We start from the raw sequence: 121,896 nt of genomic DNA on the forward strand, positions 1-121,896 counted from the left end.
TTTGATTGATGGAAATTTAAGACTTCAACTTTTGCTTCATTGATAAAAATTTAAATTGTATATTGTCATTCATTTTTGCCTTATGTATTGTATGTTATATGTTGACAAAATATTATATATTATATGTTAGAAACTTAAGTTCATTTTATTCAATGTTTATTTAATGTATTATTCATGTACCACTAATGTCTTAAGAAAAACTGTTCAGGAAGATCAGGGATAAAAGTTGGTATTTAGTTACATAAAAATCCTACTAGATACTAACTTACTTTGTCATAGAACAGGTTTGTTTAATTTCTTGTATATGTCTTCAAAGGAATAGTTGATAACTGTAGGAATAGATAGGGTTGGTCTTCAAACTCTTCAGAGATCCACAGAATATGGCATTTAAGGATGAGGGCTTTCCTGACAGAGAGAGACATCCGCTCCTGGCTGCTTCTCCATTTACATCATTGAAGATGGGGGCTTCAAGAGACACAGGTGACAGAATGGTCACTGGACAGAGAAACTGCTTTTATCTCTACTGCTGATGACAGGCTGACTGTCTGCAATGATCAACAGTGATGCTAGAAAGTTGATTGTCCAGCTATGAAGAGACTAGATGGACCTGCTTCAAAAAGCAGTTTGCTGCATGTTTTGGGCCGATAAGGCTGAAGACTGATTGCCCCAATGAAGGAGAGAATCCAGTGACTATCCAGGCGGTCTGCTCTCTCTGTCCTATGCAACTTGGAAGTTGCCTGCCAGTACGTCCTTTATTAGATAGATTTTCCTTCTTGGGTCTCTGATGGGATTGAAGACTAGATAGCCACAGTGTTACTAGAAGCTTTAGTTTAAGAATTAAAAACACATTTATAGATGGATAATTGCAATTTCTCATGAAAGAAAAGGACTCTCTTTGGTAGAATAGTGGAATACTTTCTCTCAGGTTAACAAGTATAAAAGGACTTGGTTATGTACTTGATACCTGATGATTATGTATATATGTATATGTGTGCATATAGTTCTTAAATTTTTTTTTAAAGAGAAGGAGGATGTGTGGGAAAGAATAAGCCTTGTCACAGGTGGGAGCAGTCTTGGCGGGCTTTACCCTTGGGGCACCCCATGAATACCTTGTGACAGACTGAGTGGAGCCATCCTGGGTCTGGAATTCAGGAAGCAGACCTGGGAACCCCACCTGGACTATTGTCTTTCTAATTGACCCTCACCGAGAGAAGGAGACAGGGAAGAGAGAACAACAAAGTCAGCTGGGCGGGAGAGCACAGGAAGAGCAGTGGACCAGCTGGACCAGCACGCGGGCCAGAGAGACACCTAAGGACCCGTCCCGTGGAAGGGTCCCGGAAGGTTCACTCTTCTGTCCCTTAAACCTTTTTCCTTCTTGTATAAGCTAGTTGGGTTGTATAATAAAGTTTAATTGTTAAGAAACAGAGTCAACACAAAACTCAACACATTATAAAATGGAAACTCTTTGATATGAACCCCGAAGAGCTTGGCCAGCTTCCAATTCCATGGAAGAAAAGAACTTCTAGTGCACACCTTTAAACATAAAACAAAAATATAAGGTCTAGTCTATTAACTAATCCTCAAAGAATGTAGCCCCCAGTTTACAGGTTTAATCAATTTCAACATTTTGGGGAATATTTTTTTAAGACAGGGTCTCCTGTCTTAAAAACAAACAAACAAACAAACAAAAAATTAAAACCAGACTGACCTCAAAGTTGCTTATCCACAAATGATACTGGATCCCTTTTCTTCTTGCCTTCACCTCCCATGCCTGCTTTCACTACAGGCTCAATTTTCAGTATTGATATGAGTTCAGTCCCAACTTCAGCTAAAGCTTTGGGTAGATTGCTATTAGCAACATTACTATTTGACAGATTTTCTAAGCAACAAGCACACATACTCTTCTCCCTGCCCTTACCTCCTAGCTGGGTATTAGCATTTCCTTTTATTCATAGATATAATCAAGCCATCATCAACAGCCTTCGTCTACACTACTATATGCTTTTATGACTTACTTCTTGAATATCTACCTTGACACCAGTAAAGTTAAGAACTATAACTCAAGCCCAAGTCTTTAAGAATTGTAAATATCCTTTGGCTTATATGAAAAGATCTGTGGAGAGAACACTAAAAGCAAGCATACACGAAGAGGTACCAAGAATTTATCCTCTTTCTTAAAAATAGGTATGAATGGCTATAGAGATGGCTCAGAACCCCAGATTTGATCTGGGGTTCAAATCCCCAGCAACTATGTAAATGCCAGGTGAGCTGGTGACATGCTTGTAATCCCAGAGTGCAGGAGGCAGAGTCATGGGCTTCCTCAGAGCAAACTGGTTAGCTAGACTACCCACAAACCACTAAGCTCTGTGCTCAGATGAAAGACCCTACTTCAAAATATCAGGTGGAGAACCATCAAGGAAGCCACCTGGTGTCAACCTCAGTTTCCATATACACCTTCACAAAAACATGCACTCCCTACAAATGCCACATGCATACACATGTATAAAACTTTTTACAAAGCTTGGGTAGATTTCTTCACTTATGTTAATAAAAATTTCACAACTAAAAGCACACATTAAATTTAGTGACAGATTAAATTTCCAGTGTGTTATGTTGTGCTTTAGTAGTAATCATACAGTTTTGTTCTGTTTTCATGAACTACCGGCTAAATGATACCACTATCCATTTGATTATTTTTGCTTCTTCTTTCTTATTTTGCTGTTTATATTCCTGGTTTTTAAAAAGCCTGATAATTAAAATTATAATTTGCAATTCTGTTTTTGTTTATCTTTCCTGATGTTTTCACTGAAAACATTTACTGTTCCCAATTGATTCAATATATTTATTCCCTCCAGTACGTTCCTTAGGGATAAAATAAACTGAGCTAAGCTTAACTAAAATAATAACGAACACATTATTTTATCATTAAACTGCCAGTGTTGACCATGCTATTGAAGACTACTACCATCTGCACATCCATGATATGACATGAACCAAAATAGGCAAATGTTTTATAAACCAGTGAATATTTTTAATGAAGTCAAGCTTAAGACCTTTATCTGCAATGCTAATTTAATTTAGGCTTATGATCTTTAGGGAGATTTGTGATACACATACAAATTGTTATTACATTACAGTTGTTGCTTTCTTATGGGGGTAAAAGTAAAAGGGTGAGCATGACTCTATGACAAGGATAAACTTTCTTCCAAAGACATGTAAGGGTTAGAAAAGAAAACTTTACTCAGAAATATCTGAAATGAGCAAGATAGTGATCTTTCCAGAGCAATTTATCGAAGCTGTGCTGTACATTAGCTGCTGAGTCCTATAGCTAAAGACTCTTCCACATCTATAATCTGATGACCAATCTTTGGGCAGTACTGTAGGTTTGAGTCCTCAACAATGAGCGAAACAATCTTCCCCACTTTGACTCTAACATGAAAAGTAACTTTCTGCTTAGACTGTCGTTCTTCCTACCTAAAAACAATGAGGACCAACACAATTATTATGGGGAGAACTTTCTACTTCATAGAATCCCTTCTTTGAAGAAGAGATGGGGTCCTTCATGAACTAATCATTTCTCAATAGGCTTCACCAGCAAATTTCATCACAATTGGGGATTAGGCTTAAATATAGCAGTCATGTGCAAGATACCAATATTCAGTCTCCAGTACTATTTCAAATATTGAAATAAATGTTTGTAAAACATAATTGCTCTTTAAATATATTAAAAACTAATGCTGAGAGGTAGTGATGCATGCCTTTAATCCCAACACTCAGATGGAAAAAGTAGGTGGACCTCTGTGAGTTTGAGGCCAGCCTATTCTACAGAGCAAGTTCAAGGATAGCCAGGGGGCTAAATGGAGAAACCCTGTCTTGGGAAAAAGAAAAAAACAAACAAAACACCAAGACAAACAAAAACTCTTAATACTTACCAATGAGAAAATGAACAACCAGTTTTAAAAATGGGCCCAAAACCTTACCAATGAAGATATAAATATGGCACAGAAAGCATGTAAAGATGTTCTTCGTCATGTACCATTAGTGAGATCCAAACAAACACAGCAGTACTATACTCTCAGTATAAAGATGAAAATAATGACACCAACCAATGCTGGTGAGCATGATAGAAAACTGCAGCTCTCAAATATGACTGGTGTGAATGAAAAACAATACAGTTACAGTGGACTATTTTTTAAATATCTAAAACCACCCATACCATATGGTTTAAGACCCATTACCCAAACACTTAAAACCCTATGTATACATCAACACTTGCACATGGGTGCATGTAACAGCTTTATACATGCCTACACTGAGGGGAAATAAAGATGTGCTTTGGTAAGCAATTGGATCCATAAACGGACATATTATTCTAGTCAACCATCAGCAATATTCTACTTGATGGCACTTGGGAAACAAGGAGGAGAAAAGCAAGGAGAACAAGAAAATCACTCTTCTAAGAAAGTAGAGGTGCTAGAGGAGAAAGATGAAATTTAAGTTTTTTAAATCTACATGAGCATTTAAATAGACATATTATGTACTCAGAATAACAGTGACAATGACAATAAATTAATAAGAAACCACAAAACACAACAAAAGCATCATGCATCACATCCCAAAAAAAGTTTCAGAAGGTAAACCAAAGCAAAGAATACTTTCTGCTGCTGATATCTGGAAACCAGGAGGAACTAGAAGTTATGACAAAACCCAAAACAAACTGAATGCTATCTCTTAAGAACATTTTACAATTCAAGAAAGAAAACATATATCAAAAGAAAATGTTAGAATTCTGCTTCAGTCTGCCTACCTGGGATGTCATTGCTTATCTGGCATGGGGGCATGGCCCTGTCCAGTATATAAAAGGACAGACATACCTGCCCCCTCCCTTCCCCCTCATACCTACTCTCTCTCTCTCTCTCTCTTCCTATGTCTCTGTCTCCATCTCCCCCTCTGTGTGTCTCTCTGGGGAACCCCTGCCCCTTTCCTTCTCCCCCATTCTCATTTGATTATCATAACATAATATCTGCATCTGGTATCTTCTTATCTTATTTATTATTATTAAGCATCAAAAAGAAATAAAAATATTTTAAAAATGAATCCAGATACTTTTTATCAGCAGAGAAAGACTTATATATGCAATCTTAAAGGTCCACCACAGTGTCCACATGCACACTGTATCTCTGGATTCTAAGGGTAATTATGGAAATTTTTATAAGATAATAAAAGAGAAGACAGACTGCTTAGAGAATATATTCTCTCCAATGTGAGTGCTCTCTCACTCACTCTCTCTCTCTCTCTCTCTCTCTCTCTCTGTGTGTGTGTGTGTGTGTGTGTGTGTGTGTGTGTGTGTGAAAGAGAGAGAGAGACAGAGAGAGAGAGAGAGAGAGAGAGGAGCGAAATAATGGAACTTAAACACTTATGATTAGCTTAAACAATAAATAGGAATCAACAAGATAAATGAGAAAGAAAATAAATAGTAAGAGGAGGTAAATGCAAAACATATTTTAAAATGTTACTTTAAAAATATCTCAGGATTCTGGTAACAAAGAGAGAGCCAGGTGCAGGAGAGTCAGGTGCAGGAGAGCCAGGTGCAGGAGAGGAAGGTACAGAGGAGCCAGGTGCAGGAGAGCCAGGCACAGGGGAGATTGGGAAGAGACTGCTTATCTCTAGAAGCAAAGTCATTGGAAGCAATGTTAAAACCTGACAGAGAACAGTACTTTTGTGGCAAAATACAAATGTCAAAAATTGACCCTGAAGAAATGCTAAGATTGAACAGACCAATTATGACAGAAGAAAGAAGAACTAGGAGAATTGTTGTTGAACAGATACCAGGTCCAAATGGGTTTGTAGAGTGTAGAAGTGACCTTTTGATGCAGCTCAAATTAGTCAGGTCAGAGAGGAAGCACTCTGGTTAATTTTACACAGACAATGTAACTTCAGGGCATGACCTGTTCTAGCAGCAAGTGTTCGAGAAGAGACATTAAAAGTTCTTGTAAAAAAAAAAGGCTCTGAGAACAGGGAACATGGGAGCTATCAAAAAAATCCTCTGGGAACATAAGCACATTTTATTATCCCTCAAACTGAGGGGTAAAATTCACAGGTCAACAGACCCTGAAGGGACATCAGTAAAAGCCTCTAGTCTTTTCTAATAAAAACTCTATGAAGATAAATGTTTTGATGAACAGACGACTATATCCAAAGCATCCACAAACATCACTCAAAATTATTAATTATGATTCACTGAAATCACTTCCAGAATTCATTATACAAACCAAGAACTCATTATACAAACTTCTGTTATTTGAATAACTGGTCCAGAGCTCCAAGTCCTCTGCATATATACTTTATCTTTCAGTTTAGTATTTTTATGGGACTCCTGCATGTGTAAATGAGTGGGTATCTGATTCTTATTATTTCTCTTAGGGTTGTTTTATTTTTCTATTGGTTTGTCTTGTCTAACATAGATATGATGGTTTTCTTTTTATCTTAGTATATTTTACTTTATTATATTTTGTTATCTCTTAGAAGCCTGTTCTTTTCTAATGAGGGACTGAAGGGGAGTGGATCCAGAAGAGAGAGGAGACGGGGAGAAATTGGGATCAGTAGAGACAGAGAAAATTGTGTTTAGATTACATTAAGAGAGAAAAGAATCTATGTTTCATAAAAAAGGGAAAATAATTGATGCAGACATCAGCAAAGGTTTAAACCCAATTTTTAGTTGATGATAAAATTTTATACCTAGAAATCCATGAGACTGTGTGAGGAAATGATGGGAGCAGCAGTAAAGATCTTAGAAATATGTTATTATGCAAAATAAATACATGAAAACAGGTAGTTCTTCTCTATCCTACCAGTAGGTTGTACGATGAAAATAGAAGTCCTCATATAATGATGAGGCAGCAAGTAATAGGGATGTAACAAGACCTTCATGTGATCTATAGGAAAACAAATATTATGACATTGAGCTGAAGATATAGCATATGTGAGTCTCTTATTTCAGTTCCTAGCACCACATAAAACCCAAGCATGACAGTGTCCACCTGCAATCCTAGTAGTCATAAGACAGAGGCAAGAGGGCCAGGAATTCAGGGTTATACTCAGCTACATAGTGAGTTTGAAGCCTCCTTGTATTACATGAGATTGTATTCAAATAAATAACTAAATAATTAAATAAACAAATAAATATGTAAACAATTTAGAGGTCTGAAATATATATGATATTTTCTGGTTAATATCACAAAAATGTTTATTTTCCAAAAACAAATGTATAAATTTAGTACAATTCCAAGTAGGCTTCATTTGTCTATTTTAATTGAAGAATCCTTAGAGCTTATATAGATGAAAAAAGTTTCAACATATCCAAGGAAGACACAGAATATAACCAAGTAAACAACCAAATGAACCAAGCTACTAGTGTGTGGTTCATAAGCACAGGGAGACAGGCTTTGAATGTATGGATTTGGGATGATCAATGGAAGACACTGTGACATGGGAAAAATGGTAGATCAGTAGGTGGAATAGAGAACTGAAAATGGTTTCAGAATATATAAGAATATATGCAAGATGCACCAATGAATGCAACACTAACAGCAATCATGGGACACCATCACCCAGGTTCCAAATTCGGGCTTACAACAACTCAGGCTGCTTTCCCAGAGGCCATGCCAGTACCACAGACCCCAGAGAAGATGCTGCCTACCTCTATTAACACTACTTAAAGCCCATCCAAAAGCCCCACATTGCACCCCAACCTTGGGCTCTATATTCTGGCCTAAAACACCAGAAGAAGAATTCTGCTTTATCAGAGGCCAAGCTGGTACTAGGCACCCCAAGTAAGATACAGTCCACCATCCTCAAACACTCCCTAAAGCCTGCCCAATATTCCTCAACAGGAACTCCTCTCCTAGGTCCCATATTCTGACCCAAGCTTCAGTAGAAGAACTCTACTTTACTGGAAGCCACACCATACTTGGAGCCTCCGAGACAAAGCAGGTGCCCAGAATCCCAAATGCCACAAACATAATTGGAACCTCAGAGACAACATTGGATCCAAAACCTCAGAGGTCACATAGGCCATAAAAAACTCCAGCAGAAACACCCTGCTGGACCTGAATCCTCACTGGTCATCATAACCCCAGGCCACTCAGGCCAGAAGACTAGAGAAGGGGCAGAAATCAAGGGGGGAAAATATCCAACTATAATTCATCTAACAAAAACAAACTCTGAAATCAGCACCTAAAGCTGTAATAACCCCAGATCTATATATCTAGGGGGCAGTGTAAGAACTCACTGAATGATGCTAGGATCCCAAGGTGAGAAATCCCCAGCCGGGGCCTCTAGGAGAGGAGTAGGAACTCACCCACCTTTCCGCTTTGCAAGGGCAGCACGAGAGCTCGCCGTCTGGGGAACAGAACGTGGTGCTCAATGAACACTGAATCTCTCCAGTGCCAGCCGAAGGACCAGCTTGGGAGCAAAAGCCAGCTTTGGAGCAGTTACACTTAAAAACAGCTTTTGGGTTTTTCAAGATGGCGGCGAGCAGTGTGGACCGCGTTTGGAGGCTCCAGTGAACAATTCAGGGAATTGCACAGATTTCTGAGCCAGGAACACCGAGGTCCAAACATCACGGCAGCGGGAGTGCTCCACGGTTCGGAGGGACCAGGGTGCGGAGGACTTGCATGCCCCTGCACACGGGAGGAGCGTGGATTTTCTCTGATCGGAGCGGCAGCGGCAGAGGCAACAGCACCAGTGGCACCAGCAGCGGTGGCTGAGGTTTGCAGCTCATAGCTTTCCGGTGGAGGCAATTGGTGTGGTGGCTGGTGGGAGTTGCTGCGGGAGAGGGGACTCGGGGTAGGATTTGGGTCGCATGGAGCCTTCGGACCCAGACTGGACTTGGCGGACAGTTCGGCCCCAGAGTCCCGGGTACTGGCCCAGCCCAGCAAGCAATTCTGCCCAAGGCACTAACTCAGCTTCGGCCACAGCTCCCCTGCTGTGGCACAGGCTTAGTTGAGTGAGCAGCTCCACGCTACGCAGCACCTCAGCTCAGCGGCAGCTTCCCTGCGGTGACATAGTCTGGGCGGAGCACTTGGTTGAACCACAGGCGCTAACTCAGAGCAGCCGCAGTTCTCCTGCTGTGGCTCAGGCTTGGCCAAGCACTCAGTTCGACCCTAGGCACCACCTCAGCCCAGCGGCAGCTCCCCTGCAGTGACACAGTCTGGGCAGAGCACTTGGTTCCACAATTGGCACTAACTCAGAGCAGCCGCAGGTCTCCTGCTGTGGTGCAGGTTTGGTGGAGTGCGCAGTTCCATCCTAGGCACCACCTCAGCTCAGCGGCAGCTCCCCTGTGGTGACACAGTCTGGGCGGAGCACTTGGCTCCACCGCTGGCACTAACTGAGAGCAGCCGCAGTTCTCCTGCTGTGGCACAGGCTGGACAGAGCTCTTGGTTCCACCAGCTCTAAGACCCTGGTTGGACACAGTGTGCAGTTTGAATCCAGAGTTCCTGGCTGAGATTGGTGGTCAGTTCGGGCCCTGTGTCAATAACTGACTCACTCAGTCAAGAACTGACGCACTTTGGGCCAAAAGGCCCTAGCGGAGCTTGGTGCGTAGTCCCAGCCCAAAAATTCTGGCTGGACCCTGTGCGCATTTTGGGCCCAGAATCCCTAGCTGAGCTCGGCAGACGGTTCAGGCCCTGAGAATCTAGCTGAGTTCAGCCCGTGGTTCAGGCCCAGTGTTCCTGGCTGGACTTGGCAGGGAACACAGAAGGCTGTGGATACCTTGGCCTGATCCAACGCTCATTCAGAGACCCAGAACAATTGCAGGTTCCACAGCACAGAGGGGCTGAAGATCACTGGCTGTGAGAGACCAGAACAACAGGGCTAACCTCCTAACATCCACACCAGTGAAGCTTTGAGCTCCCAGCCTAGGGAAATCATGAGAAAATAAGTGAATCTATCATCAGACACCCTCCATCCAACTCTGGAAGCTACCCAACAAAAACAAAGACGGCAAGATGTCTAAAGGACAACGAAAAAGCATACGCAAAAACCCCAAAACAACATGGCATCTCCAGTTTCCAGTTATCCCAAAGAAAACAACCCAGAGAACTCAAATACAACGGAAATACAAGAAAATGACCTCAAATCCTTAGTAATGAGGATGATAATGGAGGAAACAAATAAAATTCGTAATCAAATACAGGAAGACGCAGACAAACAGGTGAGAGACATAAAAGAAGCACATAGAGTGGAACTGGAAAAATTGCAGGAAAATGCAAACAACCAGATGAAAGAAATAAATAAAACGGTTCAAGCTCTGAAGACCTATAAAGAGGCAATGGAAAAAACTCAGGAATATACAAAAAAATCAGATGAAAGAAATCAAAAAAGCAGTTCAAGATCTGAAAATGAAAATGGATTCAATGATAAACACACAGACAGAAGAAAAACGAGAATGGGAGACCTCAGAGAAGAAGGAGAGCAACACAGAGGTGAGCTTTTTTAACAGAATCCAAGAGATGGAAGAATGAATCTCAGGGCTAGAAGATACAATCACAGATATTGAATCAACCATTAAAGAAAATGCCAAATCTGGAAAACTCCTGACACAAAACATCCAAGAAATTAAGGACACCATGAGAAGAAGAAATTTGAGGATAATAGGCATTGAAGAAAGAGAAGACATCAGACTCCAGGGCCCAGAAACTATTCTCAACAAAATCATAGAAGAAAATTTCCCCAATCTAAAGAAAGAAATGCCTATAAACATACAAGAGGCCTACAGAACACCAAATAGAATTGACCAGAATAGAAAAACTGCCCGCCACATAATAATCAAAACACAAAACATGCAGAACAAAGAAAAAATATTAAAAGCTGCGAGGGAAAAGGGCTAAATAACATTTAATGGTAAACCTATCAGAATTACCCCCGACTTCTCAGCAGAGACCATAAAAGCCAGAAGGGCCTGGACAGAGATCCTGGAAACCCTAAGAGACCACAGATGCCAGGCCAGACTACTTTACCCAGCAAAATTATCAATAACCATTGATGGAGAAAACAAGATATTCCATGACAAAAACAAATTCAAACAGTACCTATCCACAAATCCAGCTTTACAGAAGATACTAGAAGGAAAACTCCATCCCAAAGGGTCAAGCTACAACCAAAACTACCCAGGAAATAGATAACTATCCCATGGCAAAAACACAACTACACAAACGCTTGACTGGAAACAACATCAAAATTAAGACTCTTAACAGTCACTGGTCATTAATATCTCTCAACATCAATGGCCTCAATTCTCCAATAAAAAGACACAGACTAACTGAATGGGTACATAAACAAGATCCAACATTCTTCTGCATTCAAGAAACACATCTCACCCATAATGAAAGGCATTACCTCAGGGTAAAAGGTTGGAAAAATATTCCAAGCAAATGGTCACAAGAAGCAAGCAGGCGTAGCCATTTTAGTATCGAACAAAATAGACTTTCAACCAAAATTAATCAAAAGGGATGAGGAAGGACACTTCATACTCATCAAAGGTAAAGTCAACCAAGATGACATCACAATTCTGAACATCTATGCTCCCAATACAAGGGCACCCACATTTGTAAAAGATCTCCTAAAAAAGCTTAAACCACACATCGATCCCCACACAATAATAGTGAGAGACTTCAACACCCCACTCTCACTGAAGGATAAGTCATTGAAACAGAAACTAAGCCGAGAAATAACATCATTAACCAACGCCATGGGTCAAATGGATCTAACAGATATCTATAGAACCTTTCACCCAAACAAGAAAGAATACACCTTCTTCTCTGCACCCCATGGAACCTTCTCCAAAATTGATCACATCGTAGGTCACAAAGCAAGCCTCAATAGATACAAGAGGATTGAAATAATACCTTGTATCCTATCAGATCACCATGCTCTTAGGCTGCAATTCAACAACAACAGAAATAACAAAAAGCCTACATGTACATAGAAACTAAACAACTCTCTGCTAAATGACACCTGGGTCAGGGAAGAAATAAAGAAAGAAATCAAGGAGTTTCTGAAATTCAATGAAAATGAAGAAACAACATACCCAAATTTGTGGGATACATTGAAAGCAGTGCTAAGAGGAAAATTCATAGCACTAAGTGCCTTAAAAAGAAATTGGAAACATCGCACATAAGCATCTTAACAACACAACTGGAAGCCCTAGAAAAAAAAGAAGCAGAAACACCCAAGAGGAGTAGACGCCTGGAAATAATCAAACTCAGGGCTGAAATTGACAAATTAGAAACTAAGAAAACAGTCCAAAGAATCAACAAAACCAAAAGCTGGTTCTTTGAGAAAATCAACAAGATAGACAGACCATTAGCCAAACTAACTAAAAGGCAGAGAGACAGTATTGAAATCAACAAAATCAGAAATGAAAAGGGAGACATAACAACAGACACTGAAGAAATTCAAAGAATCATAAGATCCTACTTTGAAGGCATATACGCCACAAAATTTGAAAATCTAAGGGAATGGACGATTTTCTTGAACAATTTCACTTGCCAAAGTTGAATGAAGAACAGATAAACAAGCTAAATAGTCCCATTTCCCCTACAGAAATAGAAGCAATCATCGATGGTCTCCCAACCAAAAAAAGCCCAGGGCCAGATGGATTCAGTGCAGAATTCTACCAGACCTTTAAGGGCGAGCTAATACTGATACTCTTCAAGCTACTCCAAAAGATAGAAATGGATGGAAAATTACCAAATTCATTCTATGAGGCCATAGTCTCATTGATACCTAAACCTCACAAAGACTCAACAAAGAAAGAGAATTTCAGACCAATTTCTCTTATGAACATAGATGCAAAAATACTAAATAAAATACTTGCAAAATGAATACAGGAGCACATCAAAGATATCATTCATCATGACCAAGTAGGCTTCATTCCAGGCATGCAGGGATGGTTTAATATACGGAAATCCAACAATGTAATCCACCATATAAACAAACTGAAAATAAAAAACCACATGATCATCTCTTTAGATGGAGAGAAAGCATTTGATAAAATCCAACACCCATTCATGTTTAAAGTTTTAGAGCGATCGGGGATACAAGGCACTTTCCTCAACATAATAAAGGCTATATACAGCAAGCCAATAGCCAAAATCAAAGTAGATGGTGAGATACTCAAAGAAATTCTTCTAAAATTGGGAACAAGGCAAGGCTGCCCACTCTCTCCATATCTCTTCAATATAGTACTCGAAGTTCTAGCCAGAGCAATAAGACAACAAAAGGAGATCAAGGGTATCCAAATGGAAAGGAGGAAGTCAAATTATCCCTATTTGCAGATGATATGATAGTGTACATAAGTGACCCTCAAACTTCCACCAGAGAACTCCTAAAGCCTCATCTAGATTTAATAGGAGAGGAGGTGTCTCTTCTTACGGCAACTTGACTACTATGCCATTGCTGGTTGATATCCTTGGGAGACCTGCCCTTTTCTAAAGAGAAACAGGAGAAGTTGATGGAGGTGGGAGGAGGATGGACTGGGAGGAGAAGAGAGAGGGGAAACAAATAGAATACACCCACAAAAAGATTCTCTGAAGCACTGGCCATCAGGAATCTGCAAATAACCTGAGCAATGTGCTGACCATTCACACTCGGCATGGTTGCCTCTGGGAGGAAAGAAACACTTCTTGCCTGCTGGGAAGTGGGGAAGGAAGAAGCAACTCTCAGATTCCTTGGTTGGTACATGAGAACTTCTTGCTGTCATAAAATGGTCAAGAAACATCTCATAAACTTAAAAATATTTTTACTATTAAACCAAACAATCTTGTGCTTGGGAATCTGGTCCACGAATAGGAAATCACCAGTACTTAAAGAAACGTGAAAGGTATCCCTGTGATATCGCTATACTGGTGGTGGTGATGGGAGCCAATTGGAATCATAAATATGCTTTGGGGAAGGGGTGGATCAAATAGGAAACACCCATGCCAAGCAGCCATGAAGAATATGAAAGGCGTTTTATTAAGGGACTCTGTGTTCAACAAGATGAAGAAAGCAGGAAAGTGTTTTTGCTGAAGTCCTATATTTGTAAAATAAGAACAAAACATGTAGAAAACCCCTTGTGCATGTGTGTGTGTGAGAGAGAGAGAGAGAAAGAGAGAGAGAGAGAGAGAGAGAGAGAGAGAGAGGGAGAGAGAGAGGGAGAGAGGGAGAGAGAGAGAGAGAGAAAGGGTGGGTGGGAGGGAGGGAGGGAGGGAGAGAAAAAAAGAGATGAAAATGAGAGAGACAGAGACAGAGAGATAGAGACAGAGATAGAGACAGAGAGATACAGAAAGAGACAGAGAAGAGACAGAGAAGTGAATATGTGTCCTTACAAATTTAGATGAGCAGAGAGGTAAGAGCATAAGAATTATGCTTGGCTGCTTACATGGTTTATGAATTACCAGGCACTAGTGTGTGCCTTTACAGAACTGGATTTGCAAGAGATCTCTTTAATATAAAGAACTGCCCAGGCTTTGTCATTTGTTCTATGTGGAAAAGAAGAGAAAGGTGATATTTAACTTCTGACCGTGGAAGAATACATGTCTTTCCTTCCCTATATTTTTATTTCTTCTTCTTCTTCTTCTTCTTCTTCTTCTTCTCTTCTTCTCTTCTTCTTCTCTTCTTCTTCTTCTTCTTCTTCTTCTTCTTCTTCCTCCTCCTCCTCCTCCTCCTCCTTCTCCTCCTCCTCTTCCTCCTCCTCCTCCTCTTCTTCTTCTTCTCCTCCTCCTCCTTTTTCTTTTTATTCTTTACTTTCTATAGGCTTTACTTTTTAAAAAACCTATTTTATTTGGGATTTGTAAATCCCTCTACCTCCCATCCAACCCACTGGCCCTAAGTAGGAAACAAAGAAGGTTAGTAGGAAGAAGGGGCATAGTTCTCTTTGGCTACCTCCTGCTGTTTAGGGTCATTGGATTCTTTGGGGCATTACTAATCTCCATTGTTAGGATATTCAGCCAGTAACAACAAAAGCAGCAGCATCCTTCTCTTCCTCCTCTGACCATCTCCTCCAAGCATTCTTCTCACAACCCTCTTTCCTCTTTCTCTCTGGGTTCTCATTTATACCCTCTCAGAGTCTGCACAAGATGTTTTCTAGCTGTCAAAAATTACACCTCCATATGGGGCATATTGCTGCTGATGAAGAAGGATGTGTCCTCTCATGAGGCTGTTATCAGCTGTGGACAAACTGGTGCAGCTCCAATGTCCAACACCCGGGACTAATGAAAATATGTTTACATAACATAACTGAGTTCTTAAAGAACCCAAAATTTCCCTATCCTCTTCCTGCTCCTCCTCCTTCCCCTCCTCCTTCTCCTCCCTGTTCTCTTTGTAGTACTGAGGATTGAACCTAGGGCCTCGTACATGTTAAGCAAGCGCCATTCTAGAGTTGTTATACTCACTCCTAGTCTTATTTTTACCTTTTGTTCCAAACAGGGTCTCACTAGTCAGCTCAGGCTGGGACTTGAACTTGTGATTCTCCTGCCTCAATCCCCCCAAGTAGCTTCTATTATAGACCTGCTACATCATTACCTTGTAATGTGAAGGAGGTAACTTTTAATTGGTTTGATTTTCATACCTCTATTTCAGAGATTGCTGCTTGGAACTTTCAACGTATTTCTCCAAGGATTTATTTCATTTTCAGCTTGTCATGGTACTTTCCGTAAATGATATGCTGAAGTATACTTCTATTTCTTATTCGCTCCTTATGCCATCCAGTGGTCTGTACTTTTAACTACACAGAACAACTTTTTAAGAGAAAATTTCACAATGACTCAAATATTCTTTTACTTAATGGGCGATTATTAATTTTTGAAAGTCTTCTTTTTAATCCAAGGGTGTCATGGAAGACTTTTTGTAGGTGTGTAAATCACAGTAGCAATTTAAAGATTTGCTAATGGGGATGTCTCCAAACAGATGCTTACGGGGCACTCAGAAATTGACTGCAAAGAGAGGTGAAATGATAGGTTCTTTCAACCAGAGAAAATAATAACTTTATTGACATTTATGACAATGGACACACATTGTAAGAACACACTACTAGCAGTTATAGAACATTCACCATGTGTCAAGTAACTTGCTAAGTATTTTGTATTATTAGCTCATATACTCTTTACCCTAACTGAAACATAGCCAATCTACAGAGGAAGAGATAGAAACTTAAATTTAATAACTTGCTCAAGTATCAAGTTTTTATGAATGAAGAAATGGAAATGGGAACTGGGAAGGTGACTCAGTGGATAAAAGCACAAGTGTGAGGGCCTGACTTTGAATCTCAGATTCTATGTAGAAAGTTAAGCATGACCACACATACATCTGCAGCCAAAAATCTAGGGGATAGAGATAAAACATAGCTGGTGTGGCTAGCCACCAGCCTAGCAGACAAATCATTATCTCCTGGAGTATCAAAGGATAGATGAGGACATTTGATCCTGGAGAACGTTGGAGCATGCAGGAGCTCATGCGTGTTTGCATACATACACACACACACACACACACACACACACACACACACACACACACACAGTAATAATAATAACAATAGCAACAACAACAATAATAATAATGCAAGCTGTGGAAACAACATTTAAACCTCTGTCTTTTGCTTAAGTCACTGCTTAATCTCTGAAGGGCATATCCTGTCATATCAAGCAGTAAACAAACTGCTCTGTCTAGCTCCTTGACATTTTGGCTCACCCAATAATTTTTCAGGAATGATTATTAAACCTGTCACTCATTTCATTGTTAGGTAGCACTTTCACATGTGAACATTTGAAAACTTTACATCCTAGATCTCTTAGAGAAAAACTTCAATGAAATAATGACCAACTGCATTTTTTTTGTATTTGTTCATAGTATTAACACTATTTCATTTGAAGAATTTCTATGTATGTATGTATGTAGTATGTATGTATGTATGTATGAATGTGGTTTCTGTTTTTCAAGACACAGTTTTTCTGTGTAGCCTTGACTGTCCTGGACTTATTTTGTAGACCGGGCTTGCCTGGAACTCAGAGCTATCCACATGCCTTTGCCTCCTGAGTGCTAGGATTAAAGCATTAAAGGCATGTGCCACCACAGCCCAGTGTATTTATTTTCTTTTTACTTCTTTTTTTCTTGGAGGGGGAAGTATCTGAGACAATTAATTCTATAATAAAACTTTTCTTTTAAGGTAATTCAATAATTATTACCTCTTTTGCCTTAAAACTTACCCCCATTCATATAACTTTTGCTGATATGAACTGATTGGAACCTAATAATCGTCGCAGGAATCTGTCTTTACAAAGCCTTTTCTGGAACTATATATGCCACATTGATCAACAAATGACAAGAATGTCTTACTAGCCTGGATTGAAGATAAGGTAGTTATAGTTCTGCTTCATTTTAATATCTTTTTTGATATTATTTGTTGGCAACAGAGGAAACACTCTTCTTCTTTTTAAAATTTCATTCTTCTATCATATAATACACCCCAAAGGCAATTTCCCCTCCCTCTACTCCTCCCAACCCCTCCCCCGACATGCCCTCTCCCCCAGAGCAGCTCTTCCTCTGAAGAAACACTCTTCTAATAGCTTTTAATAAAGAAAGAGGAATTTTACTTAAGGAATCAAAGGTATCTTGAAGATTCTAATGGAAGAAGTAGATCTGGCTGGATAAAGAAATGCAGTAGTATAAATAATGGGACTCTATTTAGCCTTAAGAAGAGGGAAATCTCATTATTTGTGATAATATACTTGAACCTGGAGGGCCTTTTGTTAAGTAAAAAAGACAAGCACAGAAAGCCACATGCTACATGACTTCACTGATATGTGGAATCTATAAAAATTCAATGCATAGAGGCAGAGTATACAGCAGTGGTTACCAGCAGCTACGATGAAGGTCAGCCAAAAGATTAAAAATTTCAGTTAGACAAGAGGAATAAATTTAAGACTTCCTCTGTAACCATTTTTGAAAATAGCTAAAAGAACAAAATTTAAGTTCCTTTCATCACAAACAAAAGATACCTAATTAGCCTGATTTCATCATTAAACAATGTGTGCACATTGCCAAACATTTGTACAAAATGACTTTATGGGGTTTTTGTTGTTGTTGTTGTTGTTTTTGTTTTTCTTCCTACTTTTTGTTTTCTTCTGAGATAAAGTCTTAGTTTGTAGCCAAGGCTGGCCTTGAACTTGCAATCCTCTTGCATTAGACTAATCACTGCTGAGATTACATGTGTATGTTGCCATGCCCCACCACCTTTTACTCTAAACATGTAATTTTTAATGGTTTAAGAAAATGCATTGTGTTGAGAATTTTGGTTTCAAAACCCAGATATGTTATATGAATATACTTTTGTTTTAATCCTAGTTGTGGGATATGGGGCTGCTTCAGATTGTCCACAGCAGCTAACTATAATGTGCCTTGTAATCTGGCAGGGGTGGGATTTGTGCTACCTGAAGATATTTTAATTTTGGGAACTCTTGAGAGGGTATAAACAGGAGAGATCCATGAGGGCCTGTGATGGCTGCTACTCCCCCTGTTGCTGCCCCTGCTGCGGCTGCATTGGCTATTACTGGGTTGCTGGATTGCTGTAAATTCTGATGACAAACACTGGACTGTTCTCCAGGAACTACTTCCTGGTTCAGCAGGAAGCAGCCTACAGAGGTCTATGCTCCCTCTCCTCTCTAACCTTCTTTCTCTCCTACCTAGTGTTTGGGCGTTAGAAGGGATTAGGGTGGATAAGTGTTGGAAGAGAGATAGAGGTATGAAAACCCAATTAAACAGGTAAAAACAAATACTCTAACCACTCACTATCTGAATAGTGCCTAGCAAGATGGCCAGATATGTTTGCTGATTGTCTTATAACTGTACTGTACATGGTAGCAGATGCAAGTGTTACATTTCCTATCCTATTCAAGGGATAATTTATGTATTTTACAGTTCCTTGTCTTTCTTATCTGTTTAATAGCAATGGAAACATGAGTTTTGTTAAACATCAGTACCTTGTCAATTATGTAGAACTGAAACCATCCAACTTCCCTGGAGAGGGGTTGCCTGCAGATTTTTGTCACGTCCTCAGCTTACCTGCCATTATTAGCAGTGAGTTATTAATAGTTAGCTGACTGAGTTTCCTTTTTTTCATGTTCTATCACTTTCCAGGTTGATTCCTGCAAATCAATTCCTAGCCTAGACCCATGGTAGCATTCCATGGAACAGCAAAGGGAAGAACAACCAAACGTTGCTAAGTGACATCCCTTCGCTTTTGCAGCTTCACATAAGTGACAGCTCATCTTCGAATGAAGCACTTGGTTGTTCAAGGTCCTAATTGACATTAGATATATCAGTGACAGAGTCTAATGTGCCAGCTTAGATGAAACACTTTATCTTCAGTGGCATTTATTTCTTTTTAAAATTTTTTATCTGGTTCTTGAACTGAGGAGATGGCTCAGCAGTTAAGACTCCTTGCTGCTCTTGCAGAAGATCCCAGTTCAGTTCCTAGAATCCACTTGGTGACTCATAATCATTAGTGATTCCAGTACCAGTGGTTGTGATGACTTCTTCTAACCTCTTTGGGCAGAGCCGGCACATGTCACACATACATAAATTCTGCATGCAGACAAAATACATTGATATAACATAAAATATGTGAATTAAAAAATTAGTCCAGTTCTCTTTAATTTTTTCATTTCCTTGCCTATTCTCTAGATTTAACTTGTTTCATATGCTTTCTAATTCTCAATTTTAAACACATTTATGTGTACATGTGTGATGCTATGGCACACACATAATAGTCAGAGAAAAAACTTTGGGAGTTGATTCTCTTTTTCCATCATATGGGTTCCAGGAACAGAACTCAGGCCGTTAGGGTTGACAGCAACGGCCAGAACCTACTGAACTGTATCACTGGCCCTCATTTTACATATTTTCTTCTGAGATGACACAATTAAAGCCGCTTGGAAGACATCAGTTAAGATGTCTGTGAGTTGGAGGGCATCAGAACATACTGAGAATGATTGCTAGTCTAGTCGCAGCAATCTTTTCTGTATCAACTGTATTTCATAAAATTTAACTTTTTTTTTAAAATTCACTTAGTGAATGTATAACTATGCCTTTATTATTTCCAGATTTAGACACATTTCTGATGAACACCCTTCCCCAAGCTCCTTGGCATAGTTGATGTCAATAGCCAACTCAAATGGAACCAGTGATTATACGCTCAGATTACCCACTCATCCCCTTTACTGATCAATAATTTTGAACACAAAATCATGAATAATTATTTCCATGTACTTTATAGTGACTATCAAAATGATACCAATTCCTTTATGAGATAAAGGCTCAATTTTGTGTTATTTTATTCAAATATAAGTCACCGAGAGTCCAATAAGCCAAGAGCTTTGGAGTTTGTCATCAGGGAAGCTGACAGATACATCCCTTCCTTAAATATAGCTGCTTATTAATTTTTATCGCTTTATGTACAAACTTAATCAGAGCTACTTGTTAGATAGATGCTTGATAAACAACAGTAAACTGTCAAAACCAATAAGTGAATGCATAATCCAGTTTTTCCTCAATGTAGAAATTGCTATTATAGTTTTTTTTTATTCCAAGTTCTCTGTGTCTGTTATTATTTAGGGTCTTTATCCAGATTCTCACCAAATTGTAGCCCCATTGAAGTTTCCAAATGCTAATTGTTGGGGATAGTGGAGGTGTGGGTGTGTGACCTAGTCTCAGGTGTGAAAAATAGACTATGTCCTTTGTGGAGAAAGAGGTGATAACTTCTAGATTTGAACAGTTCATTTCATTTTAATGTGTCTGTGGCTGTGGTGCGTGCATGTAGCTGTGGTGGCCAGAGGCTTCAGATCCCTGGATCTGCCGTTACCAGCCAATGTGAGCACTGAGAAACACACCTCTGTGAGAGAGGTGTATGTTCCCAACATCTGAAGTTGTGACAAAAAAAAAAAAAAAAAAAAAAACCAACCCAAAACACACACACACACACACACACACACACACACACACACACAAAACAAAAAACAACAAAACAAAAAACTTCCCAGATAAACATAACACACATGTCTAGTCACCCCAGATAGGGAACCCATGACAGATCAAATACCACTAAGCTCCAATTTGGTGAACTAAAATTGTTTTACTGGTGTTACTTACAAGAACATGCATGTGAAGGGTTACTTACGGGAGCAGAAATTACTCAAAAGCATCACTAGAAATCCACCACAGCATGGATGACAGCTCACAAAGCTGGGAACCTGAGGCATTAGGCACACCTATAGGTAGCCCTCCACCCTCACTCTGTCTTTCGGTCTCCCTCCCTCTCTCCTGTTGGGGACTCTCAATTTTTATTGCTTTCTTTAGTTGGGGGAGATCTAGTGAATGTGATCAGTCTCAGGGATTTCCTGAAGCTATTTTTGTGTAGTTTACCTTCCTGCTTAAGAAGCTTCTTGCAGGATGCAATGTTGCAATCTTGGAGTAAGTTTTATACAACACCATCTCGTCTGTCTCTTGACTTAAGAGCTTTAATACAGTGTTAATTTTCTTGTAAAAATATAGCACCTTTCACTTCTAATGGTGTTTTTCCACCACCAAGTGTTGACCTTACAAATATGTCCTTAGTTGAATCTTTCTCTTCTATTTCCCCACTTCTCCTTTCCAGCTGCTAATAAGCCCCAGGAAGTTGGTAGGTTGTTATCTGAACCAGAGTTGATCTCTTAACTTAGGGTTATGATTCTCCTGCTATTTTTTCCTTTGATACAACAACGATGATGTATCACTAAAACATCGTAATAGTCACTTAAGATGTGATCACAGTTTAGTCTGAGTTCTAAAATGACTACGGCCTCATGTCTGTATCGTGTGTGTCTGTGCGCGCGCGTGTGTGCGTGTGTGTGTTTTAGAAGGGCTTTTTATATGGTATGACTTAAGTTTTGGAGTAGTATTTACCTACAATATAGTTATTGTGTATTTTTAATGTATCCTTGATAATAAAGTAGTTACCAAGACTGAAAAGTCCCTGGCCTCTACGAATGGATACTACAGGAGGGGAAAAGCCATAATTTATTCAGTCCCTAAATAAAAAAGGGAAACAGTAGAAATGAGAAGGGTCTGTGCTTGCCTGCTCTGTGTGTCTACCTGCTCTGTAGCACCACACAGCATTTATGCTTTCAGATCAGTCTCGTTGTTCTCTTAAAGCCAGAAAAGACTTTATCTTCTCTGAACTTTTCTATCTAATTTTTCATTACTATTTGTTGCTTCCAAAATTAGCTTAGATGCCTGGGGGTGGTGGGGTGGGGTAGGCACAAAGTGTGAGCGGCAGGAAATGTGGTTTGTTTGTTTGTTTTTACGTTTAATGACTCTGAACTTTGGAGTTGTGTTTTCTGATCCTCCTTCCTCTAGTTTGGGGGGGGGGCAGGGAGCGGGGAGTCAGAGGGTAATCGTAACACGAACTTGTTACAATTATTTTCATTTTTTCTGAACTGCAGTCTTCATGATCTAGTGATCCGTCGGCACTGTAATTGCTTGAAGGGAATCTATAAAGTTTCTCTTTTTTTTTCCGACTATCATCGTTCTTTCTTTCTAGTTACCCAATCCTCACAAGTTAGAAAACGCTCAGTGTGCCCATCAGCCCCTCACCGATTTTCCCTCTGAAAATTAAAGCGAAGGAAATGAGAATGGTGGGGAGGGGGACAGAAGGGTGGCGGAGAGAAGTGAGGACGTTGAGAAGTGGAAAGGGATGGCGAGAAAATGAAAGAGCGCTAGGGTTTGCAGAGGCACGTTCCTGGGGCAGCCACAGCGTGGAACCGCGGTCTCCTACTGGCTCTGGAAGCTGCCAATCGCTGTGTAATCCTGTAAGACTTTCTCCCGGGTTTATCCTGGAATCACAGCAGCCTCCTTTCCCCTAGTAGCCTAGAGGAACCCCCAAGCTGCAGGCTAGGAAGGGGGTTAGGGAGTGGGGGCGGAGGAGGTTGAGGCAGAGCAGGACTAGAGAGAGGACGCCAAGAGGGGAGGGATCTAGGGAGGATCGGGAGGCGGAGGCGCGCAGAAGGAGGGGCGCTGTAGCCAAGCCACTAACCCAGCTGCAGAGCTCTGTACTCCAGATACTCTGGGAGCTTCGGCCGCGCGGATAGCGCGTTTCCGCCGCTCTGCAGTCCAAACTTCAGCAGCAGCTTCGTTTCAACCCTTTGACTGCTTGCTTCAAACCAGACTGCACCGGGACCCAAGCACCGAGTCCGCAGAGTGAAAGCCCAACACCGAGTTGGACCAGACCAGGAAAGCAGCCTCGCGAAGCAGCAACTCCAGGTTGGGAGCGCAGAAGCCAACAAGTGAGAAGACGCCGCGTTCTGGAGGCGCAGCGCGAAACCTAAGGCAGGAGCCGGAGTAGGCAGCTAGAGCCGAGAATCCGACCCCGAGCCGAGCGTGGCTCAGCTCCTATCGCTCTAGGCCGTGCGCTGGGCTTCCTTTCATCCGGGTTGCGAGCCAGGTCCCCGGGGAATATGCAGCGAGCCTGGATCCTGCTCACCTTGGGCTTGATGGCCTGTGTGTCCGCAGAGACGGTGAGTGGGCCGAGCGGGGACGAGTGCTGTTCTGGGTGCCCAGGCTATGAGAGGAGCCAGAGGGTAACTGGGGAGCGCCACCTGGGGGATCCTCCACCCCTAGATGTGGGGCTGCCTAGGATCTGCTGGGACAAATGAGCTTGCTTTTCCACACCTTCTTTTTCCCTCTATCAGAATTGAGCTGCTACAGGGAATTACCCCATGTCTTCGGGGACAGGAGCACAAGAATTGCAGTTTGGTGACCTCAAAGGCCCCTAAAGTCACTCCCAACTTTACGCCCTTGGGGGATTTTGTGGTGTGGTCCAGGAAGGAAAGGGGGCTAAGAGTTGCTGGTTACTAGAGCACTGCTAAAGGCAAGGAAGGGATCTTGCAAGCTCTGTGTGCCCGACAAGCCCCAGGGGTGATTTGGAAACTTTGGGGAGAATATGTTCCTCTAGACACCAAACCCCCCAATCCAGGCTTTTGACACGATTGAAGGCAAGTTTAAGGAGACAGAGCCCATGTTAAAGAAACCCGAGAGTATCGGGAGAGGAAAGTTTCTAAAAGTTCATTTGTTTAATGCCCCCTGTTGCTGTGGCAAGGCTCCCACACTATGTGGAGTCGAAGTTGATGGTGTAGCTGGCAGCAGTGTGGCGCTTTTCCGGCATAGACTCCGGCATCTTCCATGAACCCTCCTCGTGGAGCGAGGCCCTGGCCTCTAAGAGAGGAAATCTTAGTACCAGTGACACTCGAATGTTGGAAGATGGAAAGGTGAAGGTGCTTATGACATTGCTATGGCCCTCAGAGCCTCTGGCTTGGGGGGGGTGGGCGGGATGAAGACTTCTTTCCTGCCACCCTCATGATTGTGTGAGTCTCCAATTCCAGCGAGACTGTCTTCTTCCAGTCCCAGCATCTTCCCCTCTCGGAGGCGCTGGAAACTTGATTTTCTCCTCATGACTGTGTTTCTGTTGTTGGAATTTGTTTTTCCCGAGTTGCCCAATGAACGCCCTCTAATGGTAACTGCCTCCCAGGCTCGCAATAGTTCAGCAGCCCCTACGTGGGCTCTGCTTTGGCAGGGGGAAACACAAGCACCTTCTGCTCGCATCCAGCCCTAGGGCTGCTTCCTCAAGTAGGGAGTGCTAGTAATGTGTCCACTTCGAGTTAGTGGAAAGGTCCCTTCGAAGATGCTGTTGATCTTTAGTTGGGTTTAGGAGGCCCTCCCCTTTTGACGATTTTAGGTGATTGGGAAATGTTTGGCATCCAGCAGGACATGGGCATTTGTGATGGGGTTGGGGGCGCTGCTGTGTGGTTCAGCAGGTCGCTCGCTGTACATTGTTCTAGATTGTGGAACATAGAATTGGAAACTGTATAGGATAGGTGAATGTTTGGGCTGTTGAGGTGTAAAAATACAACTCTGAGATGTGCTGGCATTTCTCCCTGGCAAATGATGTTTAATCCATTGGAGTTAGTAATCTCTCCTAGCTATCTCTGAACTTTGGCTTGCTGTAAACCAAAAGGGAGCTAATCTGTGTTTACTTAAAAAAATAATAATAATAAGGCAAAGGAACAGCTTAATTAAATGCTTTCCCAGGGAGGATTCCTGTAAAGCTGTGCAGAGTCGGGGGACCTTTTCTTTGCAGAACCTGGTTCAGCGATTTACTAGGAAGAAAAGTCCTTTGGAGTTTATGTACGGCCTTAATAAGCCCTTAAGGAATGGTGGGGTTTGTTGTTGTTGTTTGTTTTACCTGAAATGTGCTTGTCTCCTTTCCCTGCCAGATAACCCCTGAAATCTCTTATCTTTGGGGCTCTACCATTTTCTTAGTTCAAACCAGAACTGAATGTTTTCTAAGCGAGCAGCTTTATTGGGAAGGTTTTGTTTTGAGCCCCTGAACTATCATTCAAAGGGTAATTAAATATTTTTGAAATGTTAACTTGAGAATCCTACATAGAGCCTTTGTTGGGCAGCGAGTCAGTCTTTCTCAGTAAAGGCTGTTTCAAAACCCAAACTAGTTGACAGGCCATTTACATCGTTGTCCTGTCTCCATTTGTTTCACCTAAAGCAGCATATGTATACCTAGACTTGAAGGACATGATTTTTAAAAGTTTAGCTGTTACAGATCATTATTTCCAACCCTTTGTATTTTAATTGGGAAACTACTGTGGTGTCCTAGTATTTCAAAGTACTGATTGTCTCAGCTCAAAGACTCTTTTATCAAGAAAAAAATCTCTGCAGCTAGTGAGTTTCTTAGTTTTATACTTAGCTAGAGTAGAGAAAAGTTTCACAGGCACTAAGTTTCAAAACTGGGGAAAGGAACCAGGGGCCCCCTTCTCGAGGAAACAGAGCTAGCAGGGAAATCTAGCCCTAGTGACCCGTTCCTGCTTTCCACTGGCAGCTGAGGACTTTCACTGCCCGAAGGATGGTAAAGGAAAAGGCCAACTGTGTGGGGCAGTAGTGGCATGCTGCTAGGCTTTCTGTCCAATTTTTTACATGACTGTTTATCTTTAGAAATAATACAGGGCAGACTTCTATAAACATATAATTCGAACTGGAAATATGTTGAAGGAAAGGAAGCGTTTTGAGCTGGTGGAATTTTATAAACACGCTTAGATGTCTGTAAATTAAAAGAAACTGTTAAGTCATTTGGAGCCATGCACTACCTCAGAAGGCATTATGAAAGCCAGGCTCTGGAAAGTTTGTAGCAGAAAGGAAATTAAAGCTGAAACACTATAGCTCTTAGCAGTCTTTCTTTAAATGTATTTTGTCATTTCTAATGGGGCAAATTACTTGTGCTGGAGAGTTTGAGAGAAACAAAGGCTCTTTATCTCTCAGTCCAATGTTAGCAGTAGAGAGTTGTCATTTAAGAAGGAAAGCCCAGAAGATGGGTGTTCAAGAAGGAATGTGAGTTTGCCTTTCAACTCCTGCTTATGAGACCTGCTATGCCTTTTTCTTTTCGTTTAAAAAATTATTCATGTATGCATTATGTGATGTTCAAATCAAAGTAGAACACCTTGTTTTGGTGTTGTCTGCCACTCAAAGAGCAGCTTAACGGGGGACGGTGTAACATGATTACCCAAATGGCACCTTGGATAATCATTAATTGAGAAAGAAGTTTAAAAGGTCAGCTAGTTTTTCCAAAAAGCAAAACTCATTTTCAAGCCTCCAGAAACACCCCCAGACCTGATCATAGGTAGCTTGCAATCTTCTTGGGATTGTATGTACTGAGGCTGACCTGGCCATAGTGAGCCCAGTCAGCCTGTCATTAAGATTTACAAGGAGTCTAGTCAAGCCATAGTGCCATTGGTGTGTTAGCTGGCTGTGATCCAGCAGGTCCTGGGAGCAATGTCTCTGACTAGACGTTCTCACCAAGCTGTCCTTTCTCTGCTGCCAGAAAGCCAACCTACAAGATCTTGCCCATCATTCTCTCCTTCCCAAGGCAGAAAGAAGGCCTGCCAGTCATACCTGTGCCAACAGTACATTCCAGTAACTCAAAGTCATCTCATTCTTTTGTGGAGTAGGAGCCAAAGTAAAGTCTCAGAAGAAAGCCCACAGCATGAAGAAGAGCCTTTACTGAAAACAAAGTCATCTGGTTTTTAACTCTTTAAGCTGTCACATCATCTTAATTCTAGTCTCATTAATTGGAGTTTTGAAGGAATCCTTGATCCATTCATTCAGCAAGCCTGCAAGTCCTCTGTCTACTTAATGGCTGTGTAGTTACCACCCTTTGCCTAGAATTGGTCAGTTCTGTCATTAGCTCCTCATCGGGGCAATGGTGGCCCAAAATCTACCTTGTCATGATTTGGAGTCCGCATGCCTTGGCCAGAGTTGTAAGCTGCTCCATGCTAGTCCCACATCGTAATTACTTCTTTCTGGTCACTGTTGTAGTCTTTCCTTTGACACAGCTGACTTTTAAGCATTCTTCCTTTAGAATTCTGTGCATTAAACCCAAGCCTTAGTAGCCTTTCATGTTTGTTCCAGTTCAACTTCCCCTTCTTATGTTATAGTAAATAGGAAGGACAGAACGACCAAATCGCTGGAAGGACATAAAAACACAAATCTCAGAAGCTTATCTCAAACTTAGGAAGGCAGAGCCTCAGTGAGTGTGTGTGGTGGGGTAATGTGTATCTTTTACAAAGCATCTCTGATGGTTGTAATGAGTCAGCCACCCCTGGGAATCAGAGGTTACCCCATAATTATGGACTGGCCTGTATCCCTTCCAGATTTCTCAGCTGTGGCTGGGCAAGTGCACAAATGGTTTAGCCTTGGGAAGCCATCAGGCCTGGGTTCCCGTGATGGTGCTTTGCTGTTGTTCATTCATTATGCCAGGGCTCATACAAACTACAAAACCCCATGCCACTTAAAAGTGCATTTGTGTGAGTGAATTGGACTCCTCAAATGATTTTATGACATGAAAATTGATTGTTTTGGGGGTGCAGTAAGAACACTTGTGAATGGCAGAAGGCACTGGGTGGTTTTCTTTCTTCCTTGGTCTTGGCCTGGGTTCTTGATTGTGAAATACAGATACCACATGAAGTGTTCTTTAAGATTTCCTATCCTCCTGTGTCTCTCTCATCAAGATTGGAGCCATGTGAGGGAACGGGTGCTGTCTGTAACTCTGCTCTGCACAGCACTGAGCTCAGGTAGGAGCCAGGACCTGGCCAACCACTCTTGACCTTGAAACTTTAAGCGTGGGTGCTGGAGGGCTTGGCAGACATGGATTGCTGGGCACCTTTTGGTTTGCAGCATGGTGTGCTTCCTACCTCATCTTTATTGCCATGACAAAATAGTGAAAAAGATGAACAGGACACAGATGCAAAGCCCTAGCATGTTGCCAGTGCTCATTCACACTTGCTCCTGCATTCTTCAGATGGATTGAGAGAACAACCAGACATTCAGAGGCATAAGGTTTCTCTGTCTTCTTTCAGGGTATTGGTGGGGAAATGTTAGATTAGTCTGTTTAATAAGTAATTAAACCATTGCCAAATAATTATTGAGTTTTTAATTAACAATAAAAGTTATATGTGCTTATTTTGTAAATATGTTTAAAGTAAAATATTCCAGAGTTTGTTATTGAAGCAAACAATTCTCTCACATTACAGAAACATAAGTCATTTGCGATAGCTAGCAATAATGTGTTAACTTGAACATAGTGTTCACCATATACTAGAATTAGTTACATTACTCTGGATGCTCATGACCCAGCATGTAGTGGTTTCCCCTATTCCTATAAGCTAATGTATCATCATGGCAAGTTGATGGAGGGGAATGCCATTGTAAGATGCTATGTCAGAGTCAGAGAAGTACAGGAAAACAAATTATAGGTCAGTTTCACTCACCACTGATGTCATAATTTTAAATATGTGTTGCCATGTTGAATGCATCCACAATGTTTATTAAAAGAACAATATGAGCCCATATAAGATCTATTCAAGGGATGCCTTGACATCAGAAAAACAGTGCTGTTATTAACACTTCAAGGGGAGATAGTAGTATGGACATCTTAACAGATGCAGAAAACCATCGTATACAAGCATATGGAAAAGTTTTTTACACTGTTTCTTAAATTCTGGTAAGAGGTTTACTATATTAGAGTTCATACATCTGTGCCAATAACTTAATTCACTTGACATGTTTAGGAAGCCAAAGCACTGTTTATGAAGTTGTTAGGCAACAGTATTGTTGTATGGGTAACAGGTGTGTGAAAGTCCAACAAAGGCGGGGCTGTAACACATAGGTTTTAACTCACATGGAATTGTAGCGTCACAATCCCCCCCCCCCTTCCCCTGAATTCCGATGAATGCAAGAGATCATGTTCAGGCTTTGGAGTTCTGTAAATCACAGTTTAGTTTTGGTGTCACTATTTAAAAGTCACGTGATCCAGAGATGTTTCTAAGCACTTCTAAACCTGTTTCTCTCTCTGAAACTGAGGCTTATAATATTTGCTGTTTTGATACTTTGAAGATTGGCTTTAATATTTAGCTTTAGTATTTTGTTCCTTTGAAGATTAGCTTTAATATCTGACATAAAATGTTGGCATTTTAAGCGTGTTTATTTTATTTTGCTTTAAGCTTTGTGATTCTGAAATAGTCTCTGATGAAAGTTCATAAAATGTATATATACAAATATGTTGGATATGTCTTGCATTTATCACTTACAGCTTGTGGCATACATTGTCACAGATACAGGAGCAGTTATTTGTTGATTTGACCAGGGTATGCTGCTCAGTTGTATTTTTGCTTTCTCTCATCATCACTGTGTTACTTGATTTACACTTAAGTGATTTACACTTAAAGCACACAGAAATCTTACACAACAAATTTCATCAAGACAGGAAAGCCAAGAGTAATTCTTGATATTATAATTGTAAAATGCTAAAAGAAAGCCAGCACTGGATTCTTAAGTTGTAAACACCAACTGAACTAAGTTCACAGATGTATTAAAAATGTATATCCAACTTCTGACATCATGTATCTAAAAGACATATTTTGCTTTGCTTATATTATATTTGGTTAGATTTTGTAATTATTTTGGTTAGCTATTAGATTAAGTTTTATGTTTAATCGATTGTTAATACTTAATGTATATCAGTATATGTCTACCAAGGGCACAGCTCCCACCTGGCTTTTCAAACTAAAAACAAATGATCACTTGGGGCTTACTTTGAGTCTACTCTAATCCACATTCACTTACCTAGGAGAGGGGAAGGTGAACTGGATCTATGCATAACAGACATGGCATGTAAACTATGTGTCTTTTTGTCTAAGTCCAGTCAGATATTTCTAGAATCTGAACTTCCAGAAAGCTACAATCCGGAAAGAAGGACCACTTCCAAAGGAAAGCAAAGCCTTCAACAAGATGCCAAATGATGGAGGAAAACCTCAGAATTGTGCTGTTGGTCTTAGTCTTTTCTCCTGTCTGATCTCCAAAGAAAGACATCAGGAGAGTAAAATATAAAGAAAGCACAAGAGCAAGAAATTGTTTAGAATTCCCTAGAGTATGTTGTTGCTTATATGAGAGAAGAAAGAGACTTTGTACTTTAGTCAGTCACATTCTCCATGTAGTGTATGCTTTAGGCTTCTAATGTCAAGATGTCCATTGTAGATGGCCAGCTTTGATCAAGAACTTAGTAGCATTACGATAATTCTCATTGTATTCTCTTGGATTCTTCCTTTTCAAACCTTGGAACACCTAGTGGATATTGGAGCTGGAATAGTTATTTTAAAAAAATGAATTGATGAATTTTTGTTTTGTTTTGTTTTGTTTTGTTTTGAGGTGAAGTCTTATTATGTAGTCCATGTTGTCCTGTAACTTTGTGGTCTTCTTTCCTCAGCCTCCTTAGTGATATTATCAGCATCTGTCATGACATCCAGCTATGTTTTGTTTTAACATTAAATTTTAATTTATTTGTGTGAGTGTGTGTGCGCGCGTAAGCATGTTCATCCCTGGTATTTGTGTGGAGGTCAAAAGGTCACTTTTAGGAGCTGTTTGTCTCCTTTTACCATATAAGTTCTAAGGATAAAACTCAGGATGTCAGACTTGGCTGCAACTCTTTTATTCCTACTGAGCTATCTCACAGGCCCCTGATTTGACATTTAGAGGGAGGTTTAGCAGCTTAACCAAGGTGCCATAGTTTAACCTATGTTTTCATCAAGCATTCCTTTTCTGGTCCCTTGTGTTACTGTTTTGACACACATGAAGAACTGAATCACTAACAGAGCATGTGTTATATGCAGTATGGCTCATGTGCTTTGTGTTACATGAATAATTTAAGTTGATACTTAGCTACCTTACTCATTTCTAGCAAAATCTGTACTTAAGCTAATTCCTTTGCTGGTTCATGAACCTTCTAGCTAGTTGTGGGAAGAAGTTGCAAGAGCCCAGGGATTTGGTAGAACAAGAAGGATCAGGGACTGAAATCAAGTTGGTTTGCAAATGTTAGAAATATTATGGAGATTAAAGCTTCCTGGAGATAAGACTCCATGGTAGATGCAGAACCCTTGTGAGTTAGCACTGAATTTTTCTGATGGGGAAAAGGTTGCTATTGGAGGTAGGGGGATAAAGAGCATTTCTCAGATTTTTACACTAAAAATATGTCAGCAGTGTGCAGCAGGTGAGCCCAGCATGCCCATGGCCGAGGTAAAAATGATTCTTTGCTGTGTTCTTTTGTTTTGTTTTTGTTTTTATACTTTATTCACATTACATCTACCATGTATCTTCCTGCTCCCTCCTCCCTTTGCTATGTTCTTTTTGCCAGCATTGGAAATAGATTAATATTTTAACAGTGTCCTCTTGAAGACTACTTTCCTAAATTATTGCATCATGTAAGTGCATTGTTCTAGCCATTTTCAGAGAAGTTGTTTATGAGATGATTTTTAAAAATGAATTTATTGAAGGGCAATAATATTAAAGAGGACTGTCTGTGCCCTCCTGCTTTGGAGTTTGGATTGTGATCTGTACTTTTCACTCATTATTTGTGACTGTCACCTAACTGCCTTGCAAGGTTATTTGCCAAGGCTGTAGTCTATACACTCTGTCCTCAAGTGAGAGCTTCAGTTTTCCAGCTTATAGCAAAGTCCTGTTGTGATACGATAATCTCTCAGGAGTGTAGTGAACGTTTCAATGTTTCTAATTTTATTTCATCTAATGTGTGTGCAGGATGGAATAACAAAGTGCTAGCTCCTTGATTTACCCTGACTAGCCTAATTCTTTTGCACACTGAAATTCAGAGTTGTTTACCAACCTGTAGTATTTTGCTTTGATGGGATCTGTCTACATGTGTCCCTTTGACAGAAGGGCAGCTAAGGGATAGACTTCACTAAAATCTATTTGTTTGTGGTTTTGGAGATTTAATCTGGGCCTCACCATTGCGCCGGACTCCCAAGCCTCAGTGGGATATTAAGTTCTAGGTTTGCTGCTTTCTGATTGTGATGTGGGAAGTCATGTAACTTATTTACACCTCAGTGTTCACATCTTTAAGAAGGTTATTAGTCACAAGGCCACATCCCTGGGATGCTGACATGGTTAGCAGTCACAGACAGTCAAATCTTTATGAGACTATCCTGCATGGAGTTTGTAGTCTTGGTGCTAATGATGGTTGAAATGGATGGCTCATAAAATGCATTCATCAGACGAGACTGGTCTATGATTGAGAGATGGGGTGAAGGTGGGGTGTTGGGATGATGGTGCTACTGATGAGGTAAGAACATGAGAGGGAGGGTATGAGTCCCCCCTTTCCTTTTTCCTCTTCCTTTTATGGCAGTTTTTGTAGTTTTTGTTTTGTTTTGTTGGAAAGAGGGAGTGTTTTAGCCTCACTGGGCTTCTCTTCTGCATATTGGGGTTTTACTATAGTGTAATCTTGTCAACTTGTGATACACAGTATCATATTTGGAGGTTGGTGGCTCATGCTTGTCATGCCAGCATTCAATAGACAGAGAGAAGACTAGTTTTATGACTGTGAGGCCCAGATGAAAAGGGCACTGTAAGAAATCGATTCACAATGAAGCAGAGGCAGACCTGGAACTCCTGAGCCTTCAACCCTAAAAACCACAATTTCCATCTCTTAAATAAAAGAGGGATATCGTTAATTGAAGCAGGAAGAAAGACCTTTCATAAACATTCAAAAGCTTTGGATTTCTATAAGCTTTTAAAAATTGTTCTGCAGGATAGCACTAAAACACTCACCATTTAGAAACTGCTTCTCCACATGTATCTGTCCTATAGTAGAGATGAGAGGAGTATTCAGAGAAAGCTGCTAATAATATTACTGCTTAGTTTTTGGTGAGGATAGGGTTAAATGTGCCTTCAAAAAGTATCCAGCACAAGTGTGGCTTAGTGTTAGAAGCCAAATGAATGGAAATGGGATTTCCCTCTCCCCTCTGATGGGTAGGTAAACATCCCAGAGCATTAGTGCGATGTAATTATTATGTAGCAGTGTGGCTCCCAGTATATGTGGGCCAGCATCAGTTTCAACCAGGAACTTGTATGAAATGCACATTTATGCCTCCATCTATATGCACACATCATTCTCTTTACTTCTCATTGGTCTAAATATAGTCATGTGGCTAGAAAGCTGCTGTGTGCTGGGATTAAAAAAACCAAAAAATTCCCCAGGAGGTTTCTGTTGCAAGCTAGTATTATAGAACAGTTGACCCTTGGCTTTCTTTGCTGACAGCATGGTCAGTAGTGAGAGCTCGTGGCTGTAGGACCTAGATACTGGTTTCAACATTTGCAGCTGCCTGAGAGATTGCAGCACTCAGATTTGGAGGCCAGTGCTTTTGGACCCTACTAACCAAAATGTGGCATAGACCAGCAAGCGGGGGCATCATCTGAGGGCTTGTTAGAAATCCAGAATCTGGAACCCCACTGAGACTTACTCAATTGCAGTCTGCATTTTAACAAGATTTTTAGTGACTCATAAGCACATTAGAGTTTGTGGAAAGCTGCTTTATAGAAATAACGAGTTTCCTTTATAGAAGTCAAGCTCTAGAATGCCTTTAATTTACCACTTTTTTGAGGAGGCAGAACAGCTGCTTTGGCTTATCCCTGCCAGTTACATGGGGAGGCAACCAAGAGGAAGCAGAGGACAGCTTCATAGCTTTTGCTTAGAAAGACCAGGAGTGCCCCAGTGGTAGTCTGCCAGCCACTGTGAAATGAGTGACTGCATAAGACCCTGGCAGGAGCACATAACATAAACTCACTTTAAAGTGGCCTAATACAAAGGAACTTCTTGGAACATAATGGAAAGAAGTGAAAAGCTGGGTTCAGGTGTGGCGGCACCAAGAAATCAGGTTTGATCTACCTCTGAGCTAAATTTCCCTTTGTTAGCATCACTTTCTGGCTGGAAAGAAATTAACAACTAAGTTATTGAGAAAAGATCCTCAAATACAGTGGCTAAAATAGATTTATTTGTCTTTAAAACCCAAAGACTGATGAGAAAATTCCGCTTGGTTCTTGTACAGCTTTTGCGAGTAAGTCCAGGGTGGCTCATTCTCTCTTACTTCACAGAGTCGCTCTTAGAATTTTCCAGCTGGGAAATAGTCAAAAGTGTAACACATCGTTTTCCTCATAACCCCATTGGTTGGAATTCAGCAACATGTCCAGAATGGTGCTGTGCATGGTAAGAATGCAGTCTCCATACACAAGGCCATATGACTGCTCACACATGAAGAGAAAGGGAAATCTTTTAGATATTGATGACCAGGAGAGACCAATCCCCTGGCTACAGCAAGACTGGGTATGGCATCTCTGAGATAACAGCCTGCCCTTAGCTGTTGCAGCGGAGAAAGTCCCCCTTTCCCCACCACCTCTGTCTTCCACTCCAGAAAAACATCCCAGATTGGCTTCTTGTTGACTCTTACTTGGCCTGGCTTACATACACCAAGCTTGCACCCACATAGGACAATTCATCGCCTGAAATCCATGGACTACGGTAGAAAAGGGAGGCTTTCCAAAGATGCAAGAAAAGACTCTTACTTGAGAGGCTGGAGGGAATACTGTGGGGTGGGTCCTAGCTCCCACTGTCACCATCCATTGCTGTGTCTGACTTCCTGTTGTAACTTTCCTTTGCTGTCAAGCCTGACTTTAGTCAATGAAATGGGTGGGACACACAGCCATTTGCTTTGGCCTCCCAATCCTGAGGCACCATCATGAATATCGTCCAGGTGTCGCTACCCTTTGTGTCTAGGTCTGTTCACTGACACTGGCTTAGCACAGAGTGAGTTATAACTCACCCTTACGCAGCTGGCAGGAGACAGAAGTAGAGAACTTGGTGTGGGGCCTCAGGTAGACAAAGGGTGTTGCTGTCTCTCAGCAGCTTTGAGTTTGGAACACTTGGAGATTATGGCTCTATGGGGACAAGTTTATTGGCTGGCTCTGTTGATGTATTTTTGAACTTTGCATCATGTGCTTTAGTGGTTAGTAAGTTTGAATCTAGGTGTAGATATATTAGTTTACTTTCGGAAATGTTTTTCTCAAATACCCAAAATGAGTTAAATGTCTTAATTCCTAGAGATGCATACAAGTTTATAGCCAAATAATAAGTTTTATAAAAATAATGGTTTGAACTCACTTCCCATCTCCTTCTGAAGCTTTTGTTTCCTTTAATATGTTTTTTAGACCTGACTTGGACCACAAAAGATTAGAAATGATTTATAAAACTAAAGGCATTATTCTGCAGGAATGAGGTAAATAGTAAAATTAGACATATGCAGCTGAAGTCCTTTAGCATATACTTAGAATGCCTTAAAGAAAAAGTTTTGACATCTACAGTGATAGAAAAGTAATAATAGTCAAATAACACACCATTTCCATGCCTTTCAACTGAATGCTTATTGTCCTTTTAATAAAAATAAGGATTGTAGACACATCTGATGTAAATGAACTGAAAATTTATTTGCCAGAACTCTGTGTATTCCGTTAATAAGATTTATTCCAAACACTGCTGTGGGTTTAATAAATATTAAGGGAACATTTGTGATTTGCCTCCTGGTGTTTGCTGTTTCTCTCCTCTGAGCATTAACTACTCTTGTGCATCCTTACCAGGCTACTTTTGTTGTTTCATGCCTTGAGGTACAAATAGAGACAGAAAACCCAGAGGGTTCAAACAAATTCCATACTGTAAACTTTTTACAGATTTGTTTAGTATTCATTGAGTTAAAATCTTTTTGCTTACTGAATGAAAAATATTTTCTTTTTGGCATTTTATGTGTACAAGGGATTTGGTTTTTATTTTACTAGAAACTTAAAAAACAGTAATAAATGTTACTGGACAGACAAGATGACTTGCCTGGACGTTTTATCTTCCTGGATCCCCCATTCGTTTGGACACTGGGTGTGAGGCAGTAGCAGGGACCTCTGAGGAGTTGATTTGGGTTGGATACAAGGATGAACTTTCTAACTGGCAGGCAGGTGAATAGGCAAACTGGACAGTGAGACCCAATGCCTGCTGTGTGTGTATGTTTTGATTTTCAGAAGCATATGATACCCTCCATCCTTTGGCGGTAGAGCTCTGCTTGCCTTCCCAAGCTCCTTGAAGCCTTAGATGATGCTGTTGGTCTTGCAGCTTGAAGTTGTGCACTGAGCAGCTTAGCATGCATTTTGCTTCCTTTCTTGATGACTTGGTCTAACAGAGGCTTGGAATCTTTTGTTATCTTTAGTAGAACTGTGGGATTTTAGGATCAATTTACAGTAATGCCAAATGTTTTGTTGTGACGAAACATAAACATTGAAATTTGACATTTCAAACGGTTCTGCCAGTCATCTGTTAGGAGAGTCAGTTTTACTGTTATGTTAATCAGAAAAGCATGATCCTGGTGTGGGGAGGAGGAGGAGGTAGGATTAGGCAAAGCCAATCAGAAAGTGGCCTTGAAGAGGGAAGAGAGCCTCCAAAAGGGTCCGTCAGAGGCAGTGCAAACCACATAGGAGTATAGCCAGCTGGGGCATTGTCCCAGCCTTGGGGCTTAGGGAGGTACTACTCTATACTTTATCACAAGACCAGCATACCTGCTGAGATGCTAACTCTATGCCATGGGCCATCAAGCTAGGCTTTCTGTATGAGGCTTAAGCGATAAACACCATTGAAATGAATAAGGGTCAGGAAACTGTAGGTTAGGAATTACTTTCTCTACTTGTTTCTTTGCTCCGAAAGTACTTGTTTCCACATTTCTTTCCTTATTTTACGTGGCTGGTAGACTAGAGTTCATACCGGCTGGATTTTCTGTCATTTACCAACTCAGATCATTGTCAAGTAACACAGCCTCTCTTCTGCTCTCCAGTTGGCCCCTGCACACAAATGCCCAAAGGGCATGCAATGTCTCTGTTTTCCCTCATAGATGTCATCTCCTTCAGCACTTAAACCAAGTGCCTTAGAGTTTAGTTCTTTAAAATTCTAGTGCAGTTTTTGGCCTTATGCCCCATTTTCCTCTCTTCTCCTTTAAAGCCAAGAGGATTGGTTGTAGCTGTCAGTTAGAATGCAATAATCTTTCATGACGGACCATTTCCTTTCTGAGGTGTTTCTTCATATGGCTCCTTTCGGATACGATGGAGAGTGCTCTAGCTATGGGGAGCGGGAGGTATCATAGGAAGTGAAGTCCTTACTGTAGGTCGAAAGTGTAGGGCAGGTGTCCCTCTTCCGTAGCTGAGAACCCCCAGCTCAGCTCCTTCCACATTTTAAGCTCTAAATTTTATCCCAATGGGTATACAGTCGGCCTGTCTTAGAACTGAAGTATTTTCTCAAATGTGAGCAAGTGTACATGCCAAAAAAGGTTGTATTGCAGGAGTTGATGAAGTTCCTCTTCTACCTAGCATACTCTATTTAGGACCTTTCCATTAGAAAGACTCCCAAATGCCTACGAACTTCAAGACAAGAATTCTTAGAAGAAAACAGTTCACCTGCAGTGAACATATACACATGAACCGCTGGCTTATCAGTCCTAGGATACCTGCAGCCCCAGAGTGCTCTGAAGGTGGCTTGCTCACCCCAGTCCATCTCACCCTGCTGAAATGCATATTCATGGTTCCTACCCTCTATTTGGCAAGGTCTAAACACACTGATGTTTTAGATTCATTGCTTTAGGCTGAAAAGCAGAATGCTCAGGATGACTTTCTACAGTTCTTACCCCTGTGCCAAAATTTTAGACCCACTTGTAAGATATTCTACAAAATGCAAATTTTGATAGAGCTAAAAGTGAAAATATCATTTGTATTATCTGTTATAATTTTTATGCCCACAGTTGATGTTTGTCCACAATGTACAATAGATCTTTTAAGATACGATTTACCTAACAATCACCATTTTTAAATGTTATGGTCAGTAGGTTTTGATATATTTAGAGTTGTGTAAGACCAGTGACCACTATCAAATTCTAAAACATTTTTATCACCCCTACTCACATCCTCATTATCAATAATTTCTTCTTTTACCAACAAGTTCTAGGAAACCACAATATTACCTCATAGATTTGCCTGTTCTTGTCACTGCAACAGACAGAGAACATTATGGAAAGTCACAGCCAATCAAAACGCAGTCTAGAGCCCAGTCCCAATGGATACATCTGGAAAACAACTCCAACACGTAAGGCTCAGGGTATATCAGAGAAGAGATGAAAAGATTATAAGAGCCCAAGGATCAGGTCATCCCTGAAGACATACATACAAGTAACATTATGTATATTGAACAGATTATAGTTAGGAATATACACGTGCATGGATGTAGCAATACTTAATGTAATAAGAGGTCATGCGTTTGAAAGAGAGCAAGAAGTTTATAGGAAGCTTGGATGGAGGAAATAATTCTACTAGAACTTCAAAAAGAAAAGAGAAAAATAGAAACAAGGAAAAAAAAAGAAAAATTAAAGTAACCATGTATGGTAGACATGTCTGTAATTCTAGCACGTAGGAGGCTGAGGTAGAAAGATTGTTGTAAATTAGAGGCCAGCCTGGACAACACAGTAAGTTCTAGGTCAAGCTAGCATACAGAGTGGGCCCATTATTAAAAACAAACAACTCCCCCCCAAACCAAACAACATCAAAAAACCAAAACCAGACAATGACAATAAAATAAAAAGTAAATAGCAGACTGATTGGGTTGCTGTTAGTTTTATTCTTTTTCTTTTCTCTCTGACGTGGAAGACGTTATGGAGTCTTCTGGAGTGGTTCATATGGTGGGTCTGATCCTTGACCTGCACCTGCTGGCAAATAAGGACTTAGCAAAATGATGAGCTGAAAATGTTTCCACCTATATAAGATGCCCATTCAGTAGGCTGTTTTATTTTATGGTGTATGAAAGCTTATATTTGTGATCTTTGAAAGGCTGACTTTTTTTTTTTTCAAATTATAAAATACCTGGTATAGGGGGCGGTAGGGAATCAACCCAACACTTTGCTCTGACTCTTGATTGTTTCTTCTCATGGATGTAGTTGAAGACATAGTCTGACTTAGATTGTTAACTGTGGAAAAATATCTGTGTGCTCTTACAATATGTTTTAATTTTATTCCTGGGCCTGAAGGGATTTAGCACTGTGTTATAGGTTTTTAATTGTTGGCAGCTGTTACATTAATATAGTGATGATAATAATTGGAAATAATGTGGTTCAACTCTTAAGCTGTTAGCATTAATCCACAGAATTTTTTTTGATCGTAAGTCTGCCAAAATCTTGAAGTAGAACCATTTGGAGGATACCCATTCTAGTTTTTAGTCAGAGTGTGTTCATACCCTGTCTTGTTCTGATTTGCAACGATGATTTTCATTGTTTGATTTTAATGTTTTCCACGTGAAAACACAAAAACAGCCAACGTACAACAAAATCCACCTAACACCCTCTCTGAGGAGTCTGAACAGAAGCCACAATGTGCTGTGTTCTCTGAGAGCTTCCAGGCTCTGGGGACCATGCAAAGCAGCAGAAGTCTGTTGGGAAGCAGGCTGCAGGAGATGGAGGCAGAAACAGACACAGAAGCAGCTTGTTGCTTATCACTTCTGTGTGACAAAAGTGATTTTCCCATTCTCCAGATAACTGTCTAGAAACCATAAAGTAGATTTACAAAGTTATTTTTCTTCTCTCACTGTTTTTAGTGAATTCTTCAAAATCTAAAATATAATTCATAAGTGGAATTTATTTAGTGTGGCTTCTTAAGTCTCAATACATTTTCAAAATGTTTCAAAATTATAATTATTCACTAGTGAGTAAACAAAGAATGCGCTGTGGGAAGCTATGGCTCTGCAGATGGAGAGATAGCCCAGCTGTTAAGAGTTCACACTGCTTTCCTGAGTTCTGTTCTCTGCACTCACCACAGCTCTCACAACCACCTGTAACTCCCACTCTAGGAGCCATCCACACTTACTTTATATTCACAAAGGCACACACATATAAATAAAAAGGAATAAAAGCAAATATTTAAAAAAATGACTTTGATAGAGGTTTGGAGCCACTTATAATATTAGCAACTAAGTAAGGACATCTAACTATATTGAATTATTAAAGGATAGATAGCTTTTGCTTCAAGAGTCTTCTGTCACCAAATTATATAAATGTATGCTTAATATGGGAAAGTATTTTACAATCCCAGTGGAGTACGAATTGCTGGTGTGCTAGAAGCAGTAGTATAAAATTAACTGTACGAACAAATCAGTAGTCTCTCATGATTTATGCTGGCCCATAATTTGACAAATTTAGTACATAGTTGTTACCTAGAAGTGGCTGGTTCTCAAACACACTGCCACCTTTCTCGAGAGACTTCTTGGCACAAGATGAGTTGTGCTAATTATAGTTGATCTAAGAATCCAGCCGAGAAAACTTTGTAATGATGACCTTATTATTTTTTCAAGTACACGTTGTAAATCCCTCTCTCAAATCTACAAGTGGAAAGCATTTTGCTAAAGCTAAGTTGTTTGTCATGCTGTATTTCTAAGAGAACAAAGCTGAATGATTTTCATTTTCAAGTACTGTGGGATTGGAATGGTGAGACATGACAGTGACAGGGGGACATGAGATTGGGATTAGAAAGTAATGTCAGAGCTATATATTTAGCAATGGTGACTGAGGATGTTTGAGTCACCTTCACTGTTGTGTGAAATACTTGCCTGTTCATGCGAACAGTGGCATGGTAACAGTTCCATTAACAGAGCCTTAACGTCTGTGGCTCTCTAGGCACCTTTCCCACATCCACACCCACACCATTTATTTATGATGGTCAGTGTGTGGACAGAAAGCAGGCTTCTGTTGAGGTACTTGCATCTGGAGAGGCAGCTTGATAAAGCAAAACAGAGAAATCTGTTGGCATTTTTTGAGCATGGAATCCACAGAAGATGGTGTTTACAGTGTGCTGAAAACATAAGGTTCCAGCAGCCAGAGCAGGCCTGGTGCCAGGCAATCTCACTTCTAGAGAACACAGAGGGCTGAGCAGTCCTCAAAGGATTAGCTCCAGCTCAGCAGCTGCTGTCTGAGTCTGATTATGCGCATCCTGCTCCAAGAGACCTGCGTTAACTCTTAGCCCTCTGGGAAGGGAACCTCAGGGCTGTCTTTAAACAAAAGACTCTTCCAGGGACAACCCAGGATTACAGCCAAGAATATGTGGAGGTTAACAGAAGGTGGCTCTCTGGGAGACTGGATTTGAGGAAGCACTGAGCTGAAGCTGAGGAAGAACAGGGAACAGAGAAAGTCTTTGCATCCGGCAGTGTCAGCTTGAGGAGCTGAAGAGGTCAGGGGCTCAGAGAAGTGACCTTCTGAATCATTTTTCCATTGCTACAAAGAGACAGCATGACCACAGCCATTTGTAGAAGAAAGCATTTACCAGGGGCTTACAGTTTCAGAGGGTGAGTCTATGTCTATCACGGTGGGAAGCATGGCAGCAGGCAGGCAGACATAGCACTGGATAACAACTGAGAACTTACATTTGTTCCACAAGCTTATCTGTAAATTCTTAAAATCTTAAAGCCCACCCCCTGTGGCACTCCTGCTCTCAAAAGGCCACCACCCTTAATCCTTCCCAAATAGGTCCACTAACTGGGGACCAAGCATTCAAATATATGAGCCAATGGGGGCCATTTTCATCCAAACTACCACAGTGAAATCCATGTCTCTTCATGCCCCAGTTAGAGCCAATCCCTGAATAGCACGTCCCGCACCACATTTCCAAAGTTGTTATCTAACCTTGAGATACTCCTGTGTGTTTGTGAAAACTGATCTTAGAGAAGAAACTTTATAGAGAAAGCATTATGGTAGCTGAATACACACTGCCCTTGCAGAAGACCTGAGTTCAGTTCCTATCACCTACATTGCTTGGGCTCACAGTCTCCTGTGCCTCTAGCCTCCAAGGGCACCCACACATGTATGTACATACCCGTATTTAGACACAAATGCATACACATAGTTAAAAATAGCAAAAATATACCAGGACTGGAAAGATGACTCCGCAGTAAAAAGCATTAGCTATTCTCCCAAAGTTTATTTCCCAGCACTCACATGACTGCTCACAACTGTCTGTAACTCCAGTTTCAGAAGATCCAATCCCCTCTTCTGTTCTCCATGGACACTAGGCATGCCTCTGGCACATAGATATATATGCAGACAAAATACTCCTGTATAAAGTATGTTTCTAAAAGAAAGCATTGTGGAACTGTATGTTAATCACTGTATACTCCCCAGGTATTCTGGGATATTTTTCATTCAAGTAGTGTTTTATCAGTGTGTAAATGACTACTGGGTAGATCATTACAATAAATTCTATGTACAATATTAAAGACAGAGCAGGCACACTTGGTTGAAAAGTGTCACTGAGAATGAGCCTTTTGTTTGTTTGTTTGTTTTCGAGACAGGGTTTCTCTGTGTAGCCTTGACTGTCTTGGACTCGCTTTGTAGACCAGGCTGGCCTCGAACTCACAGCGATTCATCCGCCTGCCTCTGCCTCCCAAGTGCTGGGATTAAAGGTGTGCGCCCCAACCACCTGGCTGAGCCTTCTTTAATGGAATGAATTCTCTTGTTCAACTCTGGTGGGATGAGGCTCAGGGCTGCACTCCAGGAGAATTTATGGGCTGTAACCTAGAGTAGGTAGATGGGCTTACATTTGGGTTTAAGAATGAGTGAGTGTGTGTGCTGAGCCTAAGGCTGTCCAGGTAACAAAAGGCTTTGTCAGAGAAGATGGCTATCTTGAATTCTCTAATATGTTGCTGTTTATATCATGAATGTTGAGTATTGAATAAGCCCCTGTTTTGTGGTTTTAAGATATATACAGAATTATTCCTTTGGGTGGTTGGGGTTGATAATTTCATATAGGAACTAACACATCAAGTGCAAACCAATCAGTATATGTTTTTTCTTTCTTTCTTTCTTTTTTCAGCCAATTGAGGAACTGAGCTGTTAGGTTTAGGTTTGCCTTAGAGAATTTTAACTAAGCAACAGAACAATCCAACAAATAGCAACAACAAAACAAAACCAAGATGTTCTTATTCACTAAAATTTTGTGTCGCTTTAGAATATATTTTCATTACTACTGTCTTGTCTTTCGTGTTTGCTGGTTTATGCATACATGTTGGTAATGGTGTAGAGACCAGAGGTTGACGTTAGATGTCTTTCTCAATTGTTTCTTTGCCTTAATCTTTGAGACAGCTCTCTCACTGGGACCTAGGGTTTACTGATTATTAGATTAGATCAGGAACCCTGCTATCTCTGCCTCCTCAGCACCAGGATTATGAGCACCTGCCAGACATACCCAGTTTTTACCTGGGCATGAGGACTAAACTCACATTCTAATGCTTCTGTGGACAGCACATAATCGACTGAGCTATCTCCCCAGTCTTGTATTTTTATACTTCTTAATGGTGGACTCTCTAATTACACCGTTCATTTTTGAAGGTTGAATGGGAACCTACAGTGTAGATGTTCCTGTGGTCCCTCTATTCTTTACACAAAACTAAGCATTTAGATGCTGCACTTACGATGCTTTACTGAGATGCTACAGAATATCTTTCTTCACACCTATTCTTTCCCCAAGCTTTTGATGTCACACATAGGAAAAGTGTCTTCCAGAAGAGTTGTGGTTTGATTCAGTCTCTTCATCAGAATGGGCTTGTGTCCACTGGTTGGTTGATTAGGGTTGTGAAGTGATGATGAACTGAGTTTCCTACTCTGGCTAGAAAGAAGCTCTGTGTTCTTTGGTTGTTTACCTAAGATATAATTTTGGATATGTCTGAGAGAGAAGACACAGAAGTGAACAAAGATACCAATGAATAAATGGGAAGAAAACCAACATATCATACTAAGAGAATCTGATCCTGTTTTCCTGTATTCCTTTAACTGATAGTAATGTTTCTTAATCCCGAGGATGTGTATTTTCAGTGCTGTTATTTAGATATGAATGGAATCTTAGGGGGAATTTAAATAGAAATCTCTGTAGGCAGTTATTCTAATTTGTGAGATATATCCTGTGCAACTTTTGGAGAATCTGTAGACTAGTAAAGCAGAGGAAGTAGGTTATGGTTCTGCGGTGGATATTTGAAGTCATTATTAAGCTGTGCCATTGGACATTTAGAGAGCAAAATGTGCAGATTGAAGATATAAGATGTCAGGTAGGTCCTGTGGGAACTGCTTCTAAACTGTCACTTAGGCGAGAAATCCTATCAGATGGTGGTTTCTCTAGGATCTGGCATGTCTGTCCCTGGAGTAGCTTTACACAAATGGAGTGTGTTTCCCACCCACTGTTCTTGCCTGGGGTTGGCATTTTCCCCTTTGATTGTCTGTTGTTTGCTGTCTGGCTAGACATGTGTCCTCCTTCCATTCCAAGATAGTGGATTGTGTGGTTTTTCAAGGAAACTTTCTCTAAGGGCTTCTGAACTCAGTTGCTCCAGCCTTAGAGATTCCCCTTACACTGATAAACCTCAGCGTTTAAGAGCTCTTTACACATCATTTTTTTTTCCTCCAAAATATATGTGATGGATTATCAGACATCTAAAATCTTATACTTTTTGAGATCTCCTTTTTAGTTATTTTGTAGTATTTCTGTTTAAACCCAATTTCCTTCATAGGAAGTTGAGACTTTTGACTAAGAGGAGTCCTTTATGAATGGCTCACAGCATGGCATCTGGCCCCTGTTAATGTAACGTATTCAGAAATATTACTTAGTAACTTTCCTGAGAGTTGATCTTACCCCCAAGCTGGCTTTTCCAGGGGAATTCCTGAGTACCGTAGGAGAGGAGCCTTCATTCTTGGCATTTTAGGAGAGATTTCCATCTGTAAACTGGATAAAAATATGTGAAATGGTGATTAGTTTAATTGTCCCACAATTATAATTATTCAGTAGGAAGTGACTGTGGAATTGCTATTATAACTCCAAATGCCTGCTGGGAAGGGGAGGAAAGTCACTGAAAAAAGCAACATTCTTAAATGCTGGCTTAACATATGTTTAATAATAACAAATTGTCCTGGCCCTTAAAGGATAGAGAAATTCTTGACAATTTGGTACATCTATTCATCTGAAGATGAGGTGGACGTTTGTTCAGGAATCACTGGGAGAAAACATTCAAATGTTTTCTTTTCCAGACATACTAGGTAGGGAACAGGTTTTAGGAAGAGGTAAGCAAGCTCTCGCCCGCATGTTTATAACTTGAAGACGCTTGAGAAGACTTTGAGGGTGGCCCCAGGAGTGGTGTTTTGGCTTCTTTCAATTCCAATCCTTGTAATATTGTAAAGTGGAGTATTTTTCTTTCACATCAAAGGGCAGGGAATGTTCTACAGACAGTAAGCTAAGAAGTAGGGAGCTGACATTACAGTGCTTGCTTTGGGAAAGTATGCGAGGAATGTCATAGTTCATGGACCAGAGACCCTGAAGTGAATCCAGGTGCCCTTGTGGTGCTAAGTTGTCCTACAATGAAATGCCTGCAGGCAGAAATTACAGCCAGATGAACCCCAAATAAAATTGATGCCTTTATTGAACATTCTTTTCATGAGATTTAAATTTCTAATGTGCACATATATCACTTTGACGATGTCGTTGTAAACAGCCGACCTTTGTTTCAGGGAGCTGCTGTGAGCTCTAGGTGCAGCTCTGCGTGCAGCACTGCTTTGATTTCTACCCACATCTGTTAAGCATGTGAGATAAGCATGCAGATCTGCACAGACACATGCACACACTCACACACAGATGCATACACACTGCACCTAGACAACTGGCAGCAAAACAGAGCAAAACAAAACAAACAAACAAATAAAACAAACAACCCTCCCCCTAAGCAAAACAAAACCCATCAATGAAAACCTCTCAAATCTAAGTTTAGATGCTCCAGCCTAGGATAACAACTTTTCTGGTTTTGGATGCTGAAGTTGTGGATTTCTTAAATGGCCTCGCTGAAAGTTTTGTTAGGAAGCCTCCATTGCAGAGCACTGGAGTTCTTTTTCTTGTTTCATCCACTCTTGCCTATGGTTAATGATTGCAGAGTGACTGGGAATAATGGGCCCACTCTGCAGAGCTTGTTATCAGCAAGCTTTGGTGATATTTAAATGTCATTCCTCCACCCTCTTCCTCAGCAATAGGAGTCGGAGTGCTGCCATGGCTACACCTAATAAATACTTCAGGCTTCATTGGGCTGTTTAATGAGACCTAATGGAGCGCCATTTGTGGAGCTCAGTGGGTGGTTCTTATTTTTCTGTGATGAAAACATGTGATGTCTGAAGAATTTCCAATTATAGTGTTCTCCTTGTTTTGTTTTGAAGACAGCATTACACTTAACCCAGGCTGGCCCTGGTGTAATCAAGATTGGCCTTAAACTCATCTCTACCTCTAAAATGAAGGGATTACCGGCATGTGCCACCATGCCTGGCTGTTCCATTGATATCCTTTGATTACACTAGAATATTAGTAAGATAAGATATTTCACAGATACCCTGGATTTCCATATGAGCTTAGAGGATACCGGAGAACTTGAATCACAGTAATAAGGAAATACATTCTGCACATCGGGTCACTATAGAGAGATGAATAGAACTCTGGCTGACCCTTCTTTCTGCATATCCTCATCATGACTTCAGCCTCTCAATGTCTACAGATGCCGATTTTCCTTTGCATGGTGTGCTTTGTCCTACCTTTTGCTAGTTTAGACACAAAGGTGGTAAGACTTTCAGCCAATGCATGATGATTCTAGGCCAGATAATAGCACTGTTTTAGTCCTGTACACCCTAGGGATTACTGCTAGACTACAGACGCACCCTTTGGGTGGTAAAGCTTCAACAGCTACCCTCCCCCAGACTCAGTTAGAGTTGTGGACCTCCTCTCTTTAGCGTAGACTGGTATACCTATTTCTCTGGGTGTTCCTTTTAAAAGCCCATTATTTGGGAAGTAAAGCCATATCCCAACCTGTATCCCCATTTTGTACATCTTCACACTTACTTGATTATTCTTGTTTGACAGCTGTTTAGGGCTCAAGAAGAGAGTTCTTGTCCTGGGGGCCAGGATTCAGATACAGTTTCTCTGACAAAACCTTCTTCAAGCTGATCATCATCCAGATAATTTAACTAACTTCTGACAGAGAAGGAAGCTGGTGTTTGAAAGAGTTAGAGAACTTACTTAGGACCTTATCTTACTAGCAAAGTAAATGCCAGTTTTGTTCCTGAGCACATCCAAAACCTTGATTTATGGGACCCTTCATATATCTCTTGGTCTTAAGTTTCTCTCTCTATAAAATCAGAGTAAGAGCCCTCACTTATACTACAGAGATGGTATTGAGAAGAAGTGAGAGCCTCTAGGACAAAGGCAGCACACCAGCCCTTTGTACCCACAGCCAGAGTGGGACCTCACTTAGTCTGGGGATCAGGTGTCACTGACCACATTTCATGGATGTGGATATTAAGTCCCAGAAAGGTCCAAATGGAGCTTATCAAAGCTGAACATCTGGTCGGTAGTTTAAATATCATGTGACATAGATAGTCATGGCTTCTGGGTATGGCTGAGGCATGTTTTGCTTTGTACATCTTTCCTGATATTTTGGTTCTGTAGGCCCCTCCATTGCCTGTGTTTGTGATGGATCTATGGAGATAGGAATTCTGCAAGTGTTAACTAATTATTTGTGACTGGTTTTATCCATGGATAAAGATATAATTTTTTTTTTTTTTTGGTTTTGTAGACAATAAAGCATCTCAAAATCAGCATTGATGTGTATGTGAGGGAGACTGTTTCCAAGGTCAAACAGATAACCAAATGTATATTCAAATTCTTATCCAATAAATAGTATTTTATATAGCAACAGTAATTACGTGCATGCCTCAGAGACTCTTTTGATTACTTATAATGTCTTACAAGTAATAATTTATAGTAGCAATGTATAATGCTGCATGAATAGTTATTATACAGGCTTGTTTAGGGTGTGGAAAGAACAAAGTATATTTGTTCAGTTTAGGTACAATTGTTTTAGAATACTTTTTATCTATAGTTTATTCAGAAGGAAGAAACAAATTAGAAGCCTACAAGTTTGCAGCACAAAACTGATCTCCTTAAAGCAGTTGTACAGACTTCCTAGTTACTGAAGAACCATGTGTTTCTTGTGGTGAAGCATATGACCAGAAAATGCCTAGCTAATGTCTTAACACAAATTTATTCTCCGTTTTCTGTGAAGTGTAAAATGTTATACCAGGTGTTTTATCTTTGGCAAGACAGAGGAATTATCTTTTCTATGTTCTATGAATGCAAACATGGAAAATTCAAAGAACCCAACTAGTACACCTGATTGGTGGTGGTGATGGTGGTGATGGTGGTGGTGGTGGTGGTGGTGATGATAGTGATTAGAGTGGGAAACGGCCTTTTATTTTTTCTGAGAAATTTTGGGGGACCTTCATAAGTACTTGTGTATTTCACCAAGACTGGAGGTGTATCAGGCTTTATCTATTAATGTGATGAGACGATCATGCATAAAGAGAGGGTTTTAAGTTTCTGGATTATTTGAATGCTCCAACATGCCCAACAGTGGGATAATTGCAGGGAATTTGTTCTCCACTGCCATAGTCCATAGCTACTGCCGTAGAGCAGATACTTCAGGGAAGCTCCTGACAGTTCTTTCTGACACTGGGGCCCTGAACCATCATCCCATTGTTCCCCTCCTGGGGTGCAGTGGTGTGGTAGGCTGAAGATCCCGGCTCCCTCAGCTTATGGGGAGATTCTGGGTAGGTCATCCCCAGCCAAAAGCTGCTGTTGCCAAAAGTTGCTTTTGGTTTCTCCTAATATGCTGTGAAAAATACTGCTACAAATAATACCCAGTGCACAAAACATACTTGTAGCCAGTTGTTTTACTCTAAAATTCAAGAAGTGAAAGCTGTATGGGAGAAGAGATCATTTTAAATACATTCAAACAATAAATCCTTTCTACAATATCAGTAGCATGTGAAAAGTAAATGAATGGAAGAAAATATGTTAAAACTTTGTCTGTAATTATTTCTAGAGATTGGATAGCCACCGTATATCCTATAGATAATTTTTCTTTTCATATTTATAATCTGCATATTTTACTTTTCATATGCTAAGAATGCATTTAATTTAAAATACAGAAATTTATTAAAAGCAGCCAAGTTACCAGCAGTATTGGCTTACACTTGGAAACTCAGCACTTCAGAGGAAGAGACAAGGCAATGGTTATGAGCTGGAGGCTAATCTGGGTCACATAGTAATGATCTGCCTCAAAATCAACAATAACCACAACAAAACCAACCAGATTTACACTTGTAGCCAGCCTATATTTACCCTTATAGTCCCCAATTTTTAAAAAATAAGTGATCATTGTGGCTGTCAGGGTTAAGAATCTAAGGAGAAAACAAACAAACAAAAACCAAAATAACAAGAAAAAACTCAAACAAACAAACAAAACACCAAACCCATGTCCACTACTTAGATACCCTGGGGTGTTAGCATCCCAACATTCTTTCTCTGTGCTTATTTTGAAGGCTTTTGAAGGTTTAAAAGGCAACCTTTGGGCAGGAACTAGAAACTTCTTATTTGGGGTGTTGGTACAAGATGCCTTCTTCCTATTTTTTTTTTTTTTTTTTTGCTATTTTTTTCTTTTTCTTGAGATTGTTGAATGGTTATTTGTTTCATTGTTATTCTCATCCCGTGCATGTATATAGTTAGATGTCCCTTGTGGCCACTTAGCTAAGTGATGGAGATTCTGTTTTTAGCTTGTCCCTCTTATGCCATCCCATCTAGTTCCTGGCTCATTATAGTTTGCCCTCTTCTTATTCTCCCCTCCCCCCATACTTATTTACATCTTCCTTATAATGAGATGCTGAGAACTTTCCATCCTGTTAGTTTAAAGCAGATTTTTAAAGGTGTTCTTTTTTTTCTTGATCTTTAGTGCTTTCAATCCATATTTTGATAAAATGCCTTACTTTCTTGGTCTTCTGAAATGAGTTTTCATTATCTTTTGGCATTTTAATCCTTTGGGTGATTGCGGAGCTCTGGGGTCATGATCAATTAGTGCTCAGTTCTTCCATGAAGCATGATCTTGCCTCACATAGTTGTTTGGTACAGAACACGAGAGGACTATTCGCTGAGCTGCTCTGCTTCTTCCTAAGTGACTAATAGCTAGGCTGACGTGTCACACAATAATCAATCATAAATATCAATTTACTACAATTCTGTTACTATTAAAACTGTGGCAAAACTATTAAAACTATTAGCCAGGCGTGGTGGCACATGCTTGCAATCCCATCATTTTGGGAGAAAGATGCAGGCAGATAGCTGTATGTTTGAGGCCAGACAAAGATAAACAGAGAAACCCTGTTTTGAAAAACCAAAAACCAGCCAAACCAAAAAAAAAAAAAAAAAAAAACCTGCATTAAACAGATTTTCCCTTTATTTATATACTATATTAAGATTTTATTTGGAGATAGGCAAAAAAAAAAAAAAAAAAAAAAAAAAAAAAAAAAAAAAAAGGAAAAACCAAAACCCTAAATACTAATAGAAATTCCTAATAGAGTACTAGTAAATAATATTGTAATTAAGTTTATAAATTTAAAAGTCCTTTTTACATTTACAGTATGTTATAATTTGAAGCAGTATATCAAAGTTTTGAGTGCTTTCTAACTTCACTTTTGCAAAAATGACTTTTAATTATTAAAAATTAATTAACTTGGAGATAAGGTCTTATCATGTAATTCAGGTTCATTTCAGCTCACCATCTTCCCAAACCAACTCCTGAAGTACTGGAGTTAACATGAGTGTGCTACCAGTCTTGGCAACAGTAATATCTTTTTAGTGCGCATTTTGGCAGTTTCTTGTTGTGGCCCATTTAGGGTATTCCATGCTAATGCCTCATCCAGTCGTAGTTTCCTAATTCCTTGTCCTCTACAAACATTTTAACTCCTTTTAGATTGTTTTGTCTCCTTTAGGTTTCTGTGTGTGTGCGCGTACGTTGGGTGAGAGTGGTTGTGTGTGGGTACATTATCCTGTGTATGTGTGTATGAAGTGCTGAAGTCGACCTCAGGTAACATCGTCTACCGCGTTTCTCATTTCTATTCTAAATCAGGGTCTTTCATTAACCCTGATCTCCCTGTTTTAGCTAGACTAGCTGGTGAGCCTCTGGGGCCTATGTGGCTCTGTGCCCGCCGTGTCGGGGGAACCATGCCCAACTTTTCCTTGAGTCCAAGAGATCTAAGCTCAAGCCCTCATGCTCGTGCGTCGACCATGCAATTTACCACTTGAGCCTTTGTCCATCCTGTTTTGTCTCCCAAGGTTGCCCTTCCCCTATCCCGAACCCTGTCCTTTATCCTTTTGCTAATGGCTTAGCCCTATGTTGTTTTCTACCATAAGTAGTGTTGTCCGGAAAATCAGAATGCTCAATTTAAATGGATATATTTTCATTTCATGTATCTAGTTTAGTCTAAGTATATCCCATGCACTGTTTGGGATATAAGCTAAAAAGTGTTGTTTTCAGAAATTCATATTTACCCAGATACTTTTTATTTGTATATATGAGTTTAGTAATCCCATGAATATCTATACCATTTACTTTATTAAAGCTTTTCTCCCCAAGGCAGCATATTTTGACTTTCAGAACAACAGGATGAATAAAAGAAGATGCTAGGCCCTTCTTAAGGCCCTGTTTTGACTAACTTGAAAATGCCTGCTAGTCAATAAGAGAGTCTTGACAACCACTGCGTTTCTGGGACCATGATATGTACATTAGCCTCGACTTAGGAGATCCCTTGACAAATGTAAGGGATCTGGGTGTCATTCTCAGAAGCAGGGGACACCTAACAGATTTTTATTTATGTACTTTGCACCTCATTGCAAAATGTAGAAAATACTCTTCTTCCTTATCTGAGTAACAATCCTAATGATCTAGCTTTCTCTGTACAGAGCAGGAAGTCTGCACTGAAGAATGTGTGGATGAGATAGACTATGAAGAGACAGCCACGCATATTAAGGATTCCATTAGGCAGTTTTATGAATCGTAGAAATTGGCGTTTTTGTGGAGCTCAAAGGCATGATACTGACAGACCAAGACTAAAGTGGTCTTGTGTCTTCAGCCTCCTAATATGTATGAAGATACACTACTCAAATGGCATTGCATTGCCCTGAGAAGGGTTTAATTTATGGGTGAGAAATTTGAAAAGGAGCTTGCTCTAGTTTTTTTTTTTTTTTTTTTTTTTTTTTTTTTCTCTAAGACAGAAATAAGAAATGGGCATGCTATGGCTGTGCACAGAACAGTCAAGTGGAGGCTAGTCAAGGTATGGCCACTGCCAGGATCAGTCACGTTTCTTAATGAAACTTACAGATGATATTTGTATGTCTTCTGTGAGCATGGAAGGGTTCTGGATAAATAAGTGCTGGTGACATAGCAGTGAATGGCCAGACACAGTCCGTGCTCTGAGGAGTCCGAGTTCTGTCACACTTATTTGAGAAATGTAAAGACAATTAAGGCAGGGGGGAACTCTGGCCTCTGGGATCTCCTTAGGGTTTCTTACCTATGCCTTTTACCTCTGTGTCTATCGGAGAATTCTGGATACCTGGCAGCAATCTACATTGTTCGAAGAGTTTATCAGACTTTAGATGTCTCATAGTCCTAGTACTTGGTAGGGGCATCTCCCATGAAAAGCCAGACTAAGTTACTAGTGAGATGTTTTTTGAGAGGAGGGAGGGAGGAGGGAGCATTGTCATAGCTTTGTGGGATACAATTATGAAAAGTAGTAAGAATTGATTTATCTTAATGACTTAATCAATTTTAAGAGACTAGGGAGATTATACCATATTAGCAAGGTTTATAGCTTTTCTCCTTACCAAAAGAATTTATAAATGTTACAGGGGCTGTGTGGAATAGAAAGTAAAATAGAGAGCTGTTGATTTTGAAAGTACATTCTCATGCTTTTAAGACAATGGGGTGGTGTTTCCTTTTCCTCAAGTCCCTTGAAATTTGAACTCTTACTTTTGTAAAATATGTGTCTGCTTGAGTTGCTTAAGGTCCCTAGTCTGAAGTTCATAGGATTTGATGTCATCATATCCAGAGCTCTTTCTAATACTCGGAAAAAATTGAAAATAGCTTAAGAAACACATTAACACAGAGGGAACATTCTATGGGCATGGCAGGCTTCTCCAGCAGAAGAAATAGCAGAGCAGGCGGTAATGAGAGTGCAAGATTGTATGGAAGTTAAAAAAAAAAGCTAACCTTTTCTGTGAGCAGTTCTTATTTCGGATATTTTGATTATTATTTTATTGGTTTCAAATACTAAATTTAATGATCCCTGTATTTTATCTTGGGGTCACTAGTTTTAAGGACAACAAGGGAAAAAGAGGTTATGCTTTTTTTTTTTTTTTTTTTTTTTTTTTTTTTTTTATTCTTTAGGGCATTATGCACTTAGAGCTGTCAGCTTTCTCTTTTTATTTACAAGAGACCCCTGACTTCAGGCTTAATTGGTGTGTGAACATTTAGACGTGACTCTTAACTTCTTGTAGGCTGCATTGTGCAGGCGGCTATTAATAGGATGTAAATCATGAAGGCTGTATTATAAGGAAACCTAAGTTATATGTTATATATTATACCTTTCATTCTTAGACGTCTATTTCAGACTACTTAAATAACAATATAATAATCAAAAATGCAGATGCAGTTTTGGTTTTGGTTTTGTTGTTGTTTTGGTGTTTTTGTTTTGTTTTGTGGAGGGGGTTTCGTTTCAAGACAGGGTTATAGCCCTGACTGTCCTGGAACTTGATTTGTAGACCAGGCTGGCCTTGAACTCAGAGCTCCTCTTGCCTCTGCCTCTGGAATGCTGTGATTAAAGGCATGTACCACCATGCCCAGCATATATGCATTTTTCTAAAACAAGTAGTTTGTAAATATTTCAAGCCAAAGATACTACAGGTAAAAGATATTTTTCTGTACATTTTTCTTTTGGCTATTTTTTCTAACTAGCTTTAATTGACTGAAGTGTATATGATTTCAATGTTAAATCTCCTTAAGGCAGATAAAGGGCTTTTCTGTTTCATCATTTAAAAGATCTTCAAAATGTGTTAGTTTTTAAAATAGAATTATTTACCTCAAATTCTACAGTATATAAATTGATAGACATGAATGAGTTCCTTAATTGCTAAAAGCTGAAGGAGGGGCAGTTTCCATGGCAACTTTTTTCAGTCACCCATGCTTTTATATTTTAGAAGGATCTTCATTGCTGGGCTGTGAATGCAATATTAAGAATCCAATCAAATCATTGCCATGTTAAAAGCATTTGCTAGAGAAATTCATTTGCCTTAAGCATCATTTTAAAAAGTTTCTTCCTGTGTCTGTGGCTTCTCAGCTGTGTCAGCCCTGATAGCCTGCTGATCAAGACATTTTCTTTGAATACTAACCTTATAGGGCATGATTGACATCTAGTTTTTTGAAATCCCCATGAGAATAATATGAAAGAGAGTTATAAAATGAGCCATGGTTAGTTGATACCTGTATTAGCATGTTAAAATAAAGCATTTTAAACTGTTTATTTGAAAATACTCTATGAGCCCTCCCAAAGTGAAAAAAAAAAAGTTTAACTTTGGCCAAAAGACATTTTCTGTCTTTCCTTTTGTTTTTATTTTTATTAAATTTATTTATTCATTCATTTTAACATCCCGATCTCCGCTCTCTCCCTTCTTTCCTCCTCTCCCACCCTCCACCCTCTTTCCCCTTTCCTCAAAATGGGAGTGCTGACACCACAACCCACAAACCCTTCCCAGAACATCAAGTTGCATCAGGACTAAGCTTATCCTCTTCCACTAAGTCCCACTAACTAGTAGGGGAAAGCCAAAAGCAGACAACAGAGTCCATGTCAGAGACCGCCCCACTCCACTTCCTAGGTGACCCATATGGAGACCAGGCTGCCTATCAATTATATATGTGTCAGGAGCCTAGGTCCAGACCATGCATGATTTTTGGTTGGTGCTTCAGACTTTGTAAACCCCGATGGGATCAGCTGCGTTGACTCTATTGATCTTCTTGAGGAGTTCTTGTCCCTTCTGAGACATTCTATCCTCCCCATCCCCACTCTTCCACAAGACTCCCCAAGCTCTGCCTAATGTTTGGCTGTGAGTCTCAGCATCTGTTTCGATCCACTGCTAGGTTGAGCCTCTCAGAGGATGGTTATGCCAGGCTTCTGTCTGTAAACATAGCAAAGCATCATTAATAGTGTCAGGAGCTGACTGTCTCCTATGGGATGAGTCTCAGGTTGGACCAGTCATTGGTGGGCCATTCCCTCAACCTCTGCTTCATCTTTATCACTGTACTTCTTGAAGGCAGAGTTAATTTTAGGTGGAAGGTTTTGTGGGTGGGTTGGTATCTCTCTCTCTCTCCATGGAAGTATTGCCTGGCTAGGAAGTGGCCATTTTAGTCTCCATGTGCCCAGCAGCTAGGAGTCTTGGCTAGAGTCCCCCCCCCCCCCCGATATCATCCCAGGAGCCCACTTTGTCTTGTCTCAGAGATACTTTCCTCCCTTGGTTCCCCTTTTCCAAGCCCTCGCGACTCCCACCTCCTGTGCCCACATCTGATTCCCAACTTCATTTCTCTCCCCACATCCTCTCCCACCTAGTTTATGCACTTCCGATGTCCATTTTATTTCCCCTTTGGAGTGAATTCAAGAATCCTCCCTTGGGCTCTGCTGGTTTTCCTTTTTGAGTAGAAGACAAAACAAGACCTGTCCTTATCTTGCCATAACCAGTGATAAGCATGGAATTTTGTCTAACGTCACATAACCATTGGAATCTTGGCAGAAATGACATTAAAGGAAGGTCTTTTGTCTCCCATGTTTTTAAAGTCGAAACACATCACGAAAAAGAAGACATTAAAGTACTTTCTTCAAACACTTCTGAGTGCTTATTTTTCCTTCCTGATCTTCTAAACCAGATTTGTGTTTTGTGCGGTGACACACATGACAAAGTGTTTATACAGTTGTGGGTGCACATTATAGTGACTGATTGCCTGGCTGAATTTGAAACTTTAAAAGTTTGTATTGAGATAGGAAGAGCAGCATCAGTCTTGGCTTTCTGCTAATACTTCAACAAATCAATATGAAATATTGCTAATTGATGTTCGCCTAGCATTGTATTGCAGGAGGCAAAGCAAACCTAAGAAATGACCCTGCTCCACTTAAGATGCCTGGTCTGTCTCCTGACTATTCATCAGTGTTTAGAAAGCAATATAAAAGGCATCTAGGTTTTTCCTTTAAATTCTGTCTTCATATATTTTCCCTTAAAACAAACAAATAAACAACAAAAGCCTTTGACACCATTTATAATGTAAACTTTACAGCCTTTGCTAGTTATTCCTGTCCTTTGGTTTCCTGGTTTTTGAAGATGTCATTTCTGACACCTTATTCTACTCTTAGGACACCATAGAATATAACTTAGCACAAGCAGTCTGACCAGTGAATTTGGGAGGTAAAAATGGGCCATATTGTTACAAGACATACTTTTAAAGCATGTCCGCTATATTAAAGTCCATTGAGATAGTTACATCAAGTGCTCTAGAAGCTCCAAGGACTACTAAGAACAAAGAAAATAGTGCAGTTCTGTCATGAAAATTGTTTGTAATTATGTTCTTGGATCTCATATTTGAAGGAGCATAGGCTCAGGTTGTTTGAATACTGATCCCCAGTTGGTGGCACTGTTCTGGGAGGTTTAGGAGTGGTGTGGCTGGAGGAAGTATATCACCACTGGAATCTGGCTTTGACATTTCAAAGCCTTTTGTCACCCCAGTTTCAGATTTAAGATGTGTCCCTCAGCTTCTGTTCCAGTCACCCCACCTCGCCTGCCTTTGGCATCCTTCTGTGATAGTGATGAAATTTTCCCTCTAGAACCACAAGTCCAAATAAGCCCTTCCATCTGTAAATTGCCTTGGAAGTGATGTTTTATCACAGCAATAGAAAAGTAACGGATACATATCTACACTCAGAATCTTAAGATGGGCCAAGAGGAAAAAATAAACTCTTATACCCCAGTCTTGAAGACAAAGAGAAGTGTTCAGACACTTTCAACTGGGGGTTAGCTAGGGTCACCTGTCCCTCTTTGAGAGGTCACTCTTGTGGACACAGCGCTACTCCTCCACCCCCAAACACAGTTCTTTTTCAGACCTCTGTGGCTCATCAAAACCAGGACTTCAGAAGGTTTAGCACAATGTATTTTATCGTTGTGGCACTGATTTTTCTCTTCGAGATTCAGAGCTGTCCTTCTGGTCTCCAGTGAGGTGAGCCTTACAGCAGCACTGAAATGGAGGCATTCAAACATAAGCTGAGAAAGAGCAAAGCAGTTTACCAGAAAAGTCTCAGTGCATATGGGCCATGAGGACTATTGAGTTCTCCATTTTCCTTGATGGAAGACTATAGAGGGCAGCCTTGGGAAATATTTTCTTCCAGTTCATCTCTGTTTCTGTAGGAAATATCATTCTTTTTATTCCAGTGTAAGAAAGATACTTGAAACGCTCACCACATTGAACATGGACTGTGAGTGTGTTCTTGTCTTTGAAGTATAGTTATTTCATTGACTCAAAACATGTTTATCATGGGTAAACACAGCGTGCTTAACACATAGAGTAACTAGGAGTGGTGCTCTACACCTCTAATCTCTCAGCACTCAGGAGTCTGAGGCATAAATATTTTGAGTTGGAGGCCTGTCTGGGTATGCAGTGAGGTCTTGTCTCAAAAAAATTATTTTAAAGATAAAAAGTATTGGCATTCACTACCACTGAGGTAAAACTTAAGAACATTAAGCTAACTTAAGGAAGCTCAGCAGAGGAAGCCCAGAACTTATTTTGCAGGGTACCTACAACAGTCACATTTATAAAAATAAAAAATACAATGGAGGGTGCAGGTTTGGGAGAGGGTAACTAAAGGTTAGTGTTTGATGGGTTTACAAATTTCAGTGTAGCAAGATAAGGAAAGGTCAGGAGAAGATAGATGTGATGGTGTTTGCACAACAGTATGGGTGTACGTGATACTACTGAACTCTGTGGTTAAGATGGCGGGGTGTGCATAGATTTTGCCACAGTTGTTTGTATTATGATGCATGCTGAACGTTTGTGTTTTGAATCTATTTCTCCAGCAATTGGCATAAAAGTTCCCCAGGCTGGAGGGAGCTCACAGCTCAATGACAGGTGAGATTATGATGCTGTTGGAATGTAGGACACAAGGATAGGTCATAGTCAAGGGAGCAGTGATTCTCAGATGGCTCTCAGACATAGCATGGCTGTTCAAAGAGCTGGGATGCTCTCTTTCTGACTCACTTTTGATCGAATCCTCTTACAGCATGCAGATGCTGCCTCCTTATTGTATCCTAAGCCAGGATCATAACATCCTGCCAATGAGCCTCTCCTTTGACTGGCCTGGCTTCTGCTCTTTTCCAAACCCTGCACATCCTTTCCATCTTGGCATTTTTTTAACCTTTCTTATTTCCCGTGAATGCATCTTTCTTTTTACAGCCCTTATCATTTTCCACCTTGAAATCTTAATTTAAAGGGAATGTAAGCTCTGAACTGTGACCTTTGCAGCACCCAGCACAGAAGACCATACTTAATCAATGTTTTCGGCAAGAAGGCTCTGAAGTTGGAAGCTGACATGTCTAATGTTATTAATGCCTCTTCAATGCTGAATGATGGTCTGCTGTTTATAGCAGAAAATGAAAAAAAAATTCTATCAGAGTATTTCCCTGTATATCTGGTTTAGCAATCCAGGGGGATGAAAAGTGGGGACAGGCAGCATCCATTGAGAAGACAAGGGTCTGTGTGCCCTGTATGTGGTTTCAAGGGGAATTCATGGCTGGAATAAATCTATTCACTAAATAAAGTTCTTCAGTTCCTCAGTGCCGAAAGTATACTTTCTGCCTAGAATAATAATGGGAGGGTGACATATTCCTAGTTTTTAACATGTTTGCTTGGCTTAATTATTAATAACCTACTTTTCATTCTACAGAGTTTTTTAAATGGTAATTTTATTACTACAAAAGTCATGAGTAAGACTATATAGAAAGAATCAGTTATATGAGGAGGTAGAAGAAAGATGAAAGGCAAGTTAGGATGGTAGATTCAAAAGGAATTGTGGAAGAGCTATGTAGTGTGGTTTAATGGATAGTTTTGGGGTGGAAAGACATTTGACTTTTAATTATGTTAGTCTAACATGTTAAGAGCCTGAAAGCTTGGGATCAAGGAAATACTTATTTTAGTTACTAATAATGTAGTTCAGACTAACAGATTTATATGTTTACAGAATGCTACAAACATTTTTTACGGCTAAGAGATCAATTAATTGATTTGTATGCTTATCTTGCTTTTCCTTTTCTTTACTTTTATATTTGTTTGTGTTCTTCTAAGGCAGAGTTTTTCTGTGTAGAAGAAGCTGGTCCTCTTAACTTCTAGACGTGACCCACAATTCCCAGATGTAATTTTTTGTTGTTTTAACTATGGGAACCAACTTGGTTTGTAAAAATTCTAGTTAATAGTGTAGGTATTTAGATAATTTTACAGTGGATAGTCAGTTCTCATTAATGTTACCTAGTAGGTAATATTAGAAGAAGCTAAGGTAGGCTCATAATAGTTTATATATTACATATATATATTACATATATACATATATATGTAGAGGAAATTCAGGCAATAGAAACAAAATGAGTGTTTTAAAATCAAGTATCACTTAGGGGATGTTTATGATCAAAGTGTTAATTTAAACCAGTTTGGGATATTTGCTCGCAACTTATGTCAACTTGACACACAAACTAGTTATCTGCAAGAAGGGGACCTCAGTTGTGGAGATGCTGCCATGAGATCCAGCTACAAGGCATTTTCTTAATTAGTGATGGATGTGGAGGGCCCAGCCCATTGTGTGTGGTTCCATATCTGGGCTAGTGGTCCTGGATTCTGTAAGAAAACATGCTGAACAAGCCTTGGAGAGGAGTGTATGTCAGTAAGAACCACTCTTCCTTGGCCTCTCCATCACCATCTGTCTCCAGGTTCCTGCCCTGTTTGAGTTCCTGTCCTGACTTCTTTTGATGATGAACAGTGATATGGGAGAATAAGCCAAATAAGCTCTTTCCTGGGAGGTTTTTTTTTTTTGGTCATGGTATTTCATCACAGCAATAGAAGCCCTAACTATGACAGCCTACTTTTATACGAAAGCATATAACAGTTGAAATAAATGGAAAGACAAGCTCCAGGGCTCTTTCAGTACTGATCTGCTCAGTAACCCAGGAATCTTATCATGGATGGTCCTGTACAGTTCACCAGTTTCCACTCCATTGTCCCTGGCAACTCTTTTCACCTGCTCTGACGTGATCCTTTCTGTTTTCTTGTTTTAATCACAGCAACAGTGTTTATGTATCTATGCATGAGTAGGTATTAGATATGTATATAAAGTGATGTGTACTTTAAAAGAAAATTAAACGCATTTTCAAAAGTTACCCAGCGATACTGCATTGTGTTTTGAAAAAATCTATAACTATAAAAGGAAACATCTGTCTCATAATATCCACAGAGCTTCTTCAGGATAGGAAAGAAGCAGACTTACTCTAGGTGTGACTGGAAGGAAGGAAGGAAGGATGAAATCTGACTCAAAACCAGGTCTTTAACTTTCTTCTGTTTATTCTAAGCTTGAGGCTGCCTCTTAAACCTATCACAATATATTCAGAGAGAATTGTTTTTAAGTGTCTTTACCTTTTAGGCTTACTTTGAGGTTATGGCACACTCATCTTTGTTAGGAGGGAATGGACCAAGGTCTTTTTGGATCCATTAAACGTGGTTTTCCCACCTGCAGTGTACACTTACTATGCAAAAGTTGGACCACCTTACAGGTGAGCCAGAGAAGTGGAGGATTCTCAGTTCACATGTCCTTGGCCAACTGCCTACATGCCTTCCTGCTACATTCCTGGGTTAGGAGTTTTCGTTTTTGTTTTTTATTTACCACTCTTAAAAACCCTTCTTTTGCTGACTGCCTCCTCAGTCCTTAACTCCACTTGAAAGACTTATGCTCACCCCTCAAGAACAAACTTGAATGCTGCTATCTCTCTGGTGCTTCCTCCATCTATTACGGTAACAGCTCTGTTTTTCCTGCAATACTTTGAATTTCTCCTATCACTTAGTACTATACACAGTGCCTATTTGTATTTCTTATATTTCTCCTACATGACTATGTGAACTCCTTAAGGGCGTGACGTTCCTCGTTCAGCCTGATGAGCCTGCTGTACTTAGTTCAGTGCAGCGACCATAAGAAATTCTGTGGCCTTTAAAAAAAAATTAATTTCTTGTATGTGAATGGGCTTAGTGATAGTTATAACTACTCACAAGAGATTAAGCAATTCTAGATTCTTAAGACAGAGAACTTTGTTTAGAGAAATTATCACCTGGTTTGTGCGTAATTATGAAATGTAATGTTTTTGTTTTTGTTTTTGTTTTTGCAGTTTGTTATTATGCATTACTTGAAGGTTGCCCTACATTTTATGGGCCTACCATTCCATGACATCATCTAAGTGATTTGCGGAGTGGTCCTTTGAAGAGGTTCAGAGATGACTTCCTTCTAGAAGCCCAGTGATCTGGTTCCTTCTGTTATCAGCTTATCCTGATGGGCTAAGTTGGAAAGAGCTGATTAGCTTTGCTCCAGTAACTCCTGTATTAGCTAAGAGATAGGTTTCATTATTTCAACTCTTTCTCTGCCCAGGATACAGTTGCAGAAATATTTTAGTTTGTTTTTATTGTTGTTTTAAGTCGACACTCAATAGCTAAGTCTTCAGTGTCTTGTGAGAGTTCCGTGTATGTAAACTTTATTTCTTGAATGTTGACACATTTATATTTCACTGCCAGCCCTCTCAATTTTATAGCTTCTTAGCCTGTCTTATGACTGGCATTTTTACCAACTCCTCTCCTTCTGCCTTCCCTAATACAGTCATGCTGATTTCAGACAAAAGAGCAACACCAGACTAGAACAGTATCCGAGAATAAAGGAGTTTGGTGGAGGTCTTTTGAAAAGTTCAAGATGTAGGCAGGATGGAATGAGATGGTTCTCTGACAGAAATGAGAATCAGAACAAACTCAAAGGCAAGGAAGAATACACCCTTTGTAAAGACTGTGGCAACAGGATCATAGCCAAGTTTCAGTGGAAGACTGATCTCTGTAGAGCTACAGGTGCCCTAGAGACCAGTGAGCTAATCATCCATATTCCTTCTTCTTTCTACCCTGAAAGTTCTGCTCACTGGGGGTCCTCTGGGATTAGTGTATCTCCTGGGATCTGCATTGCCAACAGGAGTGACCTTGGAATGTTGGAACCCCAAGTTTTGGAACCACTCCTCAGATGGCAGTGCCTATACTTCTGCAGCTCTTAGAGCTTGCAGTTGACTATTCAGATTTAAGAAGAAGAATCTGGTGCTGTATCTGAGAGACTTCTTCAGGGCTGCTGAGGAGTCCTGAGAGGGCTATTTATGCAGGAGCAGAGCAGCAAGCAGAAATTTAAGGTAAAAAAATTTTCCAAGGCTGAAGGTATGAACATCTGAGACTGCTGTAAAATTCCAGAGTGTTTGGTTTTGATTTTTCCTTTTGTCATTCACAGAAATGGTTTAGAAAGTCAAGCTTTTAAATCTGTTCCTCTAAAGGTCTGATAATAGAGCCTCATAAACACCCCCAAATAGCCCAGGGTAAGAGACTAATCCTATGGAGGGATTTGACTTGGGACCCATGAACCCTAAATGTACTGAAGGCCATTGAACAAACTCCCAGAAATGTTAGAATAGTACAGCCATTTGCTTTATGGGGGGGGGGGGGGGAGGCCGTATCCTTGACTGCATCCTCAAAGATGCCCTTACTCGAATTTGTCAAAGAAGACAAAGCAGTCCTGAGATGTAGTCTGGGGAAGCCAAGGCTGGTGTCTTACCGAAGACATCTATTTGCTTCTCTGTGGGTGGGCCACCATCATTAACTGGGAAAGGGCGGACAGAAAGAAAGGTGTTTCGCAGCATATGTGATATATTTTTCTGTTTCTCATGGGACTGTTTCATTGGTTTAGGCTGAAGTACAAAGGGATAGCAATTTTAACAGCAAGGAGGTGAATTACTATTCGCTTTGGAGCTGAGGGGAAAAAGCTGGTGTATGAGACAGGATCCTGTGTGAATGGATTCCTCAAGGGTTTCATTAGAGTTGTCAGAACAGTTAGCCCTCTAACCAGGCTACAGTCTCTGGCTTCTGATTCCTTTGTGGAATTAAAAATGCTTTTTGTAAGAGGAGTTAAACAAGCCTTTTGTTTGGATTTCCATATATTGATTTATGGACCTGGTGAACATCCTGCTGTGAACTCCCTCTGCCAATGGTAGCCATCACAATAAGCAAAAGCTTTTCTGAACTGGCACTTCCACAGACCCTGTAGACTGCTCTATTGGGTGTGACAGTTTTTAAAAGCCACTGTGTTAGAATGAAAACAGGCCATTTCTAAATGGTCTATTGATTTGCAAAACCTCTTTGTGTTAGATTGAATACTCTCATATCTGAGATTGGGGTGGGGGTGCCAACTATTTTCAATTTATTACTATGACTTGAAACCTTGAGTTGACAATGTTTCAGTGGTGGTGTTTGCCTCCTGTGGAAAGTCTTCTTCCATCTCAAGCCTCAGTAATACATGTGAAAATCCAATTCATTATTTTACACAATAAAAGACTTCTACAGTTCCCATAGAGTGTGAGTCACTGTGAATGTGGATCTCAAAGGCCTAATTATGACTCAAGCTCACCCATAAACTTGTGGACCACCTCCCCACCAACGTTCTGTGCTGTGCTATTTGTAGAAGAAGTTGTTAGGTGGCTTGTGTGTCAGGCCAACAAGATAGTGTTCGGTCTTAGAGTTGCTGTGAGTTCTCTATAAGAATATTAATTTACATTCAGAATTTTAGAAGCACCAAGATAGGAAAGATGTCTTCTTCAAGGATGCCAAATACAAATAGACAAAACACTGAGAATGTAAAATTTATATAATTCATGACTGCTTCACAGTTCTTCTTGCTATAGGTAGTTTATTGTATGTGTATATATATATATATAAATGTATATGTAAAACTAAAAAATATATAATAAAAAAAGAATTACAGATGGCAGAGGCTAGAGAGACAGATCAGTGGTTAACAGCACTTGCTGCCCTTCCAGAGGACCTGAGTTCAGTTCTTCTGACTTGTGTTGGGCAGCTTACAACCATCTGTACCTCCAGCAGTAGAGGACCCGCACCTTCTGTGGGCTTCTATTTTAATATCATTCCTGATGAGGTCTGAGTCCTATTTTTTACACCTTTAAGGTAGTTTTTTTCTGTGTCTACTTGTAATTTCCAGTTATAAAATTAGAAATTATACATAATATAGGTGGCTGGACTATCTGCTGCCTGACAGATATCCTCCCAAACAGAGACAGTCCAGGGAAAGACAAGTCTCAGAATCACAAACACTTTCTGCTGCAGATACACAGTGCGAGTCATCTTGTCAAAGGAGTGTGTGTGTGTGTGTGTGTGTGTGTGTGTGTGTGTGTGTGTGTGTGTGTGTGTGTGTGTGTGTGTGTGTGTTTTCAGGTTCAAGTGTATATTGGGGCCATTTTTTAAATCTTGGTTTTAACCTATATTTTATGTTTTCACTGTGGTGTCCCCTTTTATTGAACCCTGTGGGGGTCCAGGAGGTAACTGCAGCTGGAGCCTGAGTCTGAGACTACAGAGTCTCTAGTTTAAGCTGCCAATTTTAAGAGTGAAAATTTACTTGGCAGTACACATGAAAGAAGGACTTTGGAGAGTTGAGAATTGTGGACTTTACTGGCTTGGTATCAAGTAGTATCACAAGTAATACAGTCTGTGAATGCTTTGGCCCCACATATTCATATATATGAGAGCTTTGACCGCCCCCCCCCCCACACTCTGTATGTGGACTAGGGCAGCCCAGCATATCTTAGCAAGCAGTAAACATAGAGAGTAGATGTGGCATTTGCTGGGGCATTGAATGGGGCACAGAATAATACTGTGTTGTACAAACTTCCTGTCGACAGCACGTTCAGCAAATTGAACTGAAATGTGCCCAAGAACCTTTTCTCTCTTGTATTTCTATACAAATTGTATCTGTTGCAAACATTTCTTCAATAGTCTTAAGGACAGGAATCTGAAAAAAGTGTTCAACAGAACCCCTTTGTACTAAAATTGAGGAGACGTCTTGTAAGGAAAACATTAAAAAGCCATGTTGTTTAAAATCAAATTTTACTGTTTACAAATTTCCCTCATCAGTTTTCCTCCTCTGCATTTTCCTCCAACCACAGATCTTGGCTTAGAGAAAACAAAATACTTTTTTTCCCCCTGTACATGTCTGACTCTTAAATCAGACACAAAGGAAATGAAAAGGGTTAAGAATAGGATAGCAAACACCTTATCATATAGGAGCCCTGGAAGATGAAGATTTTATCTTTAAGAACTGTGTGTGGATGAACTGTTGTAAGTGGTACAGTACAGCTTGGGGAGATTTCTTGTGCAGAAAGGGCACAAACACAGCTGATAGATGGATAGAAGCAGTTGTCCTCCGTCCGATAGGCTAATTGGAGCCAAAGATTTGAAGAATGCTTGTTAATTGCCCATTTGTTTCCTTTATTTATTTAGGGCAGCTTCACCAGACTGTTACCATGGTACTCCCGTCAAAGAAAAATCGTTTTTTAACAGATATCATACCAGTTTCTGGTATGATGGCAGAATATGTTTGCATTTCTTCAAAAAAATGATTTTGTGTAGCAATTCAATGAATAGAGGTATTGAGGGTTTCTTAAAATTAATTATGAGCACACTTAAAATATGCTATTTCTGCAGAAATGTGGCGGTGTGTGTGCCTTTCTTCACGGACAGACTGTAATTCAACAACCTTTCTAGCTCCTCAGTTTTAAGTGTTAAACCTGCATCCTGGGCGTGGAAATTTACACCTGGATTTTCAGGGTCTCTGAAATATAGTACTCCCAAATACACAGTGAGTTTCTTCAAGCTAGGAGAACATTTCTATTTTCTCAGAAAATGGAAACTCAAAAAAAATTGTTAGAGAGCTCAGATTTATAACTATTTTGTTAAATATAAAAATTAAAATCAGGATGGAAACTAGGTGTCTGCCCTTAGCTAGCTCTTTTGAAGTTTTGAGAATAATTATAATCCAAACACTGCGCAGAATGTTTATTTATTGTCAGAGAGACACAAACTCCAGTCCAAAATTGAATGTCAGGTGCTGTTTTATTATTGATGCAGCACTTTTCAAAGATGCTGATGAAATCGGGGCTCCAGTATTCTCCAACTGGTATGCGTCACCTGCTCAATGACATGGACTCATTCCTGTATAAACACAGATTCCTAGAGTCCTAGGGAAATAACTTAGTAAGAGTTCCCAAGAACCAACCTCTGTTCCATAGGTATGTTGGGTCAGAAAGGTTTTTAAAGGTCTAGTTGAAGTATACTTGCAGTAATTCTTAGAAAAGTGGAACTCTTTCTGGTTAGTGGTCCCTGCCGTTCTGTGAGTATTCTCCCCTGCAGCCTCAGACATAGGGCTTACTCATGAAATAGCAGGGATCAAGTAGCTTCCTCCTGATGGCTGTCCTGAGCTGTTTTCTAGGTTCTGGATCATTGGCCCCTGATCCTCAACTCCACACACCCAGCCCCCACAGTTTGGTGAAATCTGCAGGTGTTCCCAGGTCAGGAGCTACTTCTTCAGAATCAGTTTTCCTCCTGCTTCCCTCGGGATCAGCACAAGTCCCTGTTGGCAATGAGCAGAGCTGCCAGAATAGCAGGTGGCTTTCTCCAGGGAACCTTGCCAAGTTCAAGTGCTGTGACTCTGGAGAGGGCTTCTCTGTCCCACATGTACTTTAGGTAGGTGGCTTAGATGCAGAGTTCATGTCACTGTTGCTAGGGGTTGCATCACATTCTCCTAGAAGCCCCTATGAATTTCACCCTCTAAATATGACTGAAAGAGAGTCTGTTCATGCTTTCAACTGTTCCTAGTCAGACCCCACAATTTTCTGTCTGTGTGTGTATGCATATGTGTGTGATTGCATGTATGCTGGGGATGGGACAAAGGGGAACGTTAGGTATTTTTTTTTCTCAGGATCTCTCCACCTTGTCCTCTTACTTAGATAAGCTTTCTCAACAACCTGGAGCTTATATAGTCATGGAGGCTGGCTGGCCAGTAAACTTCAAGGATTCTTCCATTTCTACCTCCGCAGAACTACAGAACTCATTTTTTCTCACATGCCACATGATGATACAGGCCTCAGCTTCAGAGGATATTGGCTAAGGATAGTCACTTCTGTATCACGTTCACTGTGTGCAATCTCTTCTCCTGAACATACTTTGCCTGAAGTCATTGAACCTTGGCAGCCACCTCTTGAGGCAGGTACACTATCATCAATCCAGTCACATAGAACAAAAACAGCAATTCAGTTATTTGACCAAGTCTTGGCACTTAGTGGGCCCAGGAAAAACCTAGCTAGTTACGAGTCCCAGATCTTAACCAGTCACACCTCTGTCCCCAAGTGCAAGATGGTTTCAGGGTGGCTCATTTGGATGCCGATGGCCTTTTCCAGAAATTGAGCTTGCTGCTTAAAGTGCAGGCAGGTCGTTTTCTAAACACATGGCAGTCATCCATCAGGAAGATTTCACCAGCACAGCACTAGACCGACATAGCCATGCTCTCTGCCTCAGCTCTTCTGGGCTTAACTGACATGTTCTCTTGTGCTCATTTCTTTTCCTGGAATGGATTTTCTCAGATACCTCTGTTTTTTTCCCAATCTTTTCTTCCTCCTTCCTATTTTCTGAAATGAGATCAGCCAGTTTCTTGTTGGGCACACGGTTTGGGGCTGCAGGTCTCAGGGACCTTATCGGTAGGGATTCAAGATTTATGCACCTCCCTAGGCTGTGGAAAGGCCTCCTGGTTTGGCTAAAACGGCAAATCCCATTGTGCAGTAGAATCAGTGGCACATGAATGAGACTGGCCTGTAATAGGACGCTACCATAGTCTCTCTGAGCTTAACCGGAAGCCCTGATTTATCCAGATCTTACTCCAGCCAGTGTCTCACCTCTAGGTGAAATAGACATAAAATGCTGATTCTAGTATCTAATATAAAAAACTATAACTTGTTTTCATTCTGAACTCAATCTTGGGACTATGTGTTCTGTCCAGAGGCTTGGAGTTTCGTTTATCCCTTTGTTTTTATATATTGAAGTACTTGAGTAATATCCCATGTTACTGATCGTGGCAAAGGTTTCAGTATCAAGGAAGCAACAAGTGTGTCATGTTACTGTGCATCTGGCTAACTACTGAGGAAAGGTACTTTGGGCAGCTATGATTTATTGTTTTATAAAATTATCTGTACTGCCTGTATTATCTGTAGGCCCAGCTACCAATCAATTAAGACACAGACACTTGTTATATTTTACTATAGCCTTAGTTAACCTGGGATAGGGCAGACATCAATCCTCTAAACTACCTCTCATAGTGGGGCAGGCCTGGGATCCCTGCCTCAACCCCATGTCATCTATTTCCAATAACCTCTATCAAGCTACTTGCCATCCATAATCCAAAATACTTGCTAATGTTCTTCATCTGGGCAGCCTTCCTCTCCTCTGCTCAGCTCAGGTCTCTCTCCTTTCTCCTCAGGGTGGTCTTTTCTTCTTCCCAAGATTCCTCTCTCTCCTAGCCCCACCTATCTCCTTTACCTTGCCCAGGTCTAATGGCTTTTTATTAAGCAAAAAGTGGGTCACACAGACAACAAGATGTAATTAACATAAAAATACATCAGACCATCCCCCAACAATGATTCAATACCATGAAGCCAGTTTCCACTTTACCTGAAAAAAAAAAGGGGAGGTGACCTTTAAGACAAGTTGAATGGGTCAGTTGTTTAAAGCAAGAACCTAAATCTGTGGACAAATGATACATGTGACTTAGATAAATTAAACTTTGGACTCTTGTCTGATTTTTTTTGTTTGTTTGTTTGTTTTTTGTTTTTTGTTTTTTGTTTTTTTAGTGAACAATTGAATTGCACGTCCTGGGAAAACGCACCAGTTCAATTAAAGCACAAAAAAAAAAAAAAAAAAAAAAAACCAAAGGTGACAAATGATCAGCTCCTCAATTTCTTCTGGCCCCTTGTAAAAGTTTATTCTTATTATCATTGCAAACTTATGTGTTTTAATTCAAATTTTGAGACTGAAGGGGACATGGGTTTGTGGAGTTTGTTTCTGACTGGTGTCTTGTGACACTTTTTCATATTTTGAAGACATGATTTTGCTTTTTTGTATTCCTTGTTCTTTAGAAGGTTTGCCCCTGTTTACCGTTACTTGTTACTTTTCATATAAAGCAATATCCCTGCCACCATATTTTCCCTCATGTTAGACCACGAGGAATGTTGAAATTTCTCTCGTGTCTTGAAGCATCTTGTTAAGAGAATAATGTTTCTCTGATTCATTAATCTTCTAAGGGTTTTCTGGTATTGAGTGAAGAAGAATTGTAGGTATTTCAGGAATTCCTGAATGGCTGTTTTATAATCAGCCCAGTGAAAAGTGAGCTGATTTTAGGCATAGGATAAAGCAAGTTGCAATTTTTAACAGGGATACAAGAATATGCAGGATTATTTTTATAAGATGTCCTTTTGTATTGAGGAAGAAATTGCAAAATGTATAAAGTAAGTTTGGTTTCATTGTGTTTCAACAACGGCTGTGATTAGGGACATAACTACTAAAATAGTTCTAAGACAATATCTCCATTGTTCCTGATTTTAGAAAATCTTAATTGCTGGCGTGTCATTTTGACAGCTGATCTCTGAATAAATAGTCTGTCTATGAAAGTTGTATACACTTCTACTAAGAACTTTTGGTAAGAATAATTGACCAATGTTATGCTTTATAATGCAAAATTTAAATATTAAAAACTTTTGGCTTAATGAGTTAATGCAGCCTCCTCTCAGAAAGATAGGCTACAATTTACTAGCATGAATATCAAAGCATTTTTCTCATTTTTTGTTTTTTTTCCACAAAAAATTACACACACAAATAATGGAGCAGATAATATAGCCATTTATGTCCTTTAAAAACTCACAGTGCTATTTTTTCCATTACCTTTTACTTGGCATTAAAATGTTGGCTACATGGTAAGAGCCACTGCCCTCTGTTTATTAGTAGTTTTATATGAAGACTCTAAGCTGGCTGGTTCTGGCCTCTCTCAGTAATACAGTAACTGGCTGATGACAGGCAACCCTGGATTTATGCCTAGGCTATTTTTTGGAGGGAGTTTTATGATTCCTTTAAATGTAAGCTTATGTTTTATGGAAGCATAACTACTCTGTGCCTGCCTTTTAAAAAATTAATTATTTTACTTTTATTGAAAATAGATTTCTCTCTCATACAATACACCTCAAAGAGAGTTTCCTCTCTCCCCACTCCTGCCAGTTGCCCTCACATCTCCTCTTGCTCAGATCCCACCCCAGCTTCTTCTCCCTTCAGAGAAGAGCAAGCCTCTAAGAGACAGCATGATCATGACTAAACAAAATGCAATAAGACAAGGCAAAAGCCCTCACACGGAAGCTGGACAAGCAAACCAACAAGAGAAAAAGAGTCCCAAGGGCCATTAAAGCGTCAGAGCACAGGCACTCACTCTGACAGTTAGGAGTTCTACAGAAACACCAAGTTAACAGCATCTTCAGGGAACCTGGAGCAGATAGATGCAAGCCTTTGCTTGCCACTTCAGTCTCTGTGAGCTTGCCATTTATAAAGTTACAATACAGATTAACTTATACATTTTAATAGAAAGTCTTTTAAGTTTTGTGTATCGTGTTCTCTTAACACATTTAAAGTATTGGTATATACTTAAAAAAAACTATTATTTCTTTAGATACATTTTAAAAAATATATCTTCCAGTTATAAAAGGAAAATAGTAAGTTTTAAGTGGGTGGTAGTTTGTATTCTAGCATTTGGTTTTTCAAGTTGATGTGTAGTAATCTTCATTTTTGGAACACTTTGTTTTTACAAAGCGGTTTTTGTATTATTTATCTATTTTATTCCTCCCATTTGTACTGTGGCATAGGAGTTATAACTTGAGTCTACACAAATGGGTTGGGGATCATCCATCAATGGTTGAACTGGCACCTAGGTCTCAGGTTTAGGTCATCCGTGCTACAGAATTATTTTCATTTTTGTGTAAAAATAATGACTGATAAGATGTTTACCTGGGCTGCAGGTCTGGCTGTGCCTTCTCTCCTCTCCTCTTCTCTGCTATACACAGAACAGGCTGGCAGGTTAATGTACATTTCTTACATACCCAGCTGCTGCTTCTCTCGATTTGCTTTCATGTACTGTATTGTTTCTGCATACACTGTTTCTTCATTTTTAACCCCCTTCCTTCCTTCTTGTGGTTAAGCCCTAATTATCCTTTAGGGTAGTGTGAAAGCCTGTTGAACCACATCTTCTAATCTCCCCACTGTACCTCTCATAGTTCTACTTCCAGCTTATTGCAAGCATTTTCTTTCTTTCTTTCTTTCTTTCTTTCTTTCTTTCTTTCTTTCTTTCTTGTCTACAGTTTACCTTTTGTGTCACTCAGTTGTGTCCCCCACTAAACTAAACTCTGCTTTAACAAGTTCTTTGCCCAGTTTTCAATTTATTATGTTCTCACTCTCTAGCACAGTGCTTGACACATAAGAGGCACCGATACATCTAGGTGGATGGAATAGACGAATGACGCAAAGATGCACTGATTATACAAATTTTGTTTTGCCTCCTTTCTCAGAACAAAATGAGAAGCTCATGGCATGACGTTCGTGCCTGTTAAAGGTTGCAGATATGTTTACCTTCAAACATATTTGTTCTCTTTACTACAAGTTCCAATAATCTAATCATTATTCGTGGAGTGTGAGGTAGGGTGTGACCTGTTGTACCTCTGCTATTGTCTTTATTTCTATATCTTACCACTTGAGCGTGTTTACCAAGCGTGGAAGGTGATTTTTGTAGCTGCTGGCAGCTATCTGTGGATGAGCATAGATACCAATATGAGAAGTACAGGACCATTTTCACATAAACTCTGTGCCACTAATAGAGTATGAAATTAGGTCAGATTTCATGTTTTCCACTTTAATATATAATACTTCAAGGCTTTGAAAGTTCTCAAACGTTAGGTCCCTGCTAAATTGGTTTTTGTTAAAACAGCCTTCACATATAATGGCATTTTCCACATCCATCCTCTTCCTTTGTTCACATTTTTTACCCTTTTATTGGCCCTGCAAGTTGGAATGTACATATAAATTCACATATTTAAAAACACTTTCATAGCCAGGCATGGAGGTGTATACTCTGCACTTGGAGGCAGTGTGAGTTCCCAGCCAGCCTGTTCTACATAGTGAGTTCCAGGAAAGCTAGGGCTGTAGAGAGAGGCCCCGTCTCAACAACAGCAGCAGCAGCAGCAGCAGCAGCACATAACACCCCAAACAACAGAAATAAAGAATAAAAACTTGTCTGGTACAGGCTAGATTTGAGTCAGTATTTTGGTTTTTTTCTTGGCTGTGTTTTCTTTTGTTTTGCTTTTGGCCTAAAGAATAAATTGTTTAACTTACTGAAAACTATGCCCTTGTACTTCTTAAGCTTGGTGCGAAATTAGAGTTTGAAGTGAAATTTCAGAATATAGCACATACACAATACGCAAACTTGATTATACAGGGTGTACTTGAAAGTCAGACTGGATAAGGAATATCTTGGATTATTTCTGTAATTATGATAGTGTATATTTCTTTGTGTGTGTGTGTGTGTGTGAGAGAGAGAGAGAGAGAGAGAGAGAGAGAGAGAGAGAGAGAGAGAGAGAGAGAGAGAGAGAGATTTTGAGAAGTTATTTGCATAGTTGCTCCAGTAAGGAATTTTATTCTGTTAGAAAGACAGTAAACATGGAACATACTTCTATACTATTTATGAAACCCTCTTCCACACACAGTTTAAAAAAAAATAATTTAAATGTTTTATCAATTAAATATTTTGCCATGTGTCTAGACATAGTTTGTCTTTCTCCCTTCTGAGTTTGCCTATCCAATGGATGTTTCCAACCCCAGCACATGGTAGCTTTGGTGTGTGATAGAATGCCAAGTTCAGAATTGTTCAGAAGAAGGGATGGAAGAATTGAAGAGCATAAGTACATGGAGCTGATGCTGAGGACAGATGTCAGGATGTGCCAAAGCCTTGTTTCCATTCAGTGTGCTTTGTAAGGAAAACCTGTAATTGGTTTGCATGAGTAGTCAGAGGAGTTCCAATTACATGAATCTACTTGTGAGAGAAGGATCCATTCTGTTCTTAGTGGTTGGGAAGATTATAAGTGTTGAGTGGAGCTGGGTATTTTTGATGGTTCATTCAGTTTGGAGGATGGAGAGAGACTGAGGTGAAAGGAAATGGGCTTGCCTTCTTTCTTGGCAAGGAGAAAGGGATTTGTGATTCTTTCTCAAGACTGGGACAATACAGACAGATCAAGCAAAGGTTGGGCACTGGGTGGGTTTGTGATGAACAGCCTTCATTGACAGGTGTGTGCCTTGTGGAGGCATGTATGTGAGTTCTCTCTAGTTTTACCTTTGATGTTCAGGAGTATAACAATGAATAATTTCCACTGAGACTGCCTTTGGGCTTCTGTGATCAAGCTTCTGATGCCTTGTGAACATCCAGAAACACTGCTGAAAAAATGAGTGAGTGTGATTTTGACTTGTTGTGACTCTATACAAATCAATATGCACCTTTTTAGCATGACTTGTATTGTCCCAATTCTGATCATTGTGACTATGGTGGTAAACCAAGCGTTTATGTTCAAGAAGAACGTCAATGAAAGGCTCAAATCAGTTTTGTCTGTTTGCTTGCTTGTTTTTAATTGTTGTTGTTACAGTGGGCAGTATACACATGAAAGTCTGAGGAGCTTGCATTATTCTCTTCCATCTTGATGAGGCAGGAACCCTCTTGTTTCTGCCACTGTATATCATACTCCATCCAGAGTAGCTGGCCCTGTACCTTCCAGGTGTCTCCTCCCCTCACTTCCCTGTAGGCATCCTATGACTGCAGACTCATTACCCCACATGTGTGGCCTTTTACAGTTTGAATGCAGGTCAACAGGCTTTTGCAGCAAGGACTTCTTACCCATTGAGCCATCTTGCCAGCCCTCAGATTCTACTTCAAAAAGTCATAATTAACTCCCAGATTCCTTCTGGCTTATTTTTTTTTTTTTTTTACATGATTTAACTTGGATTAAGAACTATACGTAGTCCAAGAAATCTCATGACTAAGCTATCTGTGCTTCGGACACAGGGAATGAGGTAGACTAAAATGGAAAGAGAAGAAGAATTGATACTAAAGGACTAAGAGGTAAACCCTGAGGTAGAGGGAAACAGTTTAGCCAGAAGAATGAGGAAGGGCCCCAGAATCTCCCCTTGCTTGGAAATGGCGAGGTGGAATATGGGGTGGAGAGGAGGAATGTTGTCTGTTAGTAACATATGGGAAACTAGGTAGGCTTGTGGGCCTGGCAGAGGAGTTAGGGCTTGTAACAGATCTCATATGAAGGCACTGCAAAGTGCAGAGAGAAGCAGAAAAACGAAGCTGTGAACGCAAGCAGGCTCTCTGGTGATATTAGTCTAATGTGCTGTTTATGGAGCCACACTCCAGGTATTGTTTGCAGTGTGGTTTGCTTTCCTACTTTCTTGGTAAAAAGGAATTTCTGGCAACCATTTAGTGATTAAATCTAGACATTACATTCAAATCTTGCTTTGTGGAGTGTCACTGGGTTCCAGAATGTGAGCTTTATAATTCCAGTTCTGTAGGAAAAGTGATGTTGAGCTCTGGGATGCACCAGCATATTCCAGCCACATAGGACTCAGCTCAGGGATACTTTGGCATTTTTTCTCTTCTAGGTATTATTGAGCAGCCGCATGCAAACTGAATTGAAAACACCTGGGTAAAGAAAACAGCCAGGCCAGTTGTTAGTGTCTAAGGTGATGCTTTTACTTAAAGATGACAATATTAGAGATATATTTCCCTTTTAAATTTTTATTGATTTTTAAACAGGTTTATGGAGATGTCTCTCATACAACATATGATATATCCACTTAAGAAGTATATAGTTACCAGTTTAAAGTCAAATCCATACATCACAATCTAAGTTTTGAACCTTCCCACCACCATTAAAAAGCTACATTCATTAGCATAGCTCCCCAGTTTCTCCCTTCTGCCCCCTCATGTCATGTCATGTCATGTCATGACTCTGTAGTCCCTAACTGTCTACATTCCAGGAGATGATACCCTTGACCTTGAGAGAAAAACAATTTACCAAATTGGATGAAGAAGCTTCATGTATTGGTAGAGAAACAGCCAGCCAGGTTGAGCTGTGTACTGTCCAGTTTTCAGTATGTCCTGTTCTCCAAGTAAAAGTGTATCTGGTATGTGCTTGCTTAATCTTGAGGATGGAGATTGTTAATGCATCTTAGTCACACATAGAGAAGGCATGAAGACTGCTGTTCCTCAAATAAGAGTAAGAAAGAGGCTGAAATGTCTTGCATGTTGGAGCAATACCCTTTGGGCATTTACCTTTTCAACCATGCATATAAACAAACATCAGATTCCCAATGGACCCCAGGGAAGTGGGAATTAAAGGCAGCTTTACTATTCAGAATGTATAGTGTAGTTTTGAGTGAGTGTATTCCCTAGATAACTGCTACTCATACACAAATGGTACCACTGTTTATTTCATAATTGTTAGATAGCACTGTGGTCAAATATCAGAGATATAACAGGATTTCTGAAGGCCATGGTCAGCCAGGAGCCAGCAGGACAGGGAGCTCTGGAGGGTACCCCTGTGGTGATAGTCCTGTGTAGGTATTGGAACACAACAGGCTTTGCCATAGTGAGACAACTCATTTTCTCTTCTTGTATAGGCTTCTTATTCCTTATAAATATCTAACTGATAAGAACATTAGAGCAAAATTTTGTCTTAGCTACTGGATCCAGTAATTCCACAGAAACAATAAAAACTGGTAATCTTCATCTTCGCACTGTTGAAACCTAAGCTAAATTAATGTTTTTCAAGCCACCTAAATGATCACACTGCACCTAAACCATCACATTCTTCTCTGTGTCTACAGGCTAGTCTACATTTTATATATTTCTCATCATCTGGAGACTTGGATGGCCATCCTATTAAGCCAGGGTGAAGGGAGTAATAGGTTAGAGATTAAGAGAGAGGGGATTTTTTTTTTTACCATGGATTCTGTTTCTTCTTTATCCTCCTCCTCCTTTCTTCCCTTTCTCCCTCTTCTCCTGTTCTTCCTCCCTTTTCCTTCTCTTTTTTCTTCTTCATCCTTAGCACTTCGCTTAACTTATATGTTGGCTTCAGGCTGTAACTTCAACACGTATCACCTTAAATTTGTTTTTCTGCTACAGCTACATCTCTCCAGTTACAGCCCCAGGGTTTGAACCTCCTGGTAGATGTTTGTACTTGACACCCACTATTACCCAGACAACCACTAACTGTCAGTTTTTCTCCAAACATGTTTTTCTTCTGATACTTCTGTAAACAGCACTAGTGAGATATCCTTGTAGACAGATGAAGGTTTTAGTTCTAAAATCTTAAAATTCCCTTTTACATTTGTGGCCCATTGTCTTGATCCAGTCTATGTTGTAGAGAGCACTCTATCTAGTTTCCTTATAGCAGTCTCTTTAAAGTTTTTTTGAGCCTAGTATCAGTGTCCTGAATTCCCTGACACTTGCCCAATTTTGGTTCTTATTTCTTTTTTTTTTTAATTTTATTAATTTATTCAGATTACAACTCAGTTGCCATCCCATCACTTGTATCCTCCCATTCCTCCCTCCCTCCTGCTTTCACCCTATTCCCCTCCCCTAGGTCTATGACTAAGGGGGACCTCCTCCCCCACTATATAGTCATAGGCTATCAGGGGCCTTGGTTCTTATTTCTAGGACAGTCTTTCATACTCTTTGCTACCCAGTTTTGGTACTTTCTTCATCCCCCTACTTCCTACAAATACCTTGACTTTTCTACTTTTCTTGGTTCAATCTCAGGTTCTAACCCAGTTGTTCTCAGACTGGAGAGTGCAACAGGCTCACTGGAGCACAAATTCTCCAGAATTTTAGATATGAGGTTGCATTTGGGGATAGCTGCTGCTGCTGCTGCTGCTGCTAATAGAAAACCAGCAGCTTGAGAACCAACTAATCTTCAAAGCATTTTTAGGGCTTGTGTGGAAGGTCTATAGTTCCTATCTAGTACATCTTGGTTAAAGGTTCATGTAATTCACAAGAATGCCATTACTGAAATGATCCTGAAAAGCCCGTGTGTTGGCCCCAGCTTAGCAGTGCTGATAACTGATGGAGAGACATTAAGTGGTGTCTCTGTGGAAACAAGTCACCAAGACAGCATCTTTGAAGGAGTTTTTAGACAAGGGGTACAACTGCTCTTGTCTCTTTTCTTCCCAGCCTCTGTGAGGTAGCAGCTTGCTCTAACTCCTGCCCTAGTCAGCTGTTTCACCAGGGGTCCTAGTCAGCAATGCAGCCAAACTGAACACAAGTTGAAACTCCTAAAGCTATGAGAAAAAAAAAATCCTTTTCTCTTTTAGAGGTGATTATGTCAGGCTCTTTTGCAGGGGTAGAAATCTGACACTGGGGCCATGGATTACTCAGAGCCCTGCAGCAGACTGCACTGGAAGTGGGTGAATTTATTTTATTTTTTTTTCCTTTTTTATTAATTCATTCATATTACATCTCAATTGTTATCCCATCCCTGTATCCTCCTATTCTTCCCTCCCTCCCATTTTCCCCTTACTCCCCTCCCCTATGACTGTGACTGAGGAGGACCTCCTCCCCCTGTATATGCTCATACGGTATCAAGTCTCTTCTTGGTAGCCTGCTATCCTTCCTCTGAGTGCCACCAGGCCTCCCCATCAAGTGACACCACATGCTGGCAAAGATGTGGAGAAAGAAGAACACTCCTTCATTGCTGGTGGGAATGCAAACTAGTACAACCACTTTGGAAATCTATCTGGTGCTATTTCAGAAAACTGGGAATAGGGCTTCCTCAAGACCCAGCTATTCCACTCCTTGGAATATACCCAGAAGAAGCTCCAGCAGAAGTCAGGAACATAAGCTCAACCATGTTCATAGCGGCCATATTCATAATAGCCAGAACATGGAAACAACCTAAGTGTCACTCAGTAGAAGAATGGATAAAGAAACTGTGATGCATTTACACTATGGAATACTACTCAGCTATTAAAAAAAAAGGAATTTCTGAAATTTGTGGACAAGTGGGTGAATTTAAATACACGTCAACTCCAATTCTGTGCTTGCCCATAGACCCTATGTCTACAGATGTGCTGTTGACTGGAGGGCTATATTTCTGTGTCTCTTTGTATATTAGGGGAGGATATTTGCCTTATTTAGTTGTTGGCTCCATATGGCTACACCCTGGCATTACAGACCAACAAATGCTAGTTAACTCCCAGCTTCCAATCTTTGATTTGGTTTCAAGAGATAGTTTTGTGAGGCTGTGTCAACTTCTTGGTAGTTCCTTCTGTTTCCAAGGAACTACAATCTTGTAGCTCCATGGCATTGGAAGTTACATCTGTAACAGAAGCAGATTCCCTTAGTAGTCCTTAAGGGAAAATGATGAAATGTGAACCACAGTAGATTTTGAGTGAGTATGTGTGCGTGTGCATGTGCGTGTGTGTGTGTATGCTCCTAATAACTCCCATGCTTACTGAAATTTAGTAATATATGAATAACAAGCATACATACTACCAAAAATTTTTGCTAGTGTTTTTGGAAACAAGTCTATTTTTTAAATTTAATTTTTAAATTCTCAAAAACTTTTTTTCATCATTTTAAGCATTTCTGTTTAGGGAAAAGCGTGTTTCTGTGGACATGTTTGTATGCATATGTTCAGATGTTACCCATATTTTCCAAAGCTCACATGTGACACTTTATCAATAAGCTCTCAAGAATATAATAGTTTTTATCCAAATGTAATCAAGATCCCAAATCAAGAATTTTGGTAACAAAAAGATAGGGGTGAATCACCAATTACCTGTGGTCTGAAAAGAACGCGGTATTTTCTTTTAGGTTTTAAGCATTGCCATCTCCAGCCTTCTTTAAGCTGATGAAAAATTCACAGGAGTAATTTCCTTGCCTTGGATATGTTTCCATGAACTACTTTTTTTTCTGGTTTCATGAGAAGTGGAGTGGAGGTCATGTCTATTCACCATCCAGTGCTCACCCGCCCTATTCAACATCTTGTTTGCCTGTGATTCCTGTAACTATCCTAGAAGGTAGTTAGTAGTATATCATTATTTTTAGAAGAGAAAACTCTACACATTGCTGCTGTCACTCCCGGCTAGGTCTGGTTCACAAGGAAGTTCTATATTTACCTCTATGCCTTCTTTATTCACGCTAAATTTCTGGTTCTTTACTTAGTGTGTGGTGATAAAACATGTTCTTGCATTTTTAGTATCAATGAACTTAAAATATCTGCCTTAATCTTGTTTGTTTTATATTTAAAAAGCTGTATGAACCCTGAGCCTCATTACTTAAGTGTCTGCATTGAAGCCAGGGGGTCTTTTCTTCTTTCCCTCAGAAGTCCTAGTAGTAATTATCCTTAGTACATTCATGGGGCTGAAAGATGCTACAACTTGCCATTCTGAGAGCACTCATGGTATGTCCTTTGAGCTCTTGATAAGTGGCTAAGCCAGACTAGAAAATGCTATAAGCACTAAGCACATACTGGAATATGAAGACTTTAGCATGGAAAAAATATAGAAAATATTTTCAGTAATTTTTATATAGTTGGGGATATAATAAGTGGTAGAGTGCCTAACATGTATGAGCTCCTGGGCTCAACTCCTAGACTAAGGAAACAAACCCTGTATACTGGGTATATTGTAAAGAATACTTCATATTTTAGATTAAATAGAGTACATTATAACTTGAGTATTCCTAGCCTTAAAATCTGAAAGACATCAAAATCTCAATGAGTTTTAGTTGTTATGGTGCTGATGATGTAAAATTCAGCACTTTAAAGTTTCTGTTTTACGTATAAAATTATTAAAAGCATTGAGACTTGACTCCCTAAGATATATATATATATATATATATATGTATATATATATATATATATACACACACATATATATATGTAGGTATATATAGGTATGTATGTATTACATATATACACATATATATCAATTTTTAAAAAGCATTCTAAAATTTGGAGCACTTCTTATCCCAAGTATTTTAGAAACATACATTCAATCTGTGTTAAATGAATGTAAAGTCAAGCAAGCTAGACAAAAAAGGTAAGTGTTACTGCACTTATGAATCACCTGCTACAATCAGATTCAGAGAGATACTGTGTAGAATAGCAACTACAGGGCCTGAGGAAAGGACAGTGTGAGTTACTGCTAAGTGAATACAGTGTCGATTCAGTTTAAGGTGACAAGAAGGGCCAGGAGATAAAGGTACTGATGGTTACACAGATGACAAGGTGAGATGTCCCTAAACTGTGTACCGATAACTGGTTTAAATGACATTATGTCTGTATCACCACAGCTTTAAGAGCTTCCCCTGTGAACTATATGTTTTTTATAAATATGTTTTACCATTAGAAAATTGAAAATATAGATGATTCAGGTTGTGTTCCTGTGAGGCCGTTCTGGGTTAGAGAGCAGTAGGAGGGTGCTTTGGACAGGGGTTCACACTTTAGACCTGTACAGTGTAAGAAGCTCGAAGGAAGAGATTGCGTGGAGGAAAGGCCAGGCAAGACGCTGGGGATGTATGGGGATGTGGAATGGATCTGGTTGCAGGGAGTAGGATGGTGAAGTTTGTGTGCCACTGTTGTCCATAAAATGTAATAATAGAAACCAAACAAAAGAACCAACGAAATTTTCAGACCGGCAGGTTGGCGTAAGAGTGAGAGTGTATGCTTTGGAAGCCTGACATTTGAATTTGATGGCAGAGTCCACAGTAGAGGAGAGAACCACCTCCTATCCCCTGGATTGTCACATGTAGGTTGTGGTACACATGTGTGTTCTCTCTGTGTGTCTCTGTCTCTCTCTCACACAGAGAGGGGCGGGGGTCGGGGGAGAGAGAAAGAGAGAGAGGAGAGATACAAACACATTTATATGTGCACACAGAAATTATTTGTGAGAAATTTTAAAAATTTAAGTGTGCCTGTAGCTCAGACCACACGAAATGGTTACTTATTGCCTACAGAATGGCAGTTTCATCTGATACTCTTTGTAGTTTGGAGATCTAACTGTTTCCAAATTGATCTGTCTAGACACCATGTGGACGTCTCTGATTTCTGTGTAAGTGTTCCTTGGTAGTTGCCTCACGGACAGCCCTCTGTCCTACTGGCTTGATCAGTGCAATACTGTATAATAGATCTGCCACGGAATAGAAGAAAGTCTCGCTGTCACAAATAATAACAACCTGGAAGGCTTTACCTTGAATCTTTTCATTGTGGTCAAGCTCTGCCTTAGCATGGTGGTTCTTGCAGCCCAGAGGGGAAGATAAGAGTCTTTTTTAGCACCTTTGGATCCTGACTTGTTCAAGTCTCCAGGACCATCATTTATTATTGTGCAGGTAAAATTTTCTTTCCAGAAAGGTCTTGGCATAGGACAAGAAAATTAAAGGATTGACTTTCTCAGTAGGGGAGTGTGGTGAGGCAGGAAAATTGGAGTTTGTTTGGCCTATTAAAGGCCATCCATTCTGGCTCTGATACCTTGACATCTTTCATTTCATGGAAATATTTTCTTGCCTTTGAAACATCTCTGGCTTTGCTGGGGATCATTGAGTCTAGCAGTGATAGCAGGCCCTCGTTTGTTCTAGTCGGGTTTTTTTTTTTTAAGATGTGCTCTGTTATATGTGAACCTCACTGTCATAGTGTTCAAGTGTCACCTCTGGTTCTGGGAAGTGGAGAGATGACTGCAAGTTACTTGAGTCAATATTGAATTTTCAGGTTCCATGGATACTCTGGGCTCCACTGGAATTCCTGGGAATGGCCTCATATTCCAGGTGCTGTGAAAATTAGTTTGCTAAAAACAGCAAAGATTTAGTCTTTTTCATGTTATGTTACTATTGGCATATAAGCCACAGTCTAGAAACATATCAAATACTTTCTAGAAGATTTCTCAAGTATGCATATGATGGGCTATATTTTATGTAGGACCACTGTTGTGTCATCCAAGTCCACGTCAAATGGGCCACTCATAAGCCAATGAGAAATTACTCGAATGATGTCTAACTTTAAAGCACTCTGCATCTTGATGGGCATTTTTTGTTTGTTTCTTTTGTTTTGTTTTGTGGGTTGTATTTGAAAACAGCTACAGGACATGTCTTCATTGGCTTTCAGTCTTGGTCGCATTGTTCTGCTGAGTTCATGTCAGGATCCCTCTGACCACCTGGCTCAGTTCCAAGCAGTCTCTTTGCACATTGCCCGCCTGCCCGAGAGGACAGGTACAGCCTCACACATAGGAGGAACGGTTTGCACAGTTTCCTCTTGCAGTTTGCATTAACTACTTCACACACTTCAGCTCGTTAGCCTGTCCATGAAATCTTGGAGGCAATCGTTACTATTTTCTCATTTAATAGATAGACTCAATTGCAGAGTTTCAGTGCAGGTTCAGATTGGCTTCTTTTCTCCCACATCTCTTTTGAAAGTGGCCAGAAGGGCTTCAAGAACCCAACTATTTAAGCTGAGAAAATAATTCCTTGTCAAGTATTATTTCCAAGTTTTAGTCCAGTAACTCCTGTTGGTGTGTACCCCTGCCCCATTCCTCAGCTGAATATAGTAGAAACACATGGCTTGGCTCTTAGCTTAAGTACATAGTGGCAGCCAGAATCTTTAGCGTAGGGTTCCAGTTTGAAGAGGGCACAACATAGGTCATTTGAGTTAATAGCAGAGCCACCAGCACAATGGGAAAAAGAAAAGATAGTACTGTCACCACAGACTTCTTGCTCTATGCACAACAGAAAAGCTTTCTTGTGGTTTTCTGAATTTGAGGTGGCTGCAACAACCTCTGGTCCAACAGTAATTTGCTGTGATGTGCCTGTTTTGCATTTAAACTGTAATTGCCTTCTAAGAACACTCCACAAAAGCATCTCAGTTTGTCCCACTAGTGACAGCCAGGTAAGAGTCTGTTACCCATGGTCCCTGGGAATTAAACCTCTACCAGCTGAAAACCAAGCCTCCTCTGCTGTCTGTCCACTCTTGGGATCTTATTCCATCATGATAGGATTACACATCTCTCCATGACCATCCCACAGCTACCTACTGATGGTTTTGAGGCTCCAGTGTAGTCTCCTTGTTTTATGAGACACACAGATGACACCTGTCTTTGTTTTTTGGTTAGTATTCTTTCGTAAAAATATAGACTATAGAAAGATGTATTACATTACATGTATGTTCCAAACAATTAGTAAGCCAAGATTTTCTTTCTTATGCGCATGAGGTGGAAATGGAGAGATTTTTTTTTTCTTCTGTTAGATGCAAGACTCCTAAATGTTCCTTGACTTTCTGGCTCTGCTTCTGAATTAGTTGTCACATGTATAGTTATGCCTGGACAAAAGCCACAAGATGCACCCAGTGTGGGTATACATGTATCCAGTTACAAACATGATTTAGAAATGTTTGGGGACTGCGGAGGTAGCTCACTCTATAAAATGTGACAGGCAAGCACAAGAACGTGTGTTTCTCCACAGCACTTATGTAAAAATCCAAGTATGGTGGTATGTATTTGTAATCTAGGCACTGGGAAGACAGAGACAGGAAATACCTTCCTCCATTGCCAGCCAGCCAGCCAGTCTAACTTAATCAGTGAGTCTCAGGTCCCAGAAATAGAATCAGAAAATCAAGGGTGGACAGCTCCTAAAAGTTGACACTCATCCATGGTTGACTTTCGGCCTCCATACACATGTGACACACAGCATGTGCATTTACACCTATAAATACACTTCACAACTTAGATACACACATACACAAATAAAATTATAAAAATAGAATTTCTTAACTTAGGGAATAAGTTTCATTTTCTAAGGCCAACTTTATTTTCTTTACTATTTATTTTAGACAGATTTTTACTGAAGTATAATAAAAATACACAAATCTAAAGTGTAAAGTTTAAACTTCAGCTTGTCTTTTTAATATGTAATTCATGAATAATTTAGATAGTGATGCTATCACTCATTTCTTAGCTAATTGGGTGGGTTTGGTGAGGTTGGATAGAAGATTTGAATTATGTTTTCTTGTTGTTTCCCCCTTTTTTCTGCTGATAGTTGACCCTGGAGTATTGTGTATGCTAAGGATGCATTCTGTCACTGGGCTGCACCTGCACTGAATTCTGCTTTCTTGACAACCATGTAATAACTTCTCATGGTCACTGTTTTGAGAAGGTGAAGATTTTCTTTTCCTGGTGATAATATCTGAGTCATTTGCAGCTTGTACATTCTTTTCTTTAAAAAAAAAATCAAACCTTCAAGGCTATTATTTTAGCCTTTGAACAAAAACAGGAGTTCCATCATAGCTACATACATATAAAATGGGTTCTGTTCTGTGAGTCTGATAATATTTGTCCAATAAAAAGGCACCAAATGATTGGTTGCACATGCAATTCTGATAAGCAAGTTTTCTACCTTGATTGATTTTATTTTCTCCACTTCGAAGACACCTCTACCTTTAATCTTTCTTCTTTATTGGTTCTTTTTTGTTGTTGTTGTTGCTATAAAGACATCCCCAACACAGGCTAATGTTATTTTAAAAACAGAAGTTCACTTAACTCACAGTTTAAGAAGTTCAAAAGTCATAGTTTGAGGAGGACCCCAGGGCCCAGACCCGCCTGTAGTTTTCCAGGGCCCTCTGGATCCTTCTATTTCCTCATTCTCCCAGGCTTCTCACACCTAAAGTCTCAATAGGATGTCCTCCCCTCTGACCCACTTTCCTGATAGGTAAAGTTTTCCATGGGGACGTACCCCTTGGGCTAGTGTCTCGATATAAGTGAGTATATACCATTTAACTCTTTTTGCTTCTGGGTGAACTCACTCATTATGATAATTTCTAGTTCAATCCATTTGTCCACAAATTTCGGAAATTCCTTGTTTTTAATAGCTGAGTAGTATTCCATAGTGTATATGTACCACAGTTTCTTTATCCATTCTTCTACTGAGGGACACTTAGGCTGTTTCCATGTTCTGGCTATTATGAATAAGGCAGCTATGAACATGGTTGAGCATATGTCCCTGTTGTGTGGTAGTGCATCTTCTGGGTATATTCCAAGGAGTGGGATAGCTGGGTCTTGAGGAAGCCCTATTCCCATTTTTCTGAGAAAGCACCAAATAGCTTTCCAGGAAAATATAGGCAGTAAACTTCGAACCCCTACCCAGACTAGCCAATGGACAGGACGTTCTCCACCGTTAAGTGGAGAAGGAGATCTGACTTTCACACAAACTCTGGTGCCCCATATTTGACCATGTCCCTTGGATGGAGATGCCTGGTGGCACTCAGAGGAAGGATAATAGGTCATCAAGAAGAGACTCAGTAGCCTATGAGCATATACAGGGGGAGGAGGTCTCCCTCAGTCACAGACATAGGAGAGGGGAATGGGAGGGAAGCGGGAGCAAGGGAGGAATGGGAGAATACAAGGGATGGGCTAACAACTGAGATGTAATTTGAAGAAATTAATAATAAAAAAAGGAAAAAAAAGAAGTTCAAAAGTGTGGTGCTGTCAGCAGCTCAGCTCTGGTAAGGACCCATGGTAGAAGGCATCACACTGATTGAAGGATCATGTATCCAGGAGGCGTTCTATCACCAAACGGAAAGCTGGAAGACGCACATTGCTTTTATAACAATTTGCTTTTCAAGAAAGTGTCCAAGGCCTCCACAAGGGCCACTTTAATCCCATTGGAAGGAAGCTTTTACAGTGACCTAAAGATCCTACTTGGCTCACCTCTCAAAGGTCCTCCTAGACCTGTAAGTGCTTGCTGCAAGTCTCATAACAGGAACTTGATCTCCAAGACCACATGGTGGAAGGAGAGAACCAACTCCCTCAAGTTTAATGCTGTGGCACGTATGTGCCCCAGCCTCACACAAAATAAGTATTTAATATATAAAATACAGAGTTTGCAGCCATGTCTGCTGCACAGGGTGTGTGTTGGAAGAGGGGTAGTCTTATATGGCGAGTATATTCCAAACTATATTTTAACTGGAAAAGTTAAAGTTGGGTGTTGTCTTATACACCAGAAAATACAGTAAATACATCTAATAGTTAAGAACAGCAACACAACAAAACTCAGGTGCTACCACCCTTTACACAATCTCATGAACCTTTGGGTCAGACCACACCCAAATTGTAATATTTCCCTTTCTGTTCTTAAGAAATCCTCTTCCATTTAGGACGAGATGATCCATTGACAGGCACCTTTTCTCCAAGACAATCTGATAGCCACTCCACCTTTCACATACATCTTAAGTTCCAACCACCTGCAAGTTGGCATGATTCTCAATGAAATTCAACTTGTTCTTGTAACTCATATGAAAGTAGTGAAAAATTTTTCAACTGGAATCATCATCCCCTACCTCGTTTTTAGTTGTAAATTCCCAAAAATAAGTTAAAATAATAGGATAATATCCTATATCTAAATTCAGTAATTGGTGGTACATTATCATTATGTATGTCTGTCTGTCTGTCTGTCTGTCTGTCTGTCTGTCTGTCTTTTGGTAGTTTCACCCGTAAGAAGTGAGAGGTTACTACTCTCCCAAAGACTTCAGCAGAAGAATAATAAGAATAATCTCACCTAAGAAAGTTAATGCTTCAGTAATATTGTCTAATATCCAGCCCACTATCATATTTGCCAGTTGACCCAAAAATGTCCTTCCTAGTGTTTTTTTCAAAGTAATCTAATGGATATTTTATGTTCTGAAATTCAGTTAATATATCAAAAACTGTTCACGCAGTTGTGGTGGCTGAATGGATGTGTCAGTGGCAACCAGTTGTATACAATATATAGGCAAATGGCCCATATTTATAATCCAAGCCACACTCTCCTGTCTATTAATGGCAGTTTCCTTGACTCTTGAGGTACCAGCATGGCTGTAGAAGAATTTAATAACAGTGAATAGAAAACACCATCTTTATGAATAAGCCACTTGATGGAATGCAGAAATCTGAAAGTATGCATCTAGGTGCTGGTGCCAGTTGAGTCTGGTACCATGAGGGTGAGCCAACTGGGCTTCCAAATTATTGCTGACCAGGAAGCATCCCTTCTGCACTGATTTACTAAGAAAACACCTTGTTACTGTAGTAGTGACCATAATCCAGGCCATAACTCTGAATATGTGGGAGGCCTAAGGAGTTCTCAAGGAATTTGGCTTTGTGATAATTAATAGTCATAAATTTTGGTAGCATTAGATTAATATAATACATACATAATATTTTACATACCTTCTGATTACGTTAATTTCTGTCTTTGTGATAAAATGTCCTAACAAAAATAAATTTGGGGAGGAAAAAGTTTATTTGGGGTCATAATTCCAGGTTACAGTCCAACATCACAGGGAAGCCAAGATAAGAACTTAAAACAGCATTCACATTGTATCCGCTAGTCAGGAGCAGAGAGAAATGGATGCGTGTCCATTTGCTTGCTTGCTTGCTTGCTTGAGCTCAGGTCAGTTTCTTCACTCATACAGTTCAGGACACCCTGCCTAGGAAATGGTGCTATCCGCATCTAACTCAGTCAAGAACTTCCTGGACAGACATCTCCACTGCTCAGAAAGCTCAGTATAGACAACACCTCATTGATTCTCTCTTCCCAGATATTTCAGAACTGTGTTAGTTGACCATCACACCTTCCATCCCCCATTTTATATACTAATACAGCTTATATTAGTAAGGTACATTTTTTTCCGATCAATGAACCAGTATTGAGACATTATTATTAACTATAATTCAGAATTGATGTTAAGGTGATTATTCACATTGCAGTATTCTGTGAGTTTTGATAACTTTGTGTGTCATGTGTCCACTGTTACAGGATAATGTGGGGATATTTCAGTGTCCTAAAATCCAATATACTGTACCTATTTATTGCCCTCTCTTTTTTAATGCCAATTCCCTGGTAGCTACTGATGTTTTTATGTCTCTATAGTTGTGCCTTTTTCAAAATATCTTGAAATGGGATCCATATGATACCTAGCTTTTTCATATTGGCTTGTTTGATTAAGCAAAGATGCAAGTCATGATTTTCCATGTTTCTCAATAGCTCACTTGTGTTTATGGCTGAGTAATATTCCAGTGTCCTGATGCACCACCTTGCTGCTTTGTCTATTCACATATATTACTGTTGTACATTTTAAAATGTGTGTGTAGTAGTCCGTGTGTGAAGGTTAGAAAGCAAACTGTGGGTGTCTATTTTCTCCTCCACCACATGGGTCCTGGAGATCTGACTCAACTCCTCAGTCTTGGCAGCAGGCACCTTTATACATGGAACTGTATCACTGGCCCTTGCTGTTGTAATTTTAAACAAATAATATAATGTTTCCGTATATAAAAGTTGTTGAATCAATAGTTGTTAAATGACCTGGTTAGATAAATTGGGATAGACATGACAAATAAGTTGTTAGGCACTGACTACTGCAAATATACAGTTAAGCAGCTTATCCAAGTAGGAAAAGCTTAGCCTGGCAATGTAAATGGCTTTTGAGGGCCCAGGCTTTTAACCATCATCTTAGGTCTCCCTAGATGTGCATTAATCAGTAACAGTAGCCTCCAGACACTGTGGCTAGTAGAACATAAATTTATTAAAGTAAATAAGAAACAGAGTATCTCAGTTGTTTTGGCTACCTTCCCCCCTGCTCCATAGCTGTCCATAGCTACTGTTTTGAACAACATACATGTAGAAATTTCCTTCACTGCAGAAACTTTCACTGGCTAGCCCTGATTCACATAAAAGCATTCCAGCTGGAGGATGGGGCTGGAATTAGTTGAGCAAGCTGATTCTGGCTTCTCTAAGCTTTAGCTCTTTTGTGTCATCATTACTTCACAATAGAGGAGATGAAGCCCGGAGATTTGTTTGCTGGGGGGAAAATGTTGCTTAAAATGACTTGCTGGGGATAAAAAGGTTGCCTGGACCGATGAAGCTGTGAAATGCCCCCGTGTGAACAACCCCAGAATGCTTGGCTTGGAAACAGTCTGGGCCCTTGATCAGCTAGTATTAAGGAGTCTTACAGAACTCTCAATTTTTGCTAATTTAGTTGGGCAAGAAAGCAAAGGCTTTCTATAATTTGAGGGGATAGGATAGATGCGTAGTTCAACTTCTCATGTCAAAACAGAAATTTGAGCCCGTCCCTTCTATAAACTCCTGTGGCTGCTGCATGCCAGGAATGTGAAGCTGGAGCGAATAGTGGACATGAGCCACAGAAATTGTAGCTAGCTCCTTGAAATTGAAATTACTGTTATTTGGGAGCAAAGCAAATAGCAGTTAAGTTTTTATTTTCTTTTTGCCAGCTCTTTGGATGTGGTCAGATCTAATTTCATTCCCACAGTGGGTGTCACACTGACACACAGTGTTGTGGGATGTTACTCCATTTAGATTTCAATTTTATGTTCATTTTATTGTGCCATTTTCATAAATTCTCAGTTTTCCCCTTTGAAACAAAAGTGCCAATAGCAAACATTTTGTTAAATTGTGCTTTTTCCTTCTTAGTGTCTAGTCTGGAAATTGGTTGTTAACATTGGTGATGATTTTTTAAAGTATGATTTTATATGCAAACACCAAATTGCTCTAACTATACATTAAAACTGTAAATATTGACCTCCTGCATTTTGAAATGCTCAAGTTTCTAGGAGACATCATATAAAACAGTGAACTTGACAGAATAATATATCTATCATAATTCCTGTGAAAAAACTTAGCATATTCTAGTATGTGGAAGTTCAGTCAGGGTGTAACCATTTGAAATTATAACTGTCTATAAATACAGGCCTCGAATTGATAGTTTTCTATACAAGTAGGCACAGAGAAAATAGTATATTATCTTGCAAATTGAGAATTTGAAATGCCAGATCTTGAATGAAGGTGAATTTCCATTCAACTTTTAAGCCTCTCTTGTCCACTAACTATTATGAGTATCCAAGTTTTAATCAGTATTTAATAACTATTGAGGCTTAGTCAAGTGACTTTATAAAGAAAAAAACAACACTCTGTCCTCCTTGAATAATAGGCAGCATATCAGATGTGTCTATCATATGTACTATGTTTTTTATCTAATTCTAACTATATATGTGCATATATGTGTTTCGTGTTAGTGAAGTCTAAAAGAATTGATTATGGTTTTTAGCATTTACTTGTTTTCTTAAAAGCTGTCAATGGGGAAATAATCAATATTAAGGCTTTTAGAACAACAGCATTTTACAGGGTCCCCACCCACTCCAGCACGATTGATTAAGCTGCTTTTGTACAGGATCTAAAAGAACAATGTGTTTTAAAAACATCATTCTTTGGTCTGAGCTTGAACAGTTCCAAATGGGTTTCCACGGGGGCTGCCCTACAATGTGACCACTTAAAGAAACTGTGGCCACAGCCAGTGGGACAGGGGAATCCAGGCAGGAGAAAGGCACTTAGGTGAGGAGTGGATGGTGTGCATGCCAGAGAGGTTGTCCAGGCAGCTGCACTCACTCAGCCACCAAAGTAAGGAGGGGCAGAGGCAAGTCAGTCTTGTACAGGCAACAGCACACAAGAGTAAGCTGCAAGAAGGGGGCTCAGAAACATGTGCTTGCCCCAGAGTACTGGGGAGAGTTAGGGATCTCCAGTCACAACTGGGGACAATGGTGAGGGATTGCTCTCCAACCTTCAGGCTGTTGGGAATAAACACACCTTTATTTGGTATTTCACACATGTCTACTATGACCTCACTACTCACACTGCATGCTGATCTACACCAGTTCTATTTTCATACCAATTGATTCTATACCAATTGTGTTTTCTGGACAATTAAGGTAAAAGTGACTAAGGAGCTTTCATTTAAAAATAGATAAATAATACCATTTGGGTGTTGTTGTTGTTGTTGTTGTTGTTTTGACAGGTTTTCATTGTGTAAACCTGGCATTTAACTTGCGACTCTTCTACCTCAGTTTCTCCACTGTTAGAATTGCAGATCTAGGTCACCATTTTTATACATACTCAGCCAAAAGCTGCCTCACTGAAGACATGTATAGGAATGTGGCGGTCTTTTACTTTGGACAAACTGAAGATTCTGGAGAGTGGGATATGTAGACAGTGCCTGACTTTTGCATCATTGTGTTTAACCAGTGAGAGCTAGATCAACACTGAAGTAAACCTTTCGTGTGGCTTCCATTAGTCTTGGATTAAGTTGGAGAAGGAATTCTTTGAGATACTGGGATGGTAAGATGGATATGACTTATAAAGATTTACTTTTGTAATGAATTGGTATTTAGGAACACGCATTCCAACCACTACTTTTAATTGTTATATGTCCTCATCCTTTGGGGTAAAAAGTAGTGAAATATGCTGCTTTTACCACTTTCTTGAATGCGATTTTTAAATATTTTCAATAAAGCAGTTAATTTCACCATTTGTAGCCTCTTTTTTTACCCACTTCATCCTCTACAACCCCTTAGCAATAGAATTATGTGATCCTGTGAACAGAATGTCAAGATGTTTTCTTAGACAGATCTAAGTTCTGGTGGAGGCGGATCAGAAAGGTGCAGGCAGACTCCCAGGAATTTGAGTGGCCTTTTAGAGTTTTGCAGCCTTTGCCCAATGTGTCAGTATGCTGGAAAAAAATATCACTTTCCATGGTTTTACTGTTCCACTCATTTCATAAGACTATGAATGTGATCTTCAGATAAAATACTCATAAACTACAACTTAGCAAACAGGGTTGCACCCACTCCTCCTCCCCTCACTCTGTTAATCTGTTTTTATTTATTTATTGAAAAGTTCATATATATATATATATATATATTATGTTTTGATCAACTCGACTACCTACTCCCTCTCCTTCAACTTCTCCCATAATCCCCAGCCACTTCTCCCCCCTAGCTTCATGTGCCCCTTTCGTTTTTTACTCGCTGAGCCTGTTCAGTGCTACCAGGATGCATATGGATGAGGTCATTTGATGGAACATTGGACAACTTGTTAGGGGACACATCCCTAAGAAAACTGATTCTTCTTCCCACTAGCCCTTACTTGTTAATAACTCCTAAGTTATAGGGAGTCCTTGGGTCCCTTTGACTTTCATGTGGGAGCTTTGACTGGTTCAATCTTTAGTCTCGTGTGTCTGTGTGTGTGTGTGTGTGTGTGTGTGTGTGTGTGTGTGCAACCACAGCTCCTGTGCGTAACAGCTCCATGTGGAAAACAATTTCTCAGTAGTTCTCGGCATCCTCTGATTCTTAAAGGCTCCTGTCTTTTCCACAGTGATCTCTGATCCTCAGGAAGAAAATTATGATATAGCAATCCCATTTGAGGCTCAGCAGTCTCCAGTTTCTTATTCTCCATGCGCTGACTAGTGAGTGTCTGTAGTGATTGGCATCTACTCAATAAGATGTTTCTTTGATGATGATTGTTTTCCAAAAACTATTCACTTCTGTGTAGCCCAGCCCATGTGGCTATCACTTCATCCCATGAGAGGCAGGTCCTTCGGACTCGGGGCTCATACTGCTGTCGTCAATGTCACATTGCAGTTTGTTCATGTAGTCTGTGCTGGATCAAAGTCCTATCTTTTCTTTTGGTCAAAAGACTTTTGTAAGAACTAGGCAAAATGTAGAATGGTTCGTGAATTTGCATATCGTCTTTGCACAGGAGCTGTGCTAATCTGGTCTGCATCATGTCAGTTTTAACCTGTGCTGTCAAAAGGAACACTACGTTTCACAATAGCCGCAAACAGATTTAAAATCTCTTCCTGGTTTCTCTATCAAGGAAACCGTTCTTTTAAAGCTGTTGGGACCTTCTCATTTGTTTTATCTGGCTAAAAAGTTTGGTCAAGAAGAGTTCCTTTTTATAATGAAAAAAAACACCGAGCTAGGGCTATGCATCTAGGAAGAAAGTGGTGTTGTTTCCAGGAGGTCATCAGGAAGATGAGTACAACTGCATGGTGGCTTTCTGTGAAGTGCTCATGGCCTATCTTTTAAAGTCATTTGTTTCCACTCCTTTGAAAGCACTGTTCTTATCTAACTTTTGCGTTTATTGCTTCTGTTTCAGCTTATTGCTTAAGTGTGTTGGTTTAGATTTTTTTGAAAGTGTTAATGTGTTTTCCAACTTTACTATATGTGAATAGCTGGAAATGTGTGTAAACATGCCTCTTAGATTATACAGTTATGGAACTCAGGCTTCCTTGTGATCAGCAGGCATGTCTCTCTGTGCAGCAATGTCTGTGTCATAGCCAGGATACTGAAAGCCAGGAGGAGTTCAGACACTGAATAGCTAGCTAGTATTTTTGAGGCCTAGAGGTGTCAGGACACACTTAGGTCCTGGAGCTGTGTTGGAAACACGCTTGTTACCGGGCAACCAAGTAACCTTCCCATAGCTTGCAGTAGATTTTCTACTTGTCTAGGTGACTAGAATCAAGAAATAGCTAAAGAAAATTGGCAGGTAGTTCCTGGACTCCTATCTGTTGTATTAGACTCATTGCCTTTATGACCTTAAAGGAAATGTATCAGAAGTGGTGCAAGAACTCTTTATGACCCTAGCACACCTTTCTGAATGGAAAAGTCCTCTTAGCACTTACCATGTATACGGCCATATGATTCCATGAGGCTGTCTGCAGATTATTTTATGTGTTCTGGTGTATACATGCATGTTTATAAGAGATTTGCTTGTGTATGTGGTACATAGGCATGCGTGTGTGCATTTATGTATAGAGTAAAGAATATAACATCATTCTTCATCAGCCTTCCACCTTGTTTGTCTGTATGTGGTTTTTGAGACAGAGTTTTTCTTTGTAGCCCTGACTGTCCTGGAAATCACTCTATAGATCACACTGGCCTCCAATTAGAGATTTGCCTGCTTTTGTCTCCTGAGTGGTGATTAGAGGTGTTGTATAAAGTGAGGTCATGAGCTCTCCAAGGTAAGGCTGTGGGGAAGGTTTTGTTCTAGATATGAGGGAGACTCCAGCCAGAAGCATCTGGAAGAGTGCAGGGGGGAGAGAGAAAAATATATACTGAAAATGATCATCAAACTGAGAGAGGCCATGAGAGGAGAGGGTGGGGGGAAGGGTGAGAGAGGAAGAGAAGAGAGGAAGTCAAAAGAAGACCAAGAGAGTTCATGGCCTCATTGGAAGGGTTATGTGTTAATGAGATTTGGTGGGAAAGGAAACCCTGCCCTTGAGCTGAAGAAGTTTAGGGTAGAGTGCAGGGTGAGAAGAGCAAAGAATCACAGGTACTGAATGAGCCTAGAGGCCATCATGCCCTTTGATGTGCTAATAGGCACCACAGTTAACCCTTTGTCATGACTATCATTCTCATATTTAAAATATTTCTTTCTCTGACAATTTCTGAGATGTATATGCTTTAATAGTGAGAGTCTCATAGCTTTCTTTCCTTTTCTCCCTCCATCTCCCCTCCTTCCTTCCTTCATTTTCCCACTCCCCTCCTACTTTCTTTCCTCTCTTCTCTTTCCTTCTCCCTACCCCCTTTTTGTTGGAAATGAGGACTCACCAAATAGTCCAGACAAGCAGTGAGTCCGTTGTTCTCTTGCCCCTTCCAGGGACCACAAACCCAGCTTTGAAGCACCTTAAAACCCAAGGCAATTTCTTTTTTTTTTTTCCTTTTTAAAAAAATTGTATTAATTTATTCATATTACATCTCAATGGTTATCCCCTCCCTTGTATCCTCCCATTCTTCTCTTCCTCCCATTTTCCCCTTACTCCCCTCCCCTATAACTGTGACTGAGGGGAACTTCCTCCCCCTGGATATGCTCATAGGGTATCAAATCTCTTCTTGGTAGCCTGATATCCTTTCTTTCTCCCCATTCAGGTACTTGGTCAAATATGAGGCACCAGAGTACGTGTGAAAGTCAGACCCCACTCTCCACTCAACTGTGGAGACTGTCCTGTCCATTGAATTTCTGAAATTTGTGGACAAATGGATTGAACTAGAAATGATCATAATGAGTGAGTTAACCCAGAAGCAGAAAGAGTCAAATGATATATACTCACTTATATCTGCATACTAGCCCAAGGGGCATGTCCCATGAAAGTCTTCACTTACCAGGAAACTGGGATAGAGGGGAGGACATACTATTGGGACTCTATTGGGACTCTAGATGAGAGAAGCATGGGAGAATGGCAAAGGTGAAGGATCCAGAGGATCCTAGAAACCTACAGGAAGAACATTATGATAGGCAGATTTGGGCCCAGGGGTCCCGCTCAAACTATGGCACCAGCCAAGGACAATACAGGCCGTACGTAAACTTCAAACCCCTACCCAGATCTAGCCAAGGCAATTTCTAAAGGGCCTGAGTCTGTTAGATAGCATTGGTTAGATGGCACATGGTTTGTTTTACAGCATTGGTGCAGGGCTGTACTTGCCTTCAACATTCAGACTCACTTCTAGCTCAGTTCTCTCCAACACCACTGAGTTGGCTGTTCATCTAACACTGACTGTTACAAGCCAGTGAGTCCTCGGCCGTTTCCCAGCATCAGCTGTAGCATCTATCTGCTCTTTGAAGTCAAGATCACTTCCATTTTTCTGTCCCATATGTTTCTCATGACATTCTGTCAGCCCTTATTTGGGTGGAGAATGCACGTGGACCTAGAATTGTAGGCGTTGAAAAACTCCTTAGAATGAACTATTAAATCCAAACCAGAGGTAGTTGACTCCCAGTGCTTGGCTTAGAATCTGTTCTATGATAATAATTTTCACAAAATACTTATGAATGAGAAATGAACTCCAAATATCTTTTCCTCCATCTCCTGCCAAAGTCTACCAGGAAACAGCATCTCATTACTTCAGTTAGAATTTATTAATTCTGACCCTCTCCAACACTTGGATCTTTCAGGTTCATCTCACAGTGATTCTATTTTTACTGTAGTCTAAACTGTGGTCATATGGATATCAAATACTGGAATATTCAGCTTCAGAGGAAGAGGGGCAGTAATACTTATAATAACATAGCTGCAAACATCCTGCTTCCCTCTGCTATTCCACAAAAGGAAGCAGGCACAAGGCGGAGGACATCTGCAAGTAATGGACATTTTCTTTTTGTGTGTCATGCATATTCATCATAACCCACTCACCATCCCTGCTGCTGCCTTTGTGCATTGCTTTGGAGATCCCTGTTTCTGTTGCCAACAAATTTAATTCAACACAGGGTGTTTCCCTTCTTCCCTGGCTTGTGAACCTGAAGCCATCACTGCAAACAAAAGTATAGCTTGCCAGTGTGTTCTGTTCACAGATTCTAGTAGTTGTTGTTCAGTTGGTTTTATTCCTTTGTCACCTTTTCTGTTGTGGTTGTTACCAAGGAGGAAGACTCTTATTTTGTTTAGTATGAGCAATAAACCAACTGGTTTTAGGATTTGTTTGTTTTTTGTGATTTGTGGACCTTACACAAGCTAGGCAAATGGTCTAGTGTTGAGCTACTTTTTAAAAGCAGATATATTAATTGAGCTTCGCAATGCAGTGGTTTTAAAATTTGGAAGTTACAGATGGGCAACCAGTGAAAATTGTTACCAGATGGGATTATATAGGTTTTCTTTATAATTATTACAAAAGCAGGAGATGTGTCAAGAAGTTTGGTGCAGAGGTTTAAGTGTCTGTCTTGCTTACTTTCTTCAGTTAAATGTGCTTCATCATGAAAAGGGAGCCTGTGAAAATGAAGGCATTTTGGTCATAAGGTTTGGAGAATAACATGCCAGGGATATGGTTGTCAGCACACACTCACTGCCACCAAGTTCCCCATTAAAGAGAAATGAGACTGGGAAGCACAATCTGTGTTTTGTGTTCTAACACATGAGGGTAGAAAAAGGTGGCTTCACTGTTAAGTAAGCGTAAAAGACTGCCTGGACCCACAAATATGAGATGTTACTTTAAATTTACCCAACAACCAAGTTATTGAGCCAGGCACTATTCAGTAGGATCAGTAAACAGCATGGTAGGAAGCCAGATAGTTTAGTAGCATTGTATACACCAGCATACATGCAGTGAGACACCTTATCTGAAAGCATTAAATCATAAAGTCTAGATAATATTTTAGTGTTCTTGGGCCACACAACTCGTTGGCAAGGTATTCTGGTTTAGGTAAATGGTGTGTGTGTGTGTGTAAGAGAGAGAGAGAGAGAGAGAGAGAGACAGAGAGAGAGAGAGAGAGAAATGTGTGTGTATGTATGTGTGTGTGTTGATTATTGCACTGAATAAAACACAATTTTTGTGAGAATTTTGGATTAGGAAATCCAGCTGCTTTTGACTGGATGCAGTTTTTTGTTAAATAGAGAAAAATGTCCACAGTTAGTACCATGTACTAACTCAGTGTTACTTTTTAAAAACCATTTTCAACCACTTACATTTTTTCTAAGATCAATGCTTTGTTTTGTCTCATTAGAGACATTTAGTTTTTCTGTACATGAGAAGCTTAGAAAACTACACGTCTACTTTCTCAACAATCAAATTGTTTTCCTTCCTCACCTGCTTCCTTTTGTTGTAGTTGTTGAGAAAGACTCTCACTATGTAGCCCAGTGGGGCCTAAAACTTGTTTTGCCAAACAAAGTGACCTTAAACACTGATCCTCCCTCCCCAGCTTCCTAAGTTCTGGGGCTTCACATGTGAGCACCATCCCACCAGCTCACTGAACACATTCTTAATGGATTGGGGTTTCTCCCACAAGCGTGGCCATCTTTCCTGGGGGCCTTCCTCACAGTGCAGGACTAACTCACCACACCTTCCTGTGAAGGCAAGAAGATATTGATCTGTTTTTTCCAAATTTGAAATCAACTAGGTCACCCTTAAAAGGCCTAATGAGTCAGCCTAGCAGAAAATTTCAACTTCGTTTTGTTGTGCATTCTTGTCATGTTGCCTCCCAGAGGAAGAGAAGGGATGCTGAAGACACTGAAAAGGGTTCTACTACTAAGTCACATACTCAACTGAGCTGTGTTTATGGTTTTTTTAATTAACTTTTTTTGTTAGAATAGAAAATCAAGTTTTCCTTAAGACATACATATATACAAACACACACACATACATATAATTTTGCTCATGTACATTCTTCTATAACCCTTCCCTTTCCCCTACATTCTATTTTTCAATCACATACACATGTTTGTACAAGTGCAAACACACACACACACATATACACAAAACATTATTTAATTTAGTTCTGAACTATGAGTTTCTTAAGCATAGGATTTAAGAATTTTTTCCCCTATGCAACTTCACCTTTTTCTATGAATAGTTTAGATGGAGTTTATGCAGGGAAATAGTGTAAATCTGGAAAATTGTTAGACGGTAGACATGCCTCTTTAAAGAAAACCCTTAAAATGAGTGCCTGTAAATGTCCATGGGGCTATTCCTCTGTCATATCCACCACACTAAAGGGCAAGAACATCTTTACCCAAAGATAGGTAGAAAGTTCTTTCTTGCTGCTACATTTTAAAAACTAGATATTTCTCAAAGGTGATGTAGGTCAACTGGCAACTGTGGCTCTGGGCAGCCTCATCCTCCATGAAGCAGATTAGATCGATAGGGTGCTAAGCAGAGAAGGGACTGTTGAGCCAGTTCCTCCTGGCTCATACCACGGCTGGTTTCTTCTACATACTTCTCTCTTGCTGCTTTCCACAGCTGCCCTTCTGATCCTGTATTCACATCTCACAGCAGCCAAAGTCTGAAAGGCCAGCTTCGCTGTTCTCTGAACCCTGTTAGCCAACAGCATCACCTCCACCTCATAGCCGGTGTGATCCAAACTAAACAGCCTCTGTATGAAATTCCACAGTCTGCTCTCCTGTTGGCCTCTGTGTTTTTCCTCCCAGTTACTTTTATCCAGTCACGCTGTACCACTGAGCCACTGAGCATGTGTGAGCATATACTGTCAAGGGGTGTGGGTGTTTGGCTAGGTGGAAAATCCAAATCTGTTGAGTTCTCCCTTTTCATGACCTTAGGGAGATACACATCACCATATCTTAAAGGAATGCTGGTGAATAATTCATTAGCCTTTTCAAGCATGTTAACAGAAAAATCTTTTACTAACACAGGGGGTGAAGTCAGAAATGGCATGTATTTTGTTTGGAACAGTTTGGAGGGAATGGAGCCATGGGGGGAATTCATAGAGCATTATCTGCTGCAGGTGAAAATGGTCCTCCTTTCTCTTAAGGTGAACTATATGGAAGGATGAGGCTGATCCCCACTTTGTTGCCAGAGATCCTAAAACCAGAGCCGGGGATGATTATTTTTAATTTGATGTCAAAATTACCAGTGGATGATGGAAAAACAAATACTTTTGGCTGCCTCCAAATAGTCAGACATCTGGGCAGCCCTGAACTAGTCTGGTGCTACAGGACCAAAGCGGCTTTAAACAGATTCCATCTGTAGGTGTCCCCTGACCCTATCTCAAGTTCTATAGTGATCCAAGCCCCACAATCACCTCTTAAGCCAGTGGCTTGTCATACTACCCAGTGCGCTAGAAATGTGATATTGCTGGGATTGTCTGGGCAAATTCCTCCTGCCATGCACTGGGGACAGAGCACTTGTCGACAACTGGGCCATCTAACAACTGGAAACTTGCTTGGTATAGAAGAATTAATTATCTCAATGTTTATGTTACCACTTCAGATTTCTTTGAGAAAGAGCAAAGAAGAGAATGAAATGAATTTGGTGTTAAGAAAAGAAAACTGGTTTCTAAAAGCTTCTTACTTGTATGACCCTGGGTCACTTAGGCAGATGCAATGCAAGGTGTAGGAAGTGTGGGGCATACTACCCCTCAGGCTTGAGTCCAAGAGCTTTTAACTATGAGGATCCCAGAGTTCTTGGGGGGGGGTGTTACTGGAACCTGAGTCAAGGGTTGCTTAAGCCAGTGTGATTTAGTAATCTCAGCTGACAAATATTTATTGAGTACTCATGCACTTTGAGCTTGACAAAGAACAAGGTCACACAGGTTATTCAAGACCTCTATTGACAGGCTGTTGTCCTATAGAGGCAAGGAGAATACATATGAGACAATTAAAAACATCAGCAAATCTCTATATTAACTGGTATATGTGCTGCAAAGTCAAAGGCAAGTTCATAACTAGGGAACATAGAAGAAAAAATGACTAGAGAAGTCAATGTGTTTTGAAAACCAGGCAGAATTTGACAAGAGTAGATGGGTCCTTAGGAAAGTTAACAAGACAGTGTTTAATCCTGGTAGGACCAATAGTAGCTTGAGGTAGGAGCACAAGCTAACTCAACACAAGGAGTGTTTTCTGGGTGCCTACTATATGCCAGACACTGAAATTCAGTGTTGTATCCAGTTGAGTCCAGGATGCCTCTTGTATACCAAAACTCACAGATGCTCAAGTCTTTTATATAAAATGACAGGTCTTGCATGAATTCTATATATCCAGTTTCTTCCTGTGTATTTTAAGTCATTTCTAGGCTAGTTGTAATGGGTAAATACAATGTAAATGCTATGCTAATAGCTTTTGTTCATTATGGCAAGAAAAAAGTTTGCATATGCTCAATACAGATTTTTATTTACATTTACTTATTTATTCAGAGACAGCATCTTATTAGGTATCCCAGATTGCCCTCAATCTTGTGACCCTCCTACCTCAGACACATTAGTACCATTATATACTTTTAACATACACACATATTTTTTTCAATCTACAGTAGTTTGAATTCATGGACGTGGATGCCAGTAATGTGCAGGGTTATGTACATAGTCTTCTCTCAAAAGAGTTGAGAATACAATGGGACTGCAATATACAAGTGTCCCCATTTAGTTTTTAAGTTTTGAGAACTGAAATGTGGAATGGACAGAGGCTTAGAAGCTGATATTTTGTAGAACTGCCTCAGATTACAGAGGGAAGCTCGAACTGTGTGGCAGGAAAGATCCAGAACATTCTTGGCTGGAGTAGGAGGGGCGTTACTCATGCCTGCAAACCATGCTGCTGGAACCCAAATCTCTAAAGGCTATATGTCCTCTGAATCTGTCAGTAGGAGATGTCAGACAAAGTGATTCCCATCTTTATTCCTTGGCATCAAGACCTGTGGAGCATGTGGGCTCACATTTAAAATTCTTCTGTTTCTCCAGCCAACCCCTGATACCTGAGAGGATAAAGTGCTACTCATCAGAGCCTGCCTGCTAGTCTTCCCAGGGAGGAAGACTATTGAATGCTGAAACCAGGTTTTATTTTTAGTAGAAATTTGATGGAAACCAACATTAAAAAAAATTCCTGTGAGAGACAAACATCCAATTTGATCATTAAAAAATGGGATAATAATGAATGCCCCCTGTTCCAAAGGCAAACATTGTTTAGAAGCTGCTAGTCTAAGATACTGGGGCAAAAATACCAATTTACTAAAACCTATTTTTAAAAAACATTCCATCTCTTCTGTGCCTGTAGTTCATGAGAGTAATTCCTTTGGCAACATTAGAGTGAACTTTAATAGTAACATCTTACTGAAAAGCTGAGAAGCTGTGGAGCTGGGATACGTGGTAACTCGATCTTTCTGCACATTAGACTTATGATTTGCTATCACCAAGTGCCAGTAATAGAAGAAAAAGTATTCTTGTGGGTTTATCTGTGTTTGTCATTAAACGTTGTTAAGCCAGCAAGCCTGAGAAGTGGGCTTGCTGTCGGCCTTCGCGATTGGCAGAGGAGCCCCACAGGCCCTGCTCCACGTAGTTAGCTTTGCCTGGAGTCAGTGTGGATCTGATCTGTACAGAAATCTCTGGACTTGCACAGCAATTTGGGAACACTTATTCTATAGTGAGAAACCCAAGTTTGGTTAAGCTTGTGAGAGTCTGGTGTGCCTTGATAGGCCCCTCAGTGATTGTTTAGTTTTGTGTCCTGATCCTTTGCTTTAGGTTTCCAAAGAAGTCTTAAATGATTTTAGTATTCTGTAGCTTAGCTTTTCCATCAACAAATCTTATTTGTGATAGAAGGAAAGTATGAGATAGTTTATTAACGTGGGACAACAGATACTCAGACAAGTTTAGTGGAGTGGCATGAATTAAGCCTGTTCCAGAACTTGGGTGGCTATGCTGTCATCATTCTGTAAGATTAGGACACATGAGCTTCCTTGGGGACATGAGTGTGTGTTTGTCAGGGCTGGGCAGGGCAGTCTTTGATTTCCTATAGGTTGCTAGGCCATCCTGGATAAGGGATGGCTAGACATGAAGATTCAGAACACATCCATAGGGGTTCAGGTCTTCAGTGTAGTATGTACAAAACTTTGTACAGTAGAGAAAGGAGAGCCTTTCTTATTCTGACCATCCTGAGTTGCTTGTCTTTGTCAGAGAGCAGCGCTGACATCTGATAAGGACATGTACCTTGACAACGGCTCCATTGAAGAAGCTTCGGGAGTTTATCCTATTGATGATGATGACTATTCTTCTGCTTCTGGCTCAGGTAAGGCTGACTGCTGGCTGCCATTCTCTATACCTCAGCAAGCACACATTCTGTTGTACCTTCTATCCTAAAAAGCATGGCAGTTGTCATAGTCATGAGCATAATTTGGAGTATAAAGTCTAAGTCTGTGTAACTTGTGCTATGAGAACTTTGAATTTAAATAACTATATTTACCAACTAATTAAGGTTCTGTTGCTGCAAAGAGGCACCATGACTATGGCAACTCTTATAAAGGCAAACATGTAGTTGGGGCTAGCTTCAAGTTTCAGAAGTTTAGTGCACTATCATCATGGTGGGAAGCATGGCAGAGCGCAGGCAGGCATGGTGCTAGAGAAGAAGCTGAGAGTTCTACATTTGGATCAACAGGCAGCAGAAGGAGACTATGTACCACACTGAGCATAGCCTGAGCATAAATTGAGCACACGGGACCTCCAAGTCCCACCTCTGCAGACACACTTCCTTCAACAAAGCCACACTTCCTTCAACAAGGCCGCCCTTCCTAATAGTGCCACTCCCTGTGGCCAAGTGTTCAGACACATGAGTCTGTGGGGGCTACAGTGTATTAGAACCACCACAACCACAACCACATAAAGCTTTTATAGGGATAAAAGGAGTTGAGGTATCAGCCTTATATTTTGTTAAAAATTTCAGAATATGGTCATAACCACAAGAAATCCTTCAAATATCAGTTTCATAAAATGACTGCTTATGTTAAGATTATACACAAACCCCAGAACTTAAAGGCTTCTAAAGTATGTTTTGTTCCTAAGTAGGAGGGACAATGTAGGAGCCTTGTAACATAAAGGTGGATTCATAGCTCTGACTTCTTTGGTGTATTAGTTATCTGCAATGCTGCCTAACAGACGATCCCAACACTCAGTAGCTTGCAGGAACAGGCATTTGTTTCATGCATTATTCTGGAGATTTGCCATTCAGGGGCTGGACCTCCTGTGTTTGCAGCTGAAGCTTGGTTTAATTCTGTCCTGGGTCTGCAAAAACTGAGCAGACTTGGCTTTACTCCACAGGGCTCTTCATTCTCCAGGTGGTTAGCCATTTTTTTTTTTCACAAAGTGAAGCAGATACCTAATCCTAGACTTACAGCTTGGCACAGCATCATTTCTGTGTGTGTGTGTGTGTGTGTGTGTGTGTGTGTGTGTTGGTCTGTGTGTGTTGATGGTAGAGTGATCAAGAACAGTGTGTTAGCTTTATTATTTCTGTAACCAGGTTCCTGGCAGAAATGTCACAAGAAGGAAGACTGTACTGAGGATCATGGTTTCAGATGATTTGTTTGGCCCTCTGTGCTTATTAGGAACAAAGCAAATGGAATAAGTATTGGAGGAGGCCCTTTGCCTCATAGTTTGCAGAAAGCAGATAATGTGGAAGGTAGTGATGGCTAGGTATAACTAGTCCTGTCACCAACATCCCCTGCTGTTTAAAGGTTTTAATGCCATGCAAAATAGCACCACTAGGTAGGGATCTAGAGCTGAATACATGAGTCTGTGGAGGAACATTTCATACACAAACCATAACACCAGGGCCCCATGCACTTATATCACTGGCCAATGTTTCCAGTCCAGGTTGCACCTCTTAATGGTGGGAGCTATCATCTCATTGCAGAAGATGTAAATACCAAGAGGAGTCAATGACCCTTGATATCTTTTCCAGTGTATCTTACCTGGAATGTTTCACTCTTGCCAGGAATGGCTTCCATGAAGCGGAGAAAAAGGAAGAGCTGAATTTGTAGTCAGTGAACAAACCAGAAATATCTGACCATTATCATATAAGAAAAGTCTTAGCAAGACAGTTATTATGCTGAATGTAAATGTGACAATGATGTTGGCCTAGGTTTCAGAATGTTCTAGAACAAATGAAAGTCAATTGTGCTTGGTGAATATATAAGAGGGCTTGAGTTTGAAAGTGGCCAATCTGAAAGGATGAGAGGCAGTAGGTAACCTAGTAACAATGACTTTCCACAACATCCTGCTGTAAAAATATCCCTAGTTATTCAAGGGAGTGTGATACATCTCACACAGGCACAATGAGTGTGAAAGAGTTGCTCTCTGTAACCCACAACACTATTAATATCTTTCATTCATGGCACCTCTTTTGTTTAGCACCTCAAAAATGCCTTGTAACTGTCATTTCAAAATGTCCTCAGAAATAATAAATATGGGTGTTTGTGGTCCTCCCTATTTCCTCAGTGATCTTAGTATTCAAAGGTTGTCAAGGATCTGTAGAGGTTGCCCAACTCATTTTCTTGACTTCTCCCAAGATTGTGTTTACATTTAGTATAAGGGAAACAGGGGCACAAGCCTCTATGCCTCATCCAGTTAATTAGAGTATCACATTCGAAGTCACGAACCCACTCATCAAATGGACTAGAAGGAGATAAGACTTAAATGTAGGCACGTTTCTTTTATCACAAATCTAGCTCTAGGCATATTTTTGCTGTTAAAAAAAAACAGATACGGATTGTTCTTGACTTTAGAAATTACACTGAGCTGCACTGTGGGTATTTTCTTTTTTCATTGTAGTAGTGTGTGTAACTAAAATTTGTGAAGCACTTGGTGCTGGGTAATGCCACATCCATGGAACAACTCTCTTATAAAGATATCCCTGGTTCTATTATATGTCCTCTTTCACCTGGGAAAATCCAAGGTGCAGACAGATTAAGGAGCTGGCTTTCATCTCATCCCAAAAGGCTGTCAGAAAGGAATGGACCAGGAAGTGGGGCTTGTCTTTCAGCCCCTTGCTGTTTTGTCTCTTGTGTTATAAAACACTGTTCTACCATTATAAGGTTCTACCTCACAGATGACCAGTCCCAGCTGGAAACACTGAAATCCCTCAGTGTTTTGTTCAATGTACCTACCCCCTGGCCTAGTTCCTTTCATGGTTCTCAGTAGAAAAGCAAATGGCTTGGAACAGAATGCCTAAAGGCCTAGAGAATACATTCCAGCAAAGAGAAGGGACCCACAATATACCAATATGGATTCTGAATGGAAACCAACAAACTGAGAGTCTTCACAAACATTTGTGAAGCCCTCTATCCCAAGGGCTAAACTAAAAACACATAGAAAAAAGAAGTTTTCCACCCCTAAGAGAGCAAAAATCCATTCAGTGAAATCTAGAAATATAAAAATGATAATCATTAGAATACCATGTGACTGGTGACAACAGAAGGTACTACCCAATGGAAGTAGATAATAGAATTCTCATTAAAGATGACAAATTGAAGCCGGGTGCAGTGGCACACACCTCTAATCCCAGCACTTGGGAAGCAGAGGCAGGTGGATCTCTGTGAGTACAGGGCCATCCTGGTCTACAAAGCCAGTCTAGGACAGCGAAGACTATACAGAGAAACCTGTCTCAAAAAACCAAAACAAACAAACGAAAAAACAAAGATGCCAAATTGAGCAGAAAAACCTGCCATGTGCAAGATAAAGTGATATTAAAAGAATTGAGCATGAACTCACCAGAAACATAAGAGAGTGACTCCAACAAAAGTCTCAAAGTTGAGACGCACATTAGCAGTCTTGGCAGGCATGAAAAGACTGAGTTGGCCAGCACTGGGAAGCAGGAGGACAAAGCACAGCACTGCAGGAGGGTGAAGGTGATGATTTTCACTGCAAGGTGAGTAGTGGAAAATCTCTTTAAGAAAAAATAGACTAGCCTCTTCCCTTCATCATAGGCTAACCTATTGAAAATAAAGCATGGTATTGATTAGCGGAGTCCAAAAGACTCCCAGAACAATATAGGCTGCAGCTCTTGGTTGTGCCCCTTACCTTAAACACAAATCTAGCTTTAGGCATATTTTTGCTGTAAAAAAAAAAAAAAAAAAAAAAAAAACCACAGAAACGAGAATGTTCTTGACTTTAGAAGTTACACTGAGCTGCACTGTGGGTATTTAAGGTAAGTCCCCATTGCTGAAAACACCATGCATTTCAAAAAAAATTAAGAGAATTTCAGCTGGATATAACCTGAAAGCCTCAAAATCAAGGGAAATCAGAAGCTCAAAGAAAAGAAAATGTACAGAGAAACTAATGTCAAGAGGTGAAGAGATGTTTTAATGGTGAATTAATAACAGAACACCATAATACAGGAACATTCATGAGAGTGGAACTCCAGTGTAACAAATTAAAAATGTATTGGAAAATGAAGAGATACAGAAGGTAGTCCTTTACCTGTGTTTCCATGAAGTTTCATCCATGAAAATACTGTATTTGTAAAACATGTTCTAAAGCATCCTGGTCCATTTGGGATACTATGGTAACATACTTTAGAAGCATGAGTAACTTACAAAACAGCATAAGTATACTGGTCTCAATTGTGTAGGCTGGGAAGTCAAAATCAAGGCACCAGCAGATGTGGTATGTGTGAGTATTTGCTTTTTGCTTCAAAGGGAATACCTTCTTGCTTTATTCTCATTTGATAGTCTTGGCAAACAAGTTCACACTGGCTTCTTTTTTTAAGTTGCTAATCCACTCACAAGGGCAGAATGATTGCCTGATAATGTCCCTTATTCTTAATATTGTGTTGTAGCAAGCATTTTCATCTATGAGCTTAGGACCATTGTTAGTTATTACACACACACACACACACACACACACACACACACACAAATAAATAATATTTTAAAAATGAGACCGCTAAAGCTGAGCCATAAAGACCAGTTGTTATCTGTCATTTTGGTGGAGGAAGATGAATATATCTGTTTATAGTGTGCAGGAATTCAGGAGAAAATTAGGAAGCTGTAAACTCTCAAACATATAGGATGTGTCAAGGAGACATTCCTCTCACAGTGTCCAATTGTTACAGGAATGTGTTGGTCAGATATCTATTACACCAACAAAATATCTGAAATTAGCACCTTAAATAATAGGAAATTATATTTGGGCTCACAGTTTTGAAGGTTTAGTCCATGATTGATTGGACTGTTCCTTTTGAGCCTATAGCCGGGTGAAGCATCATGCTTGGAGTGCCTCATGGTGGTCCATTAATAAAAGAGACACAGGAAGAGGTCATGGTCAAAGCATTCTGCACAGGGGACTGATCCCCAATGACTGATCTTCCTAGAGGCTTCTACCTTTGAAAGCACTGGTTCTCAACCTGTGGGTTGCAAACCCTTTAGAGGTTATGTATCAGATATTCTGCATATCAGATACTTACATTACATTTCATAACAATAGCAAAATTACAGTTATGAAGTAGTAATGAAATGATTTTATGATTGGGGGCCACCAAACGTGAGGAACTGGATTAAATGGTTACAGTATTAGGAAGGAAGACAGCTATTGTTTTAAAGGTTTCACTATCTTCTAATAGCTCTGTGAGTTATAGTCTAGCATATGGACTTCTTGGACCATTTATCGCACCAAGACAAGAAGGGTTGATTAAGTGAGTACTACTTAAAATAAAGCCACTGCATATGCCAACATGAAAGACATTGATGATCTTAACAGAAAGTATCAATAGTGGATGGGAGGGACAATCAAAGAGGGAGGAGCAGGCATAGAAGGGGACAAGGGGAGGATAGGAGCTCATGAAGGACTACAGTATCTTTGGGAAGGTTGGCTATAAAATGTTAGGGAAGGAAGGGATTACAATGAATTAAGCAGTCACCTGAAGGTCAGTCTATTCTTTTTATGTTCTGATTAGCTCTGGGTGGTGAGATGACATGTTTCAGCACCAACAGAAATAACACATAGGAGGAGAAACAGGACTATCAGAAAGAGTTCAAGGGTGGCTCTCTGTGGACATGCAGTATCCAAAAGCTTAGCTCTGTGTGGATTTACACTCCTGCTAACTGAAAAAAATAATGACCATGCTACCCAAGGCCCCTGCAAACTCACTGAACACCACAGGTGTGTTTGTGCTAGAAACTCGAGGCCTGGCATCTTCAGAGCATGATTATGAATCAATATTCAGTGATATTGCCTGATAATGTACAAATCTGTGTCACAGACACATGCTTAGCTTATCATGCACATTTTTCCTAGGAGCTGATGAAGACAGAGAGAGTCCAGATCTGACAACATCCTGACTGATTCCAAAGATCTCATTCACCAGTGCTGTTCCCAAAGTGGAAACCATGACGCTGAAGACACAAAGCATTACTCCTGCTCAGACCAAGGTGCTTTGGCATGGCATTGCATTAACATGTACTTGTGAATACCACTGTCTTTTGACTGCACAGAACAGTTTTTTTGAGAGGCTCCACTTGAAATTATATTGGGACAAATAGCCCTTCCATTCTCTTGCTGTAAATGGCTCCTTGCTCCTTAGCAACATTTTACAGTTGACCTGCTTACTGTTCTTATCACCTAAGAGGCATCTTCCTTAGAAATACACTGTTTTTATCAAGGCACTGGTCCTTGTGGAATTTCGTTAGCCCAGTTATGAAGCAAACTCTTAGCCTATTTAGCTTAAGTCATATTTTTTTTCTCCCCATGTCAACAAACATTGTGAAATTTAGATCACTGGAACAGGTTAAGGAGTGAGGCCTCCAGTCCTGTCTTGAGGTCTCAATAATACTCATGAACCTGCTATACCTGTATTTATTTGTTATGAGAGCTTACTTAGTAAGAAAAAAAAGAGCTAGCTAATTAAAGCACTGAATTTATGCATTTGACTATGTTAGTATTATTCTGCAGTTAGCTAGTCATCCACTAGTAGATAAGCTATTTAGTATGGAAACTACATATTAGAGTTCAGTGAAGGCCTAAGCGTTGAATCCTGGACATAGTCAAATTTCTTGCGTCATTATAAAAAATTAGATGTGAATATTATGTCGCAGGCACCTAAGACCTAATTTCACTGTGTGAATGTTACTTGAATTGGTGGAGCAGAAGAGATCATGCCTGCTCACAAAGTGAGCATGTATATTAATTTGGTGGTAGACTTTACACACATTAGGGATGACATTCTGCTTATGAAAGCTTAACAACACAAGCAGTCTGTTTTTGTCTTTTTAGTTCACCTATGTGTTCGTTTAGAAATAGTATGCTACCAGGTTCTTGCATCATGCAAGTGTTGTGGTAGGCTTTGTGGGGTAAGAATCACCTCTCTGCTGGCAGGAGCACAGGCAGGCTTAACTTACCCATTAGAGTACCCTGCCCTTCCTCTTCCTTGGTTCTCCCCACTCATGGGACCATGAAGTCACGGCATAAATGAGTGGTTCTCATAAGACATGCAGTAGCCAAGAGGTCAGCTTTGTGTGGATTAACACTCTCGCTAAGCTTCTGTGGCATTGGTAGTATTGCCAGCAGAGTGGTTCCACAGCCCGGACACAGGAAGGCCATGAGATATTCATGAGGACTGGGGCAGATATACCTAGCATTTTCTGGGAGCTATTCCATTGGTTTCTAAGTTGTATGAATAAAAGAAATGAGGAAGAAAGAAATTAAATGTAGCGGTGCTGTTGGTGGTAGGACGGCTGAAGATGTCAGAGCATGCGTGGTAGTGAGCTTGTGTTCCTGTGGAGAGATGAGTTTGGTTTCTCCCATAGTTTGACTTGATCTCATCTAGCAATGTTTTCAACTCAGCGACCATTAAGATTCAATATTTTGGAGTCAGAAACTCTCCTGAGGAAGTTTTGACTTTCAATCCTCATAGTTTTGTCCTAAACAAACTCCAGTTTGATGCAAATTTCTGGACTGTATGGATTGAAATTTGATTTACGTTTGTAAAAACTGGGCATTAAAGCATAACTGAATTAGCTTTATTTAGCAAACCAACATTTGGTGATGAGATAGAAATGATAGATCCCTGAACACTTTAATGCAGATATTTATTTTTGTTGTTGTTGTTGTATTTAGTGTAATGGCGAGACTTTATATGTTTGTGGGAGCTTTCATCACTGTGTGTCCAACACATGGTTCTAGGTGCCAATGATGAAGAGCCTGAACATGAATAATAACAAAAACAATGCCATTTTCTGTTTTATAGTTACATGGTACAGGTAGGTTAAACCTTGCCTCTAGTTGCCCTTCGTGAAGAGTCTGCTTTTGAATCGGCTGACAGAGGCGTTATTGTAATGGGTATAGTTATTCTCTCTAGATTGTTATTCAGATATATGACTGAAGAGTGAACAGAGCCCATCCTTGTTTTCGTGGAACCTAGTCTTTTTCCCCACTGGATTTTCACAGCCTCTAGACATCCAGACATGGATTCATAAGCTTTGAATTGGCTTCAGTTAATTATCTGTGCTCCCATCTCATAATTGGATAGACATACTTTTGAGTGGCATGTCAGATCAGCTCTGTACTGGGCAGTGGATTATGCATCACAGAATCCCTGCTTCTTCTGTTCAGTTGAGCATTTCAGTTTACAAATGATTACTCTGCCCAGAGCACCTTGTGACTTACATACTGACTGCCCACTGCTTTAAGTGCCATTTCTATGGACAACTTTCTAGATCATCCTTTGAATTCTTTGTCCCCTTCTTATTCAGAAGGTCAGTTGAAGGAAACTGAGCAAGTCAACTCTTAAATGATTTTATGGACTTAAAAATGAAAGGAGGTGAAACAGTGTGGCTTGTCTTAGTACAGGAGTAAAGAGGAGCACTAAAAAGAGAGATGGCTCAGCAGTTGAGGGCATTAACTTCTCTCTTCCCAGAGGACCCAGGTTCAAATCCCAGCACCCACACGGCAGGTCACAACTGTCTGTAACTCCAAAATCTGCCACTCTCACATAGACATACATGTAGGCAAAACACGAGTGCTTATAAAATTAAGGTAAATAAATTGAAAAAAATGGAGTAAACATGATAGGATTACATAAACTTGGGGTCAAAGCCTAAGTGTCTTTCTTATTTCCTGCAGTGTTCACTCACATCTTTCTCTGCACTCACACACATGAGTATCATCTGACCTGCTTGATTTTTCACTTCCCTTTCATAACTTTTAACTGCATAGCAAACAAAGCAATCCTAATGAGCAGTGAAGCATGTGCTTCCTCGATGAGGACTTCGATAAGCCATTCTCTGATCTGCTGCCCACGGCACCAGGCAACCAGTTAGAGATGGGAATTCTGTACAAAGAAAATGGAGAGAACCTGCAAAGCACTGCCAACAGGCTTCTCTCATCTGCTTTACTTGGACACAGCAGGACTTATGAGAGCCGCCCATGTTTTCTTCTTTACTCACAAAGAAAACAGTAAACCATTTTCTGTTTATGCAGCAGTAAGAATTATAATTTATGGAAATCATGGCAGCTTAGGAGTTATGAAGCACAAGGATTCTTGTAGCTTGGAAAAGTAATGACTATCAATGTTATTACTTCCTGTATTTAGTGGAAGTTTCATGTGTTCTGATCAATGAGATGGGGACCTACGGATTCCCATAATCACTAGAGTTTAAGTAAATCCACCTTGTATAGCTTGTGGTTCTTCCTAGACATAAAAATGATTTTGAGGCACCCCAGGAAAATGACATTTTTTCTTTGTTCTTTTGCCTTCTTGACTAGGAAGTATTCCAACGTCCACAAAGATCTCCATGAGATCCAGCGTTAAGACATGTTCTCAATTAGTGACCAATGGGGAAAGGACTAGCCCATTGTGGGTGGTGCCATCCTTGGGCTAGTGGTCCTGGGTTCTATAAGAATGCAAACTGAGCAGGCCAGGAGAAGCAAGCCACTCTGCTACGAATTCTGAATCAGCTCCTGCCTCTAGGATCCTGCCTTGTTTGAGTTCCTGTCCTCATTTCCTTCAATAATGAACAGCATGGACATGTAAACCAAATAAGCCCTTTCATCCTCAACTTGCTTTCTGATCATGGAGTTTGTTCATGGCAATAGAAACTCTTAACAGAATTGACAATGTTTTCCCATCAGTAGTGATGGCCAAAGCCATAGGATTTATGTTACTCCAAGGGGTCAAACTCAGATCATCATGCTTGCAAAACAAGCAGGAACTTGATGGACAGGTCCATCTTCCCACCTCAGAAAGTAAAGATTCTGAGAATTGTCAGTAAAATAACTATGCACATAATTCTATAAATGCATTAACTACCCATCTTTGCTTCCGTCATACCATACCCAGAGGCTGCATGGGTCCATACTGGGGCCTCTACCATTGGCACACAAATAGCATGCAAATTATTGTTGCTATTATTTACTAAACTTGTTTATTAAAGAAAGGAAATTAGGGATATACATTATTATTTCTATTCCTAATACATTTATAAAGAGAGATACTTGTATTTTCTTTCTTCCCCACTCCAGTCACCTGAAGAAATTGACAAGGCAGAAGTTGACATTTCTGAGGCAGAAGAGAAGCTGGGCCCTGCGGTAAAAAGCACAGATGTGTACACAGAGAAACATTCAGACAATCTGTTTAAAAGGACAGAAGTCCTAGCAGGTGAGTTGCCATCAGGGTCAAATGGGAAGGAACTTAAAGAGGCCTGCTGCTTGGAATAAGTGTCGTTCAGTGGCCAAAGTAAGGCTTGCAGTTAATTAGTGGCCTCCCAGAAGCAATCTCTAGGCTTTTATTCCAGAATGACAGGTGAGAGGCTAGGACTATTTTATCTATATTCTGTTAATTCCTCTGGTCTACCCGCGAGCCAGCTAAAGGCTAAAGTAGGACACAGTTTCAAGCTACAATCCATCATATCAAGGACTTCAAATTTGAGTAGTAAGATTCATCAGCCCGGAACTCTTGGATGTGGCAACAAGGCAGGAGATGCCAGGCAGATGCCAGTCTTCAGAGTTCCAAACCCACATCAGAGAAGAAACATGCACAAATGCTGCTGCTGCCAACATTAGAATTTTGCCTCTAATTGGAATTCACCTGATGAAAGTACAGGTTGAGCATCATTGATCTGAGCATCTGGAATATTCCAAACAACCAAAGCTTGTTAAAGCCTGACATGGTGCCACAAGTGGGAAGTTCTACTTTCTGATCTCAAGATGGGTTGTACCCCCAAAACAGTCACATTACAGAAACTTTGTCTCATGAATGGAATTGTTAACTTGTGTTTTTCTTTGGGCTATGTGTATAAACTATCTATGAACATATGAATGGATTTGATGCTTAGACTTGGACCTGATCACTCTTAGCTCATTGCATATATGTAAATATTTAAATAAAAAAAACTCAGGCTGAAGAAATAGCTCAGAGGTTAAGAGCACTTGCTGCTCTTACAAAGGTCCAGAGTTCAATTCCCAGCAACCACATGGTGGCTCACAGCCATCTATGAGATCAGGCATACATGCAGGTGAAATACTGTATACATAATACATAAGTAAGTCTTTTTTAAAAACACTCCTGGTTCCAGATATTTCTGATAAGATTTAACACTTAATTTGTTTAAGGGTCTCCTCAAATTCAAGAATAGGTACACATTTGAATGCTTTCTGTACTTATTCTTCATTTTTAAACTATTATATCATGTTTTGTGCCTTCATTGTGGTTAGAGGATGACACTGTAAAATACAACCACTGAACACAAGGCTTATGCTTTTGAAAGTGGAAAATGAGTTGAAGTTACCGCTGGATTTTTCTTATGGAAGCTATTGAGTTGCTAATACATACCTTTCTGAGGAATAACACTATTGAATACAGATTAACTTGGGTTCTCAAATTAAACTTTTTATTAAAATGTCAGTAGGTTGGAATTGTCCACACAATTTCCTGCAAACCTTGAGCCTCATGCAAAGGACTCTTTCTTTCTGTTTCAGCTGTCATCGCTGGTGGAGTGATCGGCTTCCTCTTTGCCATTTTCCTCATTCTGCTGTTGGTGTACCGCATGAGGAAGAAAGATGAAGGAAGCTATGACCTTGGGGAAAGGAAACCATCCAGCGCAGCTTATCAGAAGGCACCTACTAAGGAGTTTTATGCATAAAAGCTCCCACTTAGTGTCTCTATTTAGGAGATCACTGAACTTTTAAAAATAAAGCTTTGGCATAGAATAATGAAGATCTTTGTTATTAGTTTTGTTCATTACAGAGCCATACTGGCCCTTCAATGATAAATATCCCATTGTATTTAAAACTTCATGTATTTCTTTAGAATGACTTAAAAGTAAAAGTTTAACATCTGCAGTGTTCTGTGAATAGCAGTGGCAAAATATTATGTTACAAAAACCCTTGACATTCATGGAATTGATTTGAGCATCTATGTGCAAATACAAAATGATTGTGTTTGTCCTCTGGTTCAAAGATGACTGCTGTTCCCCCTCGTCAGCATGTCTCAGTTGATCTACCAATATGATCTTTGTTAATTTATCTCACATCCCTCTTCTCACTGTCCCTTCTTGTCCCCTTCCTTAAAAACAAAACCTTATGCCTTTTATAGCTGTAACGGTGCAATTTGTATTTGAATGATTACAATAATGGTAATTTAGTGTATATGTGATTTTTTTTTTCAAATATGTAAACCTTAACTTCTACTTTCTGTAATTTTTTTTTTAAATGTCAGACTATCCATTTTACACTTGCTTTATTTTTCATTACCTGTAGCTTCAGGCAGATTTGCAACAGCAAATTAATGTGTAAAATTGGATTATTACTACGAAACTGTTTAGTCCTAGCTATCTAATCAGATCTTCTTTTGTGAGGATTTGATGTAACTGACAAGCCTCAGCAAACCCAAAGATGATAACAGTATTTTGAGAAGTTGCTGCAGATACCTTTGGCCACTGTACTTGTTAATTTCTTACAATTTGGAGGTACAAGAAAAAAGATCATTTTTTTTTCTTAAAATGCATTTAAGTTGTAAACATCTTTTTAAACCTTTGAAGTGCCTATGATTCTATGTAACTTGTTGCAGACTGGTGTTAATGAGCATATATATAACAGTTTTAAAAAAAGAGTAGGTATTTTATAAGCACAGACAGTTCTAATGGTAACTTTTGTAGTCTTATGAATAGACATAAATTATAATTTGGGAACAAACTACTGAATAAATCATGTAGCCTAATATTGAAAATGTCACTGCTATAAATTTTGTACATTTCTTAAGTGTACATCTCCCCTTTGCTATGACTGACCGTCTGCTCTCAGTGAAGGCGTGGGTTGGATTTCTGAGTATTCCAGTGTCCATAAGTCAAGACCAAAGAGCCCCTCAGAGAAGCTGTTAATTACCAGATCCACCTCTGAATTGGCTAGAAGTGTATTGTCATCCTGCGTGTGTCTAGGTATAGGGATAGGAAGCCTGCCAGGGGATTTCAGGCTTTGAAATCTTTATAGCATAGCTACTGGGAATATTGACACAGATGTCCTCTTTTGCAATTTACTCTTAGAAGTATAAGTTCCAAAGAAGTGAGGGGACCTTTCTGGAAGTAGGTATCTGGGTCAGTCCTATAGAATCATTTCTTTGTGAAAACTCCCCTGGAGATTGGCAGAAAAACCTTTTGAGCAACAGCACAGTCACTACATGGGGCAGGGGGGAAGGGTAGGGAGGCTCTGGGTGTTAAATGGCAGCCTTGTTAATTAGTATGGATGTTCCTAGGAAAGTAAAGCCAGAGGAAGAAATGGAGGGACAGGAGTACCCTGGTTGGTACTCACTGTACAGAGCATTTCCTTTTCCTGACCTATTCTCTATTTTACCATTAATCTTATTTTTAAACTGTGAGCCATGGGCTAAGAAAAAAGACAGCAAAAACGGCAACTTTTCCAACACAAAATTTAGTTTTAATAAAGTTTGACTATTTCATTTGAGAACTTTGCCTGGACTTGTCACAGAACTAGTTCAAACAAAAATAAAGTAACACTTGGAGCAGTGTTGCATCCAAATCCTTAATGGCTTTAATTCCCAAATTCCTGTCCAATTACGTATATAATTCACCTTGTTTAGAATGACTAAAAGGAAATGATAAGCCCTTCCAAAACTGTACATGGCCCCTCAATTACAGAGGCTGAGAATGCAGTGGGTATACCTCTAACTGTGCAAAACAGTGAAATTCTACATGTAGAATAACTTGCTTGGGATATCTGTGCCAGGAAATAAATTCTGGCAATATTTTGTCACTGCTGTAAAGCAAATTTGTTAAAGTGCCAAAATAAAGTCTGTCATGCTGAAAGTAAATCATTGTATAGACTCACATCCAGTTTTTTGTATACTTTCTGCTCAGTTGTTTTTGTTTTGTTTTTTTTAACTTTTAAAGCAGAGTAAATAATATCATAAAACTGTTAGTAGTCATTATGGAGTTCAGGAAAATTTTGATAAAATATAAATATTAAAGCCAGTGTGGTATTTCCTGTTTTTTTGTACCACATATGAATGAGCTTCCTTGTGTGAGTATTGCTTTTTGTTTGAGAGACTTGCAGTATTCACACTGCCCTGTTTTCACCACATGGTGGGAAAATGAGAAGATCACATTAAAAATGAAATGTTTAGTTACAGGTAGAAAAGTACCCAAACCTCAAAATTATGGCCTGATTAATAAAATTGAATTTAGCTGTAACAAGACAGAAGGTGCCTTCAACTTATGTTAATAGTTGAGAAACTATCTTCTAGGAGCAGCATTGACTTTGTCACTTTGGTCCCGCAACCTTGATGAGGATACACTGTAGTCCGTGTAGTTGGTTTAAGGTGTAGATAGAACGGTGGCTAAGTAGAACAGGTCTCGTACAGAAAAAGAAGCTAAAACTCCCTAAAAATAATCCATAGTGTTTAGGTGATTATTTCTTCAAAATCTTAGACATTTTCCAAATACAAGAAAATTTGGGGGGGAGGGAGGAATAAAAATATAACACCTAAAACTGTCAAGATATTGACAGATTAGTTTGGTATGCTGGTTAGTTTTTTGTTTGTTTGTTTAACTTGACACACGCCCGGGTCATTTGGGAGGAGGAAATCTTAATTGAGAAAATGCTTCCATACAGTCAGCATATAGGTCCATCTGAGGGGGCATTTTCTTGATTGACCATTCATGTAGAAGGACCCAGCCCACTCTGGATGGTTTCAGCCCTGAGCAGGGATGAGCAAATAACAAAGAGCAAGCCAGTGAAGACCGCTGTGCCAGGGGCTCTGCTTCAGCTCCTGCCTCCAGGTTCTTGCCTGAGTTGCTGGCCTGTTTTCCCTAAATAATCAATGTGTCAGGGAAAAAAATAGAAGCCAAAGAAGGCCTTTTCTCTTGGGTTGGTGTTATCGCAGCAACAGAAAGCAAACTAATACATTTGATAAGCAGGATCTTTTTTAACCTTATTAGAGTTAAATAATGGAGTAAAAGCAGTATATTTTTCAAAATATTTGGGTGGCACATGCCTACATGATCAGCTGCATGGGAGACTAAGTCAGGGACTACCTTCAGTCCAGGAATTTGAGACCATATTGGGCAGTACAGGAATGACACCTCCCCCAAAACAAAGGAAAGGTTGAAGTGCTGGGGTTGAGTCTAAGGGTGTAGGTCTGGCAGATTTTAATAGATCTCTTATCTATTCTGCTTTATATGCATCCAGAAGGCCCTGGGATCGATCCTCACCACCCAGCAAAATGAAAGCAAACATGGAATCAAGGACAATGTCTAGTGTGAGCGTCTCAGTTCTAAGTCTCTAGCAAGCGACTGTGAGAGCCTAGGCCATTTCCAATGAACTCAGTCAAGACAAATGAAATGTGGTTAACTCATATTAAGTGACTAAAATGCTTTTCAATGTTAACTATTTTATACTAATCAAGAAATTTGAGACTTGGTCATTTCTAGTTTTTGAGGAATCAGATTAGGCCTTACAGAAAAATTTAAAACAGATTTAGGTAAAAACAACAGATGAACTTTGTCCTATTACCTTCTAACTGGGTTATTGTCACTCTAAGGATTTTAAGGTCTCATTTCTTGTTCCTTGTGCTCTGTAGCAGGCCCTTTTACGACTAAAGAATCCTGGTGGCTTTGGAAGCAATTTTATTTCCTGTTAGCTGGCAGGAAGGCTGTAACCCAAGCTGCCAATCCAGCTCAGTATAAGCAAAGCGAGACTTTAGGCTTTGGTGCTCTGAGCATACTGAGCTCAGGATTAATTGGTTCCAGTTTTGTTAGTGAAATAGTTCACTACCACAGACATAATACAGTGTGAAGGACTAGGTTACTAGGTATGCTGTGGTCAGGGTCTCAAAGTCTCAGTTTCTTCAAAAACCAAACAAGTATTCTTTTTGGTGTTTTTTTGGTTCTTTGTTTTATTGTTTTTAAAAAGAGCCTTAAGTAGCTGAGGTGGTCTTCAAATTCCCTATGTTGTAAGGATTACCCTACCGTTCCACCTTCCAGTTTCCCTACCTTTACCTCTAAGATTCTGAGCATGTGGGGATACACACTGCAACAGATGGCTAGCCCCAGATAAACTGGTAGATTGTGCTTTAGACAATTTCCATCTTCACTCCAGGGCTCTGGCCTTTGGAGTAGCCATTAACTTAACCATGAACAATTACTGAGTTGAAAGAAAAGAGCCAAAGTAGAGCTATGTGTCCTTTTACCCCAATTTTAATGGAAAAATCAAGTTATATACTGTAATTAAGGTCCAGAGTACGGAGAAATCCAACCCTACTTTGTGGCTAAAAGACAGAGATGTGTTCAGCCATCGTGAATATGGCCTGGTCAGAAAAGACCTCTTAAAAGGGGAAGGCCTTGGTGATACTGATTCAGGCGTGCTAAAAACAGAACAAGCCACTTTCCAGGATAGAAAGGGGGTGATCTTGGCCTCTTAGAGGAACATAGCTTACAAATCCGTTGCTAAGAGGTTGTAATCAGCGAGCAGGAGGTGACAGAAGGAGACAGAGATGTAGAATCACTTCCTAGCTGGTCTCTCCTCTATTGTGTGTTCTTTTATATAATATTCTCCTCAAGGAAGATAGACTGACATGAAGACTCAGTCAGTTGATGTCACTCCTTCCAATGGCTTCTACAGTCTTAAGAATAAAACCCCTGCTGATTACCTTGACTTTGAGGCCTATCAAAACTTCTTGCATGTGTGTAAGTGTACAACATAGGTGTGGATAGCTGGTTGGGAGGTCATTATTATCTTCTAAAGAGAAACATAGTGACTATGGAAATGAAGTGGCTTAAAAAGGTATTGTTTGGAGAGTCAAAACCACCAAGTATTGCTAAAAGTTTGGAAGAACTAAAAAAAAATAAAAGGGAAGCAAATTGTCTAGGAAAGCTGAGACATGCAAGTGATTAAATTCTTGCACATCCCAGCCTGGGTTCTGTTTTCCTCCCTGGACTCCCACAGATCCCACAGGAGTGGTATAAAAGCCATTGGAATATGTGAGATTATCTGGAGAGGTAGGAGCAGGGTAGTTTTGGGACTCTCTGGTATCAAAGTCTATCTTTTTAGGTAATCCATTACCAGATTTACTCTAGTGAACTGTTTTGGCATTTGGGCAGCTCCTAGGCAAAGTACACAGTGTGTGGAGTGGTAAGTAACTCTTTCTGCTTGATCACCAGTAACAGAATGTGACCTGTTGTTAAAAACAAAATAACTGGGCAAAGAAAGAAGAACTGTTTATACAGACAGGAGACAGAGCTATTATCTGTTTATAATATGGCAATTCCTCAACAGACAAAGAGGTTCCTGGTTCTCCCACTTACAGCATTGTCCTGAGGTCCTTGAAAGTAATAGTTTGGCTTCCTTAGTTACTTATTCTGCTTAAGTAAATACCACAATGAGCTTGCATTTCCTCTGCAACCACTTTCTGAGAAAAGTAGCAAAGACTGTTTAAAATGTTAGATGATTTCATTATATATCAGACCTGAATTTGGGGTCACGAAAAGCACTATTCTGATAACACCATGCCTTCACCCCTAATATTTTTAGTATCTTTTACTTTTTTCATGGAGATAAATTATTTTTTTCCTCTTGCAAAATACAGATAGCAATATGAAACCTGTGTACTTGGAAGTCACTGATCCAATAGAGATTATGCCTGAATAAACACACTGGTATCTGGTAGACTGTCAAGTCAAGATTACTCTACCAAATGCTGCATGGGTGCTGTTTGAAGACATGGTGCTAGGCAGGAGAAGAGACAGACAATAAACAAGTCTGGGCTGTAATTAGTATAAAAGTGACATCTGAACAGAACTGAAGGTGACAAGGAATTACATCACAGATGATGGAGGAGGGGAGCCATGGGGTCTGGGATCTCAGGAGCAGGGTAAACAGAAAGTGTGGCAAGAAAGGAGAGTAGTGAGTAGTTAACAGAGCACCCACGGGCCAGAAATACACATGTCCTTGTATCCATTGTGGTGACCTTAGATGGCCACTACAAGGTTTTGAGTCAAAGAAAAATTTTTAATTTAGGCTTAATAATGGTTCTCATATTTCAGTAGGAGGGGACTGAGGATATTGTTCAGTTGGTGATGTGCTTGCATAAAAGTTCTGTATGTAAGAAGCCAGAAACAGTGATGTGTGTCTTTAATGTCAGGCCTGGGTGAGCAGAGACAGAAGATTCCTTGGAGCCAGCCCAGTTTTAAACAGCCAACTAGGTAAGGTGGAACTTCAGTGAGAAATCCTCTATCAAAAGTAACTTCAACAGTCAGGGAGAGAAGGCTTATTGGGTCAAACGCTTGCAACTATACCTCATGACCATAAGTGATCCTCACCATTTGCTCCAAACTTCCACAAGTATAGTGTGTGTGTGTGTGTGTGTGAGAGAGAGAGAGAGAGAGAGAGAGAGAGAGAGAGAAATATGTACACAAACAAAAAACAAATATGTGTAACCCAGTATTAAAAAATATAAGGTGAGATCAGTTGATGACAACACTTGTTATCAACATCTGCAGTTTATACTCATGCACATATATAAGCATACTTACCTTCCTATACATGTGCACCCACAAACAAGTATACACACACACACACACACACACAC

At 40.0% G+C, this 121,896-nt stretch overlaps 1 protein-coding gene and 1 non-coding gene across 2 annotated transcripts; one reads left to right on the plus strand and one right to left on the minus strand.

The window, feature by feature from the left end:
* The first annotated feature begins 23,078 nt into the window (after positions 1–23,078).
* Positions 23,079–115,992, plus strand: Sdc2 (syndecan 2). The gene is given in 5 exon segments (XM_051159449.1): positions 23,079–23,585; positions 102,993–103,104; positions 109,101–109,234; positions 113,322–113,457; positions 114,777–115,992. Coding segments are annotated over 5 exon segments (606 nt in total). The 5' UTR covers positions 23,079–23,525; the 3' UTR covers positions 114,941–115,992.
* Positions 93,324–93,426, minus strand: LOC127201942 (U6 spliceosomal RNA). The gene has a single exon (XR_007832276.1). It is a non-coding gene; the product is annotated as a U6 spliceosomal RNA (small nuclear RNA).
* Positions 115,993–121,896: the final 5,904 nt, after the last annotated feature.

Source organism: Acomys russatus, chromosome 17, assembly GCF_903995435.1.
Source record: "Acomys russatus chromosome 17, mAcoRus1.1, whole genome shotgun sequence".
NCBI lineage: Eukaryota > Metazoa > Chordata > Mammalia > Rodentia > Muridae > Acomys > Acomys russatus.